Source organism: Neofelis nebulosa, chromosome 11, assembly GCF_028018385.1.
Source record: "Neofelis nebulosa isolate mNeoNeb1 chromosome 11, mNeoNeb1.pri, whole genome shotgun sequence".
In the NCBI taxonomy this organism is placed as follows: Eukaryota; Metazoa; Chordata; class Mammalia; order Carnivora; family Felidae; genus Neofelis; species Neofelis nebulosa.
The window spans coordinates 74,862,359-74,990,427 of record NC_080792.1 but is presented as its reverse complement, the minus strand read 5'-3'; the positions used below and the strand labels follow the sequence as shown (position 1 = coordinate 74,990,427).

The following is a 128,069-nucleotide window of genomic DNA, read 5'->3' as shown; positions in this document are numbered from 1 at the left end:
TGGATGCCCCTGTCCTGCGGAAAGCCCCAGACACGGTGTCACAGTGCCCCCTGCTGGTCTCTGGGTGAACCTCTCCTTTCCCACCTCTGGCTTCCCTGATGCCTGTGTTTCCATAACCTGAGAATGACCCTCCTGGGGAAGAGATAGGTCCTGTTGTGCTGTCACTGATCAGGTTTCCCCTGTGAAGGGGGAGGGGGGGCTTTTAACGGGAGGGACACATGCAGTCCTGACCCAATGGAGCCTGTGAATATTGATATTGGCTCAGCTCATGATCTCAGAGTCCTGGGATCCAGACCCAAATAGGACTCTGCACTGAGCAGGGAGTTGCTTGGGACTCTCTCTCCCTCCCTCTCTCTTCCTCTCTCTCTCTCTCTCTCTCTCTCTGCAAACCCCTCTCAGAGAGAAATAAATAGGGGCTCCTGGCTGGCTCAGTGGGTTAAGTGTCCGACTTTGGCTCAGATTATGACCTCACAGTTCCTGAGTTGGAGTCCTACCGAGGGCTCTGTGCTGACCACTCAAAGCCTAGAGCCTGCTTTGGATTCTGTGTCTCCCGCTCTCTGCCTCTTCCTCACTCTGTCTCTCAAAAATGAATAAACGCTTAAAAAATATGTAATTAAAAAATGAAAATAAAGAAAGAAAGTTTAAAAATCTAAATGTAGAAGAGAAGGTTGTACTAGGATTTTGGAAAAGGAATCCGGAATGGAATTTGATATGTGGTTAGTACTGGTTAAAATTCAGAACATTCAAGTGAATAAGTGAATTTTAATGTCAAAATACATGGATGTAAAATTAAAATTGTTTTCACTTGTTTAAAAGGACTAAACGGTCTTGAACTCTTGGTCTGCTATTACCAAAAAATGGTAAACAAACAATTTTATTCACTTTTGACATTATCTGCCTAGAAAACAAGCACTGTGTTTTGCCAAAATATTTCCTATGCTTATCAGGACTTTGGTTCATTGAAGAAAAGTTGTGTTTGTTTGTTTTTGTCCATTTTACAATTTGTATTAAATGATGCATTTGAAATAATGTCATTTAACAGAAAAATTGCCAGAATATAAAGAGCTCTCACATTCCCTTGACCAGATTGCCCAATTAACGTGTTTCCACATTTGCTCTCCGCCCCCCCACCATCACATTACACACACTTGCACTCGTACATTCATTATCCTTTAGCAATATCATAATTTAAACTCAGGAACTGCTTTATAATTTGATCCAATCTTTAACCATCATTTTTGTTTGTTTCCATAGAAGTGCCTCCTAATACCTGATTTCTTGAAGCACAGGCCTTACTTGGAGAACTCACTCACATCACCCCCTCCTGAAATGAGTTTAACTAAACTGGCCTGTTGTCGGGGAAGGTTCAAGAAACTGAGCAATCTACCAGCCCAACCTTTAACATATGCAATCTCAGGGAAGTTTCAGAGGAGGAGGAAACTGGCCAGGAATAGGATGCCCCAACATGGGTTTTGCCCCAAGATGGGTCATTTTGGCATGAACATTATTTCAAGTTAAAAGCAAATAAAACTCAGCATATTTAGGAAAAGTTCTATACCTTCCCCCAAACTTCCCGCTTTTATCAGGAAGAGAACTATCAACTCATGTTCCTCTTTACCTATGACATGTACCTCAATGGTAGAGTGGGGTGCCTAAGTGGCTCATTTAGTTCAGTGGGCTACTCTTGATTCCAGATAAAGTCATGATCTTGCTGTTCATGAGATTGAGCCCCACAGTGGGCTCGGCACTGACAGTGTGGAGCCTGCTTGAGATTCTCTCTGTCTCCCTCTTTCTCTGCCCTCTCCTTCTCTCTCTCTCTCTCTTAAAATAAATAAGCTTTTAAAAACTTAATATAAATAAATAGATGATAGACAATAGACAGATAGATGATAGATAGATTGATGATAGATAGATAGATAGATAGATGATAGATACATAGCTAGATAGATAGATAGATAAGATAGAGAGATGCAGAGATAGAGAGATAGATGAGATGGATAGAAGAGATAGATAGATGAGATAGATAGATAGATAGATAGACAGATAGATAGATAGAGGAGCAATCTATCTTTGTTTTCCCGACATCTCCTCTGGCCTTCCTGTGAAAAATGGTCTTTCTCCTCTTTGAAACGGAGACCCCTACCTCCTTTATTCATATAAGTGTCATGTTGCCTGTCTTTGGAATCTTCCGTGTCTTTGTGGATTCCCTTTATGTAGGCTATTAAATTTCATTTTCTCCAGCTAATTTGCCAAATGTAAATGTGATTCATATTCCAGCTAGAAGGACCCTGAAGAACTCAGGAAATACTCTCCCCCCCGCCAACAATAGGCCCACATGAAGTTTCATGAAGGGTCAGACAAGAGTAAGCAAACATGTGAATTCCTAGGACTCCTGATGTACAGTTCCCTATGTCAGGGGCTGATCTTATTTCCTGGAAACATGAGGTAGAAGTCCTCCTTCATCAGAGATAGGTTCCCACACTGTTCCAGCTGATGGAGCTCCCCCCCCACAAACACACACACAAAGTTCCCAAGCCCCCTACCAGGTTCCCCTCCTTCAAATCCCTATCCTCAGTCCCTGCTTCTTCCAAGTCATGAGGACCCTGACTTTCATCCCCACTCAATCCCTTGTCCAGAACTCATAGTCTGACTGGGACAGACTCCACAGCCCCTGCTGGGTCACAGCTTCATGCTCCCCTCCTGTCCCTTTATCATCTATGCGGAACTAGGATGTCATTACCAAACATCAGGCTCTGGGGTTCCCTGTTCACCCCTCCAATGCTCCAGCTCCACTGCACCAACCTCAACCCTCCTCATGCTGCTGGGACATAGCTTTCCTTCAAGACATGTTTAACTTCTGTGTCCTCTCTTCCCCCAGACACTGTCAGCTCCCTGAGCATGAGGACCCTTCCTGTCATGTCCAGATGTGTCCCACATCCTAGACTCATGTGTAACATATATTAGGTGTTCAGTAAGTGGTGTAGATGCACAATATCTGGACAGTGCTCTACCCTCAGTTAGACATAGGTGAACGCTGTGTCTCTGGTTCTATCCTGATCTGTCACAGACTCTGTCTTCAGGGCAGCCTGCGCCCGGCACCCTGGAATCTCTACTTAATATGAGAAAATCCTACAATGTTTCCCCACCAGGAATAGGATTGAGGGGGCTGAATTTAAGAGAATGTGGGTGATTTTGTAGCCAAACTTTCCTGAGATTGGTCTCAAACCACAGTTTATCTTTTTTATTTATTTTCGTGATTTTGGCTTTATTTAATTTTTTAAATTTTTTTCATTTAAATTTTAGGTAGTTAAGATACAATGCAATAGTGGTTTCAGGAGTAGAATTCATTCATTTCATTACTTACATACAACACCCAGTGCTCATCACAAGTGCCCTCCTTAATACCCATCACACATCTAGCCCATCTCCTACCTACTTCCCTCTGTCAGCTCCTACTTTGTTCTCTATCATTGAGAGGTTGGTTTCCCTCTCTTCTATTCACCCCCTTCCCCATATGTCCATCTGTTTTGTTTCTTAAATTCCAGATACGAGTGAAATCATGCAGTATTTTTCTTTCCCTGATTCACTTATTTCACTCAGCATGAAACATTCTAGCTCCATCCATGTCATTGCAAATGAAAAGATTTCAATTTTTTTTGATGGATGAGTAATATTCCTTTGCAGATACAGACCACGTCCTTATCCATTTATCAGGTGATGGACATTTGAGCTCTCTCTGTAGTTTGGCTATTGTTAATAAAGCTACTATAAACATTGGGGTGCATGTACGCCCTTGAATCTATACTTTTGTATCTTTTGGGTAAAGAACTAATAGTACAATTGCTGGATCATAGGGTATTTCTATTTTTAGTTCCTTGAGGAATATCCATACTCTTCTCTAGAGTGACTACACCAGTTTGCATTCCCATAAACAATGCAAGAGGGTCCCCTTTCTCTGCATCTTTGACAACACCTGTTGTTCCTTGTGTTGTTAATTGTAGCCATTCTGACAGGTGTGAGGTGGATTCTCATGTGGTTTTCATTTTTATTTCCCTGAGGACGAGTGATGTTGAGTATCTGTTAGCCATCTGGATGACTTCTTTGTAAAAGTGTCTATTCGTGTCTTCTGCCCATTTCTTAAAAGGGTTATTTGTTTTTGGGGTGTTGAGGTTGAAATATTCTTTATGGATTTTGGATACTAACCTATTATCAGATATGTTTTTTGCATATACCTTCTCCCATTCTCTAGGCTGCCTTTTCATTTTGTTGTTTCCTTTGCTGTGCAGAAGCATTTTGTCTTGATGAAGTCCCAGTAATTCATGTTTGCGTGTGCTTTCTTGCCTTCAGCAATGTGTCTCATAAGAAGTTTCTCCAGCCAAGGTCAAAGAGTTTAGGCCTGTGTTCTCTTCCAGGATTTTGATGGTTTCCTGTCTCACATATAGTCTTCCATACATTTTGGATTTATTGTTGTGTATGGTGCAAGAAAGAGGTCCAGTTTCATTCTTCTGCAGGTTGCCATTCAGTTCTTCTGGACCCCTGACCTGAGGAGGAGGGGTCTGATGGGGACACAGTCAACAGCCTCTGCCTGGTCCCTTCCTCACGCTCCCCTCTGGCTCCTTGATCATCTATGCAGCACTGAGACATCATCACAGCACATCAGGTTCGGGGGTTTCTTGTCAACCCCTCCAATGGTCCAGGTCCACCTCACTGCCTCACCCTTGTTGACTCTCCAGAAACATCTTATTTGTGTTGCTATTCATACTTCTTTGTCCTCTTTCTCTCCCAGGACATTTTCAGCAACATGAGGACATAGATTGTCCCTAGCGCACTCACGCTGTACTTAAGCCCAAGGGTCATACCTGGCACATACTTGGTGTTCACCAGACGGTGTGGAGGGACAGATCTCTGTACAGTCACCTATCCAGAACAGGAGCACGTGGGATCTGCCGGGGTCTACCCAACGGGGACTCAATTCCCAGGACAGCCTGCCCCCAGGTGTGCAGTAAATCCTGCCCAACGGAAGAAAATCAGACGATGCTTTGCAGAGTAGGGCTGGGTTTAGGGGCACAATTTGAGAGAACAAGGACACTATTTCTAGACAAAATTCCCTAGCCTTGTCTAAGACTCCACTATTAGAAGACAGGAAGAAAGAAGCAGCTCCGTCGGCCAAGGGGTGTGAGCTGCACAGGAAGTCCCATTGCTGAGGGGACAGCAGGTTTGGGTCTCACCTCTCCACAGGCCTGGAGCAGTATGTGAGCTTTGAGACTGTGGTCCCACACTGAGCAGTAATAATCAGCCTCATCCTCAACCTGGAGGCTAGAGATGCTCAGGGAGGCCACGTCCCTGACCTGGAGCCTGAGAGTCTAGACAGGACCACCGCAGGCCGAGCACTGCTACCATAGATGACAACGTTGGGGACACTGCCTGGGAGCTGCTGGTACCAGGACACACCCCCAGCCCCAACGTTGCTGCTGCTTCCGGTGCAGGAGGTGGTAACAGTCTTATTCACAGGCTAGGACACTGCAGATGGCTGAGTCACCACCGACTGGGCCCAGGACCCTGCAAGTCAGAAGAGAGACACGGGGTGAGAGAGAGGGGTCAGTGGACAGGGCCCATACATGGTTCCACAGTCCTCTCGTCTCCAGCCCCGATCCCAGCCTCCAGCCACCTGTGCAGTGAGCCAGCAGTGTGAGCAGGAAAGGAGCCCAGGCCATGGTGGAGACCCCTGCTCAGCAGTGTGTCCTCAGTGTCCCTCAGCCGGGCTCCCAGAGTCTCTCTTATTGCCTCCAGCAGCCCAAGGGGATGGAGAGACCCTTCATGCAAACCAGCCCCCTCCCCCTGGCTGGCCAGCCCCAGCCTGAACCCTGAAGCTGAGCCTTGTCTGGAAATCTCACCCCAGGAGGGGATGGAGCGAAAGCTGTGGGGCCTGACCTGGGGCTCCCCAAGGGCCTGTGAGCACCCAGAGGCTAAGCCACAGTGAGAACCAGAGCCAGGTGGCTCCCACTTGGGATCACAGCACACAAGGCTCAGAGACAGGCCACAGCGCCCCCTGCTGCCCGAGACCCAGACATGCCCATATGTTTGGTCTTGCCCACAGAATACTTGAAGACATCAATAGACTTTATGATTTATTGTCACAGAAGAATTTGGTGGAAATTCCAGAGTTTCCAAATACACCAACCCCCTCCACCACCTTGTCTTTCCCATCATCCAACTCTAGCCTGAGTGTGGTCACTTTTTATACACCAGGAAGCAACACTGACAAGCCATTGTCACCCAAAGTCTATATTTACAACAGCAAAGCTCACTCTTGATGTTGTTCACTTAATAGGTTCAAGAGCTATACACTGATATATGTCCATTTTAGAACCACAAAGAACACTTCCATTCCCACAAAAAACCTCTGTGCTCCAGTTGTGCATCCCTCCCTATGCTCAACCCCTTGCAACCACTGATTCTTTTATTGTCTAAATAGATTCGTCTTTTTCGAGAATGTTACATCCTTGGAGTCACACAGCATGAAGCCATTACATGTTGGCTGCTTTCATTTAGCAACATGCAACAAAATGTCTTCTGTGCCCTTTTATGTCTTGGTGCCTCATATCTTTGTAGCTCTGATCAATATTCTATCGTTGGGGTTTACTCACCTGTCACCTCCTGAAAGGCATTGCAATTGGCTGCGCCAGGTGTGGACAGTTATGCCGCTGTCCACATACTTGTGCAGGGTTTTTTTGTACACATTGTTTTTAACTCCTTTAGGTAAATGCAAAGATGCATGATCCCTGGATTTTAAAGCAAGACAATGATCTGGGGTTTTGTTTGTTTGGTTTTTCTTTTTGGGTTAAAAAAAATTTTTTTTTTAATTTACATCCAAGTTAGTTAGCAATAATCATGATTTTGGGAGTAGGATCCAGTGGTTCATCCCTATATAAAACAAGCCGTGCTCATCCCCACAAATGTCTTCTTAATGCCCCTTGTCCATTTAGCCTATCCCCCCTCCCACAACACCTCCAGCATCCCTTAGGTTGTTCTCTATATTTAAGAGCCTCTTATGTTTTCTACCCCTCCCTGTTTTTATATTATGCTTGCTTCCCTTCCCTTGTGTTCATCTGTTTTGTATCTTAAATTCCACATATGAGTGAAGTCATATTATACTCGTCTTTCTCTGACTAATTTCGCTTAGCATACTACCCTCTAGTTCCATCCACGTTCGTTGCAAATGGCAAGAATTCAGAGAATGTTCAGTTTTAAAAGAAATTGCCAAAATCTTTTCCAAAGTAGCTGTACCATCCTGAATTCCCCTCACCAACGAAATAGAGTTCCGTTGCTCCACATCCTGGCCAGACGTTGGTGTCATCTGTGGTTTTGATTTTGGCCATTCTAATAGGTATGTAATACTATGTCATTGCTGTGTTTTTGTGCAATTTCTTACTGACATATGATGTTGAACAGCTTTTCTCAAGCTCATTTATATCATATGAATATCACCTTTGTTGAGATAATCTGCAGTTTTTAGATTGACATTGTTTCCTTACTATTGAGAAGTCTTATCTTTTAAATTAAAAAAAAAAAACCCAAATAGTTCTCTCCTTAAATCACCTTCAATTTGCAGTAGAAAGGAATATGTATAAAGAAGACTATGCCCCAAATTTCCTCCTTATTGCAGTCCTTTGTTGGATTCAAATATATGTCACATGTATTTTGTGACTTTCCTGAAATAAGAAGACATGTATCCAAACGGAGTCTTTACTCCCCCTCACGGATGGTGAACATCCTTCTTGTACCTAAGGGCTCTCAAAACACCCTGAACAGAGCTTCAGGGTAGATGGAAGAGCCATTTCCAGCCTACATGCTTGTAAGGATCAGACTGTCCTCGTCCCCATCACTTTCTGAGCAGCAGTAACTGCAATGGAGGCGTTGTCCACAGAGATGATGGGGGCCCTCACAGGGTCACCAGCTGCTCAAGACGAAAAATGAATAAAGGTGAAAAGGGAGAACTTTTGTTGTAACAGCGGCAACTTTTTTTGTAACAGCGGTAACTTTTTTTGTAACAGCGACAACGAGTTCATCCCCTGTTATGGTGAGTCTGGGACTGGGAAGGCCTTTTACATTCTGAGAGGGGGTCAGAGGGAAAAATCATGGAACCACCCATCAGTCAGCTAGTGCATGTAGGGTTCCTTTGCAAAAGTTAGTGACCTTGACTAATCCCATTCAATAGGTTTCCTTCAAGTTCTGTCGATTTCTTTCTTCATTCTGCAGAAGCTTTTTATTTTGATGTAGTCCCAATAGTTTATTTTTTCTTTGATTTCCCTTGCCTGAGGAGATACCCCTAGAATAATGTTGCTACAGCCAATGTCAGAGAGATAACTGCCTGTTCTCTCTAGAATTGTTACGGTTTCAGGCCTCACATTTAGGTCTTTAATCCACTTGGAGTTCATTTTTATGTATGGGGGAAGAAAGTGGTCTGGTTTCACTCTTTACATGTAGCTGTCCAGATTTCCCAGCACCATTTGTTGACAAGACTGTCTTTTTCCCATTCCGTATTCTTGCCTCCTTTGTCAGACATTGATTGGTCATATAATCTTGGGCTTATTTCTGGGATTTCTATTCTGTTTCATTTTTTTTTTTTGGTCTGTTTTTGTGCCATAACCATACGGTTTCGATTACTATAGTTTCCTAATATAAATGGAAATCTGGAATGATGATACCTCCAGTTTTGGTTTTCTTTTTCAAGACTGTTTCACTATTAGTTTTCACTACTAGTTTTCATAGTAAAAGTCTTTCACCCCTTCGGTTAAGTTTATTTTTGGGTATCTTATTATTCTTGGTTCAATCTTCAATGAGATTGATTTCTTAATTTCTCTTCCTGTGGCTTCATTATCAGTGTATAGAAATGCAACAGAGTTCTGTACATTGATTTTGTATCCTGTGACGTTACTGAATTTATTTGTCGGTTCTGACTGTTTTTTGGTAGAATATTTAGAATTTTATATATGTAGGCAGGCCGATCAGAGAAGATGGCCACGTAGGAGGATGCTGGGCTCACCGCGTCCTGCTGATCACTTAGATTCCCCCCACATCTACATAAATAACCCAGAAAACCGCCAGAAGGCTAGCATAATGGTCTCTCCGGAGTCAAACATAGACAAGAGGCCCATGTAAGAGGGTAGGAAGGGTGGAGAGGCAGTGTGCCCTACACAAACTGGTGGGAGGGAGCTGGGGCGGTGGAGGGGCAGCCAGCCCACCCAGAGCCCCCGAGTCTGGCTTGCAAATTGGAGGGGCCGGATTCCATGAGTTCTGACAGCCAGCGGGACTTGACATCTGGAATGTTAAAAGTCAACAGCTCTGCTCTTGGCCAGTGGGGAGGGCAGGAAGACACCAAGAGGGAGAGTTGTTGAGCTCTGGCAGACAGAGTTCAGCCGCCAAGGAACAAAGGCTCTGGCCACCGCCATCTCCCTCTCCCATCCCCAGCCGAACTCCCTAATGGAACCAGTTCCTGTCACCAAACTTGCTTGCACCGCGCAAACACCCAACGCTGTGCTTCTGTGGATCCGCCCCTTTGATGAGTCTGCCTGCTTCCCTCCTGGTGCTGCAGGGACCCTCCTGCAGGGGACCACCAACAGCAAACCGAGCTGAGCCTGTCCCTTCCGCCCTGGCTCACTTTTCGGATGCACCCTGGCTAATATGCCAGATCCCATCTAAGCAGCACCGCTAGCCTGGCAGTGTGCAAGGAGCCCAGTCAGGGGCCACACCACTCCATAGTGAGTCTTGTCCCTGGGAGAAGGGCAGATAAGGTACACATCAGTCTGACCGTGGCCCCAGGGGTGGGCTGGGGGCAGACATCAGGTCTGACTGCAGCCCCGCCCACCAACACAAGTTACTCCAGACAGCACAGAGCAGCACAGAGGAAGAGCCCTGCAGTTCCACACCACTCCAGGGACTATCCAAAATGATGAAATGGAAGAATTCTCCTCAAAAGAAACTCCAGGAAGGAGCGACAGCTAACGAATTGATCAAAAACTGTTTCAGCAATATAACGAAACATGAATTTAAAATAATAGTCATAAAATTAATCGCTGGGCTTGAAAAAGGTATACAGGACAGCAGAGAATCTATTGCTACAGAGATCAAGGGAGTAAGAACCAGTCATGAGGAGCTAAAAAGTGCTATAAATGAGGTGCAAAGTAATATGCAGGTGACCACAGCTCGGATTGAAGAGGCACAGGAGAGAATAGCTGACTTAAAAGATAAAATTATGGAAAAAGAGGAAGCTGAGAAAAAGAGAGATAAAAAAAAAAATCCAGGAGTGTGAGGGGGAGAATTAGAGAACTAAGTGATGCAATGAAACACAACAATCTCCGTATAATAGGAATTCCAGAAGAGGAAGAGAGAGAGAAAGGGGTTGAAGGGGTACTTGAACAAAACATAGCTGAGAACTTCCCTGATCTGGGGAAGGAAAAAGACACTGAAATCCAACAGGCACAGAGATCTCCCTTCAGACGTAACTTGAATCGATCTTCTGCACGACGTATCATAGCGAAACTGGCAAAATACAAGGATAAAGACAAAATTCTGAAAGCAGCTCGGGATAAACACACTCTAACATATAAAGGGAGTCTGATAAGACTACTGACGGATCTATCTACTGAACCTTGGCAGGCCAAAAAGGAATGGCAGGAAATCTTCAATTGATGAATAGAAAAAATATGCAACCGAGAATCCCTTATCCAACAAGCCTGTCATTCAGACAAGAAGGAGAGACAAAGGTCTTCCCAAACAAACAAAAGCTGAAGGAATTCATCATCACTAAACCAGCCCTACAAGAGATCCTAAGAGGGATTCTGTGAGAGAAATGTTGCAAGGACCACAAAGTACCAGACACATCACTCCAAGCATGAAATCTACAGATATCACACTGACTCTAAACCCATATCTTTCTGTAATGATATTGAATGTAAATGGACTAAATGCTCCAACCAAAAGACATAGGGTATCAGAATGGATAAAAAAACAAGAGCCATCTATTTGCTGTCTACAAGAAACTCATTTGAGACCTGAGGACACCTTCAGATTGAAAGTGGATGGATGGAGAACTATCTATCATGCCACTGGAAGTCAAAAGAAAGCTGGAGTAGCCATGCTTATATCAGACAAACTAGACTTTAAATTAAAGGCTGTATAACAAGAGATGAAGAAGGGCAATATATAACAATTACAGGGTCTATCCATCAGGAAGAGCTAACGATTATATAAATTTTTTTTAATGTTTATTTATTTTTGAGACAGAGAGAGACAGAGCATGAATGGGGGAGGGTCAGAGAGAGAGGGAGACACAGAATCGGAAGCAGGCTCCAGGCTCTGAGCTGTCAGCACAGAGCCCAACGTGGGGCTCGAACCCACAGACCGTGAGATCATGACCTGAGCCGAAGTCGGACGCTTAACCGACTGAGCCACCCAGGCGCCCCAGGAAGAGCTAACGATTATAAATGGCCATGCACTGAAGACGGGAGCCCTCAAATATATAAAACAATTCATCACAAACATAAGCAAACTTATATTTTTTAACTTTATTTATTTTTGAGACAGAGAGACACAGAGCATGAATGGGGGAGGGTCAGAGGGAGACACAGAATCCGAAACAGGCTCCAGGCTCTGAGTGGTCAGCACAGAGCCCGACAAGGGGCTCAAACTCACGGACCGCGAGATCATGACATGAGCTGAAGTCAGACGCTTAACCGACTGAGCCACCCAAGCGCCCCAAGCAACCTTATTGATAAGAATGTGGCAATTGCAGGGGACTTTATTACCCCCCTTATAACAATGGATAGATCATCTAGACACAGGATCAATAAAGAAACAAGGGCGCTGAATGACACATTGGATCAGATGGACTTGACAGACATATTTAGAACTCTGCATCCCAAAGCAACAGAATATACTTTCTACTCAAGTGCACATGCATCATTCTCCAAGATAGATCACATACTGGGTCACAAAATGGCCCTTCATAAGTATAAAAGAATTCAGATCATACCATGCATACTTTCAGACCATAAGGCTATGAAGCTTGAAATCCACCACAGGAAAAAGTTTGGAAAAAGTCCAAAAACATGGAGGTTAAAGATCACCCTACTAAAGAATGAGTGGGTCAACCAGGCAATTAGAGAAGAAATTTAAAAATATATGGAAGCAAATGAAAATGAAAATACAACAATCCAAACGCTTTGGGATGCAGCAAAGGCAGTCCTGAGAAGAAAATACATTGCAATCCAGGCCTATCTCCAGAAACAAGAAAAATCCCAAATACAAAATCTAACAGCACACCTAAGGGAAATAGAAGCAGAACAGCAAAGACACCCCAAACCCAGCAGAAGAAGAGAAATAATAAAGATCAGAACAGAAATAAACCATACAGAATCTAAAAGAACTGTAGAGCAGATCAATGAAACCAAGAGTTGGTTTTTTTTGAAAAAATAAACAAAATTGATAAGCCTCTAGCCAGGATTCTCAAAAAGAAAAGGGAGATGACCCAAATAGATACAATCATAAATGAAAATAGAATTATGACAACCAATCCCTCAAGAATACAAGCAATTATCAGGGAATACTATGAAAAATTATATGCCAACAAACTGGGCAACCTGGAAGAAATGGACAAATTCCTAAGCACCCACACACTTCCAAAACTCAAACGGGAAGAAATAGAACATTGAACAGACCCATAACCAGCGAAGAAATTGTATCACTTATCAAAAATCTCCAACAAATAAGAGTCCAGGAGCAGCTGGCTTCCCAGGGGAATTCTATCAGACATTTAAAGCAGAAATAATACCTATCCTTCTCAAGCTATTCCAAAAAATAGAAAGGGAAGGAAAACTTCCAGACTCATTCTATGAAGCCAGCATTACTTGGATTCCTAAACCAGACAGAGACCCAGCAAAAAAAGAGAACTACAGGCTAATATCCCTGATGAATATGGATGCAGAAATTCTCAACAAGATACTAGCAAATTGAATTCGAAAGCATATAAAAAGAATTATACACTAAGATCAAGTGGAATTCATTCCTGCCTTGCAGGGCTGGTTCAACATTCACAAATCAATCAATGGGATACATCACATTAATAAAAGACAAGATAAGAACCATATGATCCTGTCAATCGATGCAGAAAAAGCATTTGACAAAATTCAGCTTCCTTTCCTAACAAAAACCCTGGAGAATGTCGGATAGAAGGAACATACTTAAACATCATAAAAGCCATTTATGAAAAGCCCACAGCTAATATCATCCTCAATGGGGAAAAAATGAGAGCTTTCTCCCTGAGATCAGGAACACGACAGGGATGTCCACTCTCACTGCTGTTGTTTAACATAGTGTTGGAAGTGCTAGCATCAGCAATCAGACAACAAAAGGAAATCAAAGGCATCAAAACTGGCAAAGACGAAGTCAAGCTTTCACTTTTTGCAGATGACATGATATTATACATGCAAAACCCGATAGACTCCACCAAAAGTCTGCTAGAACTGATACATGAATTCAGGAAACTCGCAGGATACAAAATCAATGTACAGAAATCAGTTGCATTGTTAGACACTAATAATGAAGCAACAGAAAGACAAAGAAAGAAACTGATCCCCTTCACAATTGCACCAAGAAGCATAAAATACCTAGGAATAAACCTAACCAAAGATGTAAAAGATCTGTATGCTGAAAACTATAGAAAGCTTATGAAGGAAATTGAAGAAGATATAAAGAAATGGAAAAACATTCCGTGCTCAGGGACTGGAAGAATACATATTGTTAAATGTCAATACTACCCAAAGCTATCTACACATTGAATGCAATCCCAATCACAATTGCACCAGCATTGTTCTCAAAGCTAGAACAAGCAATCGTAAAATTTGTATGGAACCACAAAAGGCCCCGAATAGCCAAAGTAATTGTGAAGAAGAAGACGAAAACGGGAGGCATCACAATCCCAGACTTTAGCCTCTACTACAAAGCTGTAATCATGCAGACAGCACGGTATTGGCACAAAAGCAGACACTTAGACCAATGGAATAGAATAGAAATCCCAGAAGTAAACCCACAAAAGTATGGCCAACTGATCTTTGACAAAGCAGGAAAGAATATCCAGTGGAGAAAAAGACAGTCTCTTTAACAAATGCTGGGAGAACTGGACAGCAACGTGCCGAAGGAGGAAACTAAACCACTTCTTACACCATTCACAAAAACAAACTCAAAATGGATAAAGGACCTGAATGTGAGACAGGAAACCATCAAAACGCTAGAGGAGAAAGCAGGAAAAGACCTCTCTGACCTCAGCCGCAGCAATTTCTTACTTGACACATCCCCAAGGCAAGGGAATTAAAGGCAAAAGTGAACTATTGGGACCACATCAAGATAAAAACCTTCTGCACAGCAAAGGAAACAATCAACAAAACTAAAAGGCAACCAATGGAATGGGAAAAGATATTTGCAAATGACATATTGAACAAAGGGCTAGTATCCAAAATCTATAAACAGCTCACCAAACTCCACACCTGAAAAACAAATAATCCAGTGAAGAAATGGGCAGAAAACATGAATAGACACTTCTCTAAAGAAGACATCCAGATGGCCAACAGGCACATGGAAAGATGCTCAACGTCGCTCCTCATCAGGGAAATGCAAATCAAAACCACACTCAGATACCACCTCACGCCAGTCAGGGTGGCTAAAATGAACCAATCAGGAGACTATAGATGCTGGAGAGGATGTGGAGAAACGGGAACCCTCTTGCACTGTTGGTGGGAATGCAAACTGGTGCAGCCACTCTGGAAAAGAGTGTGGAGGTTCCTCAAAAAAATAAAAATAGATCGACCCTATGACCCTGCAATAACACTCTAGGAATTTACCCAAGGGATACAGGAGTGCTGATGCTTAGGGGCACTTGTACCCCAATGTTTATAGCAGCACGTTCAACAACAGCCAAATCATGGAAAGAGCCTAAATGTCCATCAACTGATGGATGGATAAAGAAATTGTGGTTTATATACACAATGGAATACGATGTGGCAATGAGAAAGAATGAATTACGGCCTTTTGTAGCAATGTGCATGGAACTGGAGAGTGTGATGCTAAGTGAAATAAGTCATGCAGAAAAATACAGACACCATACGATTTTATTCTTAGGTGGATCCTGAGAAACTTAACAGAAGACCATGCGGGAGGGGAAGAAAAAAAAAAGAGGTTAGAGAGGGAGGGAGCCAAAACATAAGAGACTCTTAAAAATTGAGAACAAACTGAGGGTTGATGGGAGTGAGAGGGAGGAGAGGGTGGGTGATGAGTATTGAGGAAGGTACCTGTTGTGATGGGCACTGGATGTTGTATGGAAACCAATTTGACCATAAATTTCATATTTAAAAAAATAAAAAAATACATAAAATAATATTTGACATGTAAAAAAAAGTCATTTGAAGCTGAAATCTTTAAGGGCAGAATGACTTTTCCTGGGGCTTCTGCCTGGCTCAGTAGGTTAACTGTCCGACTTTCCCTCAGGTCACACTCACTGTTCATGACTTTGAGCCCCACTTCAGGTTCTGTGCTGACAGCTCAGAGCCTGGAACCGGCTTCAGATTCTGTGTCTCCCTCTGTCTGCCCCTCCCCTGTTCATGCTCTCCCTCTCTCTCTGTTTCTGTCTCAAAAAATAAATAAACATTAACAAATTCTTTAAAAAATGAATGACTTCTCTTACATCCTAGAGTGATTCCTAGGAAGTAAACTCTTCTTTAATGACCCTGTGTTTTTCCTGCAATGCACCCCACATTACTGTGGCAACAGACAGGAGATGGCGGTATAGGTTCATGAACTAATTAGTGGTAGGGGAGGAAGGAAAAAGGGAAGAGTGGAATTTGGGAAAAGAAATGACCCTAGACCTGGAGATATAACATGACATTAATGAATAGAGAAAGAACATTCAGGAGGGACACTGGCAAAGAGTGTTCCAAGTGTGGGAAAAACAGGAGAGTTCATTTCTGACTCTTTTTTTTTTTTAACTTTTTTTAATGTTTATTTATTTATTTTTGAGAGAGAGAGAGAGAGAGAGAGAGAGAGAGCGAGCAGGGGAGGGGCAGAGAGAGAGGGAGACAGAATCCCAGGCAGACTCCATGCTGTCAGCACAGAGCTTGACATGGGACTTGAACCCAGGAACCATGAGATCATGACCTGAGCCAAAACCAAGAGTTGGACGCTTAACCAACTGAGCCACCCAGGTGCCCCTTCTGACTCTTAATAGTAAGCTTTGTGTCTTTCAGAGGCAGAGTCACAGTGGCATTGAAATCAGGCAAACAGTGATCTGACTCCCTGTGACCAGGACCCTGGGAAGTGGGGACACTCAGCAATGACACAGAGGTGACTGAGGGAGCCTGAGAGCAGGATTAGTCCCATATGGAGTGTGTGGGAAAAAAGGAGTGGTTCCTGTACTGGCCCCTGAGTCTGTTCCTCACCCGACAGAGTGAGAGCAAAAGAAAAGGTCTCAGGTGCATGGCGGTCTGGAAATGGTCACCATTAAGGTTTCTGGAAAACTTTGTACCTTCTAGCAACCTCTGGGAATAAGAGGCCATCAGAGTAGGAATATGTTTTCTGCTTTCTACTTCTCATGGGACCGTTTGCATTTCAGGCCAGAACCTCGTGCCTCTGAGGGTGTGTTGGGCTGCAGTTGATCTGAGGCAGGGGCATCCGAATGGTCTGGGGGCTGAGCTGTAGTTTTATGAGAGATAAAGACCCTGGACTGTGTCCCCTGTGCAGATTGTCCATAGTCCGTGCTCCGACCTGAACAACAGAGGATGGAGGGAAGATGATACAGGCGGCTGGGACTTCTTTGGCGAAGCTTCCATCATTTTCTTCTACCTGGACCCCAACTCTCCCAACTACACGGTTAGTCAGTGAGTCCAGGTCCCACCAGACAGTCACTGTGTTACCCAAAGCAATAGGTGTCCCTTCCCCAGTTGCCATGATGGTGTCAGGGCAGAGGGTGGGGTGGTTTGATCCAGTCATCCTCAAATCTGGGGTTTCTTACCAGTGGGTCAGTAAGGGCCAGTCTCTGTCATCCAGACGTTATGTTGTGTGGACATTACCTGGAACTGCAGACACATTTTCCCCATGTGGGAAGTCAGTGTGAGACACCGTACATTTGGCTTATGTGTCCTCTTTCTTGCCCAAGACGGTGTCATCTCTCTGAGCATGGGGACCCTCCCTGTGATTTCTGTACTGTGATCTGAGCCCCAAGCCCACATAGGTCATGTAGTGAAGGTTCTCTCAATGCCACGCATGTAGAGCATGTGGACGGTTGACTCCTCAGTCAGGCACAGCTATGCTCTGTGTCGCTGTTCTGTCCTTGTGCTTTGATATGGACTGAACTGTATCCCCGTAGATTCCTATATGGAAACCCACACTGTGACTTCATAGACTTTATAGAAGAGGTACACAGCATGGGTGAGCACACGTGGAAATGCCATGTGAGGACCCAGGATGAATGTAATCACTTGCAAGACAAGGAGAGAGACCTCAGGGGACATCAAACTTGCCACCACCTTGAACTTGGACATTTAGGCTCCAAAACTGTGAGAAAATAAATATCTTTTGATTTGCTCACCCAGTATGTGGTATGATGTTATGGCAGCCCCAGCAGGCAGGCACAATTCTCAAGGACTCTGTCCCCAGGGCAACAGGTCCCAGCATCCAGGAATTTCTGCTCAGTTTGCATAAAACAGAAAATGTGCTCCTACAGACACAGGGTTTGGTGTCTGAATTGAGAGGACAAGGACACATACTCAAGAGAAAGTTCACTGGTTTGGGTTTCAGACCTCCATTTTAGGGAAGCAGCTGTGTTGGCAGAAGGTGGGGGCTGCACTAGGAAAGCGCATCAGTGTGGGGACAGCAGGTTTTTGTCTCACTTCCCCACGGGCCTGGAGCACTGTGTGAGCACTGAGACTGTTGTCCCATGTTGAGCAGTAATAATCAGCCTCGTCCTCAGCCTGGAGCCCAGTGATGGTCAGGGTGCCTGTGCTGCCAGACTTGGAGCCAGAGAATCGTTCAGGGACCCCTGAGGGTCTGCTATTATCCCAATAGATTATGGTTTGGGGGGTTGTGCCTGGGAGTTGTTGGTACCAGCTGACATAATTGCTACCGATGTTGGAACTGCTTCCAGTGCAGGAGATGGTGACCCTCTGGCCCAAGGAGCCTGACACTGAGGGTGGCTGAGTCAGTACAGACTGGGCCCAGGACCCTGGAAAATGGAGAGACACAGACAGGGTGAAGCTGGGGTCTGGTCACAAGAGGGTGGAAGCAGGGCCCATGTGTCCTCCCAGAGCCCCTTCCCCTGTCCCCACATCCAATCACCTGTGCAGTGAGCGAGGAGGGTGAAAAGGACCGGAGACCAAGCCATGGTGGAGACCATCACCGATCCTGTCTTCTGTGCCCCACAGCTGAGCAGACCTCCCCTAATCTGTCCCTTTTCATCCACTGAGACAGGGCGGGCCTGTCCATGCAAATGATACCCCAGCTCTCTGACCCCTCACTGGACCTGAGTCAGGTACCTCCGCCCGTGGATGTCAGGGGGTGGGCAGAGGAATGGCTGTGTGGGGCCAGACTATGCAGAAGTCACAGTTATGAGTCTCAGCAGAGGGCACAGGCAGTGCAGGTGGCAGGTCTCAGGTTTCATCACCCCTGAACCCTCAGAAATGGGTCCTGTGAGCCCCCTTGTGTCCAGACTCAGAAACATCATTGTGCAAAATGGTAACCAGAGCCCATAAAAGGAGTTCCTGTCCCCCGTTGCTTTGTCCACTGCCCCTTTCCTAGGCCCAGGCCAGGTATCCTCCTGGGTAGCCTCCTATATCCTCAAACCAGACTTTCTGCTCTACTCAGACTCCTCCGGAAAAGCCAGGCCATGTTTCCCTGTATGTTTCATGGGTCAGGACTGAGGTGGTATTTCTACAAAAACGCCACTTAGATCAGAATCATGTCCGGAGCTGTGGTGAGTACCAAAGGACACGTGGCCCCTTCTGTGTAGGATTCTGTGTTCCTTCCTATTATGTGCTTCCTCCCTGGTTTCCAGATCTCTCCTGCTCTGAGGTTCCCACAGGCTGAACAGAAGCTCTCTTTCTGTCCTCAGTGCTGTGGGAAGGAACAACTGTGTGTATTCCTAAGGGTACTGTCCACTAAAAATCTTTGCCATCTGTCACTATGTCTGCTTATTTGAAACGACAGTTCTCCACATACTGTGGTTAGTGATTTTCTCCCAGGATCTGTCCCCCCAGCACACAGATACAAATATGCAGGGGTCCTGTGTGCGGCACTGAACACAGAGCCCAATGGGCAAACCTGCAGGAAGTTCCAAGAGGGAAGGAGTGACCGCAGCAGGTGCTCTGACAGGGTTCCAGTGACACGGTTTATGTGTTAGTCACCACTTAGCCAAGTGTGCACTTTAGAAATGAGCAGAAAACATGAACAGACACTTCTCTAATGAAGACATCCACAAGGCCAACAGGCACATGGAAAGATGCTTAACATCACTCCTCATCAGGGAAATACAAATCAAAACCACACTGAGATACCACCTCACGCCAGTCAGAGTGGCTGAAATGAACCAATCAGGAGACTATAGATGCTGGAGAGGATGTGGAGACATGGGAACTGTCTTGCACTGAGGGTTGCAAACTGGTGCAGCCACTCTGGAAAAGAGTGTGGAGGTTCCTCAAAAAATTAAAAATAGATCTACCTATGACCCTGCAATAGCACTACTAGGAATTTACCCAAGGGATACAGGAGTGCTGAGGCATAGGGGCACTTGTACCCCTATGTTTATAGCAGCGCTTTCAACAATGGCCAAATTATGGAAAGAGCCTAAATATCCACCAAGTAGTGAATGGATAAAGAAGATGTGGTTTATATATACAATGGAATACTACTTGGCAATGAGAAAGAATGAAATCTGGTCATTTGCAGCAATGTGGATGGAACTGGATGGTATTAGGCAAAGTGAAATTGGTCAGTCAGAGAAAGACAGATATCGTATGTTTTCACTCATATGTGGATCCTGAGAAACTTAACAGAAGACCATGAGGGAGGAGAAGAAAAAAAAAGTTTGAGGGAGAGAACTCGAGGGAGAGAGCCAAACCATAAGAGACTCTGAAAAACTGAGAATAAACTGAGGGTTGATGGGGCGGTGGGAGGAAGGGGAGGGTGGGTGATGGGCATTGAGAAGGGCACCTGCTGGGATGAGCGCTGGGTGTTGTATGGAAACCAATATGACAGTAAATTTCATATTAAAAAATACAACAAAATAATTTTAAAAACTAAATGGGCGTATGCTTGTGTATGAAAAAGTTCTCTCAGTGACATTGATTGAAACTCCATGACAATGTTCTTATGAAAATGCAGATACAATCAATCACTAGGATACTTTTCACAGATCTGTATTTACTACAGAGAAAAACAGATAGAAATTGTGGGAACAATGTAGAAGGGATGCTACCTCTTGGAGGTTGAATAGGAGTCGATAAAGTTTTTCAAAAATCATGTTTTCTTTGTCAAAAGTATAGCATGGTGGAATTTTTCTACAGGTAGGAGAGACATGATGTCCAGTGAAATCCCATGAGGGACCTATTTCTATGAACTCCAGAACCATCTCTGTGATGCAATTACCAAACACTGAGGGAGCTTCCAGGAAAGAGCGATTTGGGGTCAGACTTGTCTCTGGGGTGAACACAGCTCTACCTCTGTTCTTTGTGTCCAGCATATTCAGGATAGAAAGAAAGGTCATTCAGACCTCCATGAGTAGAGGAATGAATTTCTATTATCTGAGGCCAGAACTGGGCTGAAAACTTTCTATCAAAGATTCCATATGTGACTGGTGGAGAGATGGCGATAAGGGAAACTGTCTCCGTGAGGTCACTGTCACTGTGGCCCTTGGTTGGGACAGAAGAATTTTCAGCAGAGATCCAGATTGTGCAGGTGTCGCTGGGAAGACTGAAGCAGAGACCCCCGCATGTCCTCATGTACCTTAGCTCCGTGGGAGCATCACTGAAGATGCTGTCCCAGAATCAATGAACTGATCAGTTTTGGGGGCTGGCTGGATCCCAGAGATTGTTGAGGACTGAGCTACCCATGGGACAGAGAGTCTCCTTGGGATTCCCGAGCATCAATCTTGTCCCAGGAGAGCAGGTGTTCAGAGCATGTGCTTGTTGCCCTTGTGACAGGACCCCAGTCACACTGGATGTTGCTGGTGTTTCTGATGATGGGGATTCTGCCTCCTGGGATTCTGACCCTGGTGGTACTGTTTGAGTACATGTTGACTATGATTTCTGGAGAGAAAGAGAAGCTGGGAAACTGAAGACTCTAGGACACTATACACTCAGAGGAGAGATGTGTGTGTGTGTGTGTGTGTGTGTGTGCATCTGTGTGTGTGTCTGTGTGTGTGTAAGACAGACAGAGAAAGAGAGAGAGAGAGAAGAGAGAGAGAGAAAATGTTTCATGTATCCTCAGGAAGTCTTTCCTTCAGAGGCCAACTACGTAGACAAGTGTACCCCTGTCCCTCTAATGTCCTCTCTCCGCTCCCTGAGTGTTCTCCATGCAAATCCATTGCTGGGGCTGGCGCTCTAAAGAATCTCCTGTGTTCTGGAGCTTGGAGCTAAAGAAGGCTAGTGTCTTGAAGGTCACTTCCCTTGCACAAGGATGGAATGTACACAAGGAAGAGGAATTTGGTGCAGATTAGTTCTGATAGGAATTCCATTGAATCATGAATTTGGATCTTGGGGATGGGTCTTCAGTCCGTTTTTACCCAACAGATACATATCCCACATCTATAGGTTCAGGTCTCAGGAAGCACAAGACAGGGGTGACAACACAGTCCCTTCCTCCTGCCCTTCACAGCACAGCCACCCCCCACTATGCCCCCAAGGTCCCTGGATACCTCCTTGGTGGTGACCATGAAAGAGTGCCTTTTTTATCTTGGAAAAAGGCTAATACGTGAGACCTCAATGATTGGAACAATATTGTGTGGCTGCGTTAGTCTCCTGATGGCCTCGGAAACAAATATTCTCAAAAACAGGAAAATTTGTCATGTCTGGAACTATGTAGCCAATCCTTCCTTTGTTGGCTATGTCAACAGTTACCTTTTGTGGAACCTCAGTAAGTTTGAAGGGGGAAAAGTCGTTGTACTAATGGCTTTTGTGGGCAAATACTCAAAGGCTGAATGAACCTTCATTTGTCACAAACAGAATTATATTGTTGTCGTATTACAGAGATTTACTGAGGCTGGTGGGCATGAAAACTACAAGCAGAGATGAGAGCAAGATTCAGATGTTGAGCGGATTTCCTGCCAGTCCATTTTCTGCGACTTCTCATCACTAGAGATGAAGCCTAGAGAGTGGAAATTACTGTAAAATTTTACTTCTCTCTGAAATCCTAACATAGAGCTGGGGTTCAGACCTGAAGCACCATAGGGAGAGACTGAAGGCCTGAAGGAGGCAGGAGCGGAGGGGAGAAGAGGAGCCTGTGTCGGGAGGGGGAGGGGTGAGGTGAGTCTGAAGAAGTTGTGACTCACTTTTTGTCAGATGGGTGAAAGAGAAGATTGTGTCTATGACCAAGGTGCTTATTAACATATCGAGTATGGATGTGTCGTCAATAACACAAGAGTCACAGTTTCCGTCCTGAGATTTGTGGATGAACATGACTATCTAGTTCACCTTGTCCAGTTGAGACAATCGTACTGTGTGATCTTAGGAACTATATAGGAGTCTCTGGATCCTGACACAGAGTTTCTGAAATCCTTGTCATTTCCTAAGTGACAAGAGCACTAGAAGCTTCTTAATTGTAATGACATGACTCTGGGTGGGCTTCTGGATGGCTCCTGGATGAGGCTGGTGCCCAGAAAGACCAAGCCTTGATCAGAGGCTGCGAATATTCACCCCCTCATACTTGAGACAGGGAGGGAAGACTGACAGTGCAGTTAATGTCCAATCATGTCTACCCGAATCCTCAATAAAAATGCCAAAGTACAGGGTTTGAAGAGCTTCCGGTTTGGTGAACACATCCACTCCCAGAACAGATGCACCTCAACTCCACAGGGACTGAAGCTCTGGTGCTTGAGACGCTCCCAGACCTAACACTAGGTGTCTCTTCATTATTTGTTTATGTGACCCCTTCATCATATCATTAATGAGCTGACAAAAGGAGTCAGTGTCTCCCTCGGTTCTGTCGGTTGATCTGGCAAATTAATGGAACTCGAGGAGGGAGTCGTGGAAACCTTCAACGTGTAGCCACATTGGACACAGGGTGCAGGCCATCTACTAGTTGTTGTTGGCATCAAAATAGGGAGCAGCCTCCTGGTGCTGAGCCCTTCCCCTGTGGATCTGACACTATCTCTCCACAGATAAACTAAGCGTTAAATTCAGTTAAATTGTAGGACATTCAATTGTGTGTGTGTCCCAAAGAATTTCTAGATGTGGGAAAACAGATACAAAACGTATAATTGATGAACATGAGTGTGTGAAGTGAAGTATTCTGCGAGTACTAAAGGAGATATGACTAGAGGGAGAGCCAGAGATTTTGGTTGTAAAATAGTTGTTCTTGTTACTTTTCTCCAGACCCAGGGGCATGTGCAGTTGGGCTCCATTCCCTGATTCGCGTGGGCTCCTGGGACACGTGTGCTGTCTCAGGCAAGAGCATCATCTGTGTGTCAGTCCTTCCTCCTCAAGGACAGCTGTCACCATAGAGGACTCTCCCCTACAGGAGCCTCCACAGAAGCTTCCCAATAACAGAGGCTCAGACACAAGGTCTGTGGACCCAGGGGTTTTTGTCTCACTTTCTCCGTATCTGAGTCACTGTGAGAAGCCAAAGCTTCTCCCACTGCCATGAGCTGTAGCACAGGAAGAGTCAGCCTTGTCCTCAGGCTGCGGCCCAGAGAGGAGCAGAAGCCCTGCCTTGGCCAAGGCATCTTTGGACCCAGAGAAGCGGCTGGGGACCGCATTGGTGTTTATTTGAGTCTGAGTAGTAGTACAAGAGATACAGAGGAGGGCTCACTGGCTTCTGCTGGAACCAATGTATGTAATAGCTGCCAACACTGAAGCCACTGCCCAAGGTGCAGATGTCTGGCAATTTTCCCGGAGATGCAGACAGGGAGAGCGGCTGGGTCAGCACAGGCTGGGACAGGGAACCTGCAAACATAGACACCCTTTGGGAATGCGGCTGGAAATGGAAACCAAATTCAGGATTCTGAGCAGAGGAGGAGTGATGTGGGGAGCACCTGAGTCCATAAGGCCTGTCCCTACCTGTGCAGTGAAGGAAGAGTAGGAGGAAGAGCAATGTCTAGGCCATGGTGACACAACCCCTGCTCCCCACACTGGGCTGGGCCGCCCCAGGCCTCCTTTTCTCCTCCACCCTCTGCCACAGGAAGGGCTGTGCATGCAAATGAGGTCCATCCAGTGCCTGCCCAGCCCCTCCCTGAACCCTGGTGCTGGAGCTCAGCTCACACCACACACTGGGGAGGATGGGGGTGGAACTCCTGCCCGGGGAAGCCCTGGGAGGTAGCACCTGCTGCGACAACACAAAGCCTCAAGGTCTGGTCTCCTTTGAGTGATTGGTCCCCACTGACCAGCTGTGTAGGGACCACAGGGCTGTCCCACAGCGCATCCTGTTAATCTCACATGGAAAAAGGAAAAATGAAGAAAAACATACTGTAAGTGGTAAACCTTATTAAGAATAGATTAAATACGTAATTTCTTAGAAGTTACAAAACTGGCTGTCCTAGAAATACATTGAGTGAATAGACGAATTTCCATATAAAAATGGAAAAGGTTATTACTGAAGCACTCCACAGAAATACATTAGGTACAGATGTTTTCACAAGGGACATCTAACAAAACTTCAGAATTTAGATAATTCCAATTTATTTGCTTCATATTTTTTCATAATATAACACGGTATTGAATATTTCTTACTTCTTTTAAAAATGTTATAAAACTCAAAAATACACTTTCAAAATACCTTTCACAAAAAGGAAAAGAATAGAACAGTATCGTGAAATATTGATACAAATATTGGGTACAAAATATTGACAAGGACACCTCAATACCATATTTACAAATTGATAGTATCATTAAGTGTGATTGATTCCAATGATACAAACTGGGTTACATAATAAGAAAGAGTTTTATATGACACACCATATTATTACATCATGAGATATGACCATATTGCCCCAATGGGTCTCAAAAGGGCCTTTCACTAGATTTAACACCATATCCTAATAAAACCCACATAAAACTACAAACAGATACATGTATAATATGGTAAAACACACACTCTCGCACACACGGATGATGTAGTCCTGAGGCCCACATCTAGGTTCCTGCAGTAGTGAGGAGACAATTTCCACAAAGATCAAGAGCAGGTAAAGGAGATCTTCACCTCTTTTATTTTCAAATTATTCCTCAATAGCTAGAAAATGTAATTAAAAAGCCAAAATCAATGGTTATTAGCACTGATGGCAAAGGACAAGTGGTCATTCTTGAATATCCAGATGGACGTCATGGCCTTAGGTAGGCCTGTGTTGCTTTCGCTGTGACGGCAGAGATCTCCCCAGTGAGGACTAGTCGCTGACTGTGACTAGTGCTGGTGACACTAAGTAACAGAGACAAGATGGGTGGAACAAGGGCAGTAGAGAGAGGTCTTGTCCCACTTGACTGGGCGAAGAGCCCTGTGCAAGGTGTGGGGCAGTGACCCTGGATCTGAAGTGATTATTTCCTCCCACGCTGGCTGCATTCTACATGATGTCAGTCATCACATTTATGGGGCTTCTGCCCCAGACCCACAATAGTACATATTGCAGAGGTTTTCAGTGCAGAAATTGGGGACCTTGGCTCAAGTGACCCGTTCACCAACAGATGGATTGTGAGTCTGATGTCACTGCACCTGCTCCTTGATGAGCTGAGGAAAGGACAGGTCCTGTGTGATCTCAGGGACTCCTTTTGTAAAATCTGGCAAAGGTTTCCTGTTTAAAGGTTTGAAAAAGAGACTCCAGGACATGGTGGAGACCCCACAGAGCTCTGTCCTCTGAGGTTCCATGCGGGGATTCTGCCCACAAGCTCTTTCATCCTCTGGGCAGACTCTCCTGAGAGCCCACTTTCTCCTTGGAAACACATTCTGCTCGTGGTTCTCTATCAGCCTCAAACTTACCAGATGCCATAGACAAAAAGGACATGATCCACATTGGAATCGGTGTTGGGAAACAGCCAGATCCAGGAGGGTACAGGGCATTGGGGCTCACAGGTGGAAGCAGGCCACACAGCAGTGAGGGTACAGTTTGCCTCCTGCCCCTCCGGCCAGCTGAGTGGTTTCCCAGTTGTCTGGCTCAGCCCCTCCCCTCTGCAGGCCCCTGCCACACTGCTCCCCTGCTGCCCTCAGCACCATGTCCTCCAGCTGCTGTGATCCCCTCTGCCCACCAAGCAGAATGTTCATTTAGGCAGCAGTCTTACTGACGTTGTGACCCGAGACTGGAGTAAGAAACAGCCTTTCTAGGTCTCTTATTGGAATGATGACATTCTCACATTTGGAAATGTATCTCACTGGAAAACTCTGATTTATTTCAAGATGTCCATCTCTGCCCAAAATATCCCTGGAACGCACAGTGTGTCTTGTGTTTGCAGACACTGCATGTGGTAAATGTAAAGATGGTGAAGGGGTGTCGTTGGGCACATATGGAGATAGTGCCCAAGTCCATGTGGGGTGTGCATGGAAATTTGGGACAAAGAACTTCCATCAGAGCTGTGGTACCTACGGTGGGGACTATATGGTGAGTCAAATGGTGTCCCTGCAGAGAGCTGGGGGACCCGTGGGTCAGAGGTCAGGGCATGTGCCAAGGCCAGAAAAAGAGAGGAGGCTGGTTGTAGGTGACTCTAGTGAATATCCACTCAGAGGGTCAAACAGATGGACCAATGTGCACATGAATCCAACATCTCCAAATGGAATTGGAATGGAAATTCGGAAAATAAACATACCTAGACTAAAACCTGAAATGGTTTTTACTTATTGTGAATGCACGTGAATGCACATATATTCATATGCCACAATTATAATCACAACAATGCTACCCATGTGCACATGCTAATTCTACAGGACCAGACTTTTTCCCTCACATTATTATTCCTTATAATCCTGAGAGGTCCTTAGGAACGTCAGGGGAAACTGAGCCCTTGTCTCTTCACGGGCTCGTGACATGGTGCTCTGTGAGGTCCCGGGTGCCGGTGAGGCAGGGATCTCAGGGTTGGTGTGTCACTTCCCCACTGGCCCGAAGCACGGCACAAGCTCCAAGACTGCTGCCCCATGCTGAGAGGGGATAATCAGCTCCGTCCTCAGCCCAAAGCCCAGGAATGGGCAGGATGGCAGCCCAGTGTGAAAGAGAGAGGCGTGTGGAGAAGGGGGGGGGATCTCCCACTTGTCCTGGGTAAGGCCTGACTTCACCTGTGCAGGGAGTGGGGAGGGTGAGTAGTAGAGGAGCCCAGGTCATGGTAGATACCCAGCTCTGTTGTGCAGATTGAGCTCCCATGGTATATTTGTAGCTCCAGAAACGTCCATGGGGGTGGAGTTGCTGCACTCAAGTGAACCCTTGCGGTCTGTCTATCCAGCTTCCCTGCCCAGGGCTTTCACATGTGGGAGCACACAGAGGAGGAGTTAATGAACTAACCCAGAGATACAAGTGGTCTGGGTGCTGATGATCCCCAGGTCCTAGCAGGTCAGCGTCATCTAGTGAGCACACTGATGCCTGAAACCCTGGAGGCCCTGAATGGTGTCCCTGCTGGCAGGGGACAAACAAGATTGTCCCAGCCTTTCCCACATACCCTCAAATACCCAACCATTCCCCCAAAAAACAAATATTCCAGTGAAGAAATGGGCAAAAGACATGAATAGACACTTTTCCAAAAAAGACATCCAGATGGTTAAAGACACATGCAAAAAATGTTCTTCATCACCCATCATCAAAGAAATACAAATTCAAACCACAATGAGATACCATCTCACACCAGTCAGAATGGCTAAAATTAACAACACAGGCAAAAACAGACATCGGCAAGGATGTGGAGAAAAAGGATCTCAGTGCACTGCTGGTGGGAATGCAAACTGGTGTAGTAACTCTCAAAAACAGTATGGAGGTTCCTCAAAAATCTAAAAATGGAACTACCCATGGATGATGGGCATTGAGGAGGGCACTTGTTGGGATGAGCACTGGGTGTTGTATGCAAACCAATTTGACAATAAGTTATATTTTTTAAAAAAGTGAGTGGGAAAACAGAAAAAAAAGTACTACCCTACAACCCAGAAATTGCACTGCTAGGTATTTGTCCAAGGGATACAATTGTGCTGTTTCAAAGGGGCACAGGCACCCCAATGTTTCTAGCAGCACTATCAACAATAGCCAAAGTATGGAAAGAGTCCAAATGTTCATCGACAGATGATGGAAAAAGAAGATGTGGTATATATATACAATGGAGAATTACTCGGCAATCAAAAGAAAGAAATCTTGCCATTTGCAACTACGGGGATGGAACTGGAGGATATTATGCTAAGTGAAATTAGCCAGTCAGAGAAAGTGAAACATCCTATGACTTCACTCATATGAGCAATTTAAGATACAAAACAGATGAACATAAGGGAAGGGTAGCAAAAATAATACAAAAACAAAGAGGGAGACAAAACATAAGAGACTCTTACATATAGAGAACAAACTGAGGGTTGCTAGGGGTTGTGGGGGGGGGGCGTGGGCTAAATGGGTAAGAGACATTAAGGAAGACACTTGTTGGGATGAGCACTGGATGTTATACATAGGGGATGAATCACTGGAATCTACTCATGAAATTATTATTGGACTATATGCTAACTAATTTAGATGCAAATAGACGAATAAAGAAATAAATAATACATTAACAAAATACACAAAATACACTAAAGGCCTTCAGATCTCATAGTTTCATTTGTCTACAACCTCGCTCCACATTCAAGACAGAAAATGTATACTGTGATAACACAGAGTCTCCCACACACAGAGAACTCAGTCCCACACCCAGAAAATTAGATAATGAGATGGGGGTGGGGAGGACATTTCTACAAGATGAAAAGGCTAACGTGACCTAAACACCATTATTATTCACCATCTTTCGGTAAGGTTTAGGCGCTGCAAGTGAATGAGAAAATCACTGGTTGGCTCTCAGCATTGATGGGAATGGACAGGGACCCATTTCAAAAGACAAAAGTTTATGATTTAGTCATATATCCTCTGGGGCTGGTGCTGCAGGGAGAGAAGACATCATCCCAAGAGCCAAAAGAACATTATTTCTACTGAAGACTAACAAGAGGATTACATAGGTCCGGAAACTTCTAGAAATAGGTAAATGGCCAAGGATGGAGACCCTGGCTTCCTCAGAAGTCAGGTGGGAGCTGGGAACACTGGACCTACGACCCCCAGTCCATGAACTTAGAGACCTTGTGTCTCAACATGATGGGCGAGATGAGCTTTCTGTGTCCTTTGAGACCCTTTGTCTAGGAAGGGGCTGCTGTGAGTGACTTTAGGGACAGAGGGAAGGAGGAGCCCTCACTCCCAGGTGGTGCTCCTGCGTGCACCAGGGCCCATGGTGGCAACAGCATGAGAATCAGAAGCAAAAGTCACAGGCTGAACCTGAGCAGCTGCTGGGGCCTCGCCCTCCCAGCAGATGAGAAAGGGGTTCTGCTTTCAGTTCTCATGGGCCTGGGACTTTGTGTGAGCCCACGATGCTGTCCCAGGAGGGGCAAGGACCAGAAGCCTCCTCCTCAGCCCTCAGCCCTCAGCCCAGTGAAGATCTGGGAGCCAGAGTTGCTAGACATGGAGCCAAAGAGGGAATCAGGATCGATCCACAATGGATCCAACTATCATAATAGATGAGGCTTTAGGGGCAATTAGTGGGAGCTTTTGTTACCAGGACACATAGCGGACACTCCGATGTGTCCTGACTCAGAGCTGGATTTGTGTTCCTGTTTCTGCTGTGACCTGTCATGGACCCTGCCCTCAGGGTAGCCTGCCTTTGGCACCCAGGAATGTGCTCAGTTTGAGAAAATCACACAGTATATTGATCCCAAAGACAGGCTTCAAGGAGGAATTGCAAACAATGTGGAAAGACTTTGTAGACTTATTGCTTGTGGAGGGTCTCAGACCCTAATTTGTACAAAACAAACAAGGAAGCACATGACTTGGCCTAAAAGTCAGAGCTGCACAGGAAGTCCCATTGCTGTGGGGACAGCAGGTTTTTGTCTCACTTCCCCACAGGCCTGGAGCACTGTGTCAGCACCTTGAGTAATGTCAGCAGACAGGCAGTAATAATCAGCCTCATCCTCAGCCTGGAGCCCAGTGATGGTCAAGGAGCCGGTGTTGCCAGACTTGGAGCCAGAAAATCTGTCAGGAACACTTGAGGGTCGTCTGTTATTAGCATAGATGAGGACTTTAGGGGCCTTTCCTGGAAGCTGTTGGTACCAGTTCACACCAACAATACCGATGTTACTGCTGCTTCCAGTGCAAGAGATGGTGACGGTCTGGCCCAGGGCCCCAGATACTAAGGGAGGCTGAGTCAGCACAGACTGGGCCCAGGACCCTGGAAGGGGAGAGACAAAGAGAGCATGATGCTGGGATCTAGACACTAGAGGAGGATCCAAGGCCCACGTGTCCTCCCTGGACCACTTCCTCTGTTCCCTCATCTAGTCACCTGTGCAGTGGATGAAAAGGGTGAGGAGAAGAGGGAACCAGGCCATGGTGGAGGTCATCACCGACCCTGCCTTCTGTGGATCCACAGCTGAGCAGATCTCCTCTAATCCCTTCCTTCCCCTTTTCATCCTCTGAGAGAGGGAGGGCCCATCCATGCAAATCAGACCAGCAGCTCTCTGACACTTCACTGACCCTGGGTCAAGTCCCTCTGCCTGAGGATGTCAGGTGGGTTGGACGGGGAGGTGATCTCTGGGGCCATGCCAGGAGAGGGGAGGTCACAGTTTGGAGTCCTGAGCAGAGGACACAGGCATTGTCCAGGTGCAGGTCCCAGCTCTAATCATGGCCGACCCTCAGGAGCAGGTGACGACCACCCCCTGGTGTCCAGGCCCAGACACAGCATATGTGACCTGGTGAGCAGATCTCATCAGAGTTCCTGCCTTCCCACTGCTCTGTCCACCATCCCCTTCCTTCGGGACAGGCCAGGTGTCCCCTGTGTGGCCTCCCATCCCCTGAGGACACACTGTGGTCTCCTCCAGCTCTGCATAGTGAGTCTGTCCACAGCGCCCTTGGTTATTATTGATGGGGCAGCACTGACGTGGTGACTCTTGTACAACCACACAGATGAGGATCAGGGCCACAGAGCGATGGGTCCACATTGACACATGGCCAGTTCTGGGCAGGAGGCCGACTTCTTCCCCCTTCCCTGCTTCCTCTCTGGTCCCAAAGTTTCCTTTCCCAGAAGCTCCCTCAGCACTGAGGACACAGGGAGATCTTTTGTCCAGGTCGTGGGTAGCAGCCCACATCCCTCGTGTGCATTCCACAGGGTTCCACACTGAACATCTTTGTCAGCTGTCACTCTTGCCACCTCACATCACATACTGGGGACGATGGAGGTTGACTTCACCCCTGGGGAGACCCCTGCAAGGAAGCACCTGTTGAGACAACACACATGTCCTTGCTCAAGTGGGGACTCTGCCACACCCGAAGGGACGCAGCTGCTGAGTCTCGCTCAGGAAGTACAGGGCCCAGTCCCCAGTCCCAGGTTCTTTTTAGTGTATGGTCCTCACTGAGCCTCTGTGTAGGGACACCATGGCAGTCCCACAGCACCCCCTCCTGGCTGAAGGGCACACACCCCACTATGTTTTCACAGTCCTGAGAGACCAGCGGGTTTCCTCACTTCTGTTTATCCACACATCTTTGAGCTGAATCTTGGATAATGTCACCCTACAGTGCTGCCCATGTTCAATGTAGCATTTTTCAGACTCCAAACAAGCCCTAGTCCATAGGATTTGGAGGCATTTACCTCAATTAAATGGTAAATTGCCAGTTCTTTGCAGAAGATACTCCAGACCTCATGTCCCTCCTCTGGCCTACAATTGAGAATATGTCTATCTCGTGAATGTTTGAAAACTGTGCGTTAAAGCAATGGATTCCAGCTACTTTCCATTAAACTGAGTATTATGTTAATCTTCTATATTTTTAGCTGATTTCCTTGGCTTACTACCTTAAGAAGAAAAGGGAAAACAATGAATTTATATTTGATGAAGTCATATTTAACAAGTGTCATTTTTTGTTTTTCTTTTGTTTTTTAAAACCCAAGATCCCGAATATTTTCTCCTTTTATGTTTACAGCTTTTTGTTTACAGTTATTTCTATTATACTTTTATTAATTTTTTAATATATATAAAGAGATTTTTAAGTATGATTCATTTCTCTCTCAAGATATCCAATTGTTCTGTGGCCATTTGTCCAAAAGTCCATCCTTTCTCCTCAAGAAGGCTTCTTCTACTTTATAAAAGAAAAAAATTGTTTATCCTTCATTCTGTGGGTCCGTTTCTGGGTTTTATGTTCTGTTATCTTGGCCAATGTGTCTATCCTCTATCCATACCACCCTGACTTGCTAGGACAGGAACCGAATTACACTTTTATCCAATTTGGGAAGAACTGGCATATTTACTATAAAGAGTCTTGTAATCCATGAACGGAACTTATCTTTCCTTGTTTTAGATCCACTTTGATTACATTTACCAGCATTGTCCAGATTTCAGTACCTGTGGCCTATACTTGTTTTGTTAAATATGCCCCTAAATAGTTCATCGAGTGGTTTTAAGGGTTTTTTTTTATTATTTTCACCTGTTTATTGCTAGTATGTATACATCTATATGATCTTTCTATGTTGATCTTTATTCTAAAGTGTTTCCAAAATTATTTACTATTCTTTGAATTTATATATTTGCATACCTAATTGTAGGTTCCTTTGTAGTTTTCCTGTAGGTCATCTCTCACCTGAAATGGGACAATTGTCTCTTGTTCTTCTTCATCTGAATGCCTCTCATTGTTTGTCTTGCCTTATGGTTCTGACAGACACATCCAGTCTTATGTGGAACAGCAGTGTTGAGATAGGACATGGTGGCCTTGCTCCCTACCCGAGGTGGGAAAGCTTTCAGTGCTTCGTCTCTTATTGTGTTCACTGAAGGGAAGGTGTTTTATAGTTTTCTTTACCAAACTGAAGATGTACTCTTCTATATTTTGTTCTCTGAAAACTTTTATCGCTCTCATTCATATACTCATTCATTCTTTTCCATGAGCACAAATAGGCCTTGAGCTGTGCAGGAAGTGGAAGAGAATTCATCCTACCTGAGAGAGTGAGGAAGACGCTTTCATCGGTCTTTCTTTTTTAATTTTTTTAATGTCTATACATATTTGAGAGAGAGACAGATGGAACACAAGTGGGGGAAGGGCAGAGAGAGAGGGAGACAGAATGGGAAGCAGGCTGGAGGCTCCGAGTTGTCAGCAGAGAGCCCAACATGGGACTTGAACTCAGTAGGCATGAGATCATGACCTGAACCGAAGTCAGATATTTAACTGACGGAGCCACCCAGGGGCCCCTGGGGTGGGCCTCTGCTGTCCCTGATTGCTGGCCAAAACCACATGGATTATTCCATTCTATCCCACATACCTTCACACCCCGAAAACATCCTGTCTTCTGTGACAAAACTGGCACCCCAGTTAGAGGCCCGTGGTTGTCTGGACCCTCGTTACTGAGCTGCTCCTGATGGCTGTCAGGTGCTGGGTCCACAGCTCTGGGCTCACCCGTGGGCTTCATACACATGCCGACAGCACCCCTTTCTGGCTCCGTTACAGGTGACAAAGCACATGAAAGGCAATGTGAGTATCGCGCCTGGGGGAAGGGAAGGCCCTCTTGACTCCTGCCAGCTCCACGGACCCCTCCTCAATATTGGGGGAGATCCCTCAGCTCAGGGCCCATCACTGGGCTGCAACCTTCTCACCCGCACCCACCCCTCCGTTCCCTACAGCAGCCTCCCCAGATCCTGACCCTCCCTCATGGGTTTACATGAGTGGAGGACAGGGTGACCAGAGACCTGGCCCCTGAGGAATGATGTGTCCTCAGCTGGCACAGCAGGCAGACAGAAGCCTGGACCGGCCACATCCCACGGTTTGGGAAGGCTGGGGCACTCCTCCTCCCTCTGACCCCAGATTACTGAGCAGGGTAAGACCCCCGGGCCCTCACCTGGATTCCTCTCCTGTCTACTGCTTGTGGGAATGGGGGAGTCCATCAACAAGGACCACAGGGGAAGGGATTGGAAAGAGGCAGCTCTGCCTTGTCAGAAAGACAGAGGTGGCTCCCTGGGACCCACCTCTCAGCACAGCTCTTCCAGCACGACCTGAGCCTGGACAACTGACCTGAGGAGGAGGGGTCTGATGAGGACACAGTCAACAGCCTCTGCCTGGTCCCCTCCTCACGCTCCCCTCTGGCTCCTTGATCATCTATGCAGCACTGAGACATCATCACAGCACATCAGATTCTGGGGTTTCCTGTCAACCCCTCCAATGTTCCAGGTCCACCTCACTGCCTCACCCTTGTTGACTCTCCAGAAACATCTTATTTGTGTTGCATTCATACTTCTTTGTCTTCTTTCTCTCCCAGGACATTTTCAGGAACATGAGGACGTAGATTGTCCCTAGCACACTCACACCGAACCTAAGCCCAAAGGTCATGCCTGGCACATACTTGGTGTTCACCAGAGGGTGTGCGGGGACGGATCTCTGTACAGTCGTCTATCCTGATCAGGAACACATGAAACTTGCCGGGGTCTGACCCAACGGGGACTCAATTCCCAGGACAGCCTGCCCCCAGGTGTGCAGTAAATCCTGCCCAATGGAAGAAAATGAGACAATGTTTTGCAGAGTAGGGCTGGGTTTAGGGGCACAATTTGAGAGAACAAGGACACTGTTTCTAGACAAAATTCCCTAGCCTTGTCTAAGACTCCACTATTAGAAGACAGGAAGAAAGAAGCAGCTCCGTTGGCCAAGGGGAGTGAGCTGCACAGGAAGTCCCATTGCTGAGGGGACAGCAGGTTTGGGTCTCACCTCTCCACAGGCCTGGAGCAGTGTGAGCTTTGAGACTGTGGTCCCACACTGAGCAGTAATAATCAGCCTCATCCTCAACCTGGAGGCTAGAGATGCTCAGGGAGGCCACGTCCCTGACCTGGAGCCTGAGAGTCTAGACAGGACCACCGCAGGCCGAGCACTGCTACCATAGATGACAACGTTGGGGACACTGCCTGGGAGCTGCTGGTACCAGGACACACCCCCAGCCCCAACGTTGCTGCTGCTTCCGGTGCAGGAGATGGTAACAGTCTTATTCACAGGCTAGGACACTGCAGATGGCTGAGTCACCACCGACTGGGCCCAGGACCCTGCAAGTCAGAAGAGAGACACGGGGTGAGAGAGAGGGGTCAGTGGACAGGGCCCATACATGGTTCCACAGTCCTCTCGTCTCCAGCCCCGATCCCAGCCTCCAGCCACCTGTGCAGTGAGCCAGCAGTGTGAGCAGGAAAGGAGCCCAGGTCATGGTGGAGACCCCTGCTCAGCAGTGTGTCCTCAGTGTCCCTCAGCCGGGCTCCCAGAGTCTCTCTTATTGCCTCCAGCAGCCCAAGGGGAGGGAAAGACCCTTCATGCAAACCAGCCCCCTCCCCCTGGCTGGCCAGCCCCAGCCTGAACCCTGAAGCTGACCCTTGTCTGGAAATCTCACCCCGGGAGGGGATGGAGCGAAAGCTGTGGGGCCTGACCTGGGGCTCCCCAAGGGCCTGTGAGCACCCAGAGGCTAAGCCACGGTGAGAACCAGAGCCAGGTTGCTCCCAGTTGGGATCACAGCACACAAGGCTCAGAGACAGGACACAGCGCCCCCTGCTGCCCGAGACCCAGACATGCCCATATGTTTGGTCTTGCCCACAGAATACTTAAAAACATCCATAGACTTGATGATTTATTGTCACAGAAGAATTTAGTGGAAATTCCAGAGTTCCCAAAAACACCAACCCCCTCCACCACCTTGTCTTTCCCATCATCCAACTCTAGCATGAGTGTGGTCACTTGTTATACATCATGAACCAACACTGACAAGTCACTGTCACCCAAAGTCTATATTTACAACAGCAAAGCTCACTCTTGACGTTGTTCATTCAATAGGTCAAGAGCTATACACTGATATATGTCCATTTTAGAACCACAAAGAACACTTCCACTCCCACAAAAACCTCTGTGCTCCAGTTGTGCATCCCTCCCTATGCTCAACCCCTTGCAACCACTGATTCTTTTATTGTCTAAATAGATTCGTCTTTTTCGAGAATGTTACATCCTTGGAGTCACACAGCGTGCAGCCATTACACATTGGCTGCTTTCATTTAGCAACGTGCAACAAAATGTCTTCTGTGTCTTTTTATGTCTTGGTGCCTCATATCTTTGTAGCTCTGATCAATATTCTATCGTTGGGGTTTACTCACCTGTCACCTCCTGAAAGGCATTGAGAGTGGCTACTGCCAGGTGTGGGCAGTTATGCATAAAGCCACTGTCCACATACTTGTGCAGGGTTTTTTTGTACACATTGTTTTTAACTCCTTTAGGTAAATGCAAAGATGCATGATCCCTGGATTTTAAAGCAAGACAATGATCCAGAGTTTTGTTTGTTTGTTTGTTTGTTTTTGGGTTAAAAAAAATTTTTTTTTCATTACATCCAAGTTAGTTAGCAATAATCATGATTTGGGGAGTAGGATCCAGTGGTTCATCCCTATATAGAACAGGCCGTGCTCATCCCAACAAATGTCTTCTTAATGCCCCTTGTCCATTTAGCCTATCCCCCCCTCCCACAACACCTCCAGCAACCCTCAGGTTGTTCTCTATATTTAAGAGCCTCTTATTTTTTGTCTCCCTCCCTGTTTTTATATTATGCTTGCTTCCCTTCCCTTGTGTTCATCTGTTTTGTATCTTACATTCCCCATATGAGTGAAATCATTTTATATTGGTGATTCTCTGGCTAATTTCGCTTAGCATACTACCCTCTAGTTCCATCCACATTTGTTGCAAATGGCAAGAATTCAGAGAATCTTCAGTTTTAAAAGAAATTGCCAAAATCTTTTCCAAAGTTGCTGTATCATCCTGAATTCCCCTCACCAATGAAATAGAGTTCCGTTGCTCCACATCCTGGCCAGACGTTGGTGTCATCTGTGGTTTTGATTTTGGCCATTCTAATAGGTATGTAATACTATGTCATTGCTGTGTTTTTGTGCAATTTCTTACTGACATATGATGTTGAACAGCTTTTCTCAAGCTTATTTATATCACACGAATATCACCTTTGTTGACATAATCTGCATTTTTAAAATTGAGATTGTTTCTTTGCTATTGTGAAGTCTTATCTTTTAAATTAAACAAATAGTTCTCTCCTTAAATCACCTTCCATTTGCAGTAGAAAGGAATATGTATAAAGAAGTCAATGCCCTACATTTCCTCGTTATTGCAATCGTTTGTTAGATGCAAATATATGTCATATGTATTTTGCGACTTCCCTGAAATAAGAAGAGATGTATCCAAAGGGAGTCCTTACTCCCCATCATGGATGGTGAACATCTTCACGGATGGTGAACATCTACCAAAGGACTCTCAAAACACCCTGAACAGAGTTTCAGAGTAGATGGAGGAGCCATTCTCCAGCCTACATTCTTATAAGTATCAGACTCTCCTCGTCCCCATCACTTTCTGAGCAGCAGTCACTGAAATGGAGATGTTGCCCACAGAGAATATGGGGGCCCTCACAGGGTCACCAGCTGCTCAAGAGGAAAAATGAATAAAGGTGAAGAGGGAGAACTTTTGTTGTAATACAGGAGCAACAAGTTCATCCCCTTTTATGGTGAGCCTGGGACTGGGAAGGCCTTTTAGATTCTGAGAGGGGGTCAGAGGGAAAAATCATGGAACCATGAATCAGTCCGCCATTGCATGCAGGCTTCCTTTGCAAAAGTTATGACCTTGACTAATCCCATTCAACAGGTTTCCTTCTAGTTCTGTCGATTTTTTTCTTCACTCAGCGGAAGCTTTTTATTTTGATGTAGTCCCAATAGTTTATTTTTTTCTTTGATTTCCCTTGCCTAAGGAGATATCCCCAGAATAATGTTGCTACGGCCAAAGTCAGAGAGATAACTGCCAGTTCTCTCTAGAATTGTTATGGTTTCAGGCCTCACATTTAGGTCTTTAATCCACTTTGTGTTTATTTTTGTGTATGGTGAAAGAAAGTGGTCTGGTTTCATTCTTTTACATGTAGCTGTCCAGTTTTCCCAGCACCATTTGTTGACAAGACTGTCTTTTTCCCATTGCTTATTCTTGCCTACTTTGTCAAACATTGATTGGTCATATTATTTGGGCTTATTTCTGGGTTTTCTATTCTGTTTCATTTATTTTGTTGTCTTGTTTTGTGCCAGTACCGTACGGATTCCATTACTACAGTGTTCTAATATAAATGGAAATCTGGAATGATGATACCTCCAGTTTTGGTTTTCTTTTTCAAGACTGTTTCACTATTTGGGAACTTTTGTGGTTGCACACAAATTTTACGACTGCTCTAGTTCTGTGAAAAAAGGCTTTTGGCATTTTGATAGGAATTGCCTTCAATCTATAGATCGATTTGGGTAGTATAAACATTTTAACAATATTTGTTCTACCAATCCATGAGCAGGGATGTTTATTCATTTCTTGTGTCATCTTCAATTTCTTTCATCAATGCTTTAGAGTTTTCATGGTAAAAGTCTTTCACCCCTTCTGTTAAGTTTCTTCTTGGGTATCTTATTATTCTTGGTTCAATTTTCAATGGGATTGATTTCTTAATTTCTCTTTCTGTGGCTTCATTATCAGTGTATAGAAATGCACCAGAGTTCTGTATATTGATTTTGTATCCTGTGACTTTACGGACTTTATTTCTTGGTTCTGACAGTTTTTTGGTGGGATCTTTAGAACTTTATATATACAGGCAGGCTGTTCAGAGAAGTTGGCTGCGTAGGAAGATGCTGGGCTCACCGCGTCCTGCTGATCACTTAGATTCCACCCACATCTGCTAAATAACCCATAAAACGACCAGAAGACTAGCAGAATGGACTCTCCAGAGTCAAGCGTATACAAGTGGGTCACGGAAGAGGGTAGGAAGGGTGGAGAAGTGGTGCGCACTACACGGACTGGTGGGAGGGATCCGGGGCAGATTGGGGACAGCGCGCCTGGCAAGGCAGAGCCCCCAAGTGTGGCTTGCAAAAGCAGAGGGGTCGGATTCCATGAGTTCTGACAGCCAGCCGGACTTAACATCTGGAATGTTAAAAGTCAACAACCCTGCTCGGAGAGCGAGAGGGCAAAAGGATACCAGGAGGGAGAGGTGTTGAGCCCCAGAAGACAGAGCTCAGCTCCGCAGGGAACAAATGCTCTGGCCAGCGCTATCTCCGTCTCCCATCCTCAGCCGAACTCCCAAAGGGAACCTGTTGCGTCACAGAACTTGCTTGCACCAGGCAAACACCCAATGCTGTGCTTCTGTGGGTCCATCCCTTGGACGGGTCTGCCTGCTTCCCTCCTGGTGCTGCAGGGCCCCTCCTGCAGGGGATCACCGACAGCAAACTGAGCTGAGTCTGCCCCTCCCACCCTTGTGCACCTAGCAGATCCACCAGGGCTAATGCGCCAGATCCCATACAAGCAACACCGCAAGCCTGGCAGTGTGCAAGTAGCCCAGACGGGGGCCACACCACTGCACAGTGAGTCCTGCCCCAGGCAGAGGGGAAGATAAGGTATAAACCAGTCTGATTGTGATGCCAGCAGTTGGCTAGGAACAGACATCAGGTGTGACTGCGGCCCCGCCCACCAACACAAGTTACTCCAGACAATACAGGGGAAGTGCCCTGCAGTTCTGTGCCACCCCACAGACTATCCAAAATGGCAAAATGGAAGAATTCTCCTCAAAAGAAACTCCATGAAGGAGCGGCAGCTAACGAATTGATCAAAAACGATTTAAGCAATATCACGGAACATGAATTTAAAATCATAGTCATAAAATTAACCACAGGGCTTGAGAAAAGCAAAGAGGACAGCAGAGAATCTATTGCTACAGATATCAAGGGACTAAGAAACGGTCATGTGGAGCTAAAACATGCTATAAATGATGTGCAAAATAAAATGGAGGCGACCACAGCCTGGATTGAAGAAACAGAGGAGAGAATAGGTGAACTAGAAGATATAATTATGGAAAAAGAGGAAGATGAGAAAAAGAGAGATAAAAAAATCCAGGAGTATGAGAGGAGAATTAAAGAACTAAGTGATGCAATGAAACACAACAATATCCGTATAATAGGAATTCCAGAAGAGGAAGAGAGAGACAAAGGGGCTAAAGGGGTACTTGAACAAAACATAGCTAAGAACTTCCCTGATGTGAGGAAGGAAAAAGGCACTGAAATCCAAGAGGCACAGAGAACTCCCTTCAGACGTAACTTGAATTGAGCTTCTGCACGACGTATCATAGTGAAACTGGCAAAATACAAGGATAAAGACAAAATTCTGAAAGCAGCCAGGTATAGACACGCTCTAACATATTAAGGGAGTCCGATAAGACTAGTGACAGATCTATCTACTGAACCTTGCTTGGCAGGCCAGAAAGGAATGGCAGGAAATCTTCAATGTGATGAATAGAAAAAATATGCAGCTGAGAATCGTTTATCCAGCAAGTCTGTCATTCAGACGAGAAGGAGAGATAAAGGTCTTCTTAAACAAACAAAAGCTGAAGGAATTCATCACCACTAAACCAGCCCTACAAGAGATCCTAAGGTGGATTCTGTGAGTGAAATGTTGCAAGGACCACAAAGTACCAGAGACATCACTCCAAGCATGAAACCTACAGACATCACAATGACTCTAAACCCTTATGTTTCTGTAATGACATTGAAAGTAAATGGACTAAATGCTCCAACCAAAGACATAGGGTATCAGAATGGATAAAAAACAAGACCCATCTATTTGCTGTCTACAAGAGTCTCATTTTAGACCTGAGGACACCTTCAGATCGAAAGTGAAGGGATGGAGAACTATCATGCTACTGGAAGTCAAAAGAAAGCTGGAATAGCCATGCTTATATCAGACAAACTAGACTTTAAATTAAAGGCTGTAACAAGAGATGAAGAAGGGCATTATATTATAATTACAGAGTGTATACATCAGGAAGAGCTAACAATTATAATTGTCTATGCACTGAACACGGGAGCCCTCAAATATATAAAACAATTCATCACAAACATAAGCAACCTAATTGATAAGAATGTGGCAATTGCAGGGGACTTTAATACTCCACATACAACAATGGATAGATCATCTAGACACAGGATCAATAAAGGAACAAGAGCGCTGAATGACACATTGGATCAGATAGACTTGACAGTTATATTTAGAACTCTGCAAAAGCATGGCGGTTAAAGACCAACCTACTAAAGAATGAATGGGTCAACCAGGCAATTAGAGAAGAAATTTAAAAATATATGGAAGCAAATGAAAATGAAAATACAACAATCCAAACGCTTTGGGATGCAGCAAAGGCAGTCCTGAGAGGAAAATACATTGCAATCCAGGCCTATCTCCAGAAACAAGAAAAATCCCAAATACAAAATCTAACAGCACACCTAAGGGAAATAGAAGCAGAACAGCAAAGACACCCCAAACCCAGCAGAAGAAGAGAAATAATAAAGATCAGAACAGAAATAAACCATACAGAATCTAAAAGAACTGTAGAGCAGATCATTGAAACCAAGAGTTGTTTTTTTGAAAAAAATAAACAAAATTGATAAGCCTCTAGCCAGGATTCTCAAAAAGAAAAGAGAGATGACCCAAATAGATAAAATCATGAATGAAAATGGAATCATGACAACCAATCCCTTAGAAATACAAGCAATTATCAGGGAATACTATGAAAAATTGTATGCCAACAAACTGGACAATCTGGAAGAAATGGGCAAATTCCTAAACACCCACACACTTCCAAAACTCAAAAAGGAAGATATAGAACATTTGAACAGACCCATAACCAGCGAAGAAATTGAATCACTTATCAAAAATCTCCCAACAAATAAGAGTCCAGGAGCAGATGGCTTCCCAGGGGAATTCTACCAGACATTTAAAGCAGAGATAATACCTATCCTTGTCAAGCTATTCCAAAAAATAGAAAGGGAAGGAGAACTTCCAGACTCATTCTATGCAGCCAGCATTACTTGGATTCCTAAACCAGAGACCCAGCAAAGAAAGAGAACTACAGGCCAATGTCCCTGATGAATATGGATGCAAAAATTCTCAACAAGATATTAGCAAATTGAATTCGAAAGCATATAAAAAGAATTATACAGCATGATCAAGTGGGATTCATTCCTGGGCTGCAGGGCTGGTTCAACATTTGCAAATCAACCAATGTGATACATGACATTAATAAAAGACAAAATGAGAACCATATGACCCTGACAATCGATGCAGAAAAAGCATTGGACAAAATTCAGCATCCTTTCCTAACAAAAACCCTTGAGAATGTCGGGATAGAAGGAACATACTTAAACATCATAAAAGCCATTTATGAAAAGCCCACAGCTAATATCATCCTCAATGGAGAAAAACTGAGAGCTTTCTCCCTGAGATCAGGAACACGACAGGGATGTCCACTCTCACTGCTGTTGTTTAACATAGTGTTGGAAGTGCTAGCATCAGCAATCAGACGACAAAAGGAAATCAAAGGCATCAAACTGGCAAAGACGAAGTCAAGCTTTCACTTTTTGCAGATGACATGATATTATACATGCAAAACCGGATAGACTCCACCAAAAGTCTGCTAGAACTGATACATGAATTCAGGAAACTCGCAGGATACAAAATCAATGTACAGAAATCAGTTGCATTGTTAGACACTACTAATGAAGCAACAGAAAGACAAAGAAAGAAACTGATCCCCTTCACAATTGCACCAAGAAGCATAAAATACCTAGGAATAAACCTAACCAAAGATGTAAAAGATCTGTGTGCTGAAAACTATAGAAAGCTTATGAAGGAAATTGAAGAAGATATAAAGAAATGGAAAAACATTCCGTGCTCAGGGACTGGAAGAATAAATATTGTTAAAATGTCAATACTACCCAAAGCTATCTACACATTGAATGCAATCCCAATCAAAATTGCACCAGCATTCTTCTCGAAGCTAGAACAAGCAATCCTAAAATTTGTATGGAACCACAAAAGGCCCCGAATAGCCAAAGTAATTGTGAAATAGAAGACCAAATTGGGAGGCGTCACAATCCCAGACTTTGGCCTCTACTACAAAGCTGTAATCATCAAGACAGCATGGTATTGGCACAAAAACAGACACATAGACCAATGGAATAAAATAGAAACCCCAGAATTAGACCCACAAAAGTATGCCCAACTAATCTTTGACAAAGCAGGAAAGAATATCCAATGGAAAAAAGACAGTCTCTTTAACAAATGGTGCTGGGAGAACTAGACACCAACATGCAAAAGGAAGAAACTAGACCACTTTCTTACACCATTCACAAAAACAAACTCAAGATGGATAAAGGACCTGAATGTGAGACAGGAAACCATCAAAACCCTAGAGGAGAAAGCAGGAAAAGACCTCTCTGACCTCAGCCGCAGCAATTTCTTACTTGACACATCCCCAAGGCAAGGGAATTAAAAGCAAAAATGAACTATTGGGACCTTATCAAGATAAAAACCTTCTTCACAGCAAAGGAAAAAGTCAACAAAACTAAAAGGCAATCAATGGAATGGGAAAAGATATTTGCAAATGACATATCGAACAAAGGGCTAGTATCCAAAATCTATAAAGAGCCCACCAAACTCCACACTCGAAAAACAAATAATCCAGTGAAGAAATGGGCACAAAACATGAATAGACACTTCTCTAAAGAAGACGTCCAGATGGCCAACAGGCACATGGAAAGATGCTCAACGTCGCCCCTCATCAGGGAAATGCAAATCAAAACCACACTCAGATACCACCTCAAGCCAGTCAGGGTGGCTAAAATGAACCAACCAGGAGACTACAGATGCTGGAGAGGGTGTGGAGAAACGGGAACCCTCTTGCACTGTTGGTGGGCACGCAAACTGGTGCAGCCTCTCTGGAAAACAGTGTGGAGGTTCCTCAAAAAATTAAAAATAGATCGACCCTATGACCCTGCAATAGCACTGCTAGGAATTTATCCAAACAATACAGGAGTGCTGATGCTTAGGGGCACTTGTACCCCAATATTTATAGCAGCATTTTCAACAATAGTCAAATCATGGAAAGAGCCTAAATGTTCATCCACTGATGAATGGATAAAGAAATTGTGGTTTATATACACAATGGAATACTATGTGACAATGAGAAAGAATGAAAAATGGCCTTTTGTAGCCATGTGGATGGAACTGGAGAGTGTTATGATAAGTGAAGTGAGTCATGCAGACAAAGACAGATACCATATGTTTTTATTCTTAGGTGGATCCTGAGAAACTTAACAGAAGACCATGGGGAAGGGGAAGAAAAAAAAAAAGAGGTTAGAGAGGGAGGAGGCAAACCATAAGGGACTGTAAACTGAGAACAAAGTGAGGGTTGATGGGGGTGGGAGGGAGAGGAGGGTGGGTGATGGGTATTGAGGAGGGAACATGTTGGGATGGGCACTGGGTGTTGTACGGAAACCAATTTGACAATAAACTTAATATTTAAAATAAATAAATAAAATAATATTTGACATGTCAGAAAAAAAATTATTTGACGCCGAAATCTTTAAGGGCAGATGACTTTTCTAGGTGCTCCTGGCTGGTTCAGTTGGTTGAGTGTCCCACTTTAGCTCTGGTCTCACTCTCACGATTCATGACTTTGACCGCCACATCAGGTTCTGTGCTGACAGCTCAGAGCCTGGAACCGGCTTCAGATTCTTTGTCTCCCTCTCTGCCTCTCCCTTGTTCATGCTCTCTCTCTCTCTCTCTCTCTCTCTCTCTGTCTCTCTCTCAATAAATAAATAAACATTAACAAATTCTTTAAAAAATGAATGACTTAGGGGCGCCTGGGTGGCTCAGTCGGTTAAGCGGCCGACTTCCGCTCAGGTCGTGATCTCGCGGTCCGTGAGTTCGAGCCCCACGTCGGGCTCTGTGCTGACAGCTCGGAGCCTGGAGCCTACCTCGGATTCTGTGTCTCCCTCTCTCTGACCCTCCTCTGTTCATGCTCTGTCTCTCTCTGTCTCAAAAATAAATAAACATTAAAAAAAAATTTTTTTTTAATTTATTTTTGGGACAGAGAGAGACAGAGCATGAACGGGGGAGGGGCAGAGAGAGAGGGAGACACAGAATCAGAAACAGGCTCCAGGCTCCGAGCCATCAGCCCAGAGCCTGACGCGGGGCTCGAACTCACGGACCGCGAGATCGTGACCTGGCTGAAGTCGGACGCTTAACCGACTGCGCCACCCAGGCGCCCCCAAAAAAAAATTTTTTTTTAAATGAATGACTTCTCTTACATCCTGGAGTGATTCCTAGGAAGTAAACCCTTCTTTAATGACTCTGTGCTTTTCCCACATTACTCTGGCGACAGACAGGAGATGACAGTATAGGTTCATGAACTGATTAGTGGAAAGGGGAGGAGGGATAAGGGGAAGAGTGAAATTTGGGAAAAGAAATGACCCTGGGCCTGGAGATATAACATGACATTAATGAATAGAGAAAGAACATTCAGGTGGGACACTGACAAAGAGAGTTCCAAGTGTGGGATAACCAGGAGAGTTCATTTGTGACTCTTAATAGTAAGCTTTGTGTCTTTCAGAGGCAGAGTCACAGTGGCATTGGAATCAGGCAGACTGTGATCTGACTCCCTGTGACCAGGACCCTGTGAGGTGGAAACACTCAACAATGACACAGAAGTGACTGAGGGAGCCTGAGAGCAGGAGTAGCCCCATATGGAGTGTGTGGAAAAAAAGGAGTGGTTCCTGTACTGGCCCCTGAGTCTGTTCCTCACCCAACAGAGTGAGAGCAAAAGAAAAGGTCTCAGGTGCGTGGTGGTCTAGAAATAGTCACCATTAAGGTTTCTGGAAAACTTTTACCTTCTAACAACCTCTGGGAATAGGAGGCCATCAGAGTAGGAATATGTTTTCTGCTTTCTATTTCTCATGGGACTGTTTGCATTTCAGGCCAGAACCTCGTGCCTCTGAGGGTGTGTTGGGCTGGAATTGATCTGGTGCAGGGGCATGAGAATGGTCTGGGGGCTGAGCTGTAGTTTTATGAGACATAAAGACCCTGGCCTGTGTCCCCTGTGCAGATGGTCCATAGTCCATGCTCCGACCTGAATAACACGGAGGATGGAGGGAAGATGATACAGGTGGCTGGGACTTCTTTGGCGAAGCTTCCATCATTTTCTTCTACCTGGACCCCAACTCTCCCAAATACATGGTTAGTCACTGTGTCCAGGTCCCACCAGAGAGTCACTGTGTTACCCAAAGCAATAGGTGTCCCTTCCCTGGTTGCCCTGATGGTGTCAGGGCAGAGGGTGTGGTGGTTTTATCCAGTCATCCTCAAATCTGGGGTTTCTTACCAGTGGGTCCGCAAGGGCCAGTCTCTGTCATCCAGACGTTTTGTTCTGTGGACATTACCTGGGACTGCAGACACATTTTCCCCATGTGGGAAGTCAGTGTGAGACACAATACATTCGGCTTATGTGTCCTCTTTCTTGCCCAAGACGGTGTCAGCTCTCTGAGCATGGGGACCCTCCCTGTCATTTCTGTACTGTGATCTGAGCCCCAAGCCCACATAGGTCATGTAGTGAGGGTTGTCTCAATGCCACGCATGTAGAGCATGTGGACAGTTGACTATCCTGAGTCAGACACAGCTATGCTCTGTGCTGCTGGTTCTGTCCTGGTGCTTTGATATGGACTGAACTGTGTCCCCGTAGATTCCTATATGGAAACCCACATTGTGACTTTATAGACTTTATAGAAGTGGTGGACACAGCATGGGTGAGCACACGTGGAAATGCCACGTGAGGACCCAGGACGAATGCAACCATTTGCAAGCCAAGGAGAGAGACCTCAGGGGACATCAAACCTTCCCCCACCTTGAACTTGGATATTTAGCCTCCAAAACTGTGAGAAAATAAATACCTTTTGATTTGCTCACCCAGTGGGTGGTATTATGTTATGGCAGCCCCAACAGGCAGGCACAATCCTCAAGGACTCTGTCCCCAGGGCAACCTGTCCCATCATCCAGGAATTTCTGCTCAGTTCACATCAAAAAGAAAATGTGCTCCTACAGGGACAGGGCTTGGTGTCTGAATTGAGAGGACAAGAACACATACTCAAGAGAAAGTTCACTGGTTTGGGTTTCAGACCTCCATTTTAGGGAAGCAGCTGTGTTGACAGACGGTTGGGGCTGAACAAGGAAAGTGCATCAGTGTGGGGACAGCAGGTTTTTGTCTCACTTCCCGACGGGCCTGGAGCACTGTGGCAGCACTTTCTACAGAGTCAGCAGACATGCAGTAATAATCAGCCTCGTCCTCGGCCTGGAGCCCTGTGATGGTCAAGGAGCCTGTGTTGCCAGACGTGGAGCCAGAAAATTTGTCATGAACACTTGACGGTCGTCTGTTATTAGCATAGATGAGTTTGGGGGCCTTTCCTGGAAGCTGCTGGTACCAGTTCACACCAACAATACCAATGTTGTTCGCACTTCCAGCGCAGGAGATGGTGACCGTCTGGCCCAGACCCCCAGACACTGAGGGCGGCTGAGTCAGCACAGACTGGGCCCAGGAACCTGGAAGGGGAGAGACAGAGCATGATGCTGGGGTCTAGAGACCAGAGGAGAATCCAAGGCCCACGTGTCCTCCCTGGACCACTTCCTCTCTTCCTTCATCTAGTCACCTGTGCAGTGGATGAGAAGGGTGAGGAGAAGAGGGAACCAGGCCATGGTGGAGGTCATCACCGACCCTGCCTTCTGTGGATCCACAGCTGAGCAGATCTCCTCTAATCCCTTCCTTCCCCTTTTCATCCTCTGAGAGAGGGAGGGCCCATCCATGCAAATCAGACCAGCAGCTCTCTGACACTTCACTGACCCTGGGTCAAGTCCCTCTGCCTGAGGATGTCAGGTGGGTTGGACGGGGAGGTGATCTCTGGGGCCATGCCAGGAGAGGGGAGGTCACAGTTTGGAGTCCTGAGCAGAGGACACAGGCATTGTCCAGGTGCAGGTCCCAGCTCTAATCATGGCCGACCCTCAGGAGCAGGTGACGACCACCCCCTGGTGTCCAGGCCCAGACACAGCATATGTGACCTGGTGAGCAGATCTCATCAGAGTTCCTGCCTTCCCACTGCTCTGTCCACCATCCCCTTCCTTCGGGACAGGCCAGGTGTCCCCTGTGTGGCCTCCCATCCCCTGAGGACACACTGTGCTCTCCTCTGGCTCCGCATAGTGAGTCTGTCCACAGTGCCCTTGGCTATTATTGATGGGGCAGGACTGACCACACAGATGAGGATCAGGGCCACAGAGCGATGGGTCCACATTGACACATGGCCAGTTCTGGGCAGGAGGCCGACTTCTTCCCTCTTCCCTGCTTTCTCTCTGGTCGGAGAGTTTTCCTTTCCCAGAAGCTCCCTCAGCACTAAGGACACAGGGAGACCTTTTGTCCAGGTTGTGGGTAGAAGCCCACATTCATCGTGTGCATTCCTACAGGGTTACACACTGAACACCTTTGTCAGCTGTCACTCTTGCCACCTCACATCACATACTAGGGAAGATGGAGGTTGGCTTCACCCCTGGGGAGACCCCTGCAAGGAAGCACCTGTTGAGACAACACACATGTCCTTGCTCAAGTGGGGACTCTGCCACACCAGAAGGGATGCAGCTGCTCAGTCTCCCTCAGGAAGTACAGGGCCCAGTCCCCAGTCCCAGGTTCCTTTTAATGAATGGTCCCCACTGAGGCCCTGTGTAGGGACGACAGGGCAGTCCCACAGCGCCCCCTCCTGGCTGAAGGGCACACACCCCACTGTGTCCCACAACCCTGAGAGCCCCAGCGGGTTTCCTCACTTCTGTTTATTCACACATCATTGAGCTGAATCTTGGATAATGATCCTCTAGTGTTGCCCGTGATCAATGTAGCATTTTTCAGTCCCCAAACAAGCCCTAGTCCATAGGATTTGGAGGCATTTACCTCAATTAAATGGTAAATTGCCAGTTCTTTGCAGAAGATGCTCCACACCTCATGTCCCTCCTCTGGCCTACAATTGAGAATATGTCTATCTCAGGAATGTTTGAAAACTCCTGTGCGTTAAACCAATGGATTCCAGCTACTGTCCACTAAATTGAGTATTATGTTAATCTTCTATATTTTTAGGTAATTTCCTTGGCTTACTACCTTAAGAAGAAAAGGCAATACAATGAATTTATATTTGATGAAGTCGTATTTAACAAGTGCCATTTTTTGTTTTCCTTTTTTTGTTTTTTTCATGGGTTATCCTGACAGTGTCTTGTCTACACTTTTTTATAGAAACCCTAGATCTTGAATATTTTCTCCTTTTATGTTTACAGCTTTATGTTTACAGTTATTTCTATAATCCTTTTAGTGATGTTTTAATATATATAAAATGAGGTGTTTTTTTTAATGTTTTTATTTATTTTTGCGACAGAGAGAGACAGAACATGAGCAGGGGAGGGCCAGAGAGAGAGGGAGACACAGAATCGGAAGCAGGCTCCAGGCTCTGAGCTGTCAGCACAGAGCCCGATGCGGGGCTTGAACCCACAGACTGTGAGATCATGACCTGAGCCGAAGTCGGACACTCAACCGATGAGCCAGCCACCCAGGCGCCCCTATAAAATGAGTTTTAAGTATGATTCATTTATCTCTCAGGATATCCAATTGTTCTGTGGCCATTTGTCCAAAAGTCCATCCTTTCTCCTCGGAAAGGCTTCTTCACTTTGTAAAAAAAAAAATTGTTTATCCTTATTTCTGTGGGTCCATTTCTGGGTTTTATGTTCTGTTATCTTGGCCAATGTGTCTATCCTCTATCCATACCACTCTGACTTCTAGGACAGGAACTGAATTACACTTTTATACAATTTGGGAAGAACTGGCATATTTACTATAAAGAGTCTTCTAATCCATGAACAGAACATATCTTTGCATTGTTTTAGGTCCACTTTGATTACATTTACCAGCATTGTCCAGATTTTATCACCTGTGGCCTATACCTGTATTAATAAACATGCCCCTAAACACTTCATCGAGTGGTTTTAAGGGTTTTTTAAAAATTATTTTCACCGGTTTATTGCTAGTATATACACATCTATATGATATTTCTATGTTGATCTTTATTCTAAAATGTTTCCAAAATTATTTATTACTCTCTGAATTTATATATTTGCATAATTAATTGTAGCTTCCTTTGTAGTTTTCATGGAGATCATTCTCTCACCTGGAATTGGGGCAACTGTCTCTTGTTCTTCTTCATCTGTATGCCTCTCATTGTTTGTCTTGCATTATGGTTCTGACGGGCACATCCAGTCCTATGGAACAGCAGTATTGAGATAGGGCACGGTGGCCTTGCTCCCTACCCGAGGTGGGAAAGCTTTCAGTGCTTCCTCTCCGCGTGTGTTCAACAAAGGGAAAGTGTTTTATAGTTCTCTTTATCAAACTGAAGATGTACTCTTTTATAGTTGGTTCTCTGAAAACTTTTATCACTCTCATTCATATATTCATTCTTTCTTTTCCTTGAGCACAAATAGGTTTTAAGCTGTGCAGGAAGTGGAAGAGAATTAAACCTACCTTAGAGAGTGTAGGAGATGCTTTCATCTGTCTTTCTTTTTTAATTTTTTAAAAGTTTATATATATTTGAGAGAAAGAAAGACAGAACCCAAGTGGGGGAAGGGCAGAGAGAGAGGAAGACAGAATGCGAAGCAGGCTGGAGGCTCCGAGGTGTCAGCAGAGAGACCGACATGGCATTTGAACTCGGTAGCCATGAGACCATGACCTGAACCCAAGTCAGATATTTAACTGACAGAGCCACCCAGGGGCCCCTCAGCTGTCATTTAATACTTTGGCTTTTATCACGACTGCTTTATTTCTACTTCTACTTTGGTGACAAAGAGACAAGGAAGGAAGCCTGCTGAGAGAGATACCACTCCCTCTTGTCCAATATGAGGGTGGGTGAGAGGATACTTATGACATGGAAAAAATGGCATTTTCTCTCGCCCTTCTCCTGCTGGTTTCTTCACTTCCTTAGACTCCCTGTCCCTCCTCACTTTCTTAAAATCCTGGGTCATCATTTTCATGATCACAATCCATCCCACATACCCTTCCCCTCAAGGTTGAATCCCACCCGCCTACTAACCACCCACCCCATCAAATCCAAATACTGCTCCCTCTGCAGCTGAGCCCCCAGCTGCCTGGCTGCAGGTGCACATGGCCATGATGACTGACCCTGCTGCTCTTTGGGGCATCCCAAGTCAGACACCCTGTGATCCTTCATTTCTCACATTCCTGTCTGTCGTCCATTGTTAGGGCTGTCCGTATCTACAGTGCACAGTCAGACTTCCTCAGTCTCCTTGAAGTGAGAAAATATCTTCCATCCAGAATCCACACTGGAAAGTAGAAGCTAGAAGATAAGTTTCATGGCATCACCCACTAATTGTTAACAGGCTCATGTTTTGTTTTCTTATCGACGACAAAAGATGATATTCACTGTGGGGGATGAGCTTAGGAGTCCCCTGGGCTTACACCAAAGGGTTCATATGACATAAAGAAACACAAAGCCATAGGATGCTCACGACTGAATTTGGGCAAACCAGATTGGCACCCCAAGACTAGGGGGATGTAAAGGCACCCCAGAATAGAAAGGGGTGCAGAACCCCCACAGTAGAGAGGAAGGGGAAAAGGCCTAAAATAAGATCAGGCACAAAGGCTCCCCATACAAAGGTATATGAGGTAAGCAAGATTAGGCGTTCAGGGCAGAAGCACTCTCCAACTTAGTACTATAGCAGAAAAGCTGCTTTCACTGGAGGAAAGGACCAAGTTAGGTAAAGAGGTAAATTGAGTTACAGACCTCTACACTGCAGGCAAAGCAGCCCAGAGCAAAGATGGTTAACAAAAGGAAAGGTCCCTTGTTAACGCTGAGGTTGTTCCCCCTGTCTGCCTTAGCCCCTAGGCTGGCTCCTTGCTGACAGCAGACAGGCGGACTTGGGAATTGAAATCACAAACCAGGAGATCATGACTTGAGCTGAGGTCAGACATTTAACTGACTAAGCCGCCCAGGGCCGCCTGTTAGCACAATGGTTTTCAACTAAATACCCTGAGCCATCTGAAAGCAGAACTGAAGGGGTCCCCAGGTGGGAAAAAAATCTCTGTATACAAAGAGGAGACAGCTTTCCTGCCCCAAGAGCACTCATTTGAGGCCCCCAGCTATTTTCTGTGGTCTGTGCCCTGCAGGTTCTACTTGCCCAGCACCCATACTGAGCACTTTCCTGGGAGGAAAAGAAAACAGAAATGCAACAAGGTCAGCAGTTCAGGGTTTGAGGGGACCAAAGGGGATGCCAACCTACCAGTCTCCACCAGGCCAGGAAATAGTCTGAGTGCTTCAGAGACAGTGACCAGAGGAAAAGTCCCAGGGCAGGAACAAAAGTAAACTTTGACCTAAAGCACATGCTTGAGTTGTTTTTGCAGGATTGAAAACTTGCCCCACAGGTTAATGAGGTTAAAACAGTCACCAGCAGGACCCCCACTGACACCCCTTCTTTCCACAGGAATGCTCATCTATTTCAGAGGCAAACAGCAGAAAGAGCCTGGGAGCCTAGCCCAGTTTTATCTCCTGCAACAGCTCCACCAGTGCAGATGGACCAGGGAGTGTCCTCCAGGGACCTCTGCCTCTTTATCATGTTAGGTCTCTGCCCTAGGAGGAGGACAAACTTCATTGACCTACCACATGATGGGGACACAAGCTCCTGTGCTCCATATTCCTGCACAACCTCATGCCCACTCTTGCATAAGATGACAAAACTCCCTTTTCTGGGTATCCATCCTAACCCCGAACGAAAGGAACCCACTCGCCTCCACTCAGGGAGTCACAGCTTTGATAATTCTTGTCCCTGATCCCCTTATCTGTGGCAAATAAAGTTTCCTTTGTGTGACAGCATCTGCTGAAGCCTCTGCCTGTACCTCACCAAGGAGTGAACTCAAAGTAGCTCCAACACTTCTAAGTAATATATTTCATCCCTTAACTTGGAAACCTGCCTTCTTCTCTCTACTCTCTACCTGTGGTTTTAGTGACATTTAAGTCTATTAATGAGAAATTTCAGAGAAATATTAAGTAACAGTTTTCCTAAAATTATCTTTGTCTGCTTATTTTCATCCTTTGTATCAAAGGAAGTTAGAAAAAAATGAAATAATTTTAAAGGTATCTGTTGTTAAGAATCCCTGGTAGCCTCGCGGCCAGGCTCACACCACATATCATGAGCGTCAGTGGAAAGAGAAGTCAGTTCCCGAAAAGGCTGTGGGTGACAGAAGGGGAAAGCTAGTCGTGGGTCTGAACCACCATCACTCGAAAAAGCCCCTGAGAGTGAAGACACAGGACAGCAAGTGGAGAGACCCAAGCCCTGACCCCAGGACGGGCATTCCAGGGCGAGCAATAGTGAAACGGGAGGTCTCAGATGCAGTGCTGTGGGCTGATGGGTGAGAAAGCCAAGTCAGGAAGGACGCTCTGGAAACATCTCACGAAGGAAAAAGAGGGGGAGGAGACATATAGAGTCTGCCGGGCATGAGGGAATGGGAAAAAGAGAAAAGCCACAGAGCCCACACCCCACCACAAGGAAAGGAAAAAAATGAGACAAAAACTTGAAATATGGACCGTAACACATAATATTATTCTTCATAATAATAAACAACACCGGCTAAATTATTGAACAAAATTTCAGCATGCAGAAATCTACAAAATAAAAAATGACAATGGGGGACAATATTCATCGGAAAATAAACTTTTAAAAAAGAATCTATCATTACACACCATCATGGAAAATAATTATGTTATTTCGACAGCCTCTATTAAAATTGCAGCCATCTAGATAGTTCCGCGTGTCCTTGGCACAAGATGAACACGTGTCTAGAGGAAATGATGAAACGTTCCCTGTATTTAAATATGGTGCCCGTGATGTTCCTCCAACAATGCACACGCTGATGCCACTGAAAGTTGCGCTTCCGGGGGCACGTGGTCTGTGATTCGGCACCTGTGAAATGTGCACAACAGGAAAATCACTGCAGACAGAAAGGAATTTTTGGCTCCAAAGGGCTGATGCAGGGGGGCCATGTACTCATTGCTGGGGGGGTCAGGGATTTTTTCTGCAGGCGATGGAAATGTTGTCATTTTGATCCTGATGATGTTCGCCAAACTCAGGAAACATACTACAGACCACTGAATCGTACCATTTAAATGACTGCACTTTATGCCTGTAAATTATCTTAAGAGATTTGTCTTATTTTTAGAAGAAAACCACACGAGGGGAAGCTACTGTCACTGACTCTTCATAGTTCTTCTGTGCTCAGAGAGTCAGACCCTCAGACCCTCCGGGGTGTCCTCGGTCTCCCTGTTTATTTGTCACTGGCAGTGACCATGGGAAACAGGGGCACGTTGCTGTATCATTTGCCCACGGGCTTAGAGCACTGTGTCAGTAATGACCAGCCTCGTCCTCAGGCCGCAGGCCCGAGATGATCAGAGAGGCCCTGTTCTCGAGAACCCAGCTGGGATCCCGGAGGGCCTAGTGCTTCTGAGCATCTCAGCTTTGGGGACACGGTGGGGAATCTGTGGGTACCAGCCCACATAATACGACCCAACATTGTTGCTAATTCCAGTGCGGGTGAGGGTGACCTTCTAGCCCACAGACCGTGATAAAGAGGCTTCCTGTGTCAACACAGACAGTGTCCAGGACCCAGCAACACAGCAGTGGAGACACAGGTCAGTGTCAGGTTATTACTCACAGTCTGTTCTCAAAATGGGGGAAACAAGCAACTTAGGGGTCCCCCGAAAGCAATTCTTCCGCTTTCCACAGCCAGTAACTTGAGCAGAGAGCAAGGAAGGTGAGGAGGGGAGGGGTCCAGGCCAGGGTGGAGATACCCCAGGCTGTGGTCCTGAGCCCTCAAGGGAGAGACCTGCACAAAGCCTCTCTTATCCTCTCCCTTCCTGGAAGAGAGAGAGGAAGCCTTCATGCAAATCTCTCCCTCCCCTGGGACTGAATGCGGTGACAGCTGAGTGTGGGGTGGGTGGGACTAGGGAAACTCCTCTAGGCACAATTTTGCAGGGGAAACAAGGCAGGGCTCCAGGCCTGGGTTCTCAGATGGGACCCCTCCCCACACACACACCACTCAGGCACAGGCTTACAGCGCCCCCTCCTGTCTCAGTGTCCATCCGCACCCAGGACTGGAAGGGACATCCTGGAGCTGTGAGAGAGAGACCAGGGCACTAAGGACTTCAGTCAGCCTGGCATACTGTCCCCCCCAACACAGGGCCAGATCTTCTCCTCCCTCAGGGCTTCTGCACGTGCCACCACACCTCAGTCCTTGCTGCAGACACAGGGCCTCCTCAGCATGAATCACCCTGGGCTCCTCCCACTGCTTAGAGACTTGTGTTGTTGGGGCCAAGAGTCATCGACCGCTGGGGGATGATGTTTCCGCCCAGTGAGTCAAGATTGGAGAGCATGCACGCCCCTCAACAGCCTTTTTCGGGAGCCCTGAGGGGACAGCCCAGTCTTCTCATCTCACTTCCCATTCTGGCGGGCCAGTCCCCATTACCCTCTGCACTGACCTCGATGAGGTAGATCAATGACGGTGCATGGCTCTAGATCACGTGAGTATATTTTGTCTATCATCTATCAAACTTTGCATTTTCTACATTACCTATAATTGGTATGGTATCGGCCCCAAAAGAGACACATATATCAATGCTCCAGATTCAAAAGGCCAGAAATAGGGTGGCTCAGGCGGTTGGGTGTCAGACTCTTGATTTCAGTTCGGGTCATGATCTCCACTTCTGTGATTGAGCCCTGAGCCGGGTTCTGAGCCTGCTTGGGATTCTCTGTCCCTCTCTCTCTGCACCTTCCCCTCTCTCGCTCTCTCTCTCTCTCTCTTAAAATAAATAAACCTAAAAATACCCAAATAGTATAAATAAAAAGACCAGAAATAAGTGCAAGTTCCCCTTGACAAGCACAGAGAATGTAGACTGAAAATGAGGCCTTTCCTCAGTCTGTGGAGGAGAGCACACATGGATTTTGCAGGGAATTCAGACAAGAATAAGCATGAATCATATAGCAGATGCCTCATAGGAGGACCTCAGTTCTCACAGATGTTCCCTGACACACTTTGGGAAAGAAAGCTGGAGTTTCTGGATCCCCTGCAGCGGGCACACGGATCCCCGTGCCATGGGCTGCAGCGTGCACCCACGTGGTCGTTCCGGGGTAAAAAGCACAGCCTAACGAACGATCCCACCTGGGTCAGGCCACATCCGCAAAGAGCCCCCATGGGAGCTGCCCTCTGCCCTCTGCTGCTTCCTGCATTGGCATGAGCTCCTGGGGCCCTGGCTTCTCTGTACACCCAGCTGACCCATTCCCTTCCTGGGTGCACTGTTACTGTTTGGGATGATAAAAAGCTTTGAGAAATGGAGAGTCGTGATGGTCACCCAACATGGCGAATATATTTCATATCTCTGAATTGCACAAGAAAGTGATGAAAAGAGTGAATTTCCTGTTGTGTGTATTTTTATAATTAAAAATTACTAGATGAAAATCCAACTTATGTTAAGGAAGTTGCACTCACACCAATCTCTTTCCCATCTTTATATGTGTTACCCTATTCTAACTCGTCCTCATCACTAAAAATTGACAGGGATTTTATTATCTTTTTCCTGTAGGTTCCACATATAAATGAGATAAAAAAGCATTTGCCTTTCTGTGTAGGCCTTATTTCTCTCAGGGTCATGTCCTGCAGGTTCGTCCATGTTGTCACAAATGACAAGACGTTCTCCTGGAAAGGCTCATGGGATCGACTTCCTTTATGCAACATAGTGCCCCGCAGCCCCTCTGCTGCATGGATCATGGACAACCCCGATGCGGCAGGAGAGGAGAGGAAGACACAGTCCATTCTTCTGGGCTCCAGAAAGCAGCCACATGCTGCCCATGGGCCCTGATGGTGTCAGCTGTAGGGAAGTCATGTTGGTGAAATCTCCCAAGCAGACTAAAAATTTTGCTGCACTGGTGGCACTCCCACCTGTCCCTCACAAGCCCCACTGAGAAGTTTGCTGACTGGCACACACAGTTTCTCCCAGGGGCAGTCACCCTCTCCCGACATCACAAATGAAGGGAAGGTACCCAGCCAGTGGGCCAGGCCAGCTCTGCGTCTGTGATTCTTAGTGTCTCCTCGCTGGGACACAGAGCTACTCAGTCAGCCCTGAGCACAGGAGCCTGGAGGGAAGGGAGGGCCTCTGCTCTCACTCCTGGAGGAACACAGGCCATGCTGTGGAGGACTGTCTGCCGCGGGCACGGTCTGTAGACTCTGATCAGAAAACTAAGGCAAGTTGATGGATCCTTGTGAAGAGAAAAAAAGCCAAATCCACAGGCTCTAATTTTTACGTGTGAACCACTAGGCGAAATTTCTGCATCATTATAACTTTTTTGTTGTCTTTGGTTTGCTTTATTGTTGTTGTCATTTTTCTTTCTTTTTTTTTTCTTTTTTTCATAGAGTTCACACAGGTTTGATAGGAAATTGGGAAGAAGGACATTCAGATCCAGTAGCTACACCCAAGTATAGTAATTGTGCATTCAATTTACATTAGACTTCAGAGATTCAGACTACAGTGGTCTAAGCAGGCTGGGTATTTGTCCCACTTCCCCATGTGTCTGTGTCACTGTGACCAGCACTACTAGGCCAGATTGCACAGTAATAGTCAGCCTCGTCCTCAGGTTGCAGCCCAGAGATGAGCAAAAGCCCTGCATTGGCCGAGGCATCTTTGGACCCGGAGAAGCGGCTGGGGACCCCGGGGCCCCAATGCTTATCTGAGTCTGAGTAGTAGTACAGGAGATACCGGGGAGGGCTCCCTGCCATCTGCTGGAACCAGTATATGTTATAGCTTCCAACATTGATGTCCCTGCTCAGAGTGCAGGTGAGTCTGGCTGTTGTTCCCAGAGATGCAGAGAGGGAGGCTGGCTGAGTCACGACAGGCTGGGACAGGGAACCTGCAAACACAGACACAGCAGAGGGAAGAGAAGGAACAGCGCACATGGAATTAGGGAGCTGAGCCACAGGGGTTTCACTCTGGCTGCAGGCCCACCCTGGGACACTGGGTCCTGTCCCTACCTGTGCAGTGGCAGAGGAGCACGAGGAGGACGGGGATCCAGGCCATGGTGACACACGCCCTTCCTAGACCACAGAGCCGGGGCTGGGCTGCCCTGGGCCTCTCTTATCCCCAGTCCACAGAGCTCAAAAGGAGGGGCTGCTCATGCAAATGGGACCCACCCCTCCTGCTTGCTCCTGTGCACTTAGAGGCCTGCAGCCCGTTGACAGGAAGACTATGTGATGCACTAGTTTCCCCCTGGGTGGGCCTGGAAGAAGCAGCTGTTGGGACCACAACAGGCCCAGGTTCAGGGACTCTTCTAGGAACAGAGAAGACACCTGCACTGTCCCCACTGGAAACAAGGGGTCCAGCCCTGGGGCTTTCTACTCTGGAGGGCTACTCAGCAGGGAGCCCCCTTCCTGTAGAAAGACACAGACCTTGTCACCGTGCCCCCTGCTGGTGTCTGGGTGAACCTCTCCTTTCCCAATGCAAGCTTCCCTGGTGCCTGTGTTTCCACCACCTGAGAGTGACCCTCCAGGGAAAGAGAAAGGTCCTGCTCTACATCAGGCATCGTCCATGGATGGGGTCTGATGAGAGGGACACATGCAGTCCTGACTCAGTACAACCTGTGAACCACTATGGAGCTGAGGACAAGACACACGGGAGAGGGAAGAGAAACCATCTGTCCCAATGGTACAACTCAGACGATGCATGCCGGCTCTGGGTGCCGGATGTGGACAGGAGCTCACCTAGGGTACACACACTCACACAGGAGGACATGTAATGTGGGCATGCCGGGTCCCTCCAGAGCAGGGGAGACAAGACACAGCAAACCCTGATGAGGGTGCTGCAGGTGGGGGGTCAGAGCAGGGCTGGGCATCCAGCAGGGACCACTGCAAGGCCATCTTGTGACCTCACCTCCGTGTTCTGGGAGACTTGCAATCCTGTCTGTGCAAATCATCAAGAGCACCTGCTAGACACAAGGAGAGGGAACCTGCCAGCTGAGGGATTGGGGGAGCACCAGTGCCGTCTGGTGGACACGGGATGCACAGTGACCCAGGGCCTGGAGCTGGGGCCTAGGTCCCTGCCCCTCATCCCCCCTGCTCACTGTTGCAGACTCTTCATGGTGGATTCTGACACTAACACATATGCATGGAAGTTTCATCCATGTGTTTTGTAGCCTGATAACTCATTTTTTTCTCCTGCATCCTATTCCATGTGTGGACATACAGATATTGTTTACCCATTCTAAAGGGTGCGTTGATCACTTTCGAGTCTTGGCAATCATAAACAAGACAGCAACAAACATTGAGGTGCATATTGTAGTTGCACACAAGAACCTCATTTAGAGTAATCCGTAGGACTGTTCTTTTTGCATTATATCCTTAAGGCTTTGTTTGCCGTGGAAGACACTGCCAAGGAATCTTCCCAAGTGATGGGGCTTTTTGCACTCCCACCAGCAATGAATGAGAGTTCCTGCTGCCCCACATCCTCGGTAGTATTGGTGCTGGCACTGTATTGAACTTTAGCCATGGTCACGGGAGGCCTCTGGTATGTCCTTGTTCAATTTGTAATACCACAATGACATATGAAGTTGGAAATCACTTTGCATGTGTAATAGTCATTTTGTCTATCTTCCTTGTTAAGGGATCTGTTCAGATCTGCTCATTGGGAAGGCACTGCCCAGCACCAGGGAATTCAGGAGTTCAGCAGAGCTCTATCACAGCAAAAAGGGAGAAAGTGAGTGTGGAGTCTGACACAGGACTCGATCCCAACACCCTGGGATCATGACCTGAGCTGAAATCAAAGAGTTGGACGCTCAACCAACTGAGCCACCCAGGTGACCCTCAACAGTTTATTTTTAAGTAACATCTGTACCTAAAGTGGGGCTTGAACTCACGAACCCAAGGTCAAGAGTTGCATGCTCTAACCACTGAGACAGCCAGGCTCTCCTTCACTGAGTCATTTGTAACTCTGAACAAGCGAGTTTGCCTTCGAAAATATGAACACAGGGTGAATAAGGATCACTCTGAAGATATAACTGAAGGAAGGGATATGGCACTCTCAGATCATCTTATTCCCGGACAACAAATAATTTTTTGGAAGATCTGACAACAAAAGTCACTCCTGGAACCTCTTGACAGGGGATGCCACCAGGTCTAGAGAGTGGAGGGAGATTTTCTCTCACTTCCCTATGGATCTAAAGCACTGTGTAAGCATTGGTACTATCTTGGCATATAGGACACTAAGAGTCACTTCCTTGCACACCAGATTCCAGAGACGTCAGAACATATGCATTGGTCAAAACATCTTTGGATCCAGAAAACGACAGGGCACTGGGATCTCTGGTGTGGTATTTGACCCTGCCTTGAATCGCATGAGATATCACGGAGGGTTCCATGGCTTCTACTGGCACCATTATGCATATTTCTTTTTTTTTTTCTTTCCAACGTTTTTTTTTTTTTTTTTTTTTTTTTGGGACAGAGAGAGACAGAGCATGAACGGGGGAGGGGCAGAGAGAGAGGGAGACACGGAATCGGAAACAGGCTCCAGGCTCTGAGCTGTCAGCACAGAGCCTGACACGGGGCTCGAACTCACAGGCCGCGAGATCGTGACCTGGCTGAAGTCGGGCGCTTAACCGACTGCGCCAACCAGGCGCCCCGAATTATACATATTTCTTAAAACAACAATGATGTCACTTCTCAGGGTGCAAATGAGTCTATTAGATTCTTCAGAGATTCGGATAAGGAGGGAGTCTGAGTCAGCACAAGCTGGCAGAAAGAACTTGCAAACACAGACACTCATGGGTGATGGGGCAGGGATGGAGGTGAAGCTGCTTGGAGGTCTGATCCAAAGGTGTGGACATAGGCTCAGAGGCTGCTTTGGGTCACCGAGGACCGTCCTTACCTGTGTAGTAAGAAGAGAACACAAGGAGAAGAGGTTACACCATGGTGGTCACAGTCCTACTGAGAACCCATGGCTAGAGCTAGGCTGTCCCAGGCATTTCTTATCTCCTTCAGTGGCCTCTGGGAGATGCGGTTGTACTTAGGGTTGCATTTTCTTTCTTGATAGTATCTTTGGGTGTACAAAAATAGGAACTTTTGAGAAGCCCAATTGATGATCATCCCTCCCCCTTTTTGGGGTGTTTCTTATGATATCCTATGTGAAGAATCTCTTGCCAAGCTCAAAAATCATGGGGATTTCCTTCTTGTTTTCTTCTAAGATCTTTACAGTTTTAGCTCTAAAATTTAGATCTTTGATCCATTTTACATCCATTTTTGTTTTAGTATGTGGTAAGAGTCTAACTTCATACTTTTGTGTGTGGATATCTAGTTGGCCCAGCACCATTGGTTGGAGAGACCTTTTTTTTTCAGAGTACATTCTCTGAGCACCCTTTTGAAAATCAATTGACCATAGATGAATGATTCATTTCTGGCCTCTGAGATATGTTTTACTTATCCCTATGTCTATCCTTAGGCGGGTACCACATTCATGTTGACTATAGCTTCATAAGTGAGTTTTAGTGAGTTTTGAAATCTAAAAAAATTTTTTTAATATTTATATATTTTTGAGAGAGAGAGAGATGGACACAGAGTGCGAGCAGGGGAGGAGTGGAGACACAGGGACACACAGAATCCGAAGCAGGCTCCAGGCTCCGAGCTTTCAGCACAGAGCCCAATGTGGGGCTCGAACTCATGTGAGAACATGACCTGAGCAGAAGTTGGATGCCCACCCAACTGAGCCACGCAGGTGCCCCAGTGAGTTTTGAAATCTAGAATTGTCAGTCCTGAAAATGTGTTCTTCTTCAGGATTTTTTGGATGTTCTGAGTCCCTGCAATTCCACAGAAATTTTAAGATCATCTTTTCTTGGAGTGCAAAATAGACATGTGGACATTTGATAGGGATTGCATGTAATCTACTAATTGCTACGGAGAGTACAGCTTCCTAACAATTGTAGTTCTTTACGTTTTGTAAGGTAAATAAGATAAAATAGTAAAACATTTAAGAATGAACCATCTGTTTATCTACTTTTGTCTTAGTACAGAAAAACTATAAAGATAAATGTGGGTCCATTAGTAAACTTGGGTTGTTATTTATTTAAATATTTTATTATGTTTCTAGAAATTGTGAAAGGTACTCATATATTTGCTAATCTAAAGAATACTGGCATAGCAAACAGTTCACAGTTGCTTCCTATTTAATTTTCACTAGAAAACTAAGGTCTCTAGCGTTAGGAATTCTAATAAATATAACTTAGGCTACTAAAAACAATAAGGAAAACAGCTATGTGCTCCAGGAAAGTAAGAGGTGTGTTTTTTGAGGGAAAAAAGTATGAAGAAAGGGAATACATTTTGTGTTGGAGGAAAAGAAAAATAATATTATCCTAACATGAGTCCGGTTATTCAAAGAATCCTTAGATCGAGATCTAAATGTATAAGAGAAAGCTGTAGTAGGATTTTGGAAAAGAAACCTGGAAAGGAATTTTAAGTGTGGTCAGTACTGATTAAATTTTAAAAATATTCAGTAAAAAATGAGGTTTCATATCAAAATACATGGATGAAAAATTAAAATTGTGTTTTCTCTGGGTTAAAAGGTCAAAATTGTCTTGAACTATTGGTCTGCTCTTATTAAAAATGGAAACAAACAGTTTATTCACTTTTAACCTTATCTGCCTAGAATACAAGCACTCTGTTTTACCAAAATACTTCCTATGTTTATCAGAAATGTCATTCTCTGGAAACAAATTATTTATACTATTTCAGAAGTCTTACATGTTGCTTATAACTAGGTAACTTTCTCTACTTGCCTTTAAAATGTGTTTGTGTTCTGTGTCACAGGAATAAACCCATTTTCTTGTCAATTGCATCGTAATGAACTCTACTCACATCTTTGGCCATGACCACTTTTAAGGCTTCTCATGTACAGTGACCATGTTACTCCCATGCTCCTGCAATGTGTTTCATCGTCAAGGATATTCATGGAGAGGACTTTTGACAACATTTCTTTACAACATGTTTAGCTTCTGTGTCTTCTCTCTTCTCCCAGATACTGTCGACTCCCTGAACATGGGGACCCTTCCTGTCACGTCCACAGGGACCCACATCCCTAGAGTCATTTGTGGCACACCCTAGGTGTTCAGGAAGTGCTATGGATGCACATTATCTGGGCAGCACTGTATCAACACTCAGACATACCTGGACTCTTTGTTCCTGGCTCTGTCCTGACCTGTCACGGACTCTGTCCCCAGGACAGCTGGCCCCTGACGCCCAGGAATTTCTCCTCGGTAGGAGAATCTCCTACAATGTCTTCCAACTGGGGACAGGCTTGGGGGCCTGAAGTTAATAGAATATGGATTATTTGCTAACCAAAGTTCCTTGACATTGTTCTCACACTACAGTTTACCCCAAACGAAGGATGCAGCTGACTTGGCCAAAGGGAGGAGGCTGCAAGAGGACCCCCGTTGCTGGGGAAACAGCAGATTTTTGTCTCACTTCCCCAAAGGACTGGGCACTGCATAAGCAATGAGTTTCTTGTCCCACGGTGAGCCGTGATCATCAGCCTAGTTATCCGCCTGGAGCCCAGGGATGGTCAAGGAGCCTGTGTTGCCAGACTTGGAGCCAGAAAACCGGTCTGGGACCCCCGAAGGCCAAGTGTTCTCATGGAGAATGGCTTTAGGGGTCATTCCTGGGAACTGTTGGTACCAAAACACACAATAACTGGCCCCAGTGTTGGCTGGGCTTCCAGTGCAGGAAATGGTGAGCGTCTGGCCCAGGGACCCACACAGAAGATGGCTGAGTCAGCACAGACTGGGCCAAGGACCCTGGAAGAAGAAGAGACAGAGAGGATGAGGCTGGGGTCTAGAGACAAGAGGAGGAAGCAGGGCCCCTTCCCCTGTCTCGGCATCCAGTCACCTGTGCAGTGAGCAAGTACGATGAGGAAGACAGAGACCCAGGCCATGGTGGAGGCCCCTTCCTCATGACTGCTCCTGCCCTTTGTGACCCCACAGCTGAGCAGACCTTCCTTCCCCTCTTCATCCTCTGAGAGAGGGAGGGCCCATCCATGCATGAGACCCCCAGCTCTCTGACCCTTCACAGGCCCTGGTTGGTCCCTCATCCTGAGGAGGTCAGGGGTGGGCAGGGCAGGGTCTGTGTGGGGCCAGGGGGTGGGGAGGTCCCAGATGGGAGCCCTGAGCTGAAGGCAAAGGCAGTGCCAGGTGGCAGATTCAAGTCTCAATAACCCTGACCCCTCAGAACCAGGCCCTGAGTGACCCCTAGTGTCCAGTCACAGACACGCCATTGTGTGACATGGTGACCAGAGCCCATCAGAGAGACAGCTCCAGCCTCCCCACTGCTCCCTTGCTCTTCATGGGTCAAGACTGAGCTGGTATCTCTGGGATACACTCTTTTGAGATCATGATCAAGTTCAGAACAGTGACAGGTCTCCATGGACAGGTGTTCCCTTCTGTCCAGGAGGCTGGCCGTTCCTCTTATGGGATTCCTCCCTGGTTTCCGGAACTCCCCTTCCACTCGTGTTCACACAGCCCTGAGGAGTTGGGGAGCACTCCTTTCCGGGTTGTGTAGAAGCCCTCGTGTCTGTTCCTAGAAGGGTTAAGCCCTAAAAGCCTCAGTCATCTGTCACTATTTCCACCAGTTTAGAAAATAGTCCTCCTCACGCTGTGGGCACGGATTCCCTCCTATTATCTGTTCTGTAAACACATAGACCCAACTCTGCAAGAGCCCTGCCAAGTGAGGCTGTGTGTGGCATTGACCTCAGAGCACAAAGGGCAAACCTGCAGGGAGTTCTGGGAGGGAAGGAGTGACAGCTGCAGGTGTTCTGACAGGGACCTCCTTGCAGACTTTATGTGTTAATCACCTATTAGACAACTGTTACCTTAAAATGAATGTGTGTCATTTTTTCCAAAAACTCAGCTCCGAAAGAGTGATTTAAACTCAGTGACAGTTTCAATGGGAAGGTACAGGTTCAATTGCGAGTGTGTTTCCCCGGACCCATGTTTATTGCAGACAGAATATGATTTAAAATAGTGGTTGCCAAATGCGTGAAAACATAACGGAAAATACGTGACATTTAGTTCTTGGTTGAATAGGGGCCAATTCCTTGCTTAAATCACTTGATTCATTATTGTTTTTACTATTATTATTTAATGACAATTCTGCATATTAGGGCTGGTCTAACAGGTAAAGTAGGAAAGCCCAACATGGTTCCCGGGGAAACACCATGAGGAGCCTGTTCCAGTGAACTTCACACTGATCTCGCTGGTGGAATGAACAAACACACAGTTTGCTGCATGGAACGATAAGGGGTCAGACTCCTCTCAGGGTGGGTAAAGCAATAGTCACTGTGTCTTGTGTTCACCGTGTTCAGGATAGAAAAATTGCTCATTCAGCCGCCGCTTATTAGAGGAATAATTTTCCACTAGCTAAGGCCAATTTGACCCAGAAAATTCTTTCAAAGATCCCATACTGACTCCAGCTGAGGTGGAGATAAGGGGCACTGTGTCTCTGAGGTCACAGGCCCTGTAGCCCTGAGACAGATGTTTCAGCAGAGGCCTAACCTGGCTGGAGTGTCTGAGGGTGACAGTCCAGCCCTGAGAGGATGCAGAGTGTGCCTCGTGTCCCCGTGGGCCCTGAGCTCCAAGGGAGCAACACTGAGGCCGCTGTCCCAGAATCAATGCACTGATCAGCTTCAGGCGCTACCTGGAACCCAGACATGGTTGGGGGCTCAGCCGCCCATGGGGACAGAGACTCACCCAGGGATCCCTGCGCATCAGCCTCATCCCAGGAGAGCAGGTGTTCAAAGCAAGTCCTGCCCTGCTGATGGGACTCCAGTGACACTCGCTGTCACTGGGTTTCCTGCTCATGGGGATTCTGTTTCCTCGATTGTGACGCTGATGAAGGCTGGGTGAGCACAGGTTGACAATGACTCCTGGGGAGACAGAGGAACTTGGAAAGTGTCAAGTCCAGGACACTATACACTAGATCATGCTGGACAAAGCAGGAAAGAACATCCAATGGGAAGAAGACAGTGTCTTCAACAAATGGTGTGGAGTAAACTGGACAGCAACGTGCAGAAGAACGACTGCACCACTTTCTTACACCATATACAAAAATAAACTCAACATGGGGCGCCTGGGTGGCGCAGTCGGTTAAGCGTCCGACTTCAGCCAGGTCACGATCTCGCGGTCCGTGAGTTCGAGCCCCGCGTCAGGCTCTGGGCTGATGGCTCGGAGCCTGGAGCCTGTTTCTGATTCTGTGTCTCCCTCTCTCTCTGCCCCTCCCCCGTTCATGCTCTGTCTCTCTCTGTCCCAAAAATAAATAAACGTCGAAAAAAAAATTAAAAAAAAAAATAAACTCAACATGGATGAAAGACCCACGTGTGAGACAGGGAACTGTTAAAATCCAAGAGAAGCGTGCAGACAGCAAACTTGAACCTCAGCCATAGCAAATTCTTACCGGAACTGCAGGACACAAGGGCAGGCCTCCCCTCGATGAGCCACTGGGCATGAAGTTTTTATATTTATTATTTTTTAAAAATGTTCGCGTGTTTACTTACTTTTGAGACAGAGAGCACCAGAGCATGAGTGGGGGAGGGGCAGAGAGAGAGGGAGACACAGAATCTGAAGCAGTTTCCAGGCTCCAAACTGTCAGCACAGAGCCCCACGCAGGGCTCCATCCCACGAACCATGAGACCATGACGCGAGCAGAAATTAGACGCTTAACAGACAGAGCCACCCAGGCGCCCTGGCATGACGGTCATTTTGAGTTAAAAAGCAGTGAATGCCCATACACTCAGGAAAAGCTCTTCATGTCTCTTCAACTGACTAAAAATTCAGTGGTAACACCTGTTCCGGGAAGACAGCTGGCACCACAGACAACTGCCCTAGGATATGGATGGGGTGGGGCAGACGGGGCAAAGGGGTAGCAAGGCCTGTTTAGTCACATTCCTCTGTGTCCCATCACTTCCCAGGGGCCCTGCACACATTGTTTATGAAACATCTACTCTACTCTTCTTCTTCTGTCTGTGAAGTGTATTTCTTTGCATTGAATACTAGACCCCTACCTCATCCATGTAATTCAGAAAAACATAGACCTCATTTTTGCCTGCGTGTCTTTCGAATTTCAAGATCTATGTTGATTCCCATATGTTCTCTATTAAATGTCTTGTGTGTCACTTCAACCTCTTCAAGGACAGGTCTCACCATAGAGGACTCTCCCCTACAGGAGCCTCCACAGAAGCTTCTCAATAAAAGAGGCTCAGAGACAAGGTCTGTGGACCCAGGGGTTTTGGTCTCACTTCCTCATTATCTGAGTCACTGTGAGTAACGGTAGCTGCTCCCACTGCCATAACCTGTAGCACAGTAATAGTCAGCCTCGTCCTCAGGCTGCGGCCCAGAGATGAGCAGAAGCCCTGCATTGGCCGAGGCATCTTTGGACCCAGAGAAGCGGCTGGGGACCCCAGGGCCCTGGTGCTTATCTGAGTCTGAGTAGTAGTATAGGAGATACCGGGGAGGGCTCCCTGGTTTCTGCTGGAACCAATTTATGTAGTAGCCTCCAACACTGAACCCGCTGCTCAGGGTGCAGGTGAGTCTGGCTGTTGTTCCCGGAGATGCAGACAGGGAGGGCAGCTGGGTCAGCACAGGCTGGGACAGGGAACCTGCAAACACAGACACTCGTCAGTGATGGAACCAGAAATGGGGGGAAAATGTCCCAAAAGGCTGAGCATGGGAAGTATCCTTTGAGGCCCCCCTGTGTCCCTGAGGCCAGTCCCTACCTGTGCAGTGAGACAGGAGTATGAGGACGAGAAGAGGCCAAGCCATGGTGACACAGACCCTGGTACCCACACTGGGCTGGGCTGCCCCAGGCCTCCTTTTCTCCTCCACCCTCTGCCACAGGAGGAGCTGTCCATGCAAATGAAGTCCATCTAGTGACTGCCCAGCCCCTCCCTGAGCCCTGGTGCTTCAGCCCAGCTGAAGGACACACCCTGGGGACGATGGAGGTTGGCTTCACCACTGGGGAGACCCCTGGGAGGAAGCACTGCATGCACAACGCACAGGTCCCTGCCCAGGGGAACTTGCCACACCAGAAGGGACACACATGCTGACTTCCCATCAGGGAGCCCAGAGCCCAGTCCCCAGGCCCAGGTTCTGAGCAGTTGTGAAGACACCACAGGGTACTCCCACAGCGCCCCCTCTTGGCTGACAGGCACATACCTCACTGTGTCCAACAGCCCTGAGAGCCCAGCTGGCTTCCTCAGCTCCGTTTGTTCACACATCCTTGAGCTGAATCATGGCCAACGTGATCCTATAATACTGCCCGTGATGACTGCAGTGTTTTGCTCGCTCAGAAGGAGTCCTGGTCTCTGTGAGATATAAGTTGTTGACATCTGGCAGAAGATGCTGCAGACTTCATATCCCTGCACTGGTGTGCGAGGTAGCATCTGTAAACCTTGGAAATGTTTCTCAGCTCCTATGCATTGTAGCGATGGATGCCAACGAGTGTCCAATAAATTGGGTTTTGTTTTAATCTGCGATTTTTTAGCTCATTTATTGGCTAAGTGATTTATCAAGGAAAGGGAAAACAATGAATTTATCTTTGGTGAAGTCCAATGTATCAGTTTTTTTATGGCTTGTGCTAATGAGGTCTTATCTAAACATGTTTATACAAACCCTAGAGCCTGACGACTTTTTCCATTTTTATGTTTTCAACTGTATACTTTACAGTATGTCAATAATCCTTTTAGTGAATTTTTTTATGAAGTCAGAGTTTTCGGTGAGATTCATTTCTCTCGATGGATATCCAGTGGTTCTGTGGACATTTGTTCAAAGGCCATCCTTCCTCCTCTGAAAGGCTTCTGCAACCTTGTCAATAAGGTTTTCTTATCCATAAGTATCCATAAGTATTTCTTATCCATGCTTTTGTGAGTTTGGTTCTGAATTTTCTGTTCTGTCACATTGGCCACTGTGTCTACCTTCCATCCATATCACTCTGTCTTGTTGCGATAGGAATTGAATTACACTTCTCTACAAGTTGGGAAGAATTGTCATCTTTACTATATTGACTCTTCTATTCCTTGAACACAACATATCCCTCCACGGTTTTAGATCCACTTTGATTACATTTCCCAGCATTGTCAAGATTTCAGCATCCATGACCTGTACATGTTTTGTTACATATTCACCCAAATATTTCATCATAGAGTGGTTTGAAGTGTGGTTTTTACATTGTTTTTCACAAGGTTAGTGCTTGTATATACGCAACTAAATGATCTTTGTATATTGATCTTGTGTTCCACCACCTTCCCGAAATTGCTTATTACCCTTTTTTTTAAAATTTTTTTTCTAACATTTATTTATTTTTGAGACAGAGAGAGACAGAGCATGAATGGGGGAGGGTCAGAGAGAGGGAGACACAGAATCTGAAACAGGCTCCGGGCTCTGAGCTGTCAGCACAGGGGCCCGATGCGGGGCTCGAACTCACGGACCGCGAGATCGTGACCTGAGCCGAAGTCAGCGCTCAACCGACTGAGCCACCCAGGCGCCCCTACCCTTTCAATTCATATATTTATACACATGTTCATAGCTCCCTTTGCATTTTTCCCCTATATCATCCTCTGGCCTGAAATCAGGGACAATTGCCTCTTGTTCTCGTTAGTCTGTATGCCTCTCATTGTTTGACTTGCCTTATGGTTTGGTCAGGCACATCCAGTCCCATGGCTAATAGCAGTATTGAGACTGGACATGATGACCTTGGTTGCTACCCTGGGGGGAAAGTTTTCAGTGCTTCACTTCAGTGTGTGTAAGTTGTGGTGTTTCATCATTTTCGTTATCAAGCTGAGGATGTGCTCCTCTATTTTCATTCTCTGAGAAACGTTGCCTTTTCATGCATTCATGCATTCATTCATTCATTCTCGCTCTTTGTCCTTAATAGGTTTTGAATTGTGTAAAATGCTTTTTCTGTATTGATTGATACAATCAATACAGGTCCTCCAGGTCTTCCAGGTCCTGATTGGGCACACCTGCCATATCCCCACAGGAAACAAGGGGGCCCAGACCTGGGGCCTCCTGTCAGTGCAGGGCTGGCAGCTGGATCCCCCGTCCTGCAGAAACCCTTAGACATGATCACACAGTAGACCCTGCTGCTTTCCGGGCAAATGTCTCATTCTTTCCCACTTTCTTGTTCTTTCCCACTGCTCCCAATGCTCTCCTTTACCTGCGTCCCTGATGTTTTTGCTTCCACCACGTGAGACAGACCCTTCAGACAAAGATGGAGGTGCAGTCCTGGTGCACTCTCCCTGAACCGGGTTCTTCCTTGGGCGGGGCTAATGTGGGAAGGACAGGAGCAATCTTGACCCAGGACAGTCTAGGAATCCCGGTGGAGCTGATGACAAGATACTGGGAACAGAGAGCAGGGGATCTGCCCCTACAGGGGGCTTCTAGGGTGCAGGCTGACTCTGGGTGATGAGTGTGAACAGGAACTTGCTGAGCAGTCACAAACCTTCACAGAGGAGGACACATAGATTGTGGAAATCTGTGCCTTTCTGGAGCATGGCAAAAAGGACTCCACACACTCTGATGAGGCTGCTGAGGGTATGGGGACAGAGCAGGGCCCGGGAGTCCAGTAGGACCACTGCGGGGCCATCCTGCAACCTCCCATCCCTGTGCTGGGAGTCTTTTCATTCCAGCTGGGCTTCTCCTGGTCAGTGCTGCTCATTAGAGATTTAGTTCTGCAGGAAGTCTAAGACAGATTTTGGGGCAAGGAGAAATAGAAGGCAACCCCGGGGGATGGTTGGAGGAAGATGACAGCAGAGAAAACAGGAAGGGTAAAATGGGCTGTGTCCCCAAGTGGAACAGAGGGAGGTAACTGAATGGACCCAAAGCTGTGGGAGAGGGAGGGATGGTCCAGAGAGTTAGGTGGCTAGAGGGTGATGCCTACAGAGACAGGAATGCCTTGACTGACACAGGGGAAGTCAGGTGGGAGAGCAGATGGAGGGCAGGTGGTGGGTCTGTTGTCCCGTGTCAAACTGAGACCACAGTGTGACATGTTGAGAGGCGTGGAAACATCACAGACAACCAGGGCTGCAGCGACGCCTTCTGTCCCCCATAGGAAGGATGTGGGTGTTACGGTATTTGCCTGACTGACGGCTTGGCCTGCATAACTTATTCAGTTGGTCCCCATCAGCAGATTATTGAATGACAACATGGCTCTTAATGTCATTTGAATAAGCATCTCACAGGGAACAGGTTGCTGAGGTTGCTGACTCTGGCCATTTGTTGATATATTTAGGTGCTGAACCCCCTCCCCTTCATTATATGTGCAGATGTAGAAAGGAAGCCCAGTCTTGGGGTCACACTGGTGAGATGGACACACACTGGGAGAGAGGGGATGGGCACATCGGGATGAAACACTGCACAGCAGAATCAGGCTAGGGAGCCTCCCTTCCCATGGTGGTGTTGACCATCCTCCCCCTCGCTTGCTCCCCTGCTGCTCAGGGCTGAGACATTCTGAGCCCTGCTTGCACTTCTCCATAGATTGACATCACTGTGGAATGCCACTACCCGGAGACAGCATACAGTGCTAATCTGCCTCATCCTCAAGCTGGCCTCTGTGATGGTGAGGACGGCTTTGTTCCTGGAGATGGACCTGGAGAAGTGATCAAAGACCTGAGACAGGTGATTGTTTGTGGTAGATAAGGGGGTGGGCACCCCTGCCTGGGGTCTGGTTGGTACCAGCCAGGGAAGTTACTGATAGATACTGACCCAGAGCTAAAGCCACAGGTGAGTGTCACCATGCCTCCTGCAGACACTGACTGTGATGGCTCTTGGATAACCACAGTATGAGAATTGGTTCCTAAAACCAAAAGGAGGCACATGTGTTAATATGAGAGGCAAGGGTCACCCTGAAACCTTGATTTTATGTGCCCTCCAAGAAAGCAGGGTCTCTTCCCCTGACCTGACCCATAAGCAAGGAACCTGAGAAGAAGCACCATCCAGGCCATGGTGGGGGTCCTCACAGGTCTTGCCCCCTCAGGTTCTTGGGTTGGGGTCTCCTCTGGGCCTTTTCATGCCTGTAGACCTATGAGGAGGAGAGGTGCTTCATGCAAATTAACTTCCTCTCTTTTACTGCCCCTTGGTCACCCTGATGTCGCCTGGGGGAGACCTTGAAAGAGGCATATATTGGGACTACACAGAATCAATGACTGCAGGGAGCCTGGGACACTGAGTGACAGGGTGACATCTTGCCCCGAGTCATCTCCTCCATGTCCCTGGTGGCCTCAGTCCCTGGAAAGGCAGACTGAGGGCATGCATCTGCTTCTCACATCCTGGCCATGCTTCTAGTTCATTCCACATGTACCCCATCCCTGGGAATATTTTCTGCCCTCCCCAGTGAAATGGCCTCTTGTCTCTTTGGAGAAACTTAGTGGTCAGTCCTCCAGGAGTGAGTCCACTGGAAATTTCAAAGCCCGCGCTGGGTATGAACAAACAGGGTCTCTTCTGACTCAGTCCTAGTCCCTGTCTCCTGATAGCCATGGGGCAGAAGACCAGAGGTGGGGGAGTCTACACCAGAGGCACCCCAGGCTGTGGAAGTCATCCTCATTTGCTCTTGGAAGCCATCTATTATCTGAAGTAGCAACAATGTAACTGCTGGTTTTGAGGGGAAGGTAATCATATCACCATTAAATTATGAGATTTCTCCAAACATCAGGGAAAAAAAGAATCAGAAGGAAAATGGCACTGTCTGAAAACATTGTGTGACCCGAGGCATTATAAAATACCCTTGCCTTGTGTAGTCGCTATGCAGCAGAAAGAACCCAAAGGGTGGCCGGGGAAATGGAAAAACATACAATTTCTGGAGTAATAGGTGAAAGAAAAGCCACTAATTGGACTTCATCCCACTGTGGAATAAGAATGTGATCCAATGCTCATTTCTGAATGGTTAGTAGATTGTTTCGTGATACGTATACGACCATTGCTTTCTTTGCCATCAACTGTGTTCAGAGACTTAACTCACATCAGACGTAAAGATTTATAGTAAATTCGGGGCACCTGGGTGTCTCAGTCCGTTAACCATCTGACTTTCGATTTCAGCTCAGGTCGTGATCTCACAGTCCCTGAGTTGAAGCCCTGCATCGGACTTTCTGCTATCAATGCCAATCCAGCTTCTGTTCCTCTGTTTCCCTCTCTCTCTGCATCCCCTCAAAAATAAATAAATGTCAAAAAAAGATTCATATTAAATCCAATTCTATTAGCCAAAATTATTCTTGAGACAGTGGTTAATGTGTAATTATATGCATCAGATTTCAAGATGAAGAAGAAGACCTAAAACTTAAGAGAAAAGTTATCAATTCACATCCGTCACTACAAAATGCTGAAGCACATGAGAAGTCACAGAATAATCTGAATCTTATCTGTGACTATTACAGATAATGGAAGCTGTGTGTATTATGTATTTCATCCAGAATTCCGATATCCAGTGTTTTCCACAACAAAAGTAACCTTAAAATGTCCATACTACCCAAAACAATCTATAGATTCAAGGCTTCCTATGAAAATTCCTATGATATTTTTCACAGAAATAGAAAAAAAAGTCCTGACTTTTGTATAGAGGCAGAAAAAGACCTAAAATTGCCCAAGCTTTCTTGAGAAAGAAGAATAAATATCTGGAGGCACCATACTTCCTGCTTAAATTTATAACAAAGTTCTAGGAATACAAACAGTATGAAACTGGCCTAGAAAGCCACACATAGATAGATGCCACAGAATACAAAGACCAGAAGGTAATGCAAGTTCCCCTTGACCACCAGGGAGCAAGTACACTGAAAACAGGGCCTTTGCAAGGTTCCTAGAGGAGAAGTGACACGGAGTTTGGAGGGGATTCAGATAGGCATATGCATGAATCATACAGCAGGTGACCCAATCGAGATCCTAAGGTTCTCACTGGTGTTCCTGACACACTCTGGGAGAAAAAGCTGGTATTCTTGGATACCTTGCAATGGGACACGTTGGTACGCATGCCATGGTGGTCAGCATGCATCCACATGGTCAACCTGGGGTAAGAAGCCCAGCCTAAAGACTCTCTCAGCCGCGTCAGGCCACATCTGCAAAGAGCCCCATGGGAGCTGCCCTCTGCCCTCTGCTGCTTCCTGCATTGGCATGGGTTCCTGGGGCCTGGCTCCTCTGCCATTCCAGATTACCCATTCCCCTGTTGGGTGCTCGGGATGATGAAAAAGCTCTGCAAATGGATAGTTGTGGTGGTTACAAAACATTGTGAGTATACTCAGTATCTCTGAATTGCACAATACAGAGTGATTAAAATAATAAATCTTGTTGTGTTTATTCTCATCACTATAAATTATCAGTTCAAAATCAAATTATATGTAAGAAGCTGTACTAATACAAATATCCTTCTTGTCCTGGTATGTGGTGCCCTATTCTAACTTATCATCAGTAAAACTTGACAGTAATTTTTAAAATTATTTTTCCTATAGATTCCACATATAAATGAGATCATATAGCATTTTTTCTTTCTCTGTAGGGCTTATTTCTCCTAGGGTAATATCTGGCAGGTTCATCCATGTTGTCACAAATGGAAGAACTTCTTTCTGGAAAGACATAGGACTGGACTTCTTTGTGCACAGATAGGGGACATCCTGCCCTGTCGCCCCACAGCCTCCCTGCTGCTTGGATCACTGATGAGCCCTGATGTCACAGGAGAAGTGAGGAGGACAGAGTCAGGGCCTGGGAATTCAGGAAACCAGCCACAGGGGTACCCAAAGTGCCTGATGGTGTCCGCTTTGGTAAATTCACATCTGTAGAATCTACTTCCCACCTTCCCAAGAGCAGACCCAGCATTTTGTAGCAATGATGGAACCCTGCTTGTTACCTTCACAAACACCACTGAGAGGTTTGCTGACAACTAAAGTTTCTCCCCTGGCTAACCCTCCTCCCCCGACATCACAATTTAAGGGGCAAGTAGCTGGCCTGGTTGCCCAGCCAGCTCTGTGCCTGCTATTTCTTCTGTTGTGAGTCTTCCCTGGGCACCAATCTTATTTAGTACATCCTACCTGGAACACACAGCTATTCAGCCAGCTCTGAGCACAGGAGCTTGGAGGGAAGGGAGCCTCTGCCCCAATCCCTGGAGGAACAGAGTCCACATTCTGGAGGACTGTCCACCTGCTGCGATGGTCCAGACTCTGATCAGAAAACTAAGACAGTGGATGTGCCTTTGTAAAGAGAAAAAGGGCCAGCTCAACACTCTCTGAGCTTTACACTTTAACCACCAGACAAAATGTCTGCATTGTCGTGGGTTTCTTTGTTGCCAGTTTGTTTGTTGGCTTGTTTGTTTTCCTGACAGTACAAAGAGGTTGAATAGGACACTGAGATGAGGAAGGGTATTGTGACCTAGAAGCTACTTCCAAAGACAGTGAGTGTGCATTCAAGTTCTTTTCAACTGGAAGAGAGTCAGAGTGCAGGGATGTGAGCAGGCTGAGATATTTGTCCCACTTCCCCATGAGTTCGTATCACTGTGACCAGCACTACTGTGCCAGATTGCACAGTAATAGTCAGCCTCGTCCTCAGGCTGCAGCCCAGAGATGAGCAGAAGCCCTGCATTGGCCGAGGCATCTTTCGACCCAGAGAAGCGGCTGGGGACCCCAGGTCCCAACTGTGTACTGGAGTAGTAGTACAGGAGATACCGGGGAGGGCTCCCTGGATTCTGTTGGTACCAGTATATGTAGTAGCCTCCAACACTGATGTCCCTGCTCAGGGTGCAGGTGAGTCTGGCTGTGGCTCCCAGAGATGCAGAGAGGGAGGCTGGCTGAGTCACGACAGGCTGGGACAGGGAACCTGCAAACACAGACACAGCAGACGGAAGACAAGGGACAAGGTACATGAGATTAGGGAGCTGAGCCACAGGGATTTGACTCTGGCTGCGGGCCCACCCTGGTGCCCTGTATCCTGTCCCTACCTGTGCAGTGACAGAGGAGCACGAGGAGGATGGGGATCCAGGCCATGGTGACACACAGAGACGCCCTTCTTAGGCCACAGAGCTGGGGCTGGATTGCCCCTGGCCTGTCTTATCCCCTGTCCACAGGGTCACAGAGGAGGGGCTGCTCATGCAAATTAGACCCACCCCTCCCTCTTCTCCATGTGCACACACAGGGTCTGTGGCCCTTGGACTGGAGACTTCCTGATGCACTGTGTTCCCCCTGGGTGGGCCTGGAGGCAGTAGCTGTGGGGACCACACAGGCCCAGGTCCTGGAAGTCCTCCATGTCCTGACCGGACACACCTGCCCTGGCCCCACTGGACGCAAGGGGCCCAGTCCTTGCTTTCTGTCAGTGGAGGACTGCCCAGCTGGATGCCCCTGTCCTGCAGAAAGCCCCAGACACGGTGTCACAGTGCCCCCTGCTGGTCTCTGGGCGAACCTCTCTTTTCCCACCACTGGCTTCCCTGATGCCTGTGTTTCTGTAACCTGAGAAGGACCCTCCTGGGAAAGAGAAAGGTCCTGCTGTGCAGGAATTTGTTCTGTTCTCAGAATAAGAGGGGTTTATATCCTTTTTCTAAAATCACTCATTTATATTGTGGGTCTAATCTTCCAGGTAGGAAAGGTCAACATAATGCTCAGTGAAACCCTTTGAGGGGTCTCTACTTAGGCACTCAGAACCATAATACTCATAAAATTACTAAAAGACAGAGCTTCTAAGGCAAAAGGATTTGGGGCTGACCACTCTCTGCAGTGGGAACAGCTACAGTCCCCGCAATTTGTGTCCATCATGTTGTGTATAGAGCAATTATTTATTCAACAACCCGTGATGAGATGAATGAATTTCTAGTACCCCAGGCCACCTGGACCCCGAAGATTCTGTCAAAGCTCTCTCATCTGAGTGATGGAGAGGTGGAGAAAAGTCAGGCTTTGTCCTTGAGATCACAGCCCCTGTGGCCCTGGTTTGGGACACAAGACTTCCCTTCAGAGTGCAGCCTGGATAGAGGTACCACTGCAGTGACTGAGGGAGTGACAGCCCACCCCTGACAGCACAGGGGGTTTGTGTCTGTTGTCCCCATGAGGCTTGAGCTCCGTGAGAGCAGCACTGAGGCTATGTCACAAAATCAGTGTCCTGACCAAGTGCTGAGTGGAGCCCGTAGATGGTTGGGGGATGAGCTGTCCACAGGGATAGAGACTCTCCCGGGGATTCCTGTCCATCAGCCTCAGCCCAGGAGAGCAGGTGTTCAGGGCAGAGCACGTCAGTGAAGACTATGATTTATCGCAAAAGGCCACCTCTGTCAACTGTATATCTGGAGCTGCAACTGTGTCTCCTGTTGTCAGACACGGCATGTGGTACCTGGAAGGACACAAAGGGTGCCCCAAGGACATACAGACGGGGATACTGCCCATGTGCATGTGCGGTGTGCATGGGGAATCGGGACAAAGAGGTCTGAGCACAGCTGTGGTATGTAAGGTGGGATCTGTAAGGTGACCCAACCGATGTCCCTGCAGAAGGGGGATAGCCATGGGTCAGAGGTCAGAACATGTGCCAAGGCCCAAGAAACAGGGGAGGGTGGGGGCTGGTGACCCTGGTGAACATGTATCTTGGAAGGAAGAGAGATGGACCAGCTGAACACATGAATTCAACATCTCCAAATGGAACAGAAAGACCTGGAAAAATAAGTATCCATTTACTTAAACCTGAAATCTGTGTTTCCCCTTTGGGAAAGCACGTGAATGTACATATTGTCACAAAGGCCAAAGAGATTCGTAATGATACTTCCCATGCACTTGCTAATCCTGCAGACCCGACCTTTTATCCTCACATTATTATGTCTTCCAATCCTGAGTGGTCCACAGGATTGTCAGCGGAAACCCAGCTCTTGTCTCTTCTGGGGCCGGTGACATGGTCTTCAGGTGATGACTGAGGCCTGGGAGGTCAGGGTTGGGGTGTCGCTTCCCAACTGGCCTGAGCCAGTGTGCAACTCCAAGGCTGCATTTCCACGCTGAGCGGAAATAAACAGCCTCCCCCTCAGCCTGAAAACCAGGGATGTTCAGGGAAGCCAGGCTGCTTGCCCTGCATCCAGAAACTCTGTGGAGACCCCAGAGGGCTAGATGTTTGTTCTTCCATTGAAATGAAGCTTGAGGACATGGCTCAGTGTTGCTGAAGCCAAGCTTCTGCCTCATTGCCAGCAATGTTACTGTGTCCAGTATAAGAGAACTTGGCCATCATTCTAGGACCTTGATCACTGACAGTTGCCGAGTTAGCCCTGCCTGGCCCACAGACACTCTGAAGGGACCCAGAGGAGTTTGAGCAGGGCAGGAGTCCACTGTGAATGAGAGTGAGGGTTTGGAGCAGAGCTGGCACATCTCCCACCCACCTTGGATGAGGTTGGCTCTCAGCTGTGTGGGGAGGGAGGGAGGAGAGGAGGAGAGGGGCCCAGGTCATGATGGACACGCAGACTCTGACCTCTAAAGCTCTGTTATGGAGACTGGGTTCCTGAAAGTCTCCTTGTATCCAGAAATTCCCATGTGGGTGGAATTGCTGCACTCAGATACGCCCTTGCTATACGTCTGTCCAGCTCCCATGCCCTGGGATTTCACAGGTGGAATGGGCCAGAGGAAGAAGAGAGGAGCTAACCTAAGGGCACAGGCAGCCTGGGTGGTGATGAGCCCCAGGTCCTATCAGGTGAGTATCCTCTAGCGAGCACACTGATGGCTGGCCCCCTGGTGGCCCTGACTTCTGTCCCTGATTGCTGGCCAAAACCACATGGATTTTTCCATTCTATCCAACATACCTTCACACCCCAAAAACATCCTGTCCTCTGTGACAAAACTGGCACCCCAGTTAGAGGCCCGTGGTTGTCTGGACCCTCGTTACTGAGCTGCTCCTGATGGCTGTCAGGTGCTGGGTCCACAGCTCTGGGCTCACCCGTGTGGTTCACACACGTACCCACAGCACCCCTTTCTAGCCCCGTTACAGGTGACAAAACATGTGAAAGACAATGTGAGTATCGCTCCTGGGGGAAGGGAAGGCCCTCTTGACTCCTGCCAGCTCCACGGCCCCCTCCTCAATATTGGGGGAGATCCCTCACCTCAGGGCCCATCACTAGGCGGCAACCTTCTCACCCCCACCCACCCTTCCATTCCCTACAGCAGCCTCCCCAGATCCTGACCCTCCCTCATGGGTTTACATGAGTGGAGGACAGGGTGACCAGAGACCTGGCCCCTGAGGAATGATGTGTCCTGCGGCTAGCATAGCAGGCAGACAGAAGCCTGGACCAGCCACATCCCATGGCTTGGGAAGCCTGGGGCGCTCCTGCTCCCTCTGACCCCAGATTACTGAGCAGGGTCAGACCCCCGGGCCCTCCCTTGGATTCCTCTTCTGTCTACTGCTTGTGGGAATGGGGGAGTCCATCAACAAGGACCACAAGGGAAGGGATTGGAAAGAGGCAGCTCTGCCTTGTCAGAAAGACAGAGGTGGCTCCCTGGGACCCACCTCTCAGCACAGCTCTTCCAGCAGGACCCGATCCTGGACCCCTGACCTGAGGAGGAGGGGTCTGATGGGGACACAGTCAACAGCCTATGCCTGGTCCCCTCCTCACGGTCCCCTTTGGCTCCTTGATCTTTTATGCAGCACTGAGACATCATCACAGCACGTCAGATTTGGGGGTTTCCTGTCAGCCCCCCTCCCGAATGTTCCAGGTCCACCTCACTGCCTCACCCTTGTTCACTCTCCAGAAACATCTTATGTGTTGCTATTCATACGTCTTTGTCCTCTTTCTCTCCCAGGACATTTTCAGCAACATGAGGACGTAGATTGTCCCTAGCACACTCACGCCGAGCCTAAGCCCAAGGGTCATGCCTGGCACATACTTGGTGTTCACCAGAGGGTGTGCAGGGACTGATCTCTGTACAGTCGTCTATCCTGATCAGGAACACATGAAACCTGCCGGGGTCTGACCCAACGGGGACTCAATTCCCAGGACAGCCTGCCCCCAGGTATGCAGTAAATCCTGCCCAACGGAAGAAAATGAGACAATGCTTTGCAGAGTAGGGCTGGGTTTCCGGGCACAATTTGAGAGAACAAGGACACTATTTCTAGACAAAATTCCCTAGCCTTGTCTAAGACTCCACTTTTAGAAGAAACGAAGAAAGAAGCAGCTGTGTCGGCCAAGGGTGTGAGCTTCACAGGAAGTCCATTGCTGAGGGGACAGCAGGTTTGGGTGTCCCTTCCCCACAGGCCTGGAGCAGTGTGTGAGCTTTGAGACTGTGGTCCCACACTGAGCAGTAATAATCAGCCTCATCCCCAGGCTTGAGCCTAGAGATGCTCAGGGAGGCCACGTTCCCTGACCCGGAGCCTGAGAGTCTGGACGGGACCCCTGCAGGCCGAGCACTGCTACCATAGATGACAATGTTGGGGACACTGCCTGGGAGCTGCTGGCACCAGGACACACCCCCAGCCCCAACGTTGCTGCTGCTTCCGGTGCAAGAGGTGGTAACAGTCTTATTCACAGGCTAGGACACTGCAGATGGCTGAGTCACCACCGACTGGGCCCAGGACCCTGCAAGTCAGAAGAGAGACACGGGGTGAGAGAGAGGGGTCAGTGGACAGGGCCCATACATGGTTCCACAGTCCTCTCGTCTCCAGCCCCGATCCCAGCCTCCAGCCACCTGTGCAGTGAGCCAGCAGTGTGAGCAGGAGAGGAACCCAGGCCATGGTGGAGACCCCTGCTCAGCAGAGTGTCCCCAGTATCGCTCAGCAGAGTGTCCTCAGTGTCCCTCATCTGGGCTCCAGAGTCTCTCTTATTGCCTCCAGCAGCCCAAGGGGAGGGAGAGACCGTTAGTGCAAACCTCCCCCTGGCTGGCCAGCCCCAGCCTGAACCCTGAAGCTGACCCTTGTCTGGAAATCTCACCCCAGGAGGGGATGGAGCTAAAGTTGTGGGGCCTGACCTGGGGCTCCCCAAGGGCCTGTGAGCACCCAGAGGCTAAGCTACAGTGAGAATCAGAGCCAGGTGGATTGATTTCTTAATTTCTCTTTCTGTGGCTTCATTATCAGTGTATAGAAATGCAACAGAGTTCTGTACATTGATTTTGTATCCTGTGACTTTACTGAATTTATTTCTTGGTTCTGACAGTTTTTTGGTAGAATCTTTAGAATTTTATATATACAGGCAGGTTGTTTGGAGAAGTTGGCTGCGTAGGAGGATGCTGGGCTCACCGTATCCTGCTGATCACTTAGATTCCACCCAAATCTGCTAAATAACCCATAAAACCACCAGAAGACTAGCAGAATGGACTCTCCAGAGTCAAGTGTACACAAGTGGTCCATGCAAGAGGGTAGGAAGGGTGGAGAGGTGGTGCGCACTACACGGACTGGTGGGAGGGATCCGGGGCAGAGGGGGGGCAGCGCGCCGGGCAAGGCAGAGCCCCCAAGTGTGGCTTGCAAAAGCGGAGGGGCCGGATTCCATGAGTTCAGACAGCCAGCGGGACTTGACATCTGGAATTATAAAAGTCAACAGCCTTGCTCGGGGAGCGGGAGGGCAAAAGGACACCGGGTGGGAGAGGTGTTGAGCTCCAGAAGACAGAGCTCAGCTCCCCGGGGAACAAGGGCGCTCTCCAGTGCCATCTCCCTCTCCCATCCCCGAGCCGAACTCCCAAAGGGAACCAGTTGCCATCACTGAACTTGCATGCACCGCACAAACACCCAACGCTGTGCTTCTGTAGATCCATCCCTTGGACGGGTCTGCCTGCTTCCCTCCTGGTGCTGCAGGGCCCTTCCCAGAGGGGACCACTGACAGCAAACTGAGCTGAGCCTGCCCCTCCCTCCCTGGTGCACCTTGCGGATCCACCCTGGCTAATACGCCAGATCCCATACAAGCAGCACCGCAAGCCTGGCAGTGTGCAAGTAGCCCAGACAGGGGCCACACCACTCCACAGCGAGTCCTGCCCCAGGCAGAGGGGAAGATAAGGTACACACCAGTCTGACTGTGATGCCAGCGGTTGACTAGGAACAGACATCGGGTGTGACTGCGGCCCCACCCACCAACACAAGTTACTCCAGACTGTACAGGGGAAGTGCCCTACAGTTCTGTGCCACCCCACAGACTATCCAAAATGACAAAATGGAAGAATTCTCCTCAAAAGAAACTCCAGGAAGGAGCGGCAGCTAACGAATTGATCAAAAACAATTTAAGCAATATAACGGAACATGAATTTAAAATAATAGTCATAAAATTAATCACAGGGCTTGAGAAAAGGAAAGAGGACAGCAGAGAATCTATTGCTACAGATACCTTGGGACTAAGAAACAGTCATGAGGAGCTAAAAAATGCTATAAATGAGGTGCAAAATAAAATGCAGGCGACCACAGCCCAGATTGAAGAGAAAGAGGAGAGAATAGGTGAGCTAGAAGATAAAATTATGGAAAAAGAGGAAGCTGAGAAAAAGAGAGATGAAAAAAATCCAGGAGTATGAGGGGAGAATTAGAGAACTAAGTGATGCAATGAAACACAACAATACCCGTATAATAGGAATTCCAGAAGAGGAAGAGAGAGAGAAAGGGGCTGAAGGGGTACTTGAACAAAACATAGCTGAGAACTTCCCTGATCTGGGGAGGAAAAAGGCATTGAAATCCAAGAGGCACAGAGAACTCCCTTCAGACGTAACTTGAATCGATCTTCTGCACGACGTACCATAGTGAAACTGGCAAAATACAAGGATAAAGACAAAATTCTGAAGCAGCTGGGGATAAACACGCTCTAACATATAAAGGGAGACCAATAAGACTTGTGTCGGATCTATCTACTGAACCTTGGCAGGCCAGAAAGGAATGGCAGGAAATCTTCAATGTGATGAACAGAAAAATTATACAGCTGAGAATCCTTTATCCAGCAAGTCTGTCATTCAGACTAGAAGGAGAGACAAAGGTCTTCCCAAACAAACAAAAGCTGAAGGAATTCATCACCACTAAATCAGCCCTACAAGAGATCCTAAAATTGAAATTGAAGAAGACACAAAGAAATGGAAAAACATTTATTTCGTGCTCATGGATTGGAAAAATAAATACTGTTAAAATGTCAATACTACCCAAAGCAATCTACAGATTCAATACAATCCTAATCAAAAACTGCACCAGCATTCTTTTCAAAGCTAGAATAATCCTAAAATTCATATGGAACTACAAAAGATCCTGAATAGCCAAAGTAATATTGAAGAAGAAAACCAAAGCAGGAGGCATCACAATCCCAGACTTTAGCCTCTACTACAAAGCTACACTCATCAAGACAGTATGGTATTGGTGCAAAAACAGACACATAGATCAATGGAATAGAATAGAGAACCCAGAATTGGACCCACAAATTTATGGCCAACTAATCTTTGACATAACAGGAAAGAGTATTCAATGGAAAAAAGACAGTCTTTTTAGCAATGGTGTTGGGAGAACTGGACAGCAACATGCAGAAGAATGAAACTAGACCACTTTCTTACACCATACACCAAAATAAACTCAAAATGGATGAAAGACCTAAATGTGACACAGGAAACCATCAAAACCCTAGAGGAGAAAGCAGGCAACAACGTCTTTTACCTCAGCCGCAGCAATTTCTTGCTTAACGTATCTCCAAAGGAAACGGAATTAAAAGCAAAAATGAACTATTGGGACCTCATCAAGATAAAAAGCTTCTGTACTGCAAAAGAAACAATCAATAAAACTCGAAGGCAACCAATGGAATGGGAAAAGGTATTTGCAAATGACATATCAGATAAAGGGCTAGTATCCAAAACCTATAAAGAACTTGTCAAACTCCACACCCCAAAAACAAATAATCTAGTGAAAAAAATGGGCAGAAGACACGATTAGACACTTTTCCAAAGAAGACATCCAGATAGCCAACGGACATGAAATGATGCTCAACATCAGTCATCATCAGGGTTATATCAAAGCCACACTGAGATACCACCTCGCACCAGTGAGAGTGGCTAAAATTAACAAATCAGGAAAATATAGATGCTGGCGAGGATGTGGAGAAATGGGAACCCTCTTGAACTGTTGGTGGGAATACAAACTGTTGCAGCTGCTCTCGAAAACAAAAAATTAAAAATAGAACTACCCTATGACCCAGCAATAGAACTGCTAGGAATTTACCCAAGGGATATAGAAGTTCTAAGTCATAGGAGCACATGCACTCCAATGTTTATAGCTGTGATTTCAACAATAGCCAAATTAGGGAAAGAGCCTAAATGTCCACCAAATGATGAATGGATAAAGAAGATGTGGTTTATATATACAATGGAATACTACTTGGCAATGAGAAAGAATGAAATCATGCCATTTGCAGTAACATGGATGGAACTGGAAGGTATTATGCTGAGTGAAATAAGTCAGTCAGAGAAGGACAGATATCATGTTTTCACTCATATGTGGATCTTGAGAAACTTAACAGAAGTCCATGGGAGAAGGGAAGGGGAAAAAATAGTTACAGTGAGGGAGGGTTTGCCTCTGTATTTAAGAGAACAAATTGAGAGTGGATGGGGGTGGGGGAGAGGGGAAAATGGGTGAAAGGTATTGAAGAGGGCACTTGCTGGAATGAGCCCTGGGTGGTGTATGTAAGCCAATTTGACAATAAATTATAGTAATAAAAAAACCCAAAACAAAAACCCAAAATCCTACAGGACAAAACAGGCAGCAACCTCTTTGACTTTGGCCACAGCAACTTCCTACTAGACATGTCTCTGGAGGCAATAAAAGCAAACATGAACTATTGGGACTTCAAGATAAAAAGCTTTTGCATGGTGAAGGAAACAATCGACAAAACTAAAAGGCAACCGACAGAATGGGAGAAGATATTTGCAAATGACATATCAGATAAAGGGTTAATATCCAAAATCTATAAAGAACTTATCAAACTCAACATCTCCCAAAAATAATCCAAAGAAGAAATGGGCAGAAGACATAGACAGTTTTCCAAAGAAGACATCCAGGTGGTTGACAGACACATGAAAAGATGCTCAACATCCCTCATCATCAGAGAAATACAAATCAAAACCACAATGAGATACCACCTCACAACTGTCAGAATGGCTAAATACAACAGGTGTTGGTGAGCATGTGTAGAAGGGGAACACTTTTGCACTGTTGGTGGGATTGCAGACTGATGCAGCCGCTCTGGAAAACAGTAGGGAGACTCCTCAAAAAATTACAAATAGAGTTACCCTATGGCCCAGCAATTGCACTACTAAGTATTTATCCAAAAGATACAAAAACTGCTGATTTGAAGGGGCATATGCACCTTGGTGTTTATAGAAGAACTATCAACAATCAACAAAGTATGAAAAAAGCCCGGATGTCCATCGACTGATGAATGATTAAAGAAGATGTGGTATCTATATATACAATGGAATACTACTCAGCAATCACAAAGAATGAAATCTTGTCATTTACAACAATGTGAATGGAACCAGTGTGTATTGTGCTAAGTGAGATAGAGAAAGACTGATTTCACTCATATGTGGAATTTAAGTAACAGAACAGATGAACATTGGGAAGGGAAGCAAAAATAAGATAAAAACAGAGAGGGAAGAAAACCATAAAAGACTCTTAAATACATCATAAAAACTAAGAGTTGCTGGAGGAGAGGTATGTGGGGGGATGGGCTAAATGGTTGATGGGCGTTAGGAAGGGCACTTGTTGGGATGAGCACTGAGTGTTATATGTAAGTGATGAATCACTGGGTTCTACCCCTGAAGCCAACACTACACTGCATGTTAACTGAGTTTAAGTAAATAAAAAATTTTAAAAAGGTTGTTTGAGTTTTCCTTACAGGGAGACTAATGTTGCTGTATTATGAGAGTGTCCTGTTACATCCCATAACCCCCTGCACAGGTCCTGAGATTTGATGTCTGCATTTGTCATGAGACTAAAATGCTTTCAACCAAAACGTGTCTACTGTTCATGCTTCTCAGGCTGGGTTTTCACTTACCCTTTACAGTTACCCTGGGAATTCATTATTTCTTCTGTCTCTCTGACATACATATGATTCATTTTCCTTTTTATTAGTCCAGATTTATAATTGTTTTCGGTATGAGGACCGGTATAAACCATTACACTGTACAAGGGCCCTCTGTCGTCTTAGAATTTCTCCATTTCTACATGAAAGGGCCTCCAGGATAAGGTACCCAACCCATATTTAGCCTTAATCATGTTTATTTGGTAAATGCCCTAGGGATTGACCTTAAAAAGAAAACAGCATTTTATATATTTCTTTTCTGTAATCTCAAGGCCTTCTATGAAATTAAAGAATGGGTTCATAGGCTCTGTTCTCTAAAATATTCACACACAATTGACCATCACTCCAACCAAAGAGTCAGGGGAAAACCAAAGAAAGAAAAGAATTCTGACACATGCAATTAAACCTTAGTGGTCTCACCTTAGCCAATTAGATCTGCAGCAATCTCATTTCAAATAAGGTTACATCCTGAAATATAAGATTTGGGGGAACTTTTTATCATATGAATTGGTAGAGACACAGTTTAACCCATAACAATTTATTCAGATTTTCTTAGTTTTTACCTAATGTTCTTCTTCTGTTCTAAGATCCAGTTCAAGGATTCTTTGTGATGTTTAGTCATGATGTTTCCTTAAGCTTCTCTTACTGTGAAACTTTCTTAGATTCTCTTTCTTTTTTGTACCTTTGTCCATAGTTACTGAGTGGGGATTATGCCTGACATCCTTCAGGGCCAAGTATTTACACTTGTTCCTTGAAATATCTGCATGGGAATATGTCTCTTCTCCTTCCATTTATTCATTTATACAACCAGTTAACAATATGGATCATGGACAGATATTTTAGACTTTGAGTTTTAACCCCATACTATTACATTTATTTGGTTGCTCAAATCTTTCCAGTTTTGCCCAATGGGAGCCCTTTAATTTGGCTCATGAGGTCCTTGACACACCCTGTCATTGTGTGTGTGTGTGTGTGTGTATGTGTGTGCGCACACACGCACACACACTTGCATGTATGTGGTGGGTGTGCATTGATGTGCTTGTGTTTGTTTTGAAGGATTCTTCACTTTCTGACACTACAGTGTACTCTATGCTCATCCTGTGTAATTCCTGACTAGGAATTAAGCACTTCTCCAAAGAAGCCTACATCTCTTCCCTGGAGAACAGTATTAGAAAGCAGTATGTGGGAAAATGCATCTCATGGCTATGAGGCATCATTGCTTCCAGTCTTGTTCAGATGGCAAAGGCATATATACGAGTACACTAACCCAACAATGTGCACATATTGGTGACTATTTCCATATTACACATGATTCCAAACTGCCGTCTCCAGCTCTAATCCATGACCACACACTTCACTTAAGTCTCTTCCCTTGGTTATAGCTGTGACTTTCCATTCCTAAAGTGAGCAATCTGGCCCCACCACCACCACCATTTACTTGCTTGTTCCGTTCCAGTACATAGTGCAGCCAATTCAAAATAATCTACCTGTTCCCCCATGGGATACCACCTTATCTACTAGAGTTCAGAACTTGCATGCAGTTTCTTACACTTTACATGTAGAGGCTCCACCCATTTGCAAAGCCACACAGCTCAGCAGCTTTCTCCCAACCCCTGCACTGAGGTGGGTTCACGCATTTGTCTTGGAAGTCAATAGAATTGTCACATTCTGCATTCCATCATGGGCCCCAACTCTCTTAAATTAGTTTTTTGCATGTGCACTCTATGGTTCTGTCATGTGGCTGTACAGTTTTCAATGAGTTCTGGCAATGCCATAGTGTCATTTCAGTGTCATTATACTATCATATAGAATGATTGTATTGCTGGGAAACATTTTCCTCTCTTCATATGATCAACTTTTTTTCTACTTTCAGTCGCCCAGAAACCACAAATGTTTATACTCTCGAGAGTTTTGCCCTTTCCAGTATGTGCTATAACTCTAATCGTCTTGTGAGTCATATCCCATTTTATAAATGTACCACCTATTTGGTGGCATCTTAGTTGGTTCCAGGTTTGAGTGATTAGAGATAAACCTGGAAAAAACATCCATGTGCAGATTTCTGGTTGCTTTCAATTTTTAGTGTTTAGGAATGAAACAGCTATAGACGTTCACATGCAGTTTTTTTCCTCTGGACAAGATTTTTGGGGTTTATTTTTATAATTTTGTAATTTTAAGTTGGCATCTATTTCTCAGATCGGGAACTAAGACAAAAACTAACCAGCACCATTTATAACCAATTGGGTAAAATATCATATGCAAACAAGACTGACTTTTTCTTCAAGAAGAGCATGGGTGTAACTGAGGTCCCATGATAAGTTCAGAGGCAAAATAAAATGTTTCATTTATTCAGAAAAAAAAAAAGAAAAAAATAATATGATCCAGCCTAGAAGCAAAATACCCCAGAAAACAAAAAACAAAACAAAAACATCTGTTTCATGAAGACTCTTTGTCTAAGAATGGTCTGCTCAGAGTGAATTTGAGAACAGAAGGGAGAATGGTCTGCTCAGAGTGAATTTGAGAACAGAAGGGACAGGAAGAGCCTCAGTCACACGAGGTGTCGCTGGATGGACCTGGGCCCAGAGTATCAGCAAAAGAATAAGGAGCATCACAGGCCTAGCTGAGCAGGAGACTGCTGGTCTGTTCCCTCTCTTTACAGATGAGAAAGCAGGTTTTTGTCTCACTTCCCCACAGGCCTGGACCACTGTGCGAGCACTGTCACTGCTGTCCCACGATGAGCAGTAATAATCGGCCTCGTCCTCAGCCTGGAGCCCAGTGATGGTCAGGGTGCCTGTGTTGCCAGACCTGGAGCCGGAGAATCGATCTGGGACCCCGGAGGGTCGATTGTTATTACTATAGATGATGGCTTTGGGGGCCATTCCTGGGAATTGTTGATGCCAGTTCACACCATAATGACCAATATTAGAGCTGCTTCCAGAGCAGGAGATGGTGACCCTCTGGCCCAGAGAACCAGACACTGAGGGCGGCTGAGTCAACCTAGACTGGGCCCAGGACACTGTAAAGGGGGAGAGACAGAGAAGGTGATGCTGGTATAGAGACAGGAGGAAGAAGCAGGGCCCATTTTGTCCTCCCAGGAAAGTGTGTCCCTTTCCCCTGTCCCCACATCAGTCACCTGTGCAGTGAGCGAGGAGGATGAGAAGGAGAGGAGACCAGGCCATGGTGGAGGTTATCGCGGATCCTTCCTTCCTTCTGCAGGCCCACAGCTGAGCAGACCTCCCCTAATGTCTCCCTTCTCCTCTTCATCCTCGGAGAGAGGGAGGGCCCATCCATGCAAATGAGAACCTGAGCTCTAGATCCCTCACTGGGCGTGGTCGGGTCCCTGGGCCATCAGTGAGGTCACAGCTGTGAGCCCTGAGCAGAAAACACAGGCAGTGCCAGGTGCCAGGTCCCAGCTCTGATCACCCCTGACTCCTCTGAAACTGGCCTTGAGCTCCCCCTAATTTCCAGACACAGACACACCATTGTGTGACATGGTGATCAGAGCTCATCAGAGACACCTCTTGCCTCCTCACTGCTCTGTCCACTGTTTCCTGCATTAGGACCAAGTCAAGTGTCCCCTTATATGTCTTCCCATCACCTGAAGGCAGACTCTATGCTCTACTCAGATTCTTCAGGGTGAGTCTGTCCATGTCTCTCTTGGCTATTCATGGGTCTGGCCTGATGAGGTGTCTCTACACAAACTCTTCTTAGATCAGGTTCAAGTCCAAAGCACTGACAGGTCCCCATGGACACATGGCCCCTTTTGTGCAGATCACTGCATCTTTCCTCTTATGTGATTCCTCCCTGGTTTCCAGGATTTCCTTCCTCTGAGGTTCCTGCAGCACTGAGGAGATGGGGAGAGATTCTCTCCAGGTTGTGCATAGAAATCCTAGTGCCCATGCATAGAGGGGTTACTCACTGAAAATCTTTGTAATCCATTATGATTTCCACCTGCTTAAAACAACAGTTCTGCATACATTGTGGGCAGTGATTCCCTCCTAGGATCTGTTCCCCCAGCGCACAGACAGTCTGCAGGAGCCCTGCCATGTGAGGCTGTGTGTGGCACTGACCTCAGAGCGCAAAGAACAAGCCTGTAGGAAGTTCTAGGAGAAAATGAATAACAATTGCAGATGCTCTGACAAGGATCCGGTGACAGAGATTATGTATTAGTCACCACTTAGCCAAACCTGCATATAAATGGGTGTGTCCTTTTACATAAAATTCATCTCATTAAGATTGATTTAATTTCAATGCTGATGTCATTGAGAAGATGCAGGTAAAATCATTAGTGTATTTTTTCCAGGTCTGTGCTTACTCCAGAGAGAATATGGATGGAGATTGTGGTTAAAATCAAGGATGGAAAAACAATGGAATAGGAATGCCTTCTGTTTTCAGGTGAATAGGAGTCCATAAAATTTTACTAAAGTAGTTTGATTTTTTATTCATTTCTTCTTATTTTTTTTTTAGTCATGAGTTTTATTATCATGGGTCTGATTTAGCAGGATGGAAAGCCCAACATGGTATCCAGTGAAACCCTATAAGGGGACTGTTCCTTTGAATCTCAGAGCCATCTCGGTGATGGAATTATTAAACACTGAGAGAGGTTCCAGGACAAAACTATTTGGGGTCAGAATTGTCTCTGGGGTGTGCAAAGTTGTATCCCTGTGCCTTGTGTCCAGCATATTCAGGACAGAGCAAGTACTCATTCATCCACCCATGACTAAAAGAATGAATTTTTGTTACCCAAGGCCACCTGGACCCAGAAGTTCCAGGTCATTCAAAGAACCCACATGTGAGTGGTGGAGAGGTGGAGATAAGGGGGACTGTGTCCCTGAGGTCACAAGCCTTGTGGCTCTGGGTTGGAACAGTAGAGTTTGCTGTAAAAGTCCACCCTGTCTGGAGGTGTCGCTGAGGGAGTGTCAGCCCAGCCCTGACAGCAGGGGGAGATTGTGTGTCACTTCCCTATGGCCTTGGCCTCATGAGAGCAGCATTCAGGCTGCTGCTCTCAGAATCAATGTACCACACAGCCCCTCAGGTGCAGATTGGAGTCCAGAGATGGTTGTGGACTGAGCTTCCCATGGGGACAGAGACCTGCTATAGGTTTCCTGATATCGGCCTTGTCCCGGGAGAGCTGGTGTTTAGAGCACATCCTGGCTACCTGGTGACAGGACCCCAGTTACACTCACTATTCCTGGGGTTTTCTGCTAATGGGGATTCTGCCTCCCAGTTACTGAGATCCTGAGGATGGCTAGGTGAGCATAGGTTGTCCCTGACTTCTGGAGGGACAAAGAGGCCTAGAAACTGAAGAGTCAAAAATAGTAGACACTCAGAGAGAGGGAAGATCCTTGTGTGTCTATGAGTATGTGTGTGTGTGTGTGTGTGTGTGTGTGTGTGTTTCTGTGTGACCAAAAATGAGGCCAACTGGCCCTCAGTTCTTCTTGTAGCTTTCTTACACTGTGAAAGATGGTTCTCCATAAAAATCTATCCATGAAGCTGATTCTCTGTTAAAATGTTCAGGACCCTGGATTCTGGATTAAAAGGGCAAGGGTCTGAAAGAACTTTTCTTGGAGGAGTATTTAATTCAGCAGTGAGGACTCCTTTGAGAACAGACCTGTTAGCAATTCACTGAATCAGAAGTCCAGGTCTTATTGAGTGACAGGAATCTGTCCCATTTTTTTGTCTACAGACACAAAGCTTATAGTCATCGTATCCTCAAGTGTCAGAGATCACAGGACAGGGGGTGAGCACACACCCCCTCCTTCCTGCCCTCACACCACAGCCAACCCACAGCCCCCTGGATCCCCAGGTGTCTCCTGGGATTGAGTAGGAGACAGAGATGGGCTAAAGCCTGTGATATAAGGGACAAGAGGAGAATGTTTCCATGGGGGATCTACTGTCCAGATAGTTCTTAAGAAAGAGATTCTGGGGCATAAGAAAAATGATTATATATTTTGACGTTTGCAGGAAGTCTCTGGAAGAGAATCACACCCCCTGAAAGGCTAAGGGAGCCCTGCTGTCATCTAGTTTTTAATAGTTCAACTATTATCACAACCAATTTTTTTCTTGACACCTTGGTGTCAAGGTGACCAGGCAGGAGGCAGGGGGGGAGAGATAGCACCCCCTCCTGTCCAGGGTGAAGGTGTGTGGGAGGGTTTTTGGAATAGGAAAGAAACTGCATTTTCTCTTTCCCTTTCCCTGCTGATTTCTTCACTTCCTTATACCCCTTGTCCCTCCTCACTTACATCAAGTCATGGGTCACCATTATCCCCATACTCCATCCCTCATCACCCACCAAGGATTAGTCTCCTCACCTCACTAGCCCCATCCCCACGCCCACGGAATCCACCAGGATGCTTCTTCTCCCCCTAAATCTGCCAGCTGACTGTGGCTGCAGGTGCACATGCCACGCTGACGGCTCCCACTATGGATTTATGAAACTCCCTCCAGGGTGTCCCTAGTTCAGACACTCCATGACCTTTCATTTCTCACATTCCTTTCTGTAATCCATTGTTATGTCTTTCCCTGTCTGCAATACATAGTCAGATTTTCCTCAATTTCTTTGTAGTTAGAAAATATCTTCCATTCAGACTCCACACTGGAAAACAGAAAGTAGAAAGTAAGTTATATGGCATCACCTACTAACTGTTGATGTACTCAGTTGGTTTTCTCATTCAAGACCAAAAAAATGTTCAATTTGTTTTTCCAATTTGCTTTCATATTTTTCAGGGAGTTTGCAATTATTTTTTAAAACAGATTGCACATGTCTCAAGATGTTTACTTGGCACGTTTACCTTTTTGGTAATACCATTAGGATCACTTTCATTATCTTTAATTTATGAAAAGTATAATTCTTCTTTAAAATGATTAAGGGGCGCCTGGGTGGTGCAGTCGGTTAAGCGTCCGACTTCAGCCAGGTCACGATCTCGCGGTCCATGAGTTCGAGCCCCGCGTCAGGCTCTGGGCTGATGGCTCGGAGCCTGGAGCCTGTTTCCGATTCTGTGTCTCCCTCTCTCTCTGCCCCTCCCCCGTTCATGCTCTGTCTCTCTCTGTCCCAAAAATAAATTAAAAACATTAAAAAAAAAAAATTAAAAAAAAAAAATGATTAAAATAAGTAATACAAGTTTTATTTTATATATTTCTAATGGTTTTACCGAATTATTTTATCAGTAAAATATTTTTAAAGTAAGTACCCTGAACTCACTATGTAATATATTTCTTCTCTCAAATAAAAACCCTGGGGTCCCTGGTTTGCTCAGTCATTTAAGCATCTGACCCTTGATTTCAGCTCAGGTCATGATCTCACAGTTCCTGGATCAGGCTCGGAGCTGACAGTGTGGAGCGGGCTTGGGATTCTCTCTCTCCCTCAATCTCTGCCCCTCCCCCCTCAGAATAAATAAATAAAATTTAAAAAAAACTCGACTCCTTCTCATTACACTTTACTTGTCATTTTAGTTAGATTCGTTTTGTATTAGTAAGAAATGGAAGAGAAATATTAAGTAGTATTGGCCATAGCAATATTCTTTGATAATTTTTACCCTCTATGTCAATGTTAGATGTAAGATAAAAAATGAAATAAAACAATTTATTTGTTATCTGCCTCTAATTTTCCAAGAAGTATTCTTTTTGTTAGTGTTTGTTTATATCAAAAATATGGAAAATTTCGGTGTTAAGGTAATATCCAGCTAATGGTGGTATTCCTGTTAACAGTACGTGCCACAGCTGCCACACTGATGCCATTGTTCAGTGTGCAGGTGAGTTTGGTGATGATTCCAGGGATTCCGAGAGGGAGGGTGGCTGGGACAGAGAATCTGCAAACACCGGCATATCAGAATGCAGAGAAGGGACAATTTGCAGCTGTGTGGAACTCGAGCCAAAGGCATTTGTCTCAGGCTAGGGGGCTTCCCTGAGGCCCTGAGGGCTGTCTCTACTTATGCGGTGACAGTGGAGCACAAGGAGGACAGGGGTCCAGACCGTGGTGACACAGCCTCTTCTTAGGCCACAGAGCTGGGGCTGGGCTGCCTCTGGCTTCTTTTATCCCCTCCCCATGGAACTCACACAGGTGGGGCTTCTCATGTACATGTGACCCATCCCTGCCTCTCCTTGTATGCACACGCAGGGTCTGGAGCCTTTGGACAGGGAGCCTATCTGATGTTCCAGTTTTCCCCATGACTGGGCCTGGAGGAAGCAATTGTTGAGACCACACACAGGTCCATGTACAGGGGACTCAGCCAGGCTCAGAGAGGGCATGCCTGTCCAGTCCCCTTAGGAAGCCAGGGCCAGGCCCTGAGGCCTCCTGTCAGCTGGGACCCCTGTCCTACAGAAACCCCCAGACATGGTCTCACATCGCTCCCGGCTGGTCTCCACGAGAACCCCTCCTTCGTTCCCTTTGTGCTCAAATCTCTTTTTCTCCAGCTTCCCTGATGCTTGTGTTCCCATCAAATGAGAGTGGCCTTCCAGGAAAGGACAGAGATGCCACGCTGGTGTGCTGTCCTTGATAATGCATCCTCTGTGGATGGGAGTCATGGGGAAGGACACAGGCAGTCCTGACCAGGGAAAGCCTGTGAACTGCTGTGGAGCTGAGGACAAGACACAGGGAACAGAGAACAGAGGGGATCTGTCCCCGGGAGGGGCTCAGAGGAGGTGGGCTGACTCTGGGGGCAGAGTGTGGACAGGAGCTCACTTAGGGGACACACACCTTCACTGAGGAGGACACACATTGTGGGAATGTGAGGCCTTTCTGGAGCAGGACAGACAGGACTCAGCAAACCCTGATGCGGCTGCTGCAGGTGTGGGGATAGAATAGGACCTGGGCAGGGCAGGGACCACTATGGCGCCATCCTGTGACCTCCACTCCATGTGCTGGGAGACTTTTAATACCAGCTATGCCTGTCATCAGTGCTGCTTATTAGAGATATAGCTCTGAGGGAAGTTCCAGGACAGAACTTGAGACAGGGATACCTGGAAGGGGACACTGGGCAGAGGGGCAGCTGGAGGAAGATGGCAGCAGAGGAAACAGGGAAGGGAGAAATGGCACAAGTCCCCGGATAGGGCATAGGGAGATGACTGACTGGACCCTGGACTATGGGAGAGGGAGGGATGTTCCAGAGTGTCAGGTGGATGGATCGTGATACTACAGAGATAGGGGTGCCCCGAATGTCACAGGTGAGGTCAGGTGGGAGAGCAGGTGGAGGGCAGGTGATGGGTCTGCTGTCCCTGTGTCACATTGAAACCATGATTTGAAGTGTGGAGAGGTGTAGAAATGTCACAGACAATCAAGGCTGCAGGAATGCCTTTCCTCCCCTATAGGAAGAATGCAGTTGTTACAACAACTGCCTACGTGAGAGCTTTGTCTTCATCATTCATTCATCCATTCAATCACTCACTCATTCATTCTTTAAGCAAATATATATGGAATGTCCACATGTGTCAGACTGGAAGTATAATGGGGGCAAGGACAGGGTCTAGGTCACAGCGGCAGGAGGAAGTGATGATTGAGCATGATGGCGATGGTCCCATGGCTACTCCAGGGTCTGAGGACTTCATGTGTCCCCCAGAGGTGCCGAGGGCTAAGATGTGTGAGTCTCCCACGGAGTCTTCCCTCCCAGGCATGCAGCTTGGGGCAGAGGTAGTTGTCTCGGTGCCTGCAAGGACCTGCAGGTTTACAAGGCTCTCATTCCCTGAGACACCTCAGCTTTGACCTCTTTGGGGTCCAGGTGCAAGAGGAGGCAAAGGGAGGAGGTCACAGTTCCAGTCCTGAGGACACCGCCGTGCACTGAGCTCTGAAAACTTCAGACTCTGTGCTCCACTATTGATAGAATCCTGGTGGCACTGAAAACCTCTCCTTTCTCCCCATCAATGGTTTTGGGGAACAGACTGTTTTGTTCAGCCCCTGCAAGTGTTTTTTCCCTTTTTCTTTGTCTCCAGCTACTTTTGCGGGGGGACTGCTTTTCTTGCACGATCCTGATGCACTGCACTCCCCCCACCTCCTTCTCTTTCTCTTTCTGTCTTCCCTCAGCGAAAATGGCTCCGTACCCTCTGCAGATTTTCTCTCCCCCAGATGACCGCTCTGCATCGCATACCTGTACAGTTCTGTGGCTCAAGTTGCACAGATTGTTGCCTTAACCCTCAGATCAATTTCCTAAGTGTTCAAAATAGCTTGGTGCTGATGTAGCTGCATTTCAGGGGTATGGCAAGCTCAGGGTCTCCATGCTGCTCTGCCATTCTAACTCCTCCTCCCCCAAATCAGGTTTTTATTTAGTCCTTTGAAGATGCATTTTTAACTGCTTACTTATTTTGAGAGAGAGAGAGAAGAGAAGGGGAGGGGCAGAGAGAGACAGAGACACAGAATCTGAAGCAGGCTCCAGGCTCTGAGCGGTCAGGACAGAGGCTGATGAGGGGCTCGAACTCACGAGCTGTGAGATCATGACCTGAGCCGAAGTCAGACACTTAACCGATTGAGCCACCCAGGCGCTCCGACAATCAGGATTTTGATAAGAAAATAGAACAATCCACTTACTAACCTTTACATGAAAGTGGATAATACACAAATATGCAAAGGAGAAATGACACGTGGACAAAAATCAAAAATGAAAAAAAATAATACTCTTAACCTCTCTTAATAATAAATAAAAGCATACTTTACTAGGAAATAGAAATGGTTTCATTTAAAAAATAAACAAATTTCCAAAAATAAAAGCAGACCAATTTCCTTAGAAAAAGAATAGATAATTTATTAGGAACTTTTCCACAAAAAGGCATAAGATGTGATTAACTTCACCAAAAACCACTAGCAATCTTCAGAGATCATAATTTCATTTGCTTGCTTCATATATATATATATATATATATATATATATGAAGCATATATATATATATGCATATAAGCATAACATATATGAAGCATATATGTATATATGAAGCACATATATATTTAAATCATCAAAAACAATGGAAAACTTAAATTCTTATGGAAAGAAATATACAGTGATACAAACACTTGGCACATAAAATACAGAAAAAGGAAAATTGTGGAATATTATGAAATATTGACATAAATATTCCAAATAAAATATCAATAGTGGGATACCCTTGTCAGACTAAAATAGTCATACTATGACCACATGTGAGTTTTGCAAATATGGAGTGGGATTACATATGGGTGATTCCTCTAAGGTAAGACAACAAATTAGTAAATCAACAGATGAAAATCACGTGATCTCTCTGGACTGTGAAAAGTCATTTGCATAATTGAAAGCAAAGATTTTAAAAATTATTTTATTTATTTTTAAAAATTTGCATCCAAGTTAGTTGGCATATAATGCAATAATGATTTCAGGAGTAGAATCCAGTGATTCATCTCCTACACATAACACCCATAGCTCAACCCAAGTGTCCTCCTTAATGCCCCCTTGCCCATTTAGCCCATCCCCCCAATAACAACCACTCCAGCAACCTTCAGTTTATTCTCTGTATTATAAGAGTCCCTTATGTTTTTGTCCCCCTCCCTGTTTTTATATTATTTTTACTTCCTTTCCCTTCTGTTCATCTATTTTGTATCTTAAATTACACACATGAGTGAGGTCATATGATATTTGTCTTTCCCTGACTAACTAATTTTGCTCAGCATAATACCCTCTAGTTCCATCCACATTATTGCAAATGGCAAGATTTCATTCTTTTTGATTGCTGAGTAATACTTCATTGTATATATGTACCACATCTTAATCCATTCATCTGTTGATAGACATTTGGGCTCTTTCCTTACTTTGGCTATTGTCAATAGTGCTTCTATAAACATTGGGGTGCATGTGCCCCTTCAAAACAGCACCCCTGTACCCTTTGGAGAAATACATAGTATTGCAATTGCTAGGTCGTAGCGTAGTTCTATTTCTAATTTTTTGAGGAACCTCCATACTGTTTTCCAGAGTGCCTACACCTGTTTGCATTCCCACCATCAATGCAAAAGTGTTCCTCTTTCTCCCCATCCTCACCAACATCTGTCTTTGCCTGAGTTTTTATTTTAGCCATTATGACAGGTGTGAGGTGGTAGCTCATTGTGATTTTGACTTGTATTTCCCTGATGATGAGTCATGTTGAACATTTTTTTCATGTGTCGGTTGGCCATCTGGATGTCTTCTTTGGAAAAGTGTCTATTCATGTCATTTCTTCACTGGATTATTTGCTTTTTGGGTGTTGAGTTTGACAAGTTCTTTAGAGATTTTTGATACTAACACTTTATCTTTTATGTCACTTGCAAATATCTTTTCCCATTCGTAGGTTGCCTTTTAGTTTTGTTGATTGATTCCTTCGCTGTGCAGAAGCTTTTCATCTTGATGAAGTCCCAATAGTTCATTTTTGCTTTTGTTTCCCTTGCCTCTGGAGACATATTGAGTAAGATGTTGCTGCAGTAGAGGTCAAAGAGGTTTTTGTCTGCTACTTCCTCTAGGATTTTGAAGGCTTCCTGTCTTATGTTTAGGTCTTTCATCCATTTTGAGTTTATTTTTGTGTATGATGTGAGAAAGTCGTCCAGGTTCATTCTTCTGCATGCCATTGTCCAGTTTTCCCAACACGATTTGCTGAAGAGACTGTCTATTCCATTGGATATTTTTTCCTACTTTGTCAAAGATTAATTGGCCATATGTTTGTGGGTCCATTTGTGGGTTGTCTATTCTGTTCCATTGATCTGAATGTCTGTTTTTGTGCCAGTACCATACTGTCTTGATGATTACAGCTCTGTAACACATCTTGAGGTCCGAAATTATGATGCCTCCAGCTTTGATTTTCTTTTTCAGGATTGTTTTGGCTCTTCAGGGTCTTTTCTAGTTCCTCACAATTTTTAGGATTTGTTCGTTCTAGCTCTGTGAAGAATGCTGGTGTTATTTTGATAGAGATTTCATTGAATATGTAGATTGCTTTGGGTAGTATTGACAGTTTAGCAATATTTGTTCTTCCAATACATGAGCATGGGATATTTTTCAATTTTTTTGCGTCTTCTTCAATTTCTTTCATAAGCTTTCTATAGTTTTCAGTGTGTAGAATTTCACCTCTTTGGTTAGGTTTATTCCTAGGTATTTTATGGGTTTTGGTGCAGGTGTAAATGGGTTTTATACCTTGACTTCTCTTTCTGTTGTTCATTATTGGTGTATAGAAATGCAACCGATTTTTGCGCGTTGATTTTATATCCAGCAACTTTGCTGAATTCATGGATCCGTTCTAGCAGTTTTTTGGGGGAATATTTTGGATTTTCCACATAGAGTGTCATGTCATCTGTGAAGAGTGAAAGGTTGACTTCCTCCCTGCATATTTGGATGCCTTTTGTGTCTTTGTGTTGTCTGATTGCTGAGGCTAGGACTTCCAATACTATGTTAAACAACAGTGGTGAGAGTGGACACCTCTGTCGTGTTCCTGACCTTAGGGGGGAAGCTCTCAGTTTTTCCCCATTGAGGATGATATTAGCAGTGGGTCTTTCATATTTGGCTTTTATGATATTGAGGTATTATCCTTCTATCCCTACTTTCTTGAGGGTTTTTATCAAGAAAGGATGCTGCATTTTGTCAAATGCTTTCTCTGCATCTATTGAGAGGATCATGTGGTTCTTGTCCTTTCTTTTATTAATGTGATGTATAACATTGATTGATTTGCAGATATTGAATCAGTCCTGCATGTTAGGTATAAATACCACTTGATTGTGATGAATAATTCTTTTAATGCATTGTTGGATTGGTTGGTTAGTATCTTGTTGAGAATTTTTGCATCCATTTTCATCAGGGAAATTGGACTATAGTTCTCCTTTTTAGTGGAGTCTGTGTCTGGTTTTGGAATCAAGGTAATTCTGGCCTCATAGAATGAATTTTGAAGTTTTTCTTCCATTTCTATTCTTTAGTACAGCTTCAAAAGAATAGGAGTTACGTCTTCTTTAACTGTTTGGTAGAATTTTCCTGGAAAGCCATCCAGCCCTGGAGTCTTGTTTTTTGGGAGGTTCTTTATTACTAATTCAATTTCTTTACCGGTTATGGGTCTGTTCAAATAATCTATTTCTTCCTGTTTCAGTTTTGGTAGTTTATATGTTTCTAGGAATTTGTCCATTTCTTCCAGATTGCCCAGTTGTTGACATACAATTGCTCATAATATTCTTCTTCTTCTTCTTCTTTTTTTTTTTTATTTCTACAGTGTTGGTTGTGACTTCTCTTTCATTTCTGATTTTATTTATTTGGGTCCTTTCCTTTTTCTTTTTGATCAAACTGGTTAGGGGTTTATCAATTCTGTTAATAATTTTAAAGAACCAGCTCCTGTTTTTATTGATCTGTTCTACTATTTTTTTGATTTCCATAGCATTGATTTCTGCTCTAATGTTTATTATTTCATGTCTTCTGCTGGTTTGGGGTTTTATTTACTGTTCTGTTTCCAGCTCCTTAAGGTGTAAGGTTAGGTTGTGTATCTGAGACCTTTCTTCCTTCTTTAGGAAGGCCTGGATTGCTATATACTTCCCTCTTATGACTGCCTTTGCTGCATCCTAGAGGTTTTGGGCTGTCAGATTATCATTTTCATTGGCTTCCATGTACTTTTTAATTTCCTATTTAACTTCTTGGTTAACCCATTCATTCTTTAGTAGGGTGTTCTGTAATTTCCAAGTATTCATTGTCTTTCCAAATTTTTTCGTGTGTTTGATTTCGAGTTTCATAGCATTGTGGTGTGAAAATAAGCATGGTATGATCTCTGTCTTTTTGAACTTGCTGGTGGCTGATTTGTGACCCAGTATGTGATCTATTCTGGAGAATATTCCATGTGCACTTGAGAAGAATGTGTATTCTGCTGCTTTAGGATGAAATGTTCTGAATATATCTGTTAAGTCCATCTGGTCCAGTGTATAACTCAAAATCATTGTTTTCTTGTTGATTTTCTGTTTAGATGATCTGTTCATTGCTGTTTAGTGGGGTATTGAAGTCCCCTACTCTTATGGTATTATTATCAATGAGGTTCTGTATGTTTGTGATTAATTGATTTATATATTTGGGTATCTACACATTGGGGATATAAATGTTTACAATTCTTAGATCTTGTGGATAGACCCCTTATTTTTAATATAATGCCCTTCTTCATCTCTTTTTACAGTCCTTATTTTACAATCTAGATTGTCTGATATACGTATGGTTACTCTGGCTTTCTTTTGGTGACTATTAGCATAATAGATGGTTCTCCATTCCCTTACTTTCAACCTGAAGGTGTCTTTAGTTCTAAAATGGGTCTCTTGTAAACAGCATATAGATGGATCTTCTCTTCTTATCCATTCTGTTATCCTATGTCTTTTGATCGGAATGTTTAGAACTTTGACATTTAGAGTGAGTACTGAAAGATATGAATTTAGTGCCATTGTGTTGCCTGTAGAATTGGAGTTTCTGGTGGTGTTCTCTGGTCCTTTCTACTCTTTGTTGCTTTTGGCCTTTTTTGTTTTGTTTTGTCTTTTCTTCTCTCAGAGACTCCCTCTTAAAGTTTCTTGCAGGCTGGTTTAGTGGTCACAAACTCCTTTAGTTTTTGTTTGTCTGGGAACTTCTTTATTTCTTGCATATTTTTCCAATTCAGCACATTGAATATGTCCTGCGACTCTTTTCTGGCCTGCTAAGTTTCTGTGGATAGGTCTGCTGTGAACCTGATATGTCTTACCTTATAGGTTAAGGACTTTTTTTCCCTTGCTGTTTTCATAATTCTTTCCTTGTCTATTTTGTGAATTTGACTATGTTATGCCTATTGATAGTTGGTTTTTGTTGAATCTAATGGGAGTTCTCTGTGCTTCTTAGATTTTGATGTTTGTGTCTTTCCCCAGATTAGGAACGTTTTCCATTATGATTTGCTTGCATAAACTTTCTACTTGTTTTTCTCTCTTTTTATCTTCTGGGACTCCTATGATTTGGATGTTATTCCTTTTTAGTGAGTCACTGAGTTCTCTAATTCTTACATTGTGCTCTTTTGCCTTAGTTCCTCTCCTTTTTTCTGCTTCCTTATTCTCCATAATTGTATCTTCTATATCACTAATTTGCTTTTCTGCTTCATCCATCCTTGCAGCCATGACATCAATTTGAGATTGCAGCTTAGTTATAGCGTTTTTAATTTCGTCCTGACTAGATTTTATTTCTTTTATCTCCACAGAAAGGGATTCTATTCTTTTTTTTCAACTCCAGTTAATATTCTTATTATCATGATTCAAAATTCTAGTTAAGACATCTTACTGATATCTGTGTTGATCAGGTCTTTGGCTGTCATTTCTTCCTACTCTTTCTTTTAGCATGAATTCCTTTGTTTTGTCATTTTGGAGGAAGAAAAAGAATGAATAAAATAAAAATTAAAAAGATTAAAAACAAACAAAAAAATCAAATAAAGGAAGCTAGATCCTTGGTATGCTTTGGTCTTGTTGAAAGAAGCTTGATTGAACAGAGAAAAAAGGGAATGAAAAGAAAAGAAAAAAAATAATGTTTAAAAATTAAGAAAATGTATACAATAAAACAGAATAAAATGAGTTGAAGAAGGTAAAATAGAATAAAAAATAAATTTCCAAAAATTATAGTCAAAAAATTTAAAAAATTATATGAAAGTGGAAAGTAAAAAATAATTTTTTCTCTTTCTGTATCCAAGAATAAGAAAGAAGAGAAAAAAAAAAAGAAAACACAAAACAAAGAAATGAATAGATGGACCAGCAAAGAGAATGAAATCCGAATGAAATTACATCCAGTTTCCCCTACAAGTCAAACTATGAAGCACTTTATAGTCCATACCCTAAGGAGTGGGAGAGACTTGTGGTGTTCTTCTAGGGCTTGGTTGGTGCAGTTGGTCGGGGCTTGGTGTCATGGCTCCATTCTCCACTAGGTGGTGCTACTTAACTTACTGAAGTGGATTGGTGTGGCACGGTGTGCGGGATGTGTGTTGATGCATGGGAGAGGTTAAAATGGCGTCACCTAACTTTCCAGTCTCTAGATCAGAACTTTGTGCTTTATCTGACTGGCAATCAAGCACCCCTCCTAGGTCTCTGGGGTCCTTCCATTCCCCACTTCTAGAGTGTCCCTGTCCACGACATCAGCCTGCCAGGCAGCACCTCCCTCCCAAATTTTATGTCATATGGGGCTGTATTTCTAAACCCTTCACTTCTGAGGGCCCTGCCACCTGGACCCGCTCCAACTCTTTCACGGATGGTCTCCCTAGGCCATGGCCAGATGCCAGCTTGCCCCCAGGAAAGTTCCTGCTATCACGCAGCTGTAGAGACTCAGAGGTGTGGCTGGAGGCCGGCCTGCCACAGAATAAGTTTGTGCGATCGTGTAGTGGTAGCATTTCAACGCAATAACAACACACTACCCACGTCAGGTTTCGCCTCACCCTGGCGTTTCTGTTCCAATACCAGCAATTGTGTTCTCCGAGGTCCGCTGGGAGCTTTGCCTGTGGGGAGTCCGTACAACCTCTACCAAATGCCCTCCTAGCAGGGTACCAGGGAAACTGCTTCTCCCATGTGGCCCGTCCATCCCTCAGACCTCACTGCCTGTCCTTGGGAATTTGGTCTTCCCACCAGCATGCCGCCAGGTATTGCGCTGCAGTGTTTCCAGCGCTGTCCTGCCCTGGTAATAAAGTCATAATGATACTAAAACCCTCTCCTTTCTGCTTTCTGCTTTCTCCCTTTCTTATTCAGGCACTTATGGGTGCTTCCACTCTTTCTCTCCAACTACTTTTGCGGGGAGTGCTTTTCCTGTATGTTCCTTCCTTTCTCTGTCCTCTGTCCCCAAATACCATTCCCTACCCTCTGTGGCTTCTCTCTCCCCCAGTTCACCTCTCCGTGCCAAGTACCTTCCAAGTTCTGTGGCTCAAGTTATGCAGATTATTGTGTTAATCCTCAGAGCAATTTTCTAGGTGTGCTAGAAATAATGGTTTGGGGCTGATCTAGCTGCATTTTAGGGATGAAAGAAGCCTAGAACTTCCATGCTGCTCCACCATCTTGGTCCACTCCACCTGAAAGCAAAGCTCTAATAAAAACCACATAAAATGGAAGCAGACGGAGCTTTTATAATGTGATAACACACTCTCTACCCACACATCAGACTCAGTCCCACAGCCAGAAAATTAGCTAATGGGGTGGGGACGGGAGGACATTTCTATAAGATCAAAAGACTAATCTGAGCTAAACACCATTATTATGCAACATCTTTCTGCAAGTATTATACAATGAAAGTGAAGAAGAAAAGTCACTGGTTGGGTCTCAGCATTGATGGGAATGGACAGGGACTCATTTCAAATGACTGAAATATATGTTTCAGCTATAGGTAATCCAGGGCTTATGCTTCAGTGAGAGAAGAAATCATCCCGAAGAGCAAAAAAAGTACAGGCATTCTTATTGAAGACTAATAAGAGGATTAAATAGGTCTGGAAACTTCTAGAAATGGGTAAATGACCAAGGATGGAGACCCTGGATTCGTCAGAGGTCAGGTGGGAGTTGAGAACACTGGACCTACAACCCCCAGTCCGTGAACTTCGGTGCAAAGAAACCTCGTGTCTCAACCTGATGGGCAAGATGAGCTTCCTTGTGTCCTTTGAGACCCTTTGTCTAGGAAGGGGCTGCTGTGAGTGACGTTGGGGACAGAAGGGAAGGAGGAGCCCTCACTCCCAGGTGGCGCTGCTGTGTGCACCTGAGCCCATGGCGGCAGCAGCAGGAGCATCAGAAGCAGAAGTCACAGGCTGAACCTGAGCAGCTGCTGGGGCCTCGCCCTCCCTGAAGATGAGAAAGGGGTTCTGCTTTCAGTTCTCATGGGCCTGGGACTCTGTGTGAGCCCAAGATGCTGTCACAGTGGGGGTGAGGGGGCAGGGAGGAGCAGCCTTATCCTCAGACCTCAGCCCTGTGATGATCTCAGAGTGAGAGTTTCCAGACACGGAGTCAAAAAATGAATCAGGGTCCCCAGAGGATCTAACCATCATAATAGATGAGGATTTAGGGACAATTTATGGGAACTGTTATTATCAGGACACATATTGGACACGCCTGATGTGTCCTGACTCAGACAGAGCTGAATATTGTGTCCCTGTGTCTGCCATGACCTGTCATGGACCCTGTCCTCAGGACAGCCTGCCCCTGGAATGCAGGAATTTGTGCCCAGTTTGAGAAAATCACACAATATCTTGCTCCTAATGAGAGGCTTCAAGGAGAAATTTCAGAGAATGTGGAAAGACTGTAGACAAAATTCCTTGAGGTGGGTCTCAGACCCCAGTTTATATCAAAAAAGCAGCAGCTCAGATGGCCAAAAAGTCAGGGATAGATGGGAAGTCCCATTGCTGAGAGGACAGCAGGTTTTTGTCTCACTTCCCCACAGGCCTGGAGCACTGTGTCAGCACCTTGAGTAATGTCAAGAGACTGGCAGTAATAATCAGCCTCATCTTCAGCCTGGAGCCCAGTGATGGTCAAGAAGCCTGTGTTGCCAGACGAGGAGCCAGAAAATCTGTCAGGGACCCCTGAGGGTTGATCGCTACTATCATAGATGAGGAGTTTAGGGGCCTTTCCTGGAAGCTGCTGGTACCAGTTCACACCAGCAATACCGATGTTGTTGGCACTTCCAGCGCAGGAGATGGTGACCGTCTGGCCCAGGGCCCCAGACACTGAGGGCGGCTGAGTCAGCACAGACTGGGCCCAGGACCCTGGAAGGGGAGAGACAAAGAGAAGGTGATGAAGAATCAGGTCACACATGTTATCCCAGGACCGCTTCCCTTGTCCCCACATCTAGTCACCTGTGCAGTGAATGAGGAGGGTGAGGAGGAGAGGGGACTAGGCCATGGTCGAGATCATCACTGATCCTGCCTTCTGTGGCTGAACAGCTGAGCAGACGTCCCCTAATCTGTTCCTTCTCCTTTTCATCCTCTGAGAGAGGGAGGGCCCATCCATGCAAATGAGACCCTCAGCTCTTTGACGTTTCAATGGCACGGGGTCAGGTCCCTCTGCCTGAGGATGTCAGGGTGGAGGGAAGGGGAGGGGCTCTGTTGGGTAAGAGGGTGGTGAGGTCACAGTTGTGAGCCCTGAGCAGAGGGCACAAGCAATAGCAGGTGGCAGGTCCCAGCTCTGGTCATCTGTGACTCCTCAGAAACAAGTGATATGTGCCCCCTGGTGTCCAGGCCTGGACACAACATTATGTGACATGGTGACTAGAGCCCATCAGAGAGAGTTCCTGCCTCCTCATGCTGTGTCCACTGTCCCATTCCTTCAGGCCAGGCCAGGTGTCCCCCTGTGTGACTTCCCATCACCTCAGGACACACTGTGCTCTACTCAGGCTCCACATAGTGAGTGTGTCCACGGCTCCCTTGGCTGTTGATGGGGCAGGACTAAGGTGGTGACTCTTGTACAACCACACAGATGAGGATCAGGGCCAGAACAGTGATGAGTCCACATTGGCACCTGGCCAGTTCTGTGCAGGAGGCTGATTTCTTTCCTCTGCTTGTTTCCTTTCTGGTTTCAAAGTTATCCTTTCCCAGAAGTTCCCTCAGCACTGAGGAGACAGGGAGCCCTTTTCTCCAGGTTGTGGGTAGACGCCCTCGTGTGCCTTCCTAGGGGGGTTACACACTGACCATCTTCGTCGTCTGTCACTACTTCCACCTCCATGAAACAACAGTTCTCCACACACTGTGGTTAGTGATTCCCTCCTAGAATCTGTCCCCCAGCACACAGACCCAAGTCTGCAGGAGCCGAGTGTGGCCCTGACCTCAGAACACGAAGGGCAAACCTGCAGGAAGCTCCAGGAGGGAAGGAGTGACAGCTGCGGGTGCTCTGACGGGGACCTCGTCGCAGACTTCATGTGTCTGTCACCACTTGGACAACTGCTACCTCAAAATGAATGTGGGTGATTTTATACAAAATTCACTTCAGCAAGAATTATTTAAACTCAGTGACACTGTTAATGGGAAGATGCAGGTACAATCATGAGTATGTTTTCATAGATTCGTGCTTATTGCAGAGAAATTATGGATTGAAATAGTAGTTGAGAAAATGGATGAAAACCTAATGGAAAAGATGTGGCTTTAGTTCTTGGTTTAATAGGGGTCTTGTAAACTTGTTTCTAAATCACTTCATGCTTTTGGGCACCTGGGTGGCTTAGTTGGTTAAGCATCCAACTTCAGCTCAGGTCATGGTCTCACAGTTCATGGGTTGGAGCCCCGCATCGGGCTCTATGCTGACAGCTTGGAGTTTGGAGCCTGTTTTGGATTCTGTATCTCCCTCTCTGCCCCTCCCCCGCTCATGCTTGCTCTCTCTCTCTCTCTCTCTCTCTCTCAAAACTAAATAAACATTATAAATTTAAGAAAAAAAATAAAAAAATAAATCATTTTTATTACTGTTGTTATTATTAATTTATTTTTTAATCATGACTTTGTATATTAGGTCTGGTCCTTCAAGTAGAAGGAAAGCCCAACATGGTGCCCAGGGAAGCACCATTAGTAGCCTGTTCCTGTGAACTTCAGACTCATCTCAGTGATGGAATTAAACACAGAACTTCCAGGATGGACTGACTAGGAGTCAGACTCATCTCAAGGGTGGGTAAAACAATCATTGCTGTGTTTTGTGTGTCCCGTATGTTCAAGATAGAGCAATTAATTGCTCATTCAGTCACCCATGACCAGAGGAATGTATTTCTATTACCCAAAGCCAATTTGTCCCAGAAAATTCTTTCAAAGATCCCACATTTGACTCTGGGTGAGGTGGAGATAAGGGGCACTATGTCCCTGAAGTCACAGTCCCTGTAGCCCTTGGTTGGATCGACTTTTCAACAGAGGTCCATCATGGCTGGAGGTGCCACTGGAGTGCCACAGGAGTGACAGTTCAGCCCTGAGAGCGCAGGGAGACTGTGTTACGTGCCCAGGGCCTTGAGCTCTGTGGGAGCAACACTGAGGCTGCTATCCCAGAATCAACGTGCTCATCAGCCTCAGGCATGGACTGGAGCTCAAAGATTATTAGGACTGAACTGCCCATGGAGATAGAGACTTGCCCTGGGATTCTTGAGCATCAGCCTTGTCCCAGAAGAGCAGGTGTTCGCGGCATGTTCTGCCCCGGTGACAGGATCCCAGTCACACTCGATGTCCATGGTATTTCCTGCTGAAAAGATTCTGCCTCCCGGAGGTTGTGACTCTGAGGATGGCTGGGTGAGCACAGGCTGAACCTGACTTCTGGAAAGACAGAGAATCCCAGAAACTGCAGAGTCCATGACAATAGACACTGAGAGAGAGGAGAGAGCCGTGTGTGTGTGTGTGTGTGTATGAAAGAGAGAGAAAGAAAGAACAAAAATACGCCCCAGTGCCCTCAGGAAGACTTTCACTCAGTGGCCAAGCATGAATACAAGTGTTCCCCTGTCCGTCTCTGATTTCTCAACTCCCTGAGTGTTGATCTCCATGCAAACTGATTCCTGGGGCTGGCTCATTGCAATACACACCAGTGTCCTGAAGCTTGGAGCTAAAGAAGGTCAGTGTCCTGAGTGCTATTTCTCTTGCACAAGGATGGAATTTACACGAGGAGGAGGAATTTGGTGCAGATTAGCTCTGACAGTAATTCCACTGAATCAGAAGTTCAAGTCTTCTGGATGGAGAGACTTCTGTCCATTTTCATCCCTATAGACACAAAGCCCCGCAGCTTTGGGGTCTTCAGGTCTCAGCAGGCACAGGACCGGGGGTTACCACACATCCCCATTATTCCCCCTCCCCCAACTTCTGCATCACAGCCATCCTCCCTGTGCCTCCAGGATCTCCCGATGCCTCCCTTGTGTTGACCATGAGAGAGCATCTACTCTTATTCTGGCAAAGGGCCGATGCATGAGACTCCACTGATTGGAGCAAAGTGTGTGTGGCTGAGTGAGTGTCCTGATGGTCTTAGGAAACAAATATTTTGGGGAACGAGAGAAGTTGGCATGTATTGAAATATGCAATCAATCCTTCCTTTTTTTGACTATTTCAACAGTGACCTTTTGTGGGTCCTCACTAATTCTGAAGAAGATAAATAAGTACACCAATAGCTCCAAGTCTGGATAAGCATTCATTTGTAAGAAATACAGTAATCGTGTCGGCATATTAGAGACTGACGGAGGCTGATGCTGCATAGGAGCTACAATCTTGGGATGACAGCAGGAATCAAATGATGAAGGGATTTCATGCTGATCCAATTTCTGCGACTTCTCCCTACAGATGGACACTGCACACTGGAAACTACAGCAAGATCGTCTCCAGTGTTCTCTAAAATCCTAACCTGGAGACAGCATTCACACCTGAATAGCCAGAGGGATAGGCTGAAGCCTGAGGGAGGCAGGAACAGAGGGGAGAAAAGGTGGGGTATGGTATGCGGTGTGGGGGGGGGGAGGGTATTGTCAGTGTAAGAAACAGTTGTGACCACTTTTTTGTCTTCAGAGAAAGAGAAAATTGTATCTGTGACCAAGGTAGGTATTAACATATCAGCTATGGATGTATCATTAGTACAAAGAATTACATTTATTTTTTTTTTAATTTTTTTTTCAACGTTTTTTATTTATTTTTGGGACAGAGAGAGACAGAGCATGAACGGGGGAGGGGCAGAGAGAGAGGGAGACAGAATCGGAAACAGGCTCCAGGCTCCGAGCCATCAGCCCAGAGCCCGACGCGGGGCTCGAACTCACGGACCGCGAGATCGTGACCTGGCTGAAGTCGGACGCTTAACCGACTGCGCCACCCAGGCGCCCCTAAAGAATTACATTTAATGGATGAGTGTGACTGTCATCATTTTCAGTTGAGACGATATTGTGAGATCTTAGAAACTATGGGTTTCTGTCCCGATTCCTGGCATAGAGCTCCCGAAGCCTTCAGCATTTCCTAGGTGACAAGGCCACTAGGAGCATTTTTGTTTCAGTGAGGCAACCCTAGAAAGTCTCCTGGCTGGGGGTGGTCCCCAGAAAGTCTGAGCCATGACCAGACGCTTGGAATATCCAGCCTCCCCCTTGCTGGGAGGGGAGAAGAGCTGAATGTGGAGTCAATGGTTGATTACGTCTACACAAAGACTCAATAAAAATGCCAAAATATGGGATTCAAAGATTCCCACATAGGTGGACACATTCATATAGGGAAGGTGACACACCCCAACTGCACGGGGACGGGAGCTCTTGTTTGGGGGCTCCTGTCAGACCTCTACCCATGTGCTTCTTCGTCTGACCGTTCATCCTACTCTTTCAGTATCATTCCGTGAACTGGCAAGTGGAAGTAAGACTTTCCCTGAGTTCTGTGAGCAGCTCTAGCAAATTAATCAAACCTGCGGAGGGTTCATGGGAACCCCTGTTTGCATCACGTTGGACAGAACTTATGGGTTAACTACTATTTGTTGTCGGCGTTGGAATAGGAGTTGTCTCCTGGGACAGAGCCCCTAACCTGTGCATCTGACACCATTTCCAGGAAGATAAGTTGAGTGTTACATTTATTTAAATTGTAGAACCCGCAACTGATGTTGTAGACAATCACTTGACAAACAAAACATAGAATTGGTGACCCAAAGTGTGAGAAATAAAAAATTCTGGATGAATAATAAAACAGATACAGTGGGAGGGAAAAACTGAGGTCTTTTGCTTTTATATGATTCGTTCTTATGAATTTTCTCCACACCCTGGGGCATGTGCACTTGGGATCTACGCCCCCACCCACGTGTGCTCCTGGAACCCCTGTGCTGTCCCAGCAACAGTGTAATCTGTGTGTCACTCCTTTCTCCTCAAGGACAGGTCTCACCACAGAGGTGTCTCCCCTACAGGAGCCTCCACAGAAGCTTGTCAGGAAAAATACTCAGAGACTAGGTCTGTGGGTTCAGGAGTTTTTGCCTCACATCCTCCTTATCTGAGATGCTGTGACTAATGAAAGCCGCTCCCACTGCCATGAGCTGTAGCACAGGAATAGTCAGCCTTGTCCCCAGGCTGCGACCCAGAGAGGAGCAGAAGCCCTGCCTTGGCCGAGGCATCTTTGGATCCAGAGAAGCGGCGGGGGACTCCAGATACTAACTCCTTAATTGAGTCTGAGTAGTAGTACAGGAGATACTGGGGAGGGCTCCCTGGCTTCTGCTGGAACCAGTGTATGATACAGCATTAACACCAAAGCCACTGCTCAGGGTGCAGGTGAGTCTGGCTGTCATTCCCAGAGATGCAGAGAGGGAGGGCAGCTGGGTCAGCACAGGCTGGGACAGGGAACCTGCAAACACAGACACTCTTGGGCGATGGGGCGGGGACCAGGGTAAAAATTTTCCTAGTGTCTGAGCCAGGTGGGCCGAGACCACCTGGAAGGCTTCTCTGTGTCCCTGGTGCCTGTCCCTACGTGTGCATTGAGAGAGGTGCGCGAGGAGGACAGGAGTTCAGGCCATAGTGACAAAGCCCCTGGTCCCCACAGTGGGCTGGGCCGCCCCAGGCCTCCTTTTCTCCTCTACCCTCTGCCACAGGAGGGGCTGTCCATGCAAATGTGGTCCATCCAGTGACTGCCCAGCCCGTCCCTGAGCCCTGGTGCTGGAGCTCAGCTCAGACCATACACTGGGGACCATGGAGGTTGGCCTCACCCCTGTGGAGAGCCCTGGGAGGAAACACCTGCTGAGGGAACACATGTTCCTACTCGGAGGACTCTATCAGACCAGGGAGGACACAGGTTCTGAGTCTCCAACAGGAGCACAAGGCCCATCCCTGAAGCAAATCTCCTTTGAGTGAAAGAAAGGTCTTTATTGAGCAGCTGTGTATGGATCACAGGACAGTCCCACAGTATCACCTGGTGGTCCTATGTGGAAAAATGAAAAACGAAAAATCTGAGAGCCTGTATTAAGCATAGGTATAAACTAACATTTTGTTTCAACTCTGCTCCACTGGAAAAAATACACGCTTTCCTAGGAAGATACAAAACTGGCTCCAGCAGACATAAATTGAGTAAGTAGAATACTTTTATTAGAAACAATAAAAAAAATGTGATTTTAAAACCCCTCCACAGATTGTCAGAAGATACAGACATTTTCACAGGGAACATATAGAAACCACTCAGAGATCAGATGGTTCCAATTTATTTGGTTTCTATTTTTTTCCCATAGTATCTAAAGGAACAGAAAATTTCTAAGTTCTTATTGGGAACAGTGACAGCCTCCTAACTGGAATGTCACCTCAGTGGAAATCTATGATTTATTTCAAAAGGTCCGTCTCTGTCAACTGTATCCCTGGAGCTCCAACCGTGTCTCCTGCTGCATGTGGTACCTGGAAGGACAGAAGGGGGTGCGGCAGGGGCACACATATGGGGATACTGCCTGTGTGCATGTGGGGTGCACATGGGCAGCTGGGACAGAGGAGTCTGAGCACAGCTATGGTATATAAGGTGAGATCTGTCGGGTGAGCTGAGTGAAGTCCCTGAAGAAGTGGAGGAGCCCTGGGTCAGAGGTCAGGGCATGTGTCAAGGCTGGAGAAACGGTGGGGGAAGGGGGCTGGTGGCTGGTGACCCTGGCGGATATGTACTCAAGGTCATAGGGATGGACCAGCTGAGCACATGAATCCAGCATCTCCAAATGAAATAGAAAGAAAGACCTAGGAAAGTAAATATCCTTTCACTTAAACCTGAAGTCTGTTTTTACTCTTTGTGAAAGCACGTGAGCGTACATGTATTCATAAAGGCCAAATAGAGTCGTAATGAAGCTGTCCATATGCACTTGCTAATTCTGCAGATCCAGCCTTTTTTTCTTGACGTTATTATTTCTTATAATCCTGAGTAGTCCACACAACTGTCAGGTCGAACCCAGCCCTTGTCTCTTTGTGGGCCGGTGACATGGTGCTCTACGAGGGCCCTGCGTGCCAGTGAGGCCTGGGAGCTCAGGGTTGGTGTCTCACTTCCCCACTGGTCTGAAGTGCTGTGCAAACTCCAAGGCTGCATTTCCATGCTGAGTAGGAGTGGTCAGCCTCGTCCTCAGCCTGGGACTCAGGGGTGGTCAGAGAGGCCAGCCTGCTTGACTTGCATCCAGAAGCTCTATGGGAGAACAAGAGGGCCAGGTGTTCTTTCTTCCTGTTGATTTGAAGTGTAGGGACATGGCCCGGGTGTTGCTGCAGCCAAGCTGCTCACTTTTTGCCAATAGTGTTCCTACTTTCAGTGCAGGTGAATGTGGCCATCTTGGGTGGGCTTGGTCACTGAGGGTGGGCTTGGTCACCGACGGTGGCTGATTCAGCCCCACCTCGGTCACAGACACTGTAAGGGGACAGAGAGGAATGTGAGGAGGATGGCATCCCACTGCAGTGGAGAGTGGGGGTGTGGAGCAGAGTTGGGGGGTTCTTTCATCCACCCTAGAGAGGTCTGCCCTCATCTGTGCAGAGAGTGGGGAGGGTGAGGAGAGGAACCCAGGTCCTAAGACCCAGACTCTGACGCTAAAGCTCTGTCGTGGATACTGAGCACCCAAAGTCTCTTTACTTCTCTGGAAAGTTCCACAGGGGTGGGCTTGCTGTGCTCAGTTAAGCCCTTGCTGTCCATCTGTCCGGCCTCCCTGTCAGGGCCTCTCACAGGTGGAAGGAAACAGAGGAGGAGGTGAGGAACTGACTCAGGGATAGAGGTGGCCCGTGTGGTGACGGCCCCTGGGTCCTGGCAGGTCAGCAATATCTAGTGAGCACACTGATGCCTGAACACCCTAGAAGCCCTGAGTGCTGTCTCTGCTGGCAGGGGCCACACAGGATTGTCCCAGCCTGTCTCACAAGCCATCAGACCCCAGACACTCCCTGTCCTCTCTTGCACTCCTGTCACCCCAGTTAGAGTTCCACAGGTTGTCCTGACCCTCTTTTCTGAGCTGCTCCTGATGTCACAGAGAGACCCAGGGCATCTGGGAATTTTGAAGAAGGGGGCATCGGGCTTAAGGGAGGCCCCTCTCACTACAAAGGGGCCATAGAAAGCTTGTGTCTCAGCTGCATCAGCAGAATTTTATTATATCACCTATTCCTGATGCTTAGGATTCCTGATGATTAGATCATGTATTACAACTGTGAAAACGAGAATATTTCCGCTTGCACCTCATGCGGCCAATTGGCCAACCCTTAATCCACTAACTTGTTTATACTCATCTGCAGTAACTGAGGATCCACGTGAGTTCAGAGGCTGCTGGGTTCAGCTCTAGTGCCTTCTTCATGTCTCTGTGTTTGAGACAGACTCTGAGCTCCTGCCTATGTGGACATGTCTGGGAAGAGGAGTCATCATAAGAATGTCTCAGCCTCAAGCCTGGATGGGATCAGAGGTGGGGACATTACTGAATCAATAGATATACAGAGGGTTTCAGACCTTCAGGTGCTGGTGTCATGATGACAGCAATTTGCAAGGGTGGGAAGGTCTGATCAGGGACCCCAGAGGGTGTATTATGTTTCAATCTCTCCTGGGAACACAGCACCTTGTGGGCATTGAGGTCTCTGTCATTTGTGAGACAGTAAGAATCAACCTCATCCTCAGGTTGGAGCCCACAGATGGTCTGTGAAGCCATGTATCTATCTGACTTGGAGACACAAGATCAATCTAGAACCCCTGATGGCCAGGTACTTCCAAAAGCCAGTATTTAGGGGAACAACAGCACTAAGAGGTGGAACCCACACCATTATCAGATCTGGTGCTGCTGCTACTCCGAGTGTAGGTGATGGTGACGTCCTGGACCAGAGTCCCCAACACTGATGGTGACTGAGTCACCAAAGACCATGCCAAGGACCCTAAAGTGAAGGACAGAGTGAGAGAGAGTCAGGGTCCCACCAACAACTCAAGATAAGGACCCAGGAGAAAGAAAAGACCCAGTTATCCCCCGAGGGACCCCCCCCCTCCCCCACCACTGACATCAGAGTTCAGTTGTCTGTGTAGTACATGAGAAAGGTGAAGAGGAGAGGGGTCCAGGGCATGGTAGAGATGACCCAAGAACTTTCTCCCCGTACTCCCGCTGGGATAGAGATCCCCCAGCCTCTCTTATCCCTTCCCTCACTCTGATGGGAACAGGGCCCATCATTCAGATTATTCCCCATCCCTCCGGATTGCCCCAACCTCTCCATCAACCAGGAATCAATACCCTCTGCTTCAAAGTTGTATTTAAAGAGCATGGGACTGGTGAATTTCTTCTGTGGGGACATCTAGGGCCTTGGGAGAAAGGGGCTGCTGGGCCCCAGGCATCCCTGAGCAGGGGCACCTCCTAAGCAGCCAGGTGCTTGGTCTCCAGCTCTGGGCGCTACCTTGTGGTTGAGGCACGTGCCCACAGCGCCACCTGCTGGCCCTGGAGCACATTGCACCAGGTGTGAAAGGCAAGGTCACCATCCTGCCTGAGGGAGGGGCAGGCCCTCCTTGACCAGCGCCACTTCCATTGCCCCTGCCTCAGAAATGGGAAAAATCCTTCATCCAGGGGCCTTTCACGAAGCTGCAACCTCCTCAAATCACGCGTCCCTTAGTTCCCTAGAACGGCCTCCTCAAATGCTGACCCTTCCTCATGGGTTACGTTAGTGGAACGGGGTAGCCCTGAGACCTGGCACCTGAGGGGAGATGTGTCCTGCTGTCAGCATATCAGAAAGACAGAGGCCTGGACCAGCCACAGCCCATGGTTTGGGAAGGCTGGGGAGCTCCTCCTCCCTCTGACCTCACTTTCCAGTGAGGCAGGGTCAGAAACCCGGCCCTGCAGCTGGATTCCTCTCCTGTCTACCGGAGGAAGACCCCGGAGGAAGGGGTTGAGAAGACGGTGCTCTGCACCTTTAGAAAGACAGAGGTCGGCTCCCTGAGACCCACCTCTTAGCACGCCTGTCCCAGTAGGACCTGGGGCTGGAGCCCTGACTTGAGGGGGATGGGTCTCCATGAAGAGAGCGGGGCCAGGGTGGAGTGGGGATACTGGTGTGAGGAGAGACTGAGGAATGAAGGGGGGGTGAGGGATGAGGCTCCCAGGAGCCCCCAAAAGTAATTTTGAGTGCTTGAGCTGAAGCTAGTGACAGAAAAAGAGGATTTCAGACTGTCCTATGGCCTGTGGGGACCCTCCTGTCAGAAGGTGACAGGGACCATCCAGTAGATTGGAAGGTTCTTTGGTGATGAGCTGTTCTGAAGAGGTGCTGTTGAAGGCTGGAGACCTGTTCAGCTGCCTCTGACTGTCCCCAGCACCCTTCTTACGGAAAACATTCAGAAAGGCATAATGATTTCTACTCCTCTCTCTCTCTGTCTCTCTCTCTCTCTCTGTCTGTCTGTCTGTCTGTCTCTCTCTCACAAAGACATGTGGGCTGAATCAGCTGTGATGGGCATGTGTCCTGTAGCATTTCACACCATGAATGATGCTGACTTTTTTGTAAATGTGGCAGCTGTCTCACTTTTGTCCCCAAATTTTTACTTGTTCCATGAGTGCTGTGTGTAGTCACCTTCTTTCCTGTTCGAGGTGAAATGAACTGTTCATTGAATGTGTTTCATTGGGTGTTGATTTGTTAATCAGAATACATGTTTAATCTTAGATGGTTTCGATGATCTGAAAGACACTATTAGCAGAATAATTATGTGGGTGTGTATACATTCACTTTTTTTAACTCTACATATTCACAATAGAGATACACTGTGGAAATAGCATGGTATGTCTTTCTGAATTTCTCAGTAACAGGCAGCCCTTCACACACACAACGACAGAGAAATTGCTCACAAGTTCACAGAGAGAGGTCACTAAGTACAGAGGCTTACCTCATACAACGAAGTAGTAGATGACGTATAGAGATGATGAGAAAGGAATTTACCAAATTTGATAATTTTTTGAGAGAAAAATCTGGGCTTTAAAATTCAATTTCCAGTCATTTTCTCACCAACACGCTTTGAGGTATAATTAACAAATAAATAGTCTATATATAAGGTGTAAAATGTGATGGGCATGATCCCGTCACCAGGGACACATGGCCCCTTCTGTGCAGGACGCTGTGTTCTTTCCTCTGATGTGATCTACTGGTGACCATGGCTCCCCTTCCCTGTCAACTCCCCATAGCACCGAGGGGAGAGACAGCCTTTCTGCAGGGATGGGAGGCCACGGGAAGGGACCTGGAAGACATTGCTAGTGGGTTATTCCAGGCGAATCTTCCTTGTCTGTCAACGTTCCACACACTTGGGACTACTGTCATTCATAGAGATTTTTAACACAATGAGTCACTCCTAGGAATCTTGTCTGCAAGCACAGGACACAAGTCTGCAGGGAGCTGTGACAAATGATATTCTCTGTAGCATTTTACTTAAAACTCTAAATCCCTTGAGCAGGATGTGTTCCAAAAGAGCATGACTTTGGTGGCGACCAAATGTTTAGGATCAACATTTCAAATGTAAAGTTTGAGAAAAATATAGTCCATATTAAAGAATGAGTGCTGTGGGAGCTAAAGAAAAATGACAACAATTTGTGTGCTTGCATCTGAAAATATATCCACTTTTCATCATGATCTTGCCAGAAACATAGACTTCAACCAAAAATGAACAGATGAAACATTGATCCCGTTTGCCAAAATAAAGTAAACAGATGCTTTTAAATTAGGAAAATCCTAGGGGGCCCCTGGGTGGCTCAGTCAGGTGGGCGTCCGACTTCAGCTCAGGTCATGATCTCGTGGTTCGTGAGTTTAAGTCCCACATCGGGCTCTGTGCTGACAGCTCAGAGCCTGGAGCCTGCTTCGGATTCTGTGTCTCCCTTTCTCTCTGCTCCTCCCATCCTCTCCCTCTGTCCCTGTCTCTCTCAAAAATGAATAGACATTACAAAATAATTAAAAAAATAAAAACATAAACAAAGAGAAATTCTGGAATTCCACGCATCAGTCTCTGAACTGATTTGAGTCTGGGGAGAAAGAACCCCTGACCAGCCATGTGGCCAGCTCTGGGTGTGAGCAAGGTGCCAGGGGTCAGAGAAATTCCATCATGAGGAATTTATTTTCTGATTTCTAAGTCACGTGAGACTACCTAAATTCCAGATCAAACCCCGTGGGTGAGCGTGAGCCTGGCCTGGCCCGGAAATGCTCTGTGGCAGGAACATCAGAATATTCTGGAGCTGGGCTGCAGCTGGAGGGGCTGGGCTTCAGGAAGAGCGAGGGCATCACAGAGACTCAGTGGTGCCCAGCGACCCTGCTGACAGTGATTTCTTCTGAAACGTCATCATTCAGCTGCCTGCCATCTTCACCCAAGCTCTGTAGTCACCCTGGATGCAATGGTGCTGAAGCAGGACCAAGGGATCCCTTTGTGCGTTCTTCCTCTGGGAGACTGTCCAGATCAAAGACTGTAAGATGCCTGGGAGACCCTGCAGCTTAAGCTTCTCTCTTGCTTGATGGCGACCCTGTGCCTGGCTCAGTGCAGTTTCCATCACATTAGCCCACGTGTGTCGTAAATAAAGGGGCAAGTGAACTTGTGGAAAGTTATGTTTCCTTTAATGGATTTATAAACTAGTGACAACATGAAATTCTTTCCTTAAGAAATAATCTCAGAGTTTTCTCTGATTCTTCTGTAAAGCATGGCCTCAACCCTTCTTCCTCTGATCACTGCAGTGTAGGCTTTGTCTTCTTTAGGTGCCTTCCCATTGGATTTCTAATAGTTTCCTTATTTCTTCTAGACAGTGTGCCCTGGGACATAATGAGCCTGTCCTAACACTGCTTGCCAGCACATCTTTGCAAGCCCCAACCAGGGGATGACAGGGTCAGGGTGTGGACCCATCTGCCTTGATCCTGCCTGTGGGACTGCTGACCCCCTGCTTCGAGGCTGGGGTCCCGTATGGAGCTCAGCTTCAGCCTCCTTAACCGCCATGTCCTGTTGATCCCTTTTCCTCAGCAAGAAAGTGAGAAGGGTAGCCAAGTAGTCATTAACAATCTTTATTGTATAAAAAAATGCTCTGGAAACATTTAAATCCAAACCAACTACAGAACCCCAGTTCTTGAAGTTCATGTTAACTTATCTAAAGGAAATTGTGATTTTCTGTGCTTCCCTAAAGGGGAACGTTTATAACACATGGGTAGCAATGAGAATAAGGGAACTGAGCTCAGCCTCGCATGGTGTTCTTGTAACAATTCTTTGCTCTTCCAACAGGAACATTGTGAGATGAGAGTAAGCAGATATGTGCATTCCTAGAACTATGAACAAGTCACCTGGGTCAGGGGTTGATCTTTCCCGGAATCAGGAGGTGGAAGTCATCCTTCATCAGAGACGGGTCCTCATGCTGTCCCAGCTGGTGGAGCCCCCTCCCTGAAATGTTGCCACACCTCCCACTTCTTTTTTCTCATCCCCATCCCCCTCCTTATTCCCTAAATCCTCTATGTCACAGGGGTCCTGACCCTCCTTCTCCACCCCACTGGCCAACCCTCGTCCAGGACCGGGTGACGTGGGCACCATCCACAGCCCTGCCTGGTCCCCACCTTCATGTTCCCCTCCTGCTCCTTCCTCGTCTGCATAGCACTGGGACCTCATCACAACACATCAGATTCTGGAGTACCCTGTCAACCGCTCCAATGCTCCGGTTCCACCCCACCGACCCCATCCATCCCCATGCTCCCAGGACATAGCTTTCCTATACATGTTTAGCTTCTGTGTCCTCTCTCTTCCCCCAAACACTGTCAATGCCCTGAGCATGGGGACCTTTCCTATGGTGTCCGCATGTGGTCCGCGTCCCTAGACTCAGGTTTCTCACATAGTAGGTATTCTCCAAATGGTGTGGATCTTCACAGTCAGTTATTCAGAGTCGACACACCTGGACACTGTGTCTCTGGCTCTCCCCTGACTCCCTGATATGGACTCAATTGTGTCCCCCCTCAAAACCCTATGTTGAAGCTCCAACCCTCAATGGTATGTATTTGGATATAAGTCACTGAGGGAAGTAATTAAGGTAAATGAAGTCGTAAATAAGGGTGATGGCCTAATCAAATGGTCTCTTCATAAAAAGAAGAAGAAAAAACAGAGTTGAGCATACACAGAAAATAGGCCACAGTGAGGATCCACAAGAATGCAGCCATCTGTAAGAAAGACCTCAGGAAAGCAAACCTACGAAGACCTTGGACTGGAGACCTCCAGTCTCCACACTGAGAAAATGTGCTTCTGTTGGTTAAGCCACACAGCCTGTGTTAGTACATAATGGCAGCCCAAGCAGACTGACACATCTCTCCGTGGACTCTTTCCCCAGGACAACCTGTCCCAGAATCCAGAGATTTATGTTCAATTAGAGTAAAAACAGACAATGTATTGTGGCCAACCGCAAGCTTGGGGGCAGAATTTGAGAAGATGGTTCCCATTCTTTGTAGCAAGTTCCCGGTGGATGGATCCCAGACCCTAGCTTTTGACAAAACAAACAAAGGAAGCAACTATTGTGACAGAGGGGTCGGGGCTGCACAGGGATCCCCATCATTATGAGGACAGTAAGTTTTTGTCTCACCTCCCCGCAGACCTGGAACACTATGTCAGCACTGAGATGGTTCTCACAGGCCTGGGATAATAATCAGCCCCAGCCTCAGCATGAGGCCAGGGATGGTCAAGGAGCTTGGGCTGCAAGACCTTGAGCTCTAGAGTCAATCAGGGACCGCTGAGCATCAGTCGTCAATTGTTACCATAACATATGAGAAGTCTGAGGAGCATATTCATGAGAGCCGCTGGTACCAGTACATGCAATAAACACAACCAATGTTGTCAGTGTTTCCAGTTCAGGAGATGGAGAACCTCTGACTCAGGGCCCCAGACACCGAGGGCGGCTGAGTCAGCACAGACTGGGCCCAGGACTCTGCAAGGGGGAGAGACAAAGGAAGGATGATGCTGGGTCTAGACACAAGAGGAGGATAAAGGGCCCAAGAGTCCTCCCTGGACCACTTCCCTGTCCCTGAATCCAGTTACCTATGCAGTGAGCAAGAAGGGTAAGGAGGAGAGGAATGCAGGGCATGGGGCAGATCGTCACTGTTTCTGCTTTCTGTGGCCACCCAGCTGAGCAGAGCCTCCCCTAATCTCTCCCTTCCCCTCTTCATCTGGGAGAGGGAGGGCCCATCCATGCAAATCAGACCCAAGTTCTCTGTCCCCTCACTGGCCCTGGGTCAGGTCCTTCCATCTGAGGATGTCAGGGGGGTGGTAGGGGAGTGGCTGGGTGGAGCCAGGAGTGGGGAGGCCCCAGCTGTGAGCTCTGAGCACAGGGCACAGGCAGTGCCAGGTGGCAAGTCCCAGCTCTGATCATCCCTGACCCCTCAGAAATGGAACCCATGCGCACCCTGGTCTCCAGGCCCAGACACAACATTGGGTGACATTGTGTTGATCTGAGTCCTGCATTACAGCCAGGCCAGGTTTCCGCTTATGTGGCCTCCCATCATTTCAGGACAGACTTTACATTCTACTCAGACTCCTCAGGGTGAGTGTGCGCATAGCTCTTTGGCTGTTCATGGCTCAGGATGGAGGGCACACACCTCACCATGGCCCGAAGCCCTGAGAGACCAGCTGTTTCTGTAGCTCACCGGGTCCCAGTCTATTCTAACATCCAGGTCCGATTTCTAAATGCTATGATCCTGTAATGCTGCACATGATTATTATACTTTTTTCTCACTCTTAGAAGGAGACCTGATCTATGGGAGTGTAAACATGTATATATAGCGTCAAAATTAAAGAAAAATCTCCTTTAGAGTGTTGCTGGGAGACCAATAGGGGAAACTCTCACGCCCACCACTCCTTAATTACAGATCAAACAAAAAAGATGTACCTTGCAAGCGATGCCAGTGGTGAAGGTGTCTTTGGGTAAGTTAGCAAAGTGACTTTTGCAAAGCAACTAAAGATAGGGGGCTGGTTGCCAGCAGTCACATTTGTGAGTAGAGGGTTGGAACTATCAATACCTCTTCCTGACCTGGGTGGGGAGGGATTAGTTTGAATCTATTGCCAATGGCTGATGATTTAACCAATCATGAGTATGTAATGAAGTCTCCACTAAAACTCAGTAGGAAGGACACCTGGGTGGCTCAGTTGGTTGAGCATCCAACGCTTGATTTTGGCTCAGGTCATGATCCCAGGGTCGTGGGATTGAGCCCTGCATCAGGCTCAGTGCTGAGCATAGAACCTGCTTAAGATTCTCTCTCTCTCTCTCTCTCTCTCTCTCTCTCTCTCTCTGCCTCCCTCTCCCCCACTTGCATGTTCTTTCTTTCTAAAAAAAATTTTTTTAAAGGAGGGGCTTCATAGAGCTTCAAGATTGGTGACCAGGTGGAGATTTGGAGCCATATCAGGCTCACAGTGGACATGGAAGCTCCATGCCCTTCCCCCATACCTGGCCCTGTGTATCTCTTCCATCTGGATGCTCCTCAGTTATACCTTTTTATAATGAATCAGTAATCTTGTCAGAAAAAAACAGACATTTCTTTGAATTGTGTGAACCACTCTAGCAAATTAATCAAATCCCTGTAGGAGGTGATTGGAAACTGCAACCCACTTCAAGTGGGCCCAAAGCTCAGGAAACACCCAATACTTGTGATTGGCACCCCAAACGGAGGGCATTCTTGCAGGACTGAGCCCTTGCCCTGTGGGATCTGTGTAATCTCCAGCACTGAGTGTCTTGTAGTGTGAATTGAGTTGACTTGTAGGGCACCCAGCTGATGTCCCAGTATGGCTTGCTGGTGTGGGGAAATCCCTTACCACACTGGAATTGGTGACCAGAATTTCAGGTGGTTGACTCCTTCCTGGGTTTTTCCATCATAGTCGGAACCATTTTAAATTTACATAAAAATTAGTTTTTCATATATCTCATGGAAAATCTCACTTCTCTAGAATTCAAAAGTAAACTATTCATGTGTGAGGTTATTTTGTCTAACTGCTGGATGGTGCTTCAAACATCACTCTTAAGTGCATTGCATGCATAGATTATTTTCTTGGATGCTAATACGTATCTTGTTTTTTATTCTTATATCAGTATCACATTGGTTAAATTATTTTAGCTTTAACAAATGTCTCAGTACCCAACAATTTATGTCCTACTTCTTTGTCCATTCATTTGCAAAATGCTCTAGACTATTTCTGTCCTTAAAATTGTCCTTATAAATATTAGGGAAAAAGAAATCATTAAGCCAAACTACCAACAAGTTTATCTTTCTATTTATGCAAGTCCTTTTCTATCTTTTTGAAAGGATTTTTCATGTTTTCCTAGAGTTTATGCATTTTTTGTCAGGGATGGGCTGGAGTCTCTGTGGAATGTGTGGGTTCATAAAGTTGCCGCTGTGTGTTGGCAGGGAAGAAGGGGCTGCCACCATTCCTTGGTTCCCAGGGGCACCTTCTCTTCTGAGCCATGGGGAGACTTGCTGAGCCTGAAGTTTGTCTCCTGTGCTGACTAGTGAACGGCATGGTCAGGAAGAGATTCCAGAACAGGTCTGAAGTCCTGCGCGTGCCGTGCCTGGCACAGGCAGATTCCACAGGACATTCCTAACTATGGTCCTCACATCCCTCAGTCTCCCCATTCTAGTGTCTCTGAGAGAATTATCTTCCTGAGCAAGGATTTTCTGCTGTGTTCACGTGAGCAGGCTGAGCCTACAATTTCAACAATAGCTCAGACTAAAGCTCCTTAAAGTCAATGCTTCCTGGAGAGTTTCAGAGCCTAGGCTCCTGGTAATGTGATAGAAACAGTAGAGACCATGAAAAGGAGTTCAACATCCCTACTCATTAGGGAAATGCAGATCAAAACCACTTACATACCACTTCAGCTTTATGAGGAGATGGTCATCTGAAACCTCATGTATGCTAGTGGGAATGCAATCCTTTGCAGCCACATTGGAGAACAGTCTGGCACTTTATTCAGAAGTGTATAATAAAGTCATGATAGGGCCCAGGAATTCAGCTATTAGGTATCAAACCAAAAGAAACTAAAATATATGTCCACACAAACAGCTTGTATAGGAGTGTTTATGGCAGCAATATGCATAATAGACAGAAGGTGTCAATGACACAAATGTCCATCAGCTGATAAATAGATAATGAACATATGGTGCATCCATGCAGTGAAATACTAGTCACCAATTTAAAAAAGTGAACTACAGAGCCAGATATAACTAGATGGACCTCAAAAACATATTACACCTAAGATTCAGCAACAGAAGGCAATCACACGTTTGTTTTGACAGCCTATGCAATAAAATTGGAACCTTCCAGATAGATTAGCATGGGCTCCACACAAGGATGATATGCAATTAAGTGAAACATTCCATACATTTACAGATGGTGATGTTCCCACAGCAATGTGCATGCACCTAATGTGGGTGAATGGGGCACTTAAAATGGCACATGTTCAGTGTTTCAGTGCACATGAAATGCCCACAATAAATCACTGCAGACAGAATGGAATTTGTGGCTACAAAGGGCGGAGTGCAGTGGCGACAGTGACTTCACTGCTGGTAGGTCCAAGGTTTCTCTGCAGGCGATGGAAATGTGGTAAATTCAGTCATGATAGAGGTTGTCCAACTGTGTAACTATACTAAAGACCATGGAATTGTACACTGTAAATGAATGAACTTTGTGGCATGCAAATTATCTCAATAGCTTTGTTTTGCTTTGTTTTTAGAAAAAAACAATATGAGGGAGAGCAACTGTGACCGACCTTTTAAGGTCGTTCTGTGCTCAGAGCAGACCCTCACACCTTCTAGGGTATCCATGGTCTCCCTGTTTGTTTGTCACAGGCAATAATGGGGGTGACCACGAGGGGCAGGGGCAGGGGCAGGTTTTTGTCTTAGGTCCCCATGGGCCTGTAGCACTGTGTCAGCATTGATGCTTTCATCCCACACTGAGCAGTAATAATCAGCCTCGTCCTTAGGCTGCGGGCCCAGTATGGTCAGAGAGGCTGTGTTCCCAGAGTGGGAGCCAGAGATCTGGAACTGTGAGAGCCTACTTGTCCTGAGCATCACAGTTTTGGGGCCACCGTGAGAAATCTGTTGGTACCAGCCCACATAATTTGTTCCAACATCGTTACTGTTTCCAGTGCAGGTGAGGGTGACCTTCTGTCCCACAGACCCTGATGTGTATGCTTCCTATGTCAGTGGAGACTGTGCCCAGGACCCTGTAACAGAGCAGTGGAGACAGACAGGGGAGTCTCAAGGAAGAAGAAGAAAAAAACAGAAGAAGAAGAAGGAGAAGGAGAGGACAAAGTGGAAGAAGTAGTCAACCTGTAGTTAGCACTGCAGGATGGAGTGGATTGACTGTGGGGCCCCAGAAGGTTGGATCTCATGTTCCTGAGCCTGGGTCACTGGAGGAGCACTACGACCTTTGGGTTGTGTTGGTCAGTGATGTCTGGCTTCATTATGGATTGGAAACAAGTGCTGATGAGGTAGCATGATGTGGAGACAAAAAAGGAACCTTGGTCCCAGGGTACATGGTTGAGTCAATGATTTGGCTCAACTCTGGTTGAGTCCAGAGATTTGAGGAGATATCCCGGTAGTGATGTGTCAAAATCATGTCGTTCTGTCCACTGCTGTTGCTCCTTCGGGGGGCAGTAGAGAGTGCATTTCTGTCCTGGGGTCTCTGTCCCTGATGGAGGCTGGATCAGCAGGGAGAGGTGTGGAGATCTGTGAGCACAGGGCAGGGTCAACACTTCAGAGAGTGGGGCTAGAGTAGGATCCCTGCTGGAGCTCAGGAAGCATTCATCTGGGTGGTAAGTAAGAACAGGGAGGACTAGGGGCATCCAGTCTGTGGTGGCCACGATCTGACACCTTGATCCTTAAGTCGCCAACGAGGGCACACCTGCCTCACACTTCTTACTCCATTCCACACCCTGAGGAATTGGGTCTGTGATGGTTAAATTACGTGTAGCTTGTGTAGGCCATGAGAGCCAGATGTTTGGTCTAACACGATTTTAGTAGTTTCTGTGAATATATATTTCACATGATATTAAGAAGTAAATGAGTAGGGGCACCTGGGTGGCTCAGTCAGTTAAGCAACTGACTCTTGATTTCAGATCAGGTCATGATCTCACGGTTCATAAGATTGAACTCTGCATTGGGGTCTGAGCTGAAAGCATGAAGCCTGATTGGGATTCTCTCTTCCCTTCTCTCACTGCCTCCCCCCACCCCACTGTGCTCTCTCTCTTCTCAAATAAAGGAATAAATTTTAAAAAATGGAATTAAGTCAGTAGACTTTTATTAAAGCCAATTACCATCCATAATGTGAATGTGCCTCATCCAATCAGTTGAAGGCCTTGATGTAGAAAAGACTGACCTTGCACAGAAAGAAGGGATTCTGGGAACACATTGCCCTCAGAACAAAACTACAACATCTACACTTCCTCTCCTGGGTCTGTGGCCTTCCAGCCCACACTGTGGATTTTGGACTTGCCAACCGCTACAACAATGGATAAGATTCCTTAAAATAAATATCTCAGATAGATTGATATGCACACATAGACATGCACATATACATACATTATATTACACATACATACACACATGCATCTTATTGGTTCTGTTTCTCAGGAGAACCCTAACTCATGTGCAGTCCTTTATCCAAATCTCAGTCTTATTCTTTGGTTTTTTCTAGCCCTTTGCATGGTTCAGTTCTACAGAGGGATCAAGACAGCTGATCAGGCAATGCTAAGTCTGTGCTCTAGGTCCTGCAAAGACCTTGAGAAATCATGATCACAAAGTGATCACAGGTGTCAGGTGGTGGGGAAGTGACCACCATTGAAGTTTCTTGCAACTCTTCACCTTCTTTCTACCTCTGGGAAGAGAAGGTCATCATGTGAGTAATATACTTTCTGTTTCTTTTTTTTTTAATTTTTTAAATGTTTATTTATTATTGAGAGAGAGACACACAGAGTGTGAGCAGGGGAGGGATAGAGAGAGGGGGAGACACAGAATCTGAAGCAGGCTCCAGGCTCTGAGCTGTCAGCACAGAGCCTGACACGGTGCTTGAACTCACGATCTGTGAGATCATGACCTGAGCCGAAGTCAGTCGCCTAACCAACTGAACCATCCAGGCGCCCCTATACTTTCTGCTTTCTAACTCTCATGTGAATGCCTACATATCAACACCTCGTGCCTGGGAGTGAGTGTGTGTTGGTCTGGAATTGATCAGGTGCATGGACATCAGAATGGTCATGGGATTGAGCTATGATTTTATGAGATGGAAACAACCTGGCCCATGTCCCCTGCCCAGATGCCAGTGTCCATAGTCCATGTCCCAACTTGAATAACAAAGAGGGTAGAGGGAAGAAGAGGTGGCAGGCACGGCCATATTTGGTGAAACTTATCATTTTCTTCTCCTATTTGAACCCCAAATCCCCAGCCATGTGATTAGTCAGTGACTAAGCTCAGTTCCAACCAGATAGCCACTGTATACCCAAGCCACTCGGACAATCCCCTCCCTGGTCACCATGATGATTTCAGGGGAGATGGTGGAGTGATCTGGTCTAGACAACTTGAAAACCGAAGTTTCTGGTCAATGGGTCATGGAGGGCAAATCTCTCGTCCAGAGGGTGTGTTGTACGGACCTCATTCTGGGACTGCAGGGACATTTGTCCCAATCTGGGAAGTCAGCCTGAGACACAGTATGTTTTACTTCTGTTTCTTCTCTCTACTTCCAGACACTGTCAGTTCCCTGAGCAGGTGTGCCCTCCATGTGTTTCCTTTGCTGTGTCATGACCCCTTAGACCCAAGTCTGCCATGTAGCAAGGGTTCAGTAAAGGGTGTGAATGCATACCATTGGAAG

General features: G+C 46.3%; 1 long non-coding RNA gene, 1 other non-coding gene and 6 gene segments (V, D, J or C); 2 read left to right on the top strand and 6 right to left on the bottom strand.

Annotated features, from left to right (window-relative positions):
• Positions 1-17,840: 17,840 nt before the first annotated feature.
• Positions 17,841-18,525, bottom strand: LOC131489628 (immunoglobulin lambda variable 1-40-like). The segment is given in 2 exon segments: positions 17,841-18,268; positions 18,382-18,525. Coding segments are annotated over 2 exon segments (486 nt in total).
• Positions 18,526-30,255: 11,730 nt separating this feature from the next.
• LOC131489667 (immunoglobulin lambda variable 1-40-like) lies at positions 30,256-30,877 on the bottom strand. The segment is given in 2 exon segments: positions 30,256-30,656; positions 30,768-30,877. Coding segments are annotated over 2 exon segments (444 nt in total).
• Positions 30,878-47,477: 16,600 nt separating this feature from the next.
• Positions 47,478-89,681, bottom strand: LOC131489627 (immunoglobulin lambda variable 1-40-like). The segment is given in 2 exon segments: positions 47,478-47,902; positions 89,581-89,681. Coding segments are annotated over 2 exon segments (471 nt in total).
• On the top strand, positions 55,711-57,806 carry LOC131489709 (uncharacterized). Its single transcript, XR_009250686.1, has 2 exons — positions 55,711-55,965; positions 57,102-57,806. It is a non-coding gene; the product is annotated as an uncharacterized LOC131489709 (long non-coding RNA).
• Positions 57,839-58,588, bottom strand: LOC131489684 (immunoglobulin lambda variable 5-37-like). The segment is given in 2 exon segments: positions 57,839-58,345; positions 58,467-58,588. Coding segments are annotated over 2 exon segments (420 nt in total).
• Positions 67,757-76,547, bottom strand: LOC131489696 (probable non-functional immunoglobulin lambda variable 5-48). The segment is given in 3 exon segments: positions 67,757-67,941; positions 76,130-76,303; positions 76,425-76,547. Coding segments are annotated over 3 exon segments (390 nt in total).
• A 15,974-nt stretch (positions 89,682-105,655) lies between the features above and the next one.
• Positions 105,656-128,069, bottom strand: part of LOC131489666 (immunoglobulin lambda variable 1-40-like) — a 169,582-nt gene continuing 147,168 nt past the window's right edge. The window contains 1 exon segment of the V gene segment in view: positions 105,656-106,106. Coding sequence covers positions 105,721-106,106 — 386 coding nt within the window.
• On the top strand, positions 124,485-124,588 carry LOC131490649 (U6 spliceosomal RNA). The gene has a single exon (XR_009251164.1). It is a non-coding gene; the product is annotated as a U6 spliceosomal RNA (small nuclear RNA).